This window comes from Callorhinus ursinus, unplaced genomic scaffold (assembly GCF_003265705.2).
Source record: "Callorhinus ursinus isolate GAN/ISIS: 27379988/994484 unplaced genomic scaffold, GSC_fseal_2.0 scaffold1, whole genome shotgun sequence".
Taxonomy (NCBI): Eukaryota; Metazoa; Chordata; class Mammalia; order Carnivora; family Otariidae; genus Callorhinus; species Callorhinus ursinus.
The window spans coordinates 39,156,828-39,301,006 of NW_027397063.1; the positions used below are offsets into that span (position 1 = coordinate 39,156,828).

At 39.1% G+C, this 144,179-nt stretch overlaps 3 protein-coding genes and 1 non-coding gene across 11 annotated transcripts in view; 2 read left to right on the forward strand and 2 right to left on the reverse strand.

Moving 5' to 3' along the window:
• Nucleotides 1-700: 700 nt before the first annotated feature.
• TOMM70 (translocase of outer mitochondrial membrane 70) lies at nt 701-36,397 on the reverse strand. Of its 2 annotated transcripts, XM_025873385.2 has the most exons (12): nt 35,696-36,395; nt 22,000-22,173; nt 19,687-19,813; nt 17,978-18,087; nt 14,764-14,912; nt 12,929-13,136; nt 10,152-10,286; nt 8,628-8,735; nt 7,655-7,771; nt 4,334-4,431; nt 3,651-3,773; nt 701-1,151 (listed from the first exon to the last, which is right to left on the reverse strand). In XM_025873385.2, exons 1-12 carry the CDS (start codon nt 36,020-36,022, stop codon nt 998-1,000), a joined length of 1,830 nt encoding a protein of 609 aa, XP_025729170.1. In that variant the 5' UTR covers nt 36,023-36,395; the 3' UTR covers nt 701-997. The 2 variants fall into 2 exon arrangements, with proteins under 2 accessions (XP_025729170.1, XP_073748748.1); XM_073892647.1 differs by lacking the exon at nt 22,000-22,173 and having other exon boundaries at nt 35,696-36,397.
• A 219-nt stretch (nt 36,398-36,616) lies between these two features.
• On the forward strand, nt 36,617-69,358 carry LNP1 (leukemia NUP98 fusion partner 1). Of its 2 annotated transcripts, none has more exons than XM_025868608.2 (4): nt 36,617-36,700; nt 53,444-53,632; nt 63,322-63,552; nt 67,983-69,358. In XM_025868608.2, exons 2-4 carry the CDS (start codon nt 53,477-53,479, stop codon nt 68,130-68,132), a joined length of 537 nt encoding a protein of 178 aa, XP_025724393.1. In that variant the 5' UTR covers nt 36,617-36,700; nt 53,444-53,476; the 3' UTR covers nt 68,133-69,358. The 2 variants fall into 2 exon arrangements, with proteins under 2 accessions (XP_025724393.1, XP_073748759.1); XM_073892658.1 differs by lacking the exon at nt 36,617-36,700 and adding an exon at nt 38,594-40,127.
• On the reverse strand, nt 69,223-69,326 carry LOC112834417 (U6 spliceosomal RNA). Its single transcript, XR_003210899.1, has one exon. It is a non-coding gene; the product is annotated as a U6 spliceosomal RNA (small nuclear RNA).
• A 30,446-nt stretch (nt 69,359-99,804) lies between the features above and the next one.
• The window catches only part of TMEM45A (transmembrane protein 45A), a 66,407-nt gene continuing 22,032 nt past the window's right edge, over nt 99,805-144,179 (forward strand). For 2 of the 6 annotated variants that reach the window (XM_073892659.1, XM_025868621.2), the window contains exon 1: nt 99,805-99,976. The gene's annotated coding sequence lies outside the window, so the exon portion shown is untranslated. Of the gene's footprint in view, nt 99,977-113,972; nt 114,006-114,131; nt 114,300-136,328; nt 136,425-144,179 lie in introns of those variants that run through there. The other 4 variants (XM_073892660.1, XM_025868615.2, XM_073892661.1 and 1 more) reach the window with 3 other exon arrangements.

Consider the following 144,179-nt stretch of genomic DNA (forward strand, 5'->3'; position numbering starts at 1 on the left):
AATACTATGCTTCTGGCTCCAAGACTTACATCCTTTTGGAACCTTTAATCACATTTTCTTCACTACAAATTTTAAGCTAATTAAACATTCCCACACATCACACTTCATCTTTATACACACAATCAACCTGAATTTTCTTTCAAAAATACACTATTAAATAGTGTACCTAATAGAGAAAATACCCACAGGCAATTTACAAACCCATTCCTATTTCATCTTACCTCTTGCCTGGTTACTCTCCTATTAATTTTCAGTCTTCCAGCATATATACCAGAGTATTTTGCTTCGGTGTGATTTACTGTATGAAAGCCAGCTGCTGTGGACTTTTAAGAACAATGTACATTATCCACTGGAGTTGAATGGGGTCAAAAGGCTTAAGTTCCCACTGAATCTAACCTTCTGCAGAATCAGAGGCATTGTGCATGCTGACAGTGGTTTAAAGGGTCTGTTTTGCTACCTTTAAAACAAAATCCCCATTAGTTTTGTTTTCTTAAAAAAAAACCCCAAAAAACTAAAAGGGATTAACTGAATCCAAAAGAAACCTATTTTACAGCACTTACTATGTTAATTTAAAAACCCACATGCTGTAAAATACATTACACACACACACACACACACACACACACACACACACACACACACACAATCACACAATCATCCAGAACATAACCCACCAACCTCCAAAAAAAAAAGTCAAATCAACAAATCAAAGTTTTTATTTGCATGGCCAATTATCATCTGTACTCTTTGCAACTTTAATATCCCTTTAACAGGTTCTAAGCTTTTGTTGCACAGGGAATAAAAGCTGCAACACTGCAAACTTCCTTCAACAGCCACTCCCACAACACCTAAACATGAAACATGTAACAAATGACAACAGCACAAATACTAAGTTCCACCATTCAACACAGTTCATGACAGTGTCTTTAGGGTTCAGTTGAAAAGGGAGTAGACTTCTAAAAAGAGGGTCATTCTCCTCCCTGCCCCCCCCCCCATTTTATAACGTTGGTGGTTTTAATCCATATTTCTTTGCAACTTCTGTCTGGGCATGGGCAGCATCACAGAGTGAGTACAGATGAGCCATCTCCATTTCCGATTTGGCCAGGTTAATAGCTTTGTTGAACATGTCAATGGCTTTCTCCATGTTTCCTCTAAAAGAACAATTTTAAATGTTTCACAACCAATAAGCATTTCACAGAATACAATGATGTTTCTGGCAGGCGAGAATTCTACCACTGAACCACCCATATACTACAATGACGTTTCTGACCACCCAGTTTTATGATTCTAAAAAAATGCTTCTGTATAAGAAACAAAATAGTGCCTAGCACATAGGAAGCACTCAATGAATATTAGCTACTATTATAAATACTGTGTACTTATACCTTTTGTAGTCTTTGTTTACAGATTAGAACAGTGAGACTAGAGAAATTAAATGACTTATTTAAAATTATAATCCTGTCTGGTTCCTAAATTCTGTGTTTCTATACTACATCATAAGGCTCCTTTAGAAAGCAGTGACATAACCTCAGAGAACATTACCAGTATTCAGGGGCCTTACCTTCACATCTGTGTGAACTCCGCTTCTTTCCCCTCATCTCTTACCACCATACTCCCGCCCCATGCACCTCTGCTCCGGTTACACAGGTTCCCTGGGGCCCCTGGCTCTCCTACCTACATATAATGCTCAGATGATTTATGGCATCTCTGCCTGACTCTATAATCAAACCCTCACTGTTCTAAGGCTCAGTTCAAATACAATATCTTCATGAAAAGTATCTTCCCCTTCTGTCCCCAGTCTTCCCATAGACATATTGTCATTCTATACAAGTCAGATGAATATATATTCATATTCTTACTACATCCTTAATAGACACTTCTCCATTCCCAGATCCTAGGTACAATGCCTGGTAATTAGTATCTGTTTTTTGAGTAAATAGATGAATATGCTTGGTCAAAAAAAAATAAATTTACCTCTCACAGTCTAGATGTGGTTAGGGTTTACATATTTGCCAAGAAGCAAGAGCTGTTTTAAGTTGTCTTACCCATGTATATATGCAGACCTGCCTGTAATCTTACAATAGATACTTATAAAGTTCCTACTATATGTATGCAGTTAAACTCAAGAAATACAACGGACCTCTGGGGTGACTGTACTTAACCTCCTACCACAATATATGGCTACATGAAAGACTTGTTTTTTAAAAAAAAACTTTTAAGAGTTCATGTTTGGGGGGCACCTGGGTGGCTCAGCTGGTTAAGCAGCTGCCTTCGGCTCAGGTCATGATCCCAAGATCCTGGGATCAAGCCCCGCAGCGGGCTCCTTGCTCAGCAGAGAGCCTGCTTCTCCTTCTCCCTGCCTGCCGCTTCCCCTGCTTGTGTTATCTCTATCTCTTTCTCTGTGTCAAATAAATAAATAAAATCTTAAAAAAAAAAAGTTCATGTTTGGTTATTAGATAGACAGTAGACTGGCTAAATCCTAGGATAATGAGCAATTTTATTTATTCATTTACATTCATTCATTTATTTGTAAGGCAGGATTTAGAATGGATTCCTTAAAGTATAATTAATATACCAAGAAAACCCATCAAAATGCATATCAGCGTTCTTAACCCAGGCTCTACAAATAACTATAGCTTTCCTCAAAAAAGATTAAGAACCAGTATCCCATCCTATCCTAGTGCAAGAATATTCACATTAACTGGCAAATAAATAATATTTACATGTAATTGTCACAAATTTCATCAGCCTATATATATATATTCTGCCCACTATGGAGCAAAGAGAGGACCCAGGAGGGGCTGAATGACAGGGAGTTAAGACAATCCCTATTGATTCCTAACAAGATCAGTTAACTTGGCAACAGTGAAATATAGGGGCTAATATCCTATTCCTACTACTGGATCGTCATGTAACTTTGTTAACCAGTTTGGGCATCAGTTTCTACATTCTTCAGTTAAACTAAAGATCATATAATCCCTACCTTTATAAGGACTGGGGTAAAGATCATTTGAAATAAAATTTGGAAAAATACCCAAAGTTCAATACCTAGCCTAGAGTACTCAAATGGACAGCAATGCGAGTATTAAGATGGTATACGACACTAAATTCTATGGCATAAACAGTAGTCCTGTTAATGGCGGCTCCCAAGTGCAACTCTGGATAAATATTTTCACAAAACAAGAGGTTATGAGCAGTGAAAGTTGCAAAAAATCTTATCTAGCTCCCTGACTTTTAAGAAAACTCATGGGCTCAGGGATGATGTTTCAACGTGTCCAGTTAATTGGCTGGTTGCTTATTTGTAGCAGAATCTAGATCTTCCCGTATTCTGGCAGGAATCCTTATGGTGCACTGCACTGCCTAAGTACACTGCAGGTATTTTTTCCTCCAACAGAAATAATATAGGTGAAAAGAGGAAAGAACACACAAGAGGTATTAGAGAAAGATCAAATTTTCTTTTCTAATGCAAAAGGAAAAAATGAAACAAGGCAAATCAAAGTTGTATAGTTTTGAGGGAAGCTTCCTTCAAAAGGCATGAATATATTAAGAATTTAGTGGATACTGACAACATATTTTGTAAAGAGAAGAATGAAAAGATAAGTATCTATGGAGCTGCCTTAAATTTCCTTAGAACAGACTATAGAAGTTACCTTTGCACTTCAATAGTTCCCATGGTTTCATATGCAAAATCACATTTATTGTCAATTTCAATAGCCTTGCTGATGAGCTCCAAACCTCTATCCAGATCTTGCTTCCACTGAAGCTGAAGTAAACTGCAAATGCAACAAGGCAGTCAGATGTAACTATGGCATAGTATCAATAGGAATACAAGCACACTTTCTGCCCTCAATGAATTTACAAGGAAAAACAATCTAAAACAGTACATAATCAGATTAGCATTTTTTTCAATTATATATTGGTTTTATAGTCCAAATTCCTTATTATGAAAAAAGTGTCCAAAGGTCTAGACTCTATTACTAACTTACCTTGCAAAGCTGACTTTTTTACTTTGTATAAAGTTTTTTTAAAATGAGAAGTACATAAGGACTGGAAAAACTAATTTTGATATAGCTAACATTTGACAGGATGTTCAGAACTGAAATCTTTAAAAGTAGAGTGAAAACAGTATATTTACCAACTGCTATATAAGAATGAAACATAAAATTTTAAATATTAACAATGAAGCATCTACAACATTAAGAAATTTGTCACTTACCTCACTGATACTTTCTATTAGTCCCCCCTTCCTTTCTTAATGACCAGAAGAAGTCCATCTTATTACATGCAAGATACACAGTTTCTTACAGAAACGGAGAACCATAAATATACATACCCTTTATGAACATATGTTGTGGCATTATCTGGTTCCAAATCAATACATTTATCATACATATCATCAGCTTTACCAAACTGTTGTTGATCTGTTAATGCCTATGTGAGGAGATACTTCAGTTATTAAGGTAACTGTCAACCTAAGCAATTAAAAGTATATTGTTTACTAATTAAAATTGACCTAACTTATCCATTATTACCAAGTTTAAATGTTACATCTTAATTATTATTTTTTTTTACAAAGCATTGTTATAAATATGAAATCTTAACTGTTCTTTCTTTTTGTCAGATGGTTACATACAACAGCAGATGATCTGGTATGGTGTAGACCAGAGAAAGTCCCACTCTTGGTGCCAGTTCTAATATCAGTTTCTCACAGGTACACTCATGTCACTTAATCATAATTTATCATACTATGTCATAAGGGACTTATTTTAAAGACAATACTCATTTGGAACAATAAATTCAGTTATGTGTTAACTGTTATCAGAGTCATTCCTTAAAAATGTTGATAGGAAAAAAAAAATGTTGATAGGAGAAAAAAAAAGCAGCTACTGTCAACTATTTTAGGGCAAATCCCATGGCAGAAATGGAACACTTGTTTATATGGATACCAGTTCACACTGAACCTAACTTTGAGACTTGGCCAGCATCTAAGCTCAAGCTTGAGAGTTACACTTGGGACGCCTGTGTGGCACAGTCTGTTAACCGTCTGCCTTCTACTCAGGTCATGATCCCAGGGTCCTGGGATCGAGCCCCGCATTGGGCTCCTTGCTCAGCGGGGAGCCTGCTTCTCCCTCTCCCTGCCGCTCCCCCTGTTGTGCTCTTTCTCTCTCTCTCAGACAAATAAATAGAATCTTAAAAAAAAAGTTACAGTATATCTATTTGTGTATATATAAAGTAACATACAGAAGTAAAAATCAAAAGAGGGGTCAAAGGATAGAAATTTTAGACTAGTAACATTAGTGCTGATAAGATGATAGCCATAGCTATTCTGAAGGCAGCATAGTGACAGGGAAAAATGCAATGAGAAAAGCTCTTAAGAGGTTGTACCTAATATTAGTTTAAAAGCTATGCAGTGAGGGCGCCTGGGTGGCTCAGCCGGTTAAGCGGCTGCCTTCGGCTCAGGTCATGATCCTGGAGTCCCGGGATCGAGTCCCACATCGGGCTCCCTGCTCGGCGGGGAGTCTGCTTCTCCCTCTGACCCTCTTCCCTCTCGTGCTATCTCTCATTCTCTCTCTCTCAAATAAATAAATAAAATCTTTAAAAAAATAAAAATAAAAAAAATAAAAGCTATGCAGTGGCCTTTGCTCTTTTAGCTGCTTACAGCAATCTGTGCCCCAAAAAAACCCTTCTGAATTTCATTTCAGTGATGAGGATGGTGCTGTCACTTTCTGGTTTGTTCCTAATCAGACATAATGCATAAACCCAAGTGTACTTATTCAATAAAAATGTCCTACAATTATAATGTGTGTCCTATTTTAACTCCTATGCATTCTGTAAAATTTTACATCACACATGCTTTCACAATTAGTGTGTAGTCAGCCACCAGTGTTTCATTTTTTTATTATCACCATTCTGTCTAGAAATTTTAAAACAAATATATCATTTCAAACTCAATTTAAAGAATTTTTGGGTTGTACTTCATACCCTAGAATCTCAATTCTTAACAATGCAGTGATATTAAGACATTTTTTTCTTCTTAAGAAAAAAAGATTTTATTTTAGAGAGAAAGCACGAGCAGGGGGAGGGGCAGAGGGAGAGAGAAAATCTCAAGCAAACTCCACGCTGAATGTGGAGCTCAACACAGGACCTGATCTCATAACCTGAGCCAAAATCAAGAGTCAGACGCTCAACTGACTGAGCCCCCCCAGGTGACCTGATATTAGGACTTCTAAAGAACAGATCCAACATAAGCCAATCTTATCATATCCCGCTCAAAAAAAAGTTATACCCTGTGGTACTTATAACTCGACCAAAGAATGCATGGAAGAAATTAAAAACAAAACAACTTTCAGAAAGGTAGGTGTCTACCCCAGATGGTCATTTTATTTATTTATTTTTTTTAAATTTTATTTGTCAGAGAGAAAGAGAGTAGGAGTGGGGGAGTGGCAGGCAGAGGGAGAAGCAGGCTCCCCACTGAGTAAGAAGCCTGACGCGGAACTCGGTCCCAGGACCCTGAGATCATGACCTGAGCCGAAGGCAGATGCTTAACCAACTGAGCCACCCAGGCGCCCCAGATGGTCATTTTTAAATGTTTCCTATTTCTGTGATGTTTGGGGTAGGGGGAAAACATTTCTTTGGAATAAAAAAGAGTAAGAGAAGATATTATACAGCATACTGAGATACCTGGCTTATGAATATACCAAAAGCAACTTTCTCAAAGACTAAGAGAGAAAACAGTCATTCCGAGATCATTTACTTAGAGAAAAAAGTCTGTGGCTATAAGAAGCTAACCATTTTCATTTAAATGGATGACTTAAAATTAGTAAGTTTTCAAAGACTTTAGACTACAATTAAAAAGTGAAAATAACTTAAGTGTACATTCTACTTTCCACACCTTCAATCCTAAAGCAAGGAAAGGTTCAGGATTTGGCAAACCACAGAGAAATTAAAATGAGCCTGTCAAAAGGACAGTGATCTAAACAGGAAGAAAAACCTTCCCATGACATTCTTCCCACCAATTGCACAGAGTAAATTTTCCTAAGGTAATTAACTTCTGCAAATCCAATCCAAATGAACACTTGAGGGAAATGCTTGACTTTAGCTTCCCCACGCTGAGTTTAGGGCCAGGGTTTTCAAACTGTATTAACATAGGAGTCACTCCTAAGGTGATTCAAAACACCATTTTGGAGGCAGGAGAATTGTAATCGGAACAAAACCATTTGTGTTCACAGAAGCTGCAACCAGGGAAGCACTGTTTTCTAATTTCCATACTGAAATTCAGCATACAAATGCAGTTCTTTAAAAGGACTGGAAACTGGGGCCCTGGCTGGCTCATTCAGTGGAGCACACAACTCTTGATCTTGGGGCTGAGTTTGAGCCCCATGTTGGGTGTAGAGGTTACTTCAAAATGAAATCTTTAAGGGGTGCCTGTGTGGCTCAGATGGCGAAGCATCCAACTCTTGATTTTGGCTCAGGTCATGATCTCAGGGTTGTGAGATCAAGCCCTGTATCGGGCTCTCCTGGGCATAGAGCCTGCTTGAGATTCTCTCTCTCCTCCCTCTCCCTCTGCTCCTCCCCCACCTCTAAAAAATAAAATACAATCTTAAGAAAAAAAAAAAGGACTGCCAACTGAAAAAATAGGAAAAATCACATTTACCTGAGCATATAGTGCATAGCCTTCAGCACACCTTGGAAATTTCTTTATGACCTCTTCAAAACCTTTCATAGCCGCTTGGATTTGTGAAGAATTGTTTCCTGTATATGCCTGGCGATACTGTTTAAAAAAAATCAAAACAGTCCTGTCAAATCAAGAACTCAAAACCTCATGGAATTTAACATATTACAAAAGTCACACAAAATAACATAAATATTTCCAGAAAAGCAGGTGATTTGTTAACCTAATTTGCTGCATCTAAAAGGGTTCCAAGGAAATATCTCCAGAGCAGGGATCCATAGGCTATGTACAACTATGACTTCATTGCCATTATACAATTTCAAGATGTTCAATAGTCTAGAAGAAGGCATACTAACTTGTAAGAAGTTAACTTTGCATATAAATGCATATTAAATCTAATATAATTTATTACTTTACCAAAGTTACTATTAAGCTTCACCTAATAACATTTTTATCCATAATATAAATGTGCTCGTGACCAATTTCTTTAAAAAGTCTTTTAGGACTCAGGCTATAGGGTTAACTGGAAGTACCTCATTTCACTAAAAATGAATTTATTTTACCTGATTTTCAGCTTTGTGTTTCTGAATATTAATAGGGTGAGATGAGAGAGCAGTTATGTGGTATGACTGAAGAGTATTTCCTCAAAATGCTTTTGTTTTTTTGTGCTAGCTTATGGTAGAAAAGCAGGGAGAACAGTGCTGTTTAGGGGAGCATGAAATCAGGGAGAAACATCTATCAAGATGAACTCAAATAAAACATCCAGAGGAATACAGAAGCAATTAATTCCTCATTTAGCAAATACACTTCTATTACCCTAAACACATTTTTCCCTTGTAGTCATCCTTTGGGGGAAAAAGAGATGATGGTTTTGTAGACAATGAGATACTTATTTTTGTTAACAATAGGAAATAGAAATGATGTTTAGGAAAACACAAAATAAAGTAGAACCTACCAATGCAAAACATTTCTGAGCTTGTGCCAGAGCTGACTCAGGTCTTAATCTAATACATTCATCAAAATCTGCCACTGCTTCTTCAACTTGATCAAGCAGTATTTTCAGCTAAGAAGAAAAAAAACAAAAACACACACACACACACACACACACACACACACACACACAAATATACACAATTCAAAATAATAGGTGCACCGGTTAAGTACAGTGTCTCTTACCACAGTTTAGCATCATGCTATGCATGTAGTATTCAATATAGAATTACTTTCTAGAAACAGTGAACTAGAAAATCTTATCATTTAAAGGAAAGATTCTAGGGGCGCCTGGGTGGCTCAGTTGGTTAAGCGGCTGCCTTCAGCTCAGGTTATGATCCTGGGGTCCTGGGATCCAGCGTCCAGCTCCCTGCTCGGCGGAGAGCCTGCTTCTCCCTCTCCCTCTGCCTACCACTCTGCGTACTTGTGCTCGCTCGCTCTCTGTCAAATGAGTAAATAAAAATCTTTAAAAATAAAATAAAATAAAGATTCTAAAACTATTAACCAATTTTTTCTAAAGCACTATTAGAGGGCAACCTTCTTGGGTCCCCTCCCTCCTCGGGAGCTTTGTAGGATCACTTTGCTATCGCTCAATAAACCTCACTTTGCTGTCTACCAAAAAAACCAAAAACTCCCATTAGAAACCCACCATTTTTGTACTGCAGTTTTGGTCACTCTTAAGCAAGAAACCTGTTCTAGAAAACTGAACATCTCTGTACTTTAAAAATTTCAAAGCGGATCAAACATCAGTAATTACCTTTCTTTTTTTTAGAGATTTTTTTATTTGAGAGACACAGGGAGCATGGGGGGGAGGGGCAGAGGAAGAAGCAGACTCCCCACTGAGCAGGGAGCCTGATATGGGACTCGATCCCAGGATCCTGGGATCATGACCTGAGCCGAAGGCAGCTGCTTTTCTGTTATTCTATGGATAGCCTATACATTCCACCCTAATGCATTTCAAGAAGCCATCCATGTTCAACAGATAATAAAGCCATGTGTTCCCTAGATGAGGCTGATACGGAATGGCTTTCATCACTACATCTCTTTACTAAAAATCAAATATGCATATTAGAAAACTCCATTCAGAAGAGATTTTTTTGGTACTATTTGGATAGTCCAGGACAAAATTTCCTTACACCAAGAAGCCCACAGAAATCACCCTGTTGATTCTAGCATTAACTTAAAATGTCCAATATATGTTTCAATGTCACTGAAAACCTAGGAGCCAGAAAACACCTGAAAACCAAACTTGAACAGGCAGGCCAACATTTGTAGGCTTCTTTCTCCTTTTTTTTTTAATCAGCAAATACCAAAACTCAAAGGACAAATATTTAAGATGGGACTGAATAAATGCCAACCAAACTATAAAACTATACTTTGTTCACAGCTATCAGAAGTGATACAAAGAAACCTGTGACAACATTCTCAAAAATTAGTACCATATTCCTCAATCCAAAGGTCAGAACTCTTGATAAGAAAATAAATTTACCTGTCCTCGGTGGTGATAAACATCTGCATTCTGAGGGTCAATGTCGGCAGCCATGTTAAAATCCTGAGTAGACAGCAGAGGCTGCTGCTGCTGCATGTACATACTGCCTCTTTTGATGAGAGCATTTGCTCGAAGCTACAGAACCAAAATGAGAAAAGGTTTGTCATGACTAGAATTGTTTTTTTAAAAAAAATAACAGCTTTATTGAAGTTTAATTCACACACCAAAAGCTCATCCTTTAAAAGTGTACAAGTCATTTTTAATATATTCACAGAACTGTGCAACCATCACCACTAATTCCAAACATTTCCATCACCCCCAAAGGAAACCTCATACACATTAGCAGTCATTTCCCATTTCCTCCCTAATCCAGGCCCTGGAAACCATCAATGTACTTTCTATTTCTACAGATTTGTATGTTCTGAACTTTTCACAGAAATGGAACTGGACATGTGGCCTTTTTGTGTCTAGCTTCATTTAACATAAGGTTTTCAAGGTTCATCTATGTCATACCATGTGTCAATACTTCATTCTTCACTATGGCTGAATAATCATTCTATTGTACAGATATACCACAATTTATCTGTTCATCAGTTGAGGAACATCTGAGTTGCTTCCACTTTTTGGCTATTATGAATAACACTGCTATGAACATTCATGTACAAGTTTTTGTCCTGATATATATATTCAGTTCTCTTGGGTATATACTTTATATACTTTAGAGGGGAACTGCTGGGTCATAGGGTAACTCAATATATTTAACTTTTTGAGGAACTCCCAAACTAATTTCCAAAGGGACTTTATCATTTTACATTTCTACCAGTAATATGTGAGAGTTCCAATTTCTCCATATCCTCACCAATACTTTTAATTGTCCATCTTTATGATTATAGCCATCTTGGTGGGTATAAAGTGATACCTCATTGTGATTTTGGTTTTCATTTCCCTACGGTTAATGATGCTGAACATCTTTTCATATTCTTATTGGCCATTTGTATATATTCTTCGGAGAAAGTCTATTCAGATTTTTGACCTATTTTTAAATTGGGTTCTATTGTTGAGTTCTGTATATATCCTGGATAAAAGCACCTTATCGGATACATGATTTGTGAATATCTTCTCCCATTCTGTAGAGTGTGGCTTCTCTTTCTGGATGGTGTCCTTTTAATTACAAACGTTTTTAGTTTTGATGATTTTCGTACTGTTGCCATATCTAAAGTATCATTGCCTAATCCAAGGTAAAGAAGATTTCCTTCTAGGTTTTCTTCCAAGAGTTTTATAGTTGGAACTTTTACATTTAGGTTTCTAATCCATTTTGAGTTAATTTTTGTACAGGGCATATGACAGTCATCATTATTACTTGCCATTAAAACAAAAAGTCATGGTCATGAAAACAAGAAATAGGTTTCTTCTCCAAAAAATTTTTTTGAGCAAAAGTACACATAAATTTTCTTTCAATGAAACAAATAAGAATGCCCCCACAATTATAAAAACAGAACATATTTGTAATTAGTAGGAAATAAAATTAAAAATCGTATTACGAGTGTATCTTCAATTTGAAAACCTCATTTTGAAAGGAACTTTTAACGAACAGTCATAACGCCTTTTGTTTACAAGAGGTTAAGGTAGTTTATTAACAAATACTTAGGCCTTGAAAACAACTTTTCCACAAAATACATGAATGATTCATTTGGAGGTGAAATAAGCCGGAATTCACTTAATTCAGTGAGGAAACAGGCCACAGAGATATTAACTAGTAAGGCATACAAATCATCTATCCGATAAGGTGCTTTTATCCAGGATATATACAGAACTCAACAAGAGAACCCAATTTAAAAATAGGTCAAAGATCTGAATAGACTTTCTCCGAAAAATATATACAAATGGCCAATAAGAATATGAAAAGATGTTCAGCATCATTAGCCATAGGGAAACGAAAACCAAAATCACAATGTTAACTAGTAAGTTAATTGGTAGCTAAGCTCTGTCTTATTAAAACACTGAGTAGAAGGCGCATATAATTCAGATCCCCCTAAATCTTAATTATGAAAATAATTATGTACACCTAAAAAGCTGTTCCACCCACACAACTATAGAAACTTTTGGTATATTTCAGTATATCTCTATATCATATTTTTAGAACCCATTTTTTTAATTCATGTAACATAGAATCTTTCAGATTATTAAATGTGTTTATTTTATTAAATGTATTTTATCTACTACCTATTGCATGTTATTTACAGTACTACCTATAGCATTGCTGTATCACCCTTCCCCTGATCTAAATATAGTCTAATACAGTAGGCAGTGGCTTTAAAAGGAAGCTGAAGTTACCAGATGCCATAGAAAAAAGACAAAAATTCCTTTTCTGCCTAAAGATAAACATCACTGATATTTACATTTTTCACCGCACCAAATCATCATTAGGTGTAGTTGCTTCCAAAATAAAAACAGCCTTTTGGAAAATGGCAGCTGCAATGTGAAAAACTTGGCAAAACCTGTAATACAAGCCCCATTTTTTTAATTAATTCTTTTCACACACACACACACACACACATTTTATTTTTTTATTTTTTTAAAGATTTTATTTATTTGAGAGAACGAGATAGAGAGCACGAGAGGGGGGAGGGCCAGAGGGAGAAGCAGAATCCCTGCTGAGCAGGGAGCCCGATGCGGGACTCGATCCCAGGACTCCAGGATCATGACTTGAGCCGAAGGCAGTCGCTTAACCAACTGAGCCACCCAGGCGCCCCCCCCACACACATTTTAAAATGTACCTTCACATTAGCTTCTTTCAAACTGATGACCTTATCTAAATCTGGTTTGGCCGCAGTGGCATTGCCAATAAGCAGGTAAAAGGTGGCTCGTAGTAATAATGCTTCTGCCATGTATTTGCCTTGAGCATCTATTTCTTTTGAGCATTCACTTATTATTTTGTCATAGTTTTCTTCTTCCATATACTGTTTGGCCCTTAAATATCCAGAACTGAAAATAAAAATGAACATAGGAAATTATTTACTATGAAAGGATCAAATGCTGAAACTTGCCACACTTAGTATTACTAGAGTTAAGCAACTGTCCACTTCCCCTTAACATTCCAGTGTAGGACTGGAATTTTTCTTGATGTCTTGGAAAAAGGTTAACAGAGTCAACAGCAGAAACCTAGGGTTACTGCCCAGGCTTTGGCATTTATATGTGATAAAAGATGAGCTAATGACTGACTGATCTGCAACATGGACAAGGATCTGGTCTTATTCACCTTCATACATATGGCACACTGATGTCACTCAATAGTTATTTTATGATCAACAGAAAGAGAAGAGAAGAGATAATTAAGTTTAGGTGACAGAAGCCAAGGGAAGAGACATGACCCAATCTGTACTTGGTAAAGAACACTCTATGTTGTGGAAAACGCACTACAGAAGAGCAAGACTGGAGGCACAGAATTATCTGAAGGGCTCTCATCCAGAAGCTGTTTCACCTAAATAAACAGACCTAGAATGAAGAGGTGGAAATATCAAAGAAGCAAATTTAAAGGAAGATTCTTCTATTAAGAGGGGGCATTAAAAAAACACACCCTTTCCTACTTTTTAAAATACAGTGGCCACAACATCATTATTCTTATAAGATGATAACTTTTATTGAGGATGCTTGTAGAAGGGATTTTTTTTGACCTGAAAAGGAAATTTATACTAGCTAACCTCTAAGGGGTCTTACAAATACAAGGCTGCATAAGTTAGGATATATTTTCTCATTTCATTTGTTATATATCCTGAGTACAGAAAACTGGCAAGTAACTTAGGCTGTATCAGTCAAAATCTTGTGAACTCTCTTAATTTATCTTAATTAATAATTACATTCTAATATTCCCTGCATTTTAACTTCATTGTAGATTTTCTAGCAAGGACTATTCCCTAACCTGAAGAGGAAATTATTGGCATTATCTTAAACATTTACTTCTCAACTACATTTTCTGAAAAGACTGTGTATCAACTAACTAAAATTTGAATATGTTGGTACAATTATGCATAGTATCTTCCCTTAAAAGGTGGCCAACAATGGTTGAAAAATTAGGAGATACAAATCAAAAGCAGTGTTTCCTCAAACTTTCCAATATGCTATAGATGCAAATCTATGCTTTGCTACAGGAACAATACTCCCATTTTTCCAGAACTCATTAAAAGATGGCATGTTGGTAGTAATAGTGAACCTTCTCTTAGAAAGGAGAGCTAGTTTTAATACCAAAACACAATATAAATGGATAAGCAGATTAGGTGACTTATATACCACATCACATCACTTGATCTCCAGTTGTAAACACAGCATTTTGTACTTTGGTTTCAATTCTCTATAGAAGCAAACACAAGAAGCCCAAAGAATGGGTGGGCAAGCAGAAAACAAAGAAAAAACTCCAAAGAAAGTCACTCTTCAGGGCACTCCTAAGCACCTCATAGTTTATAAACCTCCCTGCACTAAAACATTTGGATGTTGAGCTACATGATACTTTTCAAGTTAGTGCCCCTGTTCCAATATAGTCAACCACTCTACTCACTGGGAATCCTCTTGAGAATATCATGTAGGACTATACAGATACTATGCTTGATACACTTACTTTTCTTTAACTTCTGAAGCCTCTCCTTCTTTGTCTTTATCTTCATCAGACTTCTCTCCTTTAAGCATGGGCTGAGAAATTATATCATCCGTGAAAGAGCTGAAGTAAGATTTGATAAACTGTGGAGATGGCATCAGAGGTTCACGATTCTGAAATTTAATCATGTTTAAATATATCAAAATGAGAAAACACTGACCAAAGAAGCAGGTACATTAGTACAACAGTGAGAATGACTGCTGTAAAAACTGGAATCTCATTCTCAAACTTAACTGAAGAATATTAGGCTCCAAACCACAGGACAGGACAAGAGATTGTGGAATAGGTAGAGTTACCCATCCCAGCTGTTCAAAGCAGGCTTTAAATGACACCTCCCTGGGACTCCTGGGTAGTGCAGTTGGCTAGGCATCTGACTCTTGGTTTTGGCTCAGGTCATAATCGCAGGGTCATGAGATCGAGCCCCACATCGGGCTCTGGGCTGAGCGTAGAGTCTGCTTAAGACTCTCTTTCCTTCTCCCTCTGCCCGCCCCCCCAACACACACACACACGTGCACTCAAGCTCTCAAATAAATAAATAAATAAATAAATAAATAAATAAATAAATAAATAAATATTAAACGACACTTCCCCTCTCCAAAGATGTAACGTATCAAGAACCCCTAGGACTACTCACTAAAAGTTAAAAAGGTGAAATGTGTAACACAGGAGGCAAATAGCTAATGAGTTAAAAATTATCTCCTTCTGGTGCGCCTGGCTGGCTCAGCCAGTACAGTGTGTAACTCTTGGTCTTGGGGTTGTAAGTTTGAGTTCCACACTGGGTGCAGAGATTACTTAAAAATCAGATCTTAAAAATAAAAATGTAATAAAAAAATAAAAATTATCTCCTGCTGGTCTCTGTCCTAGAAGATCAGCATCTTAATTAACCATTCAAGACCACATCTTACACAGGTGCTGTAATGTTAAGTCCATTTACCACAGGCTTTCATCTGTCCTCTAATGGTACTGCATCTGAAGATCTCCATGATAGTAAGTGCCACTGAAAGTCTGAATGAAATCACATTTCTTATTTAAATTACCACTTTTGACATGGCAACCTGATTCATAATTATAGAAGTATTTTATTTCTCCTTTTAGTCTGATTAGGATAAAGTTTTAAAGAAGGTAGAGGGAATAACACGGCCATAAGGCTCTTACCATATATTTTGGATCCTTTAGCTTAAAAATTTAACCAAAAGATTTTTAAATTGAAATATGATATTTTAGATTGTATGCGCAACAAATACCATTTCTGTTATTTTGATAGATTTAATGCCTTTGTATTGGAAGGAGGGGGGAAAAAAGGGAATTTGGCTTTGTAAGTAAATGACCTAATCTAGGATAGATGAGATTGGGAAAGAAGACAACAACAGGAAATCTAAGGGGAAACCTGTATTTTTTTGGAAGAGATTCAATGTATTAATTTAGGATTATACAAGTTAATATTTTAAATCAAATGGTCACCCATCAAGTGAAAAGTCTGCTTAACTTCAGTATTTCACTGAAGACTCTGCATAGGAATATACAGTGGCAATCATTTGCCACTTTAAATAGCAGTCACTGAAGGATAAGTAAATCATTAATGTCTTTTAGTTTACTATTTCAGCTTCGAAAAGGCACCTCCCAGCCTTCCACAAAGAATTACAAATTTAAAATGAAAACAATATAAGTAATGGACTTAAGTATCAAAGGAACAAGACACAAATTCTAGCTCTGCCATTTATTAGCCATGTGACCTTGTACACGTCATTTTCCATTTTCTCATCTCCGAAATGGCAATAAAAATACTTGCCTTATTTATCTTACAGGGTTGTTGTAAAAATAAAAACAATAATGTAAAAAAGTCTTTTGTGATTTTGTGCCACAAAAGTGGCATACAAACAGATTAGAAAATATAAGTGGAGAGGCATGTGGCTGGCTCAGTTGGAAGAGCATATGACTCCTGATTGGGGTTGTGAGTTCGAGCCCCATGTTGGGTGAAGAGATTACTTAAACAAATAAAAACTTAAAAAAAAAAAAAAGAAAATATAAGTGGAAACTGATTTGGAACCTATGTAAATGTAGGTTATCTTATATTTTTCTTACGACCCCAGAAGTCCAACCAGTATAATCACTCAACAATAACATTATATAAATATACACAAGGAAACGAGGCTCCTTTGAGGTTGTGAGACTATTACATGGTACTTACAGTGTTTTGAGGAACCCCTGTTCTAGGAAATGATCAAGGGAAAAAAGGGTTCCAGAGTTTAAAGAGACTGAGAACAACTACAGCTACATTCCTCTTGGAGATTCACAATATATCCTAGCACATCAAAGTCCTGCAGTGAAGAAACCCGTTTTAACTGTTTAACTCAGTGAATATTCAGGAGTGCAAAATTAAAAAAACATACAGCTTATTAAAATCAATTTAAGAGAAAAGTTATTCTTAAAGAAAAAAGGAACAATTAACTCGACATTACTGAAGTTTAGCAAAAAATCTCCAGTGAAATTTAATGATGCCTGTGGTAGTCCCATGGCATCTACTATATCCCTCCATGACACTTCACCATATCATGACTTTTACACTTATTAATGGTCTCTCTCACTAAATTGTAATTCTGTAAAGGCAAGGACCATATCTACCCACCCTTCTAAAATTGCTTTGTTCAATAAATGTTTCTTGAATTAAGTCATCTGTTACAGACTGCCTAAAACCAGTGCCAATTTATATATTATATCTTTAAAAACTTTAATGATATAGACAGGAGTTGGCAAATTTTTCCTGTAAAAGACCAGAAAGTAAGTATTTTAGGCTTTGCAGGCCATACAGTCCCTGTCACAACCACTCCACTCTGCTGTTTTAGCTTAAAAAGCAGCCTTTTTAAAAACAATGTCTGAGGGCAGTGTTCCAGTAAAACATTACTTAAACAAACAGGTGGCAGACTGGATGTGGCCCATAGGCCTTGTTTGGTGACCCCTAATATAGATGAATTCTTTCAGTATCCTCCAGATACCATACTGGATATAGCCTACATTCTTATTTTGAAAAGATAAGCCACAAAAGCCCAAGATCACAGGAAAAGAATATAATCCAGATCTAATTTCAGTTACCATTACTATCATATCCAAGTTTAAGCAGTGTAAATTAAAAATGACCCTTCATAATGTATACTCCCTCTATCGACCAACTCAGACTTACCTTGTATTTTTCTTTGGCTTTCTCTTTTCCAAGAAGTTTAAGAACCTTATCAGCTAACAGCATGCTTTGTTGATTTTGGAACCCTTCTAGTATACACACAGCAGTGACATCTAGAAATGATGGAAAAAATAAAAGTATAAAATTATTGCAAAGATGATCAGCAGCATCAAATGGGCACAATATTACCACAGAAAGCCAAACCAAACTGATAGCCTGATGTAGCTATCAATTTTATTTCCAATAAATTGATTCTGTTCAACATTTAGTTTTATATACTCTATAACCAAACTCAAAGCTCAGAAATTCCACTTCTCTGGTTATTCGCTTTCCTCACCTGTGAAATCCAAGGGACTATACTGCATGGTTTGTGATGTTTCTCACCACTCTCACATTCTACATAGTAAATAAACAAGGAATCCAGGAAGATTCTCTTCTGGCCAGTACCTAGAGGCCAAATCAGTGAAATGTGGCTCTCTCATGTCTGATTCTTTTTATAGGCCTCAGAGTTATTCCTTGTGTCCAAAGCCATCTGACCAAGAGTTCTCAATTAAATCTGCTGCAAAATACCATTTTCATCTGGTTATGCCACAGCTCAAAATAAGGTGGTTTCACATTTAAAAGATCAGTGGTTCCTTAAACTCTCAACCTTTCAGAATACTCAAACACTAGCTGTTCCCACTCTTTCTGAATTCAGTTTCTGAAAATTCCAAACCCTCCAAACAAGTCAATTGGCTGTGTGTTCCTCTGATAACCTGGCTAATGCCAATATCAATGTCTTTTCCCCATCCCATTCCTCCTACCTAAAATCCACTTAACCTCCTTTCTACCAATTATTAACTGTTAGTAACTTCAAGTGCTGGCTGAAAACTCAGAATTCTCTTTTCCAAAGCAACCATCCTTCCGCCCACAACCAAAGTACACGACACAACAAAACTTCAAATTTTTCTAAAACATTCTCTAAACCATCCTCACTTGGTAATCCAGATTTTAAAAATAAAATGGTTTTTTCCTTTTAAATAATGTTACTTAAAAAAATAATTATGGCAAAATCTGATTATTGATTTTAGCAGAATTAGCTTGTCTAAATCACACTTTGGTTTAGCCCCATGTCACCTACAAAAACGTACTTTAAAAGCCAATGGCCTATATATTCTAATTGAAGTTTTGGAAGCAAATATGGCCAATTAGAGACCGCAGAATATTTGCAGTATTTACTGAGAATGGCAAATTCACTTGATGCTTTGTACCAACTACTACACAATTTCCAATCGGGTATAAAATCATGTTTGAAAATATCAAGAGCAAAAACCAAATGTTTTCTTTAATGATTCATCTCAAAATTATTTCATATTTATTTAGGATAATCACTGAAAATATGTAGATTCTTAGCAACACTATCACTTACCTAAAACCTATTTTCTGGTATCTTATTCATGGAATTACACTGAGGCTCATTAATTGCCAAGTTAAAAATGTATGGGATGTAAACTTCAAATCTTAATACTAACTTAATTCCATAACTGAGAAGAGAGACAATACTTAAGTATCAGCAATCTCAATTTACACTAGAAAACAAATTCTCAGGTGGGGAAGAATCTAACTTTTAAATACAAGTGATTTCTCTACTCACAAGCAGAGTTTCATATAAATTTACCAATGACTACAAAGCCTTTAGTAATTTTCACATGTAAACACAAAAATACCCTCACCTTCTAAACATTCCTTCTTATTGTCTAGCTTCTCGTGGGCTTTTGCACGTCTAAAGAGAGCTTTCACATATTTGGGATTAAGTTCAACAGCCTTTGTACAATCTTGTGCCACCTCTTTCCATTTTTGCTGTAATTGAAAGTATTAAAAAAAGTCACACTAAAGGAAGCACTGTTCAAGAGAAATCAATTTTGGAAACTTAAGAGGCTGAGTATTAAGAGTCCCATAACACACAAAAATATTCCCAATACATAAAGAGTTAATATCCACAATATATTATAACAGCTGATATAAATACCTGTAATAAAGAAAAGCAACCTGATTTTCAAAAACAGGCAAAGTACCTACTTAGGTGATCTTTCTACCACAAAATCTACAAACCTACCTGCATCTCTGTGCTCATATCATTTCCTTCTCTGCTGTTAAAAATGAGGAAGTGCCCCTCTTCATCAAAGGCTACCCCTCTACTTATGATCTGGATCCATACTGTCCCCACTTCAAGGACTTCACTCTTAGCTATTTCTCCTCTGCATCAACCTACATCTCTACTGAAGCATTCCCATGAGCATAAAAACACTCATTCTAGTTAATTTTCCAACTTTTAAAAAATCCTCCTTTGATTCCATAATTCCTTGCAGCTACTACCCCATTTCTCAGCTCCTCTTTATTGTGAAACCTCCAAAGAACAGCCACTCTACTTGATTTCTGCCTACCTCAATGTGGGCTCCTTCTCAATTTCCTTTGCTTAAATTCTTCCCCTCCACCTGAGTCCTACAAGTGGAACACTCTCGGCCTCATCTCTCCTCTTTCTCCCTAGGTGATTACATCTATTGTCCTGGCATTATACAAAATCTAAAATTCGATGGCTCTCAGATTTGTCTCTTTAGCCCAAACCACTCTCCTTAAAATAGAGACATTTCTAATTCAACTTCTACTTAGCTGTCTCACTCCTTGCCCATTCTACCATTAACATTCCTGCTTTTCTTTATCCTTCACATCCAATACAACAGCAAGTTGTTGGTCTCAGCTTTCTTTCATGTTTTACCTAGGCTACTACAACAGCATCCTTATTTGGTCTCCCTGTCTCCACTCTTGCCTCTCTTTAATATATTCTTGACAGAACACTGAAAGCAATTTTAGAGGATGTTCCTGCCCTACTTAATATCCTTAAGTATTTCCCATTACAACCAGATTCAAATCCAATTTCCTTACCTTTGCAAGGCTTTGTCTCATCTGCCCTCTGCTACCTCTCCAGTTGAATCTCTATACTCCAGGATCCTTTATAATCACACCAAACTCTTTTCCTGCCTCAGATCAATTACACATACGGTTTCCTCTATTTTTAACACCATCTTCTCTACTGTTTTATGTACCAACTCCACCTCCAGTCATTCCTCTATTATAGATCAGGTTAATTCTTTAAGGCATTTATGAAAATGTCATTTAGTGGTTCATTGTTTAGTTATCCTTGAACTCTATGCATAACTTTTGCTTTTATAAACCCAGCTCGTACTATAATAACCTTCTGTATAGGAGATGGTCCATAAAATTTGAACAAATAAATGCGGAGAATACAATTGCCCAATAACCACAGAAAAGGATGGTCAACTTTAGCAACATCTTAAGTGTAAATTAAAACGAGAGACAGTATTTTTCTCCTACCAGAATGGCAAATATTATTAAGACTGATAATGTAAGTCAGTGAGAACGATAGAAAACAAGCATGTTCATATATTATTGTTTGGAGTAGGTATTGATACAATTTCTTTATATTTCCATTTCTTGAATTTTATCCTCCCAAAAGTATGCAAAAAAATACTTATGAAAACATTTACTCAAACATTGAATGCAATAGGTAAAATAGAAAACAATCCAAATGTTCATCAACAGGAAGATGTTCTCAGTATCCCACTATACAACAGCTACTATATATAGCATTTCAAAGAATGACAAATATGCATGTGCGAATAAAAACTGCACAAGATACAGTGGCAACTGAAAGAATATGTTACAATATGTGGTCTCCCCCTCAGGAGACAAAAAGTTGAATAGCCTCAAACTGTTGAGAAGGATGGGTTCACCAGAAACTGTAGCTTCCTGTATTATCTAATTTTATAAAATCTGATATATAGTTATATTTGTAACAAGCAAAACTAAAATCTGTTAAGAAAGTTATGTAAAGGATATGAAAAAAGTCTGTAATTTCAAAACAATTGAAATTGTTCAGAAAATTAATTAGATTTGGGTGGTATTAACTGAAACACTATGCAAATAGAAAAAACAAAAAGAAGAAAAAAAACACCTAAGATACATACCAACTGTTCAAAGGCAGCAGCTCTGTTTTGATAAAATGTGGAAAGGTCAGCATTCTTCTCTATAGGGCACAAACTGATCGCCTCAGTATAGCACTGAATAGCTTGTTCATATTTTCCTGCTTTAAAGTATTTGTTGCCTTTGTTCTTGGCTGCTTGGGCTCTATCAAGAGAGTTCTAAAATGAGAGGAAATAACACTTACCAATACTCAGGAATAGATTCAGATCAGTGATTAAACAGTGATAAACTGACAGAAGAAAAATGGGGAGGTAGAGTGGCTGTTTATAGGGTAAGTCGCTTCATAGAAGTATCTTCATGGGATGAAGTCTCAGTAGTAGGATTGCTAAGCCAAAGGTTTATGTATTTTTTTTCATATTTCAAGTTTTTATTTTAGTTAACATACAGTGCAACTGGTTTTTGGAGAATTCAGTGATTCAACACTTACATACACTATCCAGTGCTCATCACAAGAGCCCTCCTTAATACCCATCACCCGTTTAGCCTATCATCCCCTCAACGTCCCTCCATCAACCCTGTTTGTTCTCTATCCTTAAGAATCTCTTATGGCTTGTTTCCCTCTTTTTTTCTTTTTCCCCCTCCCATTTGTTCATCTGTGTTCTTTCTTAAATTCCACAATTTATGTATTTTTTATTTCAAAAAAATTGCTATAGTACTTTAAATGTAAAGATCCACTTTCCTGCCATTCCTGCCAGCAAGAGTTGTGATAGCTAATTTCTGCCAGTCTAATGGGTTCTCAATCAGGGGTGATTTTACTGGTTAGGACACATTTCACAATGTCTGGAGACATTTCTGATCATCCAACCGTAGGAGGCAGGGGTGAGTAGCTGCTATTGTTAACCTGGTGGGTAGACACCAGGGATGCTGCTAAACATTCTGCAATGCACAGAACAGCCCCCAACACAAAGAATTATCAGATCCAAAATGCCAGTAGTGCCCAAGTTCCTTGAAAAACCATGATCTAAACTAATATTCCAGTATTATTTTGATTTGCATTTTCCTCATTAATGAATCTGAAAATCTTTTCATGTTTATTGACCGTGCAGCTTTCTTATTCTGAAAACCATTTATTCATGTGTGTTGCTATTTTTCTTTTTAAATTTTTTTAATTAACATATAATGTATTACTTGTTTCAGGGGTACAGGTCTGTGATTCATCAGTGTTACACAATTCACAGTGCTCACCATAGTACCTACCCTCCCCAATGTCCATCCCTCCCACCCCCCCTCCACTCCAGCAACCCTCAGTTTGTTTCCTGAGATTAAGAGTCTCTTATGGTTTGTCTCCCCCTCCAGTTTTGTTTCCCCCTCTGGTTTTGTCTTGTTTCATTTTTCCCTCCCTTCCCCTATGGTCCTCTGTCTTGTTTCTCAAATTCCTCGTATCAGTGAGATCATATGATACTTGTCTTTCTCTGATTGACTTATTTTGCTTAGCATAATACCCTCTAGTTCCATCCATGTCGTTGCAAATGGCAAGATTTCATTTTTTGATGGCTGCATAATATTCCATTGTATATATATATCACATCTTCTTTATCCATTTATCTGTTCATGGACATCTAGGCTCTTTCCACAGTTTGGCTATCGTGGATATTGCTGCTACAAACATTGGGGTGCATGTGCCCCTTCGGATCACTATATTTCTATCTTTGGGGTAAATACCCAGTAATTGTGTTGCTATTTTTCTTTTAGGCTGTTTGTTAACAGTGTAGAACAGATACTGGAAAATCTTTGCTAGTGTTTTAATTATAATTATTATACCAAATCTGTTGTTTGTTCATCAGTAAATTTTTTGTACTCCCATCTTTGTCTCAGAATCTTCCTGTGGGACCCAACGCACATCCTTCATGTGTACAATATGGAAGAGTTGGTGGTTACCACTGAAGAAAGCTGTGAATACCTCAGTCAACATTTGGGAAGCATTCTGGAGACAATTCCAGTTATCCAGGTTCCAGCTACTAAGTCCAAGAGCTTTGTGGCACGTCTTTACCCAAAACTTTGTTTGTCAGCATCATCCAACTTTAACAAACATGTGATTACGAAAGAATCCTATAGGTCTTCAACAAGTAAGCACTGACAAAGCAAAAGCAAAAGTAGCTGCCCTTATAAATAACTTAATAGGAACTGTGAAAGCCAAGTTGCTTAGGGCTGAGGGCATCTCATTCACAAACAGAAAATGAAAGAGCAACCTTTTTTTCTATCTGCTCTTTTATCCCTTACTCTGGCTTCATTTTTCTTTGCTGCTTTTCCCCTCTATTTACCCTTTGTTCCCCTTCTCCTTTAGTCTAAGTACAACTATAGTTATTTTTTTTTTAAGATTTTATTTATTTATTTGACAGAGGGAGACACAGCGAGAGAGGGAACACAAGCAGGGGGAGTGGGAGAGGGAGAAGCAGGCTTCCCGCAGAGCAGGGATCCCGATGTCGGGCTCGATCCCAGGACCCCAGGATCATGACCGGAGCCGAGGGCAGACACTTAAGGACTGAGCCACCCAGGTGCCCCTATAGTTATTTTTTAAAAGTACAGTGTGCAAAGATTTGTTGGAAACTGCATTTATCTAAGTTCAGATATATTTTTTTTATTTTTTTAAAAGATTGTATTTAATTATTTGACAGAGAGAGACACAGCGAGAGAGGGAACACAAGCAGGGGGAGTGCGAGAGGGAGAAGCAGGCTTCCTGCGGAGCAGGGAGCCCGATGCAGGGCTCGATCCCAGGACCCTGGGATCATGACCTGAGCGGAAGGCACACACTTAACGACTGAGCCACCCACGTGCCCCTAAGTACAGATATATTAATACATTTTTTAAAAGTAGGCTCCACACCCAACATGGGGCTTGAATTCATGACCCCTGAGATCAAGAGCCACATGCTCTACAGACTAAGCCAGCCAGGCACCTCCTAAGTTTAGAATATTAAACAGTTTAAGCCAGCTAGTGTCAATAAGGAACATATTTTAAAACTAGGATGTAGGAGGATGAAAAGAACCAAATAAACTACAAATAAATTAAAAGATGAATATAAATTCTTCAATTTGTCCAAAGCCTTAATCATCTTCCAAAAACCTTGACAATGAAAATTCTTGGCACAAAACATCCATAGTAGACAACCAGGAATCTCTTATGTGGCTGTGGACTATACGAGGGCAACTATCAAGTTGATTGCTGGCAAACTGCATTTGAGGCAACCTCAACAGTCCTCCCACTCCACTGAGAGAAGCAGAAGTCACATTGGAGTAGGGCTCTGTCATCCAGAAGGAGTGAAGATCAACTAAACCCAAGAGACAAGTGACAGGTATACCTGGTCTGTCTTTCAAGAAACCACACTGCCGAGTACTGCTAACATGAGAGAGAGGCACCCAACTCAAATAGAAACTAGTATTTGAGAAAAGCAGGATAAACCAAGCGAACAGAAACTTTAACATCAGTGGAATAAGAGGCTATCACATTTAAAAAAGAGGCTGCTTTTGAGGTGCCTGGGTGGCTCAGTCAGTTAAGTGTCTGACTCTTGCTTTCGGCTCAGGTCATGATCTCAGGGTAGTGAGATCAAGCCCCAAGTTGGGCTCTGTGCTGGGTGTGGAGCCTGCTTAAGACTCTCTTTCTCCCTCTCCCTCTAAAAATAAAATAAAAAAAGAAAGAGACGGCTTTTACAGAGTACCAATTAGACATCTTGAAAGTTAAAAAGGATTATTACAATAAACTCAATAAATGGCCTGGGATTGCATATTAGAATGGGCATAACTGAGGAGCAAATTAACAAGCAGAAGGTAGAGCCAAGGATATCTGCCAGAATGCAGTGAAAACAGAGGACAGGGAGGTGAAAAGTCTGGAGGAAAAGTTAAATGACATGGAGTATAAATCCAGATGTTCCAACATCTATCTATCTGGAGTTTAGAAAGCGAGGCACAGAAAGGTGTATTTAAGAAAATATTAGAAAAATTCCTGGAGCTGAAATGACACATTTTCAGACACATCACAGTGAAATCTCCCAACAAAAATCCTGAAAGGTTTTAGGTTGAAAGAACAGAGGATCCACAAAGGAAAAAGAACCAAACTGGTGTTAGGATGTCACAAACAAGAGGTACTAAAAAAAAAAAAAAAAAACCAGTGAAGTAACAACTTAAAGTTCTGATGAAGATTATCTTGAATTTAAATCTCACACCTAGCCAAACTAGCTTTTAAGTTGAACACAAGAACAGAAATAGAGGTGGTACAACTTCCTTACCACTAAAAATAAACACCAAAGTGGGGCAAATGATCAATACAATGTAGGATCAATCAAATGATCAATACAAAGTAGGAAGGAGGGGATAAAGAAACAAAAAAGCAGCTTACATATAGCAGGATCATTAAACATGTTAATAACAATAATGTTAAAGGTTAAATCTGCATATTAAAAAACTATGCTGCCTATTAGGCATGACCTAAAACAAAGTGACAGGTCAAAAAGAATGTAAAAAAAGTTACAGAAGGCAAATACCAGGAAAAAGGAAAAAGAAGGCAGTATCAGACAAATAACCATTAAAAAGCCTCAGATGGAACAAAGGATGACAGTTATATTGATAAAAGGAACAATCTGCCAAGAACACTGGGCACACTTTATGTGCCTAATAAAACTTCAAAATAATGAAACTCAGTTACTTCTGACATTATATATCAAGAAAAACATTCTTCCAATTTCTGGCAAAAAGTTTACAATGTTTCTAAGTCATTTGGAACATGGCTAATACACATCCTTAAACACAAGGGACTGTTTATGTAGAAAACAATTGTGGCATATTAAAAGCATGTGAGAAGTATATCTGACTACAGACCTACTAAAGATTTATTTAGTATTTTAAAGAAAATTTGCAGATTAAATAAAAAACATTTCTGGACAGAGTGATGACCTCGTTTTTGTTTTTTTAAATTTTATTTTATTATGTTACGTTAATCACCATACATTACATCATTAGTTTTTGATGTAGTGATCCACGCTTCACTGTTTTCGTTAACACCCAGTGCTCCATGCAGTACGTGCCCTCTTTAATACCCAGCACCGGGGTAACCCATCCCCCCACACCCCTCCCCTCTAGAACCCTCAGTTTGTTTCACAGAGTCCATAGTCTCTCATGGTTCATCTCCCCCTCCGATTTCCCCCCCTTCATTTTTCCCTTCCTACTATCTTATTTTTTTCTTTTTAACATATAATGTATTATTTGTTTCAGAGGTACTGACCTTGTTTCATTAGCAGAAACAGCAGTGAGCTCTTTCCTGTCTATAAGTTTAAGGCTAAATAATATCATACAGAATACCAGAAAAAGCATTCATAGCAAGGGCTGACAAGTTAAAAGAACAGAGAAATGAGTACAGAAGGCTTCCTTCTTCTACTTAGGATAGACACTTCTTACTTTCATTCAGCAAAGTCTAAATCAACTTAAAACCAATCAGGTGAATCTTTCAATTAGCTATTTTCCTCCACTTGGTCAAGTTTCATAATAGCTCCTCTTAAAATTATTAAAAATTCTTTTACTCCAGGGTGCTTAGCTGGCTCAGTCATTAGAGCATGCGGCTCTTGGTCTTGGGGTTCTGATTTCGAGCCCCACAGTGGGTACAGAGATTACTTAAAAAGAAAATTAAAAAAAAATTCTTTAACTCTTAAAGCCAAAATCAGAGTCTGATTAATTTCCTTTCCTTATTCCCGTAAAAAACAAAACAAAAACAACCAAACAAAAAAAAAAACCCACAACACGCCCCCAAACAACAATAAAAACCCACAAAACCAAAAACAACCCCCACAATGGCCTGAATGACACTGTGGAAAAGGATCAAATTACATAAACAAATCACCAAGTTGCAACTTTCCTCCAGTGCTCCTCCACTGCCACTCCAGAAAGCAACCAAACTACATTTGCAGAGAGCACAATCTTGGTTAACATCCCTATCACCCTAAGCTCACTGCCTGCCCCATTACTTTCTGTCCAACTATTTCCCTTCATTAATAAAAATGCAGAGAAAGAATAGCATTACAACAGGAACAGTACAGAAAAACCAATTATTTTGGCCTACTGATAAAATTTAGGACAAAAAGCTGGTTAACATAATGCCAACCTTCTCCTGCGTCAGGAACTAAACCCATTTTCATAAGCTTTGAGGCGAAAACCAGGAAGAAATGAAAATATATGCACTGGACAAAAAAGTTTATTATTAGAAAACACACAACTAACAATTCTTTATGAGGGATTTTTAATCCATCCTACAGGAATCCTTTGTACTACTACTTTTCAGTCACTCCCCACCCGCTGCCACCAGTCTACATTCTCGAGATATAATAATAATAACTTTCAGAATTAAAGATTGAAGTTAGAAAATAAGCCCAGGGCGCCTGGGTGGCTCAGTTGGTTGGGCAACTGACTTCAGCTCAGGTCATGATCCTGGAGTCCAGGGATCGGGTCCCACATGGAGTCCGCATCGGGCTCCCTGCTTGGGGGAGAGTCGGCTTCCCCCTCTGACCCTCCCCCCTCTCATGCTCTCATTCTCTTTCAAATAAATAAGTAAAAAATCTTAAAAAAAAAAAGAAAGAAAATAAGCCCAAAGACAATTTTGAAAGCATATTTTATAAACGAGAAATGAAGATCTGCAGATCTAAAACATAATGGGAACATCTCGAAATGCTAGTATCTTTCATATGGTCTATTTGCATATCTAAAAGCTACTAGGGAGATTTAAAAGACTATAAAGCCATTTATCTTACTGGAAATTACTTTTGGTTTGGATAGTCTTTTTAAAGTTCTGAATATTCCGTAATATTTTACACTAAAATTCTGTGGAAATGCATCTCTCTGCATTTATTACAACAAATTATTTTCTAATTGATCTGAAAATTCTTTTTAACATGTAAATTGTATCATGTCATTCCCTGCTCAAAACCCTCCAATAACTTTCCACTATTACCTACATACAAGACTCTAAACTTTACTTCAGCCATATACTAAATTTCCACACATGGGCATAAATTCAAACTCTGTGAATACTGGTCAGAATACAGATGAATTATGAAAAAGATATTTACATCTGCCTAGTATGTCACATAAAGTATAATTTAGAATGGTCTACTAGAAACTTAGTCTTTTTCCATCCACACTTTAAGTTTCATCTCTTCATAATAACTGTCCAGCAGAGTTAACTCCATGATTTGATATGATTCTGCTAAATGAATTCAACAAATATTTGGCACCAAATGTTATAGGGAATCCTGAAGTTAATGCATTAAGCAAAAATCAACTGTCAAAATTACTTTTGAAGAATCTTTAACAGAGTACTCCACTGGGGACTCAGGGTAGGTGCTATTACTATCCTCATTTTACATATAAAGCAACTGAAGGCCAGAGAGACTAATTTGCTTAAGGCAGGTTTCAAATTCAAGCAATACTTCTGTACTGCATGGATCATCATCCATGTTTTATGAAGAATATCATTAGAATCACACTCAGATTCACATTCTGGAACTAAATCAAAGAAAACAGATTCAGATATCATATCTTGCTCAGTACTGACTCTAGGGCAAAAGGTCTTTATATGAAAAGACAATCATCAGCACAATTAGATCTTTTTCTTTAAGCCAAGCAATTTTAACTGAGTTCATTTTAGTTAAAAGCACATTTTTTTTTAGTAATTCCCCCCCCCTTTTTTTTTTAAGATTTTATCCATTTATTTGACAGAGAGGGACACAGCGAGAGAAGGAACACAAGCAGGGGGAGTGGGAGAGGGAGAAGCAGGCTTCCCGCCGAGCAGGGAGCCCGATGCGGGGCTCGATCCCAGGACCCTGGTACCATGACTTGAGCCGAAGGCAGACGCTTAACCAGCTGAGCCACCCAGGCGCTCTAGTTAAAAAGCACATTTGATGTTAACTCCACTGTACAATAACCAACAGGATAGTCTTTATCCTGAAGGAATACTAGGGCCAGTGTAAGAAACAAACAGACTGGCAGCTTCTCTACAGAATTACTACTGATTTAAAAAACTGAAACCCCAATTCACATCAGGAAAATGTACATTAGGTGATTAGTAAGTTGTCTAATAACCAGAAAATTATTAGGCCCAAAGTAGCAACTATACACACACACACACACACACCTAAAACTATTTGGGTAAGACACAAGAATTAAAAACAAATAACTCAGGTAACAAATCTAAAAGGAAACAATGAGAAAAGTAAATATATATGTCTCCTGTCTTCAACAAACACTGTGCTAGAACTTGTCAAACAAAAGGGAAAACCTAGGAATCTGCCCCACACCTTCGCAGAGACATAATCTACTCTGGAAAACAATTAACATTTATAGACAAAAGCGACAGATACTGAAGTATAATACCAGTAAATTTAGTGGAATACAAAGTTAAAAAAAAAAAATCAAGGTTTGACAGTCAGTGAAGGTTACTTACAGGAATTGCTCTGGAACAAAAATGACTGACAAAGGACAGTTGGTAAAATACTCCAAGAAAGAATACCCTAACAGGCTTATTTAGCACGCATGTGTGAAAAAGAGTCCTCTGAAAACAAGTCCTGCAATGGTAGCATTGACTACATTACAAAAAACTTTCAAAGATTTACATTTGGCAATAAGAACTCACTGTAAATTTTTAGCAAGTATTTATAAAATATTATTCTGATGATCACATAGTCACTGTGAAAAGAAATGAACTGGAATCTATGCATAAGAAAATGAGTATTCCCATAATTACACATTTATATCCAGTTAAAATATACGTAAGGTGGTTTGATAGTGTTTCTTTTCAATGGTTTCAGTCCCTTAAATTTACCAAATTCCAAAAGCATATTTTTAAAATTTGAATTTCAGCTTAAAAGAAGTAGCAATCAACTGTGGAAAACTTGAAGCATGAGAAACAATCTTTTAAAATACTTTATCGACCAACTGTTACTTTTGTATGAATAAAAGCTAAGATAACAAGAAAATACCTGAGATAATAATAATAAAGTCCTTTCCCATATTATGTTTTTAAAAACCTACAACCAACCCCACCTACTAAATCGTAGTACAGAGCACTCTTTACCTAAGAACCCACTTGTAAAAACACTGCTTCTGCAAGATTATGGTAGTAGTTCATCCAAAATCAGGTGATTTATAAAAAGAATGCCTAGGAGGCGCCTGGGTGGCTCAGTCGTTAAGCGTCTGCCTTCTGCCTTCGGCTCAGGTCATGATCTCAGAATCCTGGGATCGAGCCCCGCATCGGGCTCCCTGCTTCTCCCTTTCCCACTCCCCCTGCTTGTGTTCCCTCTCTCGCTGTGTCTCTCGCTGTCAAATAAATAAATAAAATCTTTAAAAAAAATAAAAATAAGAAGAATGCCTAAATAAGGTTTAAGACTGTTATACCAACTTCTAGGATTGATTGGTAGAATAAAAATAAAAAGCTGGAAGTCTGAAAAAAAAAAAACTCAACTTGTGGAATTATGTGTGTGTATATACACACACTATGTATATATATGTATACATACACACACACATATATATGTAGATAGATATATATATATCTACAAAGAATGAAGCTTCATTGGCACATTTACTCAACCTCTGCTTTGTACCAAACATTGTATTATGTTCTGAGAATACAACAGTAAGACAGAGCCAGTCCTAGCCTTCACATATTCCAGAGTACAGTAGGAAAGACATGAATAAGTAACTCTAGTACCATGTGGTAAGTGCTATGGAAGGGAAAAGTTCAGGGTGTTATGTAATCACATAGTGGTATGCCCAGGTAAAGGGTTTCAGAAAAGGTTAAAATACCTACATGTTGTGATTTGAAGGATGAGAAGGTAGGAGTATTGGACAGTGTTCATAGAAGAGCCAAAGGCGAAAAACATGAGAAGTGTCAAGAGATAAAGTTGAAGAGGTAAGTAAGCAGGATCAAGATCACTGAGGGTCTTAAATGACGATGGGTTTCAACTTTATGTTGTAGGAAATGAACTGAACACCACTTAAGGATTTTAAGCCTGGAGCTGTCAGGATTTATTCTAGCAGTGACAAAATGGATTAGAGGAAGACAATGAGAAGAGCAGTTATTTGGTTGAGAAATAATGGCAGTGGGAATGTAGTAGCAGTCAAGACTTAAGAATTTTCTAGATGTTTTCCTGGATTGGATGTGGAAAACACACAAGGGGCAGAAAGTTAGGATGATAGCCAAGTCTCTGGCTTGGGAAACTAGTTAGATGAGGCACATTGAAAAGGGGTACTCTTCACGAAGAACAGGAGTTTGGATGTGAAATATTTGTGGAGTAATGAAGTAAAAATTCCCCTTAAATTTGGGCCTCTTGAGAGGTCTAGGCTATAGACAAGAAATTAGGGAGCTATCAGTATATGAGATAAATAAAACTCCCATACAGCAAGCATCTAGTGAAGGTGTGGAAGGTAAGAATGCTTATGATAGAACCATGAAGATCACCAAAAGGAAGAGGCAGAGAAAAGAGCCTGGAAAGGAGACTGAGAACAATCAGCAAGGGAGGTATCAAGAAATTTTTAAAAAGCAAAGAAAATCAGAATATAGTATATCAGAAGCCACAGGAAAAGTGATGGAATTAAGACAAGACAATGTGAAATATTGCCAAGGATCAAGTGAGATAAAGACTGAAAGGTGTTCACTGGACTTAGTTATATAGGAATATCATTGGTGAACCCGATTTTTAAAAAATGACTAGAAGCTCGTTTAAGAGGAGAGAATTACTTCACTTCAAAAATGACTGAAAACAGCAGGTTACTCAGTCTGTGATCCCCTAATTAAAATGTTTAAGTACATTTCTCCCTTCCCATTCTAGAGTGCTTAGATTAGTGGTTCCTAACCATTTCATGTGGGATAACTCCTGTGTAACATTAAAAAAACTTGAATACCAGAATAACTATATTTTATCATCAGATTAAAAAACAACCGGATAAAAAGCTACTATACTCAACGAAGTTCTAAATAAATGCATATTTCAAAAAAATCCCAAGTTTGAAAAAAGAAATGCCTAAGACATCTATCTATGTAGCCAGAATACCATTACTTGGTGTATATGTGGGTTTGGTAGTCCCTTGCTATAACTCAGGGCCAGAGACTGAGAAGCCCTATGGATAAGGTGCTCTTCAAAGAATCTTTCCAACTTTGGAAACCTGTAATTCTTCAAATTAAAACGGCACATCATGGTAGGTTTTTCAATGGGCCAAAAAGGAATATGATTTAATACTTTAAGTACCTCAATCTCAGATGCTATCAACTGCAATCTGATGCCTTTCTTTAGTGAAATCCTAAAATCTCCATTACTTAGAGAAATATGAATTTCTGCTTTTGCTTTCAAGTGTTTATCCCAGAAAAAAAGATAAATGGATAGTCTACACTGCACACGAAAATCACAAGCCAGATAATTTTATTGGTTCATTTTACATAAGGCAAACATCGGCAACAGACAAAAACCACTGAATTTTATTCACTTAACTCTGAAAAGACACTATTTGTCCATTCCTTCATTCCCTTAAAAATTATGGCTATTGCTCAGGTGGGCAAAGAACAGTTAGGGCATCAGGATTCTGCCAGTTTTTCCATCAGATGAAACAAATGATTTCCTTATTTACCAAACCCACTAAAGTTGCCAAATGAAAGGTGCTATTCAAATATAAAGCAATTTCTCCAACCACAGATAATAAATAAATAACCGGTGGTCAGTTATATATAGATAGTCTAATAATAACTTTAAGGACCAGACTATAAAAAAGACAGAAAAATAGTTTTTCAGTATTTATTAGTCACCATAGTTAAAACACAAATTTCCTTTAGAAAAATGGCAAAGACACCTCTAACTGTTGCTTTACTGAAGAATAATTTGGTAATTCAAAGCAAGAATATAAGCCCACAAATTCCAGAAGGTGAACAACCCTAAGTGTGTTTTGCTCAGTTTTATTTTGGGTCAAAAATAATAAATCATTTTAAAGCAGTTCAACTTATACAAGTCAATCATAAAATCTAATTTTTAACAGCAGCGACTTAAAAAAATTGTTTTGATAAAACTACAAAACACCCTCAAATTTAAAAATCATCACTTTTGACCCAGACAATGTTGAAAAACTAAAAACGGGATTTAAGAAAATCTAAAATCTGAAAGACAGTTTGCTGAATTCTATACCAATGGCATACTAAATTCAAATACCAAATGGGTGAGATGGGGCAGTATTTGAAACTGCAAAAAAAAAAAAAAGTCAAAAAGTTTCATGTATAAAAATTGTTATTTTTAGTGATTATAGAACTAAAAGCTTTTATATATTTCTCATTCATTCTTCTTCTGTGATTAAAATTAAGCTAAAAAATGAAATAGGAAATGACCAGAGAATTTCAGACATATGAAAATGATATAAGACAAGTGTGAATTCAAAGAATCCCCCGATTATCACTCTCATTAGCAACACTCACAGGCAACAATTTTTAGAGCTGGAAAAGATATGAGAGACCTAAAATATTGTAATCCTCTTATAGTATGGGGATGAGAGTAAACCAGAGGTAAAATGACTTTCCCAAGGTAATTATGCTGGAGAGTCCACTACAACTGTGCACATCTCACAGTTCTCACAGTCCATGGGCTCTTCCAGCATACCGTACTGCATCTTTTCTATATTAAAAAAAAAAAAAGGCTATGTTTTACTCTCCCATTACAAAGACTATCTGGCTCTCACAGCCTAGCACAACGCCTGACATATAGTGGGCATTAAATTATGGTAGTTCAATCCCACATCAAAACTTCCTTCAAAGCTAGTTTGACTACTTAGTAAAATCATGTCTTTAACCTGAATAATATAATGTGGAAATGACTTGCAAACGTATTTGACTGGGAGTTATTTAACCAAAGGCTTCTCTGAACTCTGATTTACTCTGAACTACCACTGTACAATCCGAGAGGCAAATAAAATCTTCCACCCCACCCCATCCCAGTATTGTTAAATGCAGCCAGGCTTATTCCCCACAGCTGTCAGATACCAAAAGGATTTAACAGTCGGTTCAACAAAACCATGCAAAGCGGTTCACCAGATACTCTGACGCTTGGCCTAACATCAAAGAATCTTTATCACGCATGTCAGGCTTGATCATGTAAATTTTCAGGTAAAACTAAAAAATGAATTTAAGACGCTTCTACCAAAAAAGTTTAAGAATTCACTTCCACAGATAAAAAAACAAATGCTACTCAACATCATTTCACTCTGCCAACCAACAGTCACTGTATTTACCTATCCCCTACCCTAACAGACTTCAAAAAACGGGGGTGGCTCGTTATTAAAAGGTTATTACGAATCAAGTTCTAGGCCTTGGAAATCACAATTCCTATCAACCACAATGTACTAATCGTAAATGGAAGTTGGCTTCCTTCACTAAATACAATCTTCACATGTGCAAATGTCCCCCGTACCCAAAACGCCAGAGATAAATGCTGTGTCATTGAGAAAAAAAGACAAGTATTTTTCTGAAACCAAAAGGAAACTATCAAAGAAGAACGCTAACTTGTGCTCTCGGGCTATTCCAATCCCTACAAAGGCAGCCAGAAATGTGCTAAATCCATGTGCTGCCAGGCAGCTTCCGTCTGATGGGAAGCCCCCTGACCCGCACAGCTAGCCAAGGAAAGGCTGCACCCGCTGGGTTCCACCTCCATAGCCCAGGGCTGCTTCTCACCATTTCCAGGTGAGCACCGGGGCCATCGGGATGTCCGCTGCCCGGGGCCGGGCTGGCCCTGCCCTCTGGGGTCTTCCGTTCGCTGTTGCGCTTTAAACCGCCGGAGTCGCCTCGGCCCCCAGCCTCCCGGCGCCGCCTCTGCCGGCTCCACAGGTACATGGCACCTGCGCCTAGCAGCAGGGGCGCCCCGACCGCCAGCGCCAGCTGCCATCGCGGTAGGCCCCCAGTGCCGGGGCCCGCAGTCGCGCCGCCGCCGCCCATCCCACTCCCGGAGCTGGGCGCAGCCGCCGCGACCACCGCCGCCTCCACAGGCTTAGAGGCGGCCATGACAAGCGTCCTCCGCCACCGCCTCCCTACTGGTCGCGGGCGCCTCAGTCACCAGGTAGCGTGCGAAGGAAGACCGGAGGGAGGTAAGGAGGCAGTGGGCGAGGGAGCACGCTAGGCAGCGAGAGCGGACGACAGAAAAGGGCCAGAGGTCACCGGAAGCCTAAGGCATGCCGGGCCAGACCCGGCCGTCCTTTTCCTCCCTTCTCAACCGTAGGGAGGGAGGGGGCGGAGAGAAGAGGGGAAAATTACTTCCGGGTCAGGGGGAACAGGGCGGGAGGGGGGCTTCGTGAGTGGCCCTTTCTCTATCCTTTCGCGCCCCTGCTGTTAGACTAGCTTCTAGGGCTTTGGGTCTCCGGTGGTAGCCAGTGTCGTTCTCTCCGCCTTCCGAGGGCCGTCTTATCTGGGGAAGTGGAGGAGGGACGCTTATACAGCGGATCTATGCTGCGCAGGCGAACGGCGGAGGCTCTGCAGCGGTCCTAAGAACGGGCGGGAGTGGTGAAAGAGTTGTGAATGTTATTGGTTGGCAGGAGTGGTGGGCGTGGCGTGGCCTGAGTAGCCCGGTTTATTGGTGGAGTTTGGGCTCCGTTCTCCCATTACCGCCACGTAGCTTCTTAAACCTCTGAGGCCAGTAGTTTGGTTATCCATCTGTACGTGCGGGAAACGAACGGATTAGTAAAGGTGTGTGAAGGAAGAACTCAAAGCTAGAGCTAGCCTGTTGTATCACTAATTCTCTTATTTCTACCGTGGCCAGATTTTAGTTTGAAGGAATTTGAGATTATTGGGGGAAACAGCAGATAGCAGAAATCAGACTGGGTGGAAACGGGCAAATCTAAATTGGCTTTCGCCAAAACGGCTTGAACGGAGTCCCTGCGGTTCACCGTCTGCACCAGTTACGAAAGCGATGACGTCTATGTGTTGTTAATGAAGTTCTTTTAACTGAGTGGGTAGAAATGGATGACCCAGAGTTCCCACCTGCCTGCAGCTTTCCTATACGTGTTTGTGCCTTGTGCTGGATTTCTCCTGACATCCCAGCCCACGTTGCGATCCCTGGAGCCCCCGCGCCCGCCGCAGTGCTCTGATCCGCCCACTGCCTTGCGAGTTTTGCACTAGCTGTGTCAGCCTTCTTCATTTCCAAACCGAAATTTCAATTCATAGCTTTCATATATCGAATAGCTTTGTCAAGTCCTTTCCCCCTGCTCTGCACCAGACATCTTAAAATACAAGAATTTCCCTTGCAAGGAATTGCTGGAATTCATAGTATTTTCAGTAAGAAAAGACAAGTATAAATAGAGAATGAATCCAGAACTATGGCTCCCATTTCAAGTATACTGGTCTGCAGCCCCTTATATTAATTTACAAAGGGTCATTTTGCTTTTGGGCACAAAGGATTTTCAACATCACAGTAGAGCTTCGTAAAGATCGAAAGATAATTTATTACGTGGCACAAAAATAGATGGATTAAATTAGAATGGCCTAATTCAAAGGTTTCAGGATCGTTGCTTTGCTCCTGCTTCATGTAGGTTCCTATTAGTAAATTGCTTTCAGGTAATAGGGTTCCTCAGCAACAGACTAAAAAGAGGAGCTAAAAATAATAGCAATAGAACTGAGTTGATCAAATAGTTACCGTTGCAGGCAATCATCTTTTCTTCCTTCCTGATTCCCAGCCCCCAGAGGAAAGTCTTCTGGCCCTTAATCCAATTTCTCCCTTGCCATTTCAGAATAGAGTTAGCATTTTTCTTTACTGAAATTTCCATTTTTCTGCATCCTCGGGGGGATTGTAGAATGCTAGTAATTACTATTGGTAGGAACTAAGTCCTTTGAAGTTTTTTTTTTAACTTATTTATTGGAATAGGTAACATTGTTATGGTTGCAATCCAAAAGTTATAAAGGGGTTACTGTGAAAGGTCACCCAGTTCCCCTCTTCAAAGGTGATCAGTGTTAGAGTTTCTTGAAACACTTTGTGTTTCAAGAATTCAAGATAAATATTAATTAATCTAAAAGGCTGCTTTTATTGGTTTTATTTTTAAGATCGGCATCAGTAAATGATTTTGTTCTTGTTACTTTTGTTATTTTTTGAACAGACCATTTTCATTCCCTAGCCTGTTCATCTATTTTCTCCCATTTTATCCATCATTTCCTAATTGATTATAGTGTAGAACTGAGTAAGAATGATCTTACTGACCTGATGCATAAATTTCTGAGCTGTGAAATAGTGAAAACATACCTCTCACATCTATATGTGAAAGATTTAGATAACATTTAATTTCTTTTTAGTATATTGTTTGTTACAAAATAGCAGACATTCCTGCTTAGTTTTCTGTTTTTCTGAATTTTAAAGGAGAGAAGTAAAATTGTCTCTAAGAAAACTGAAATTTTGTATATGTGAACATAGAGATTTTCTTTTTCCTGCTAGATTAATGGAACTCAATAGATTTCTTCACCTCTTCTCTGGTCTATCTTGGGAGTCAGTTGAAGTGAGGTAGAACAGCTAATGGACTGGAATGCAGGAGACCTGAGTTTTTTTTTTTTTTTTTTAAGATTTTATTTATTTATTTGACAGAGAGAGACAGCAAGAGAGGGAACACAGCAGGGGGAGTGGGAGAGGGAGAAGCAGGCTTCCCGCCAAGCAGGAGACCGATGCAGGGCTCTGTCCTAGGACCCTGGGACCATGACCTGAGCCAAAGGCAGAGGCCTAACGACTGAGTCACCCAGGCACCTGAGACCTGATTGTTATTCTAGATTTTAATACTAAGGAGCTATGTGTGTGACTGTGGGCACCAATGTGACCAGTGGATTAGACGATTTCTAAGTCTCCTCCTAGCTTTAAAATTGTATGATTATATCCCCTCAATTGTCATTGCTACATGAAAGGTTTTCTTATTGGTAGAGCTGGTAGATAGCTGCTTGATTGGTGTTCAAGCCTTCCAGTGAGTCCACAGACATATTAAGCACATACATACACAGTTGGATTCTCTCTCAACTTTTCCTTAGGTTTCCATTCTCTGTTTTCCCTCACTGCAAAATTACCGGAAAGAATCGTTTATGCTTGTTATCTCTACTTATTTATCATCCATTTCATCCAAAATCTCTTATAATCTGGTTTCTAACTTTATTACTAGTCTGAAACTACCTTAAAGGTCACTTAATTCATTGTTTGTTTTTGGCCTTCACATGCTTTTACTGAAGCACATGATACCATTGGTTTTTCCCTTCTTGAAATGTTGTTTTCCCTGGCTTGCAGGAGACTAAATTCTCCTGGTTCTACTCTCTGACCAATTTCTAGATAAATGCTGTCCAATAGAACTTTCTGTGATGTTGGAAGTGTTTTATATCTGTGACATCCAATATGATTTGTATCTATTGATGCCTAATAGCCATGTGTGGCTACTGAGCACTTGGAGATATAGCTAGTGTGACTAAATTTTTCGTTTTCATTTAAATAGACATAGCCCTTTTTACCTTGTTTTATAGAATTATACTTGTCCTGCCTCATCTATTAGACTATAAGCATCCCAAATCAGAAGCTATATCTGATACTTATCTTTTTATCTTCTGTGGTGCCTAACATAGTGTCTCCAATAAAGCTATATGTCAGAGCAAAGGACTATGTTTTTTCTTTTTGCATTGGACCTATACAACAATATAATTTTTTTCCTCACAACTCCCACATTACCACAATTATTTGTTCTCATGTGCCACCCATACTCAGTTCTGAGTCCTTGAGGGGTGAGGATCATGTTCTAGTCGTCTTTGTGCTACCGCATCTATTACATGGCTGGGCATACAATAATTATTTATCCATGCAACATAATACCTGAAATTTGGTCAGTGCTGAATAGAGAGTTGATGAAGTGTTTGTTGAACAATTCCCTGACTGCTGCTTCATTTCCATTACTGTTGCCAACATGAATGATCTGGAGCCACCATTGCTGTCCAACCACTGGTATCAGCTAAGAAACCAACTCAATTGCTGCCACTGCTGCCATCACCAGGAATAGTCTGCTTCCATTACCACCATCATCCTGTCTACTGGTTTCCAGTCCCAAGCATGCTGTAGTCAGTTACCATCTGCAAAACTGCCGCTGCTTCCCCTGGGATCTGATTGGTTTGTCCTTCATACTCCACTTATGATATATAGAAGTCTGGGTTTCCTCTGAGCCCTCATGCTGTTAATTTTTCCCCAGTTTTTCTCCTGATGGTTTCTGCCTTATTCAACTTCCATCAAAGCATCAGTTGAGTGGGTGGTACTTCTTTGTTTCTCAGGGGGAATGTCACTTGATAATTCAGTCAAGTGGCTGTTCTTTTTGCTGTCAGAAGGAGCCTCTGCATTTATCTTCAGGGAACAATCTACAGTCACCCTAGCTCCCTCTCCTTAGCTGTGACTGATGGCGCATACGTGTATTTTATGCACTCATTTGTCACCTTTCCACCCACTCACCGATTTGTAAGATCTATCTCATCAATCCTCGTCAACTTAGTTCATTACCACCCACAAGAATTTGTGTCATTTGCAAATGTAGAAATGTTGCCTTGCTTATACTTCTAAAGATATTACATATAGATTACATGAATTGTGCCCTGCACACGGATGCTAGAGCAAGTGGGGGCTGAGGTCTGGCCTGCACTTTTTTCCTCACAGTCTGGTATCCAGCTGTGTCTGCCTGGAGAAAAGTGCTCCATTTTCTGAATAGCATGAAGATACTGGTCCATCACTAAGTGATGGGCCTGCAGTGGAGTATCCATCAATAAGGGTACCATTGTCTAATTCATTTCTATTAGACTAGTAACCTTGGTTATGCAGACTTGATCTTGGCATTGATCTAGCACTGAACCTGAAGTCCTCTAGGCTATTCTTCCCTATCTTTATCTTTTGTTGTTTTTCCAAACCAGTGGAAACTAGCCTCAAATCCAACAATGAGGAGGAGACTTAATTTTGTTAAATTATGAAAAAATGTAAAACCATAAAAAATAGTTTCTGTGCCTAGGTTCTGGTTATCTATTGCTGCTTAACAAACTATCCCAAGTGGCATGGCTTAAAGCAACTTAGTGGCTTGAAACAATGATTTTATTACATCTTAAAGTTTTATTGCTCAGGAATTTGGACAAGTCTTGATTGACTCTTCTCTTGGTGTCAACAGTTTATTCTTCTGGCAGATGGACTGGTCTGGTGGGCTCAAGACAGCTTCACTCAGTGTCTCATACCTTGGTGCAAATGGCTCGAAGACTAGAGTGATTTTAGACTATGTAGGGGGGCCACCTTCTTGTAGCCTTTCCAGCATGGCCATCAGGGCAGTCAGACTCATGTGGCAGCTAAGGGTTCTTAGAGAGAATGTCCCAGGAGCCCTAGGCAGAAGCTGCATAACTTTCTAAAACATCACTCTGCCACCTTCTGTGGACCAGGCATGTTACTAAGGCCTGCACAGATTCATGGGGAGGTGAATTAGACTCCAACTCTCAATGGGAGAAGTAGCAAAAAAGTTGCAATTCTTTTTAATCTACCACAATCTTCCACTAAGATTTAACCAATGTTACAATCTTGCCATATTTGCCTGTGACGCAGAAAAACATTTTTATTATAGAACCTTGATAAAGATCACCTGGAAGTCTAAATAAATGATCATACCTAATAGTGAAATGTTAGTACTTTTCTCTTTGAGGTCAAGAACCAGTTGGGGATTCCAGGTTCTATTACATAGTACTGAAGATGTTAGTCAAAATAATAAGACAAAAAAAGGAAATAAAAGGAGATTGGAAAGAAGTAACTTTTCATTTATAGACAATATGGTTGTCTCCATAGAAAATCCAAAAAAAGTATAATTTACTAGAATTAATAGTTTAGCAATGTTGCTGGATAAAAGATTAATGCTATTCTCAAATTGGTCCCTTATGTTTTCCAAACTATTGGCTATTTTTTTTAAAGATTTTATTTATTTATTTGACAGAGAGAGACAAAGCGAGAGAAGGAACACAAGCAGGGGGAGTGGGAGAGGGAGAAGCAGGTTTCCCGCTGAGCAGGGAGCCCAATGCGGGGCTCGATCCCAGGATTCTGAGATCATGACCTGAAGGCAGATGCTTAACAACTGAGCCACCCAGGTGCCCCCAAACTATTGGCTATTTTGTGGTTCTCCTGTTCTCAGGTCTGGCAGTTGCCCTGTTGCTTTCTTTTCCTCCTTCATGGACAACTATCCCAGGTCTTAGCTGTTGGTGGTTTGACCCCACACTGTCCACTTGGGAGTGGAGTACATCTTGTCACCAGTATTTGCTGTAGGGTTGTCCATGGATATTTTCCTTTCCAATTGCTCTGTTGGTTCTTATGTGGGGATTCAGAGAGGTTGAAAAGCTATGCTATCTTCATTATTATTTTCCCGGAATACCTCTAGCTCAATAGCGTTTTGATCTTGTAGCTACTCATTTAGAGAAGTTTCTTTTTCTTGTTACTAGGCATTTTTCTTTTTACCTTTATTATGACATAATTATGGTTTCACAGGAAATTGCACATGGAAGTCCCATGTACCTTTCATGCCACTTTTCCCAATATTGACAACTTGCATAACTATAGGACAATATTAAAAATAGGAAATTGACATTGATACAATCCAAAAAATTTATTCAGATTTCACCAGCTATACACGCACTCACTGTATGAGTTACAGTTCTGGGCAGTTTTAACACGTTTCATGTAACTACCACTGCAACCAAAATATAGAACTGTTCCATCATCACAAAGTTCCCTCATGCTGAACTTTTATAGCCAAAACCCCCTGCTCCCAATCCTTAACCCTTGGCAATCACTAATCTGTTCTTCATCTCTGTGACTGTGTTATTTCAAGTATGCTATTTAAAAAAATTATATAGTATGCATTCTCTTGAGACTGAAATTTTTCACTCAGCATAATTCTCTTAAGGGCAATCTAAATTGTTGTGTATATCAAATCATTCATGTGTAGGTTTTTGCATGAACATAGGTTTTATTTTCTCTAGGGTAAATACCCAAGAGTGCAATTGCTGGATCATATAGTAGTTGCATTTTTAGTTTTAAAATGAACTGGTAAACTATTTTCCAAAGTGACTGTACCATTTTTAAGTCCCATCAGCACCATAAGAAGGATTTAACTTCTCTGCTTCTTCTCCAGCATTTGGTGTTGACACTATTTTAAAAAATTTTATCCATTTTGATAGGTACTTATAGTGATATCTGATTTTGGTTTTAATTTTCATTGACCTGAGGGGTAATAATATTGACATCTTTCAATGTGTTTATTTGCTATCTATCTTTTTCAATGAAAGGTCTTTTGCTCGTTTCCTAATTGGATTGTTTGTTCTTTTAATGTCAAAGTTTGAAAGCTATTTATATATTCTAGAAACTGGTTGGATATGTTTGTAAATGCAAATATTTTCTCCCAGTCTTCAGCTTGTTTTTTCATTTTCTTAACAGGGTCATTTACAGAACAAAAGATTTGAAAATGATGAGATCTAGTTAAAGTTTTTCCTTTTATACATTATACATCTAGTGTGAAATCTAAGAACTCTTTGCTTTGTTTCTTTTTTAAAAAATTTTTAAGATTTTATTTTTAAGTAATCTCTACACCCAGTATGGGGCTTGAACTCACAATCCTGGGATCAAGAGTCACAGTCTCCACCAACTGAGCCAGCCAGGCACCCCTCTTTGCCTAGTTCTTGATCTCAAACATTTTCTTCATTTTTTCCCTAAAAGCTTTATAGCTTCACAATTTGTGTTTAATTCTGTGATCCATTGTGAGTTCATTTTTTTGTGTAGGGTGTGAGACATAGGTCAAGATTCATGTTTAACTTTTTTTCTTTAAAACAAGGTGAATACAGGTCCACACGCCCTGCTGGATGGCTGCTAGAAGATTCATTTTTAAAACTGTGAATGTCCAATTGTTCCAGCACCATTTGTTGAATAGGTTTTTCCTTACTCCATTGAATTGTTTTTGCACTTTTTCAAAATTTAGTTCAGATATATATATCTGTATCTGCTCCTGGATTCTCTATTCTGGTCCATTGGTCTATGTGTGTCTCTATCAACACCACGCTGTCTCTATTATTGTAGCCATACAGTAAGCCTTAACATTCTATAGCATGGTTCTCCCACTTTACTCCTCATTTTCAGAATTGTCTTTAACTATTTCATGTCCTTTGAATTTCTACAAATTTTAGAATAAGCTTTTCCATGTCTACAAACACCTGAGTAGGAATTTGTATTAAACCTAGAGGGCAGTAGGGGGAGAATTGACATCTTTACTCTAGGAGTCTTTTAATTCATGAGTAAGCCTTTCCATTTCTTTAGTCTTCTTTGATTTCTTTCATCAGGTTTTTGTCATTTTCAGAATACAGATTCTGTACATGTTTTCTTAGATTTGTATCTAAATATTTCACTTTCTTTGGGGGGCAATTATAAATGATATTGTGATTTTAAATTTGATTTCCACATGTTCATTTTTAGTATGTAGAAATGCAATTAATTTTTCTTTGTATTGAGCCTGTATCTTGGGCCATTGCTGAAACTCACTTATAGGTTCTTGGAGTGTTTTTGTAAATCCCTTGGGGTTTTATATAGAGACAATCATTATCTGCAAATAGAGACAATTTTATTTCTTTCTTTAAAATTTTTATGCCTTCCCTCACCCCCCTCCAACTTTCTTCCCTTATTGCACTGGCTAGAACTTCTAGCACTGTGTTGAATCAAAGTGGTGAGAGTGGGCATTCTTGCCTTTTTCCTGATCTCAGGGGGAAAACTTTCAGCCTTTCACCATTAAGTATGACATACAGGAGTCATTTTAAAATAACATCTTTTCATGATTACAGAAGGGATACATGATCACTTACAGAATATAGCAAAAAGCACAAAGAACAAAACAAAATTATCTGAAATCCCATGATTCATAGCTGACATTTGAGATCATACTAATAAACTCTATCTATTAGGGTTCTTCAGAGAAACAAAACCAAAAGGGTGTGTGTGTGTGTGTGTGTGTGTGTGTGTGTGTGTGTGTGTCAGGTGGGGGGGGAGATTTTATTTTAAGGAATTGGCTCACATGATTATGGAGGCTGATAAATCCAAAATCTGCAGGGTGGGCCAGCAGGCTGGAGACCCAGGGGAAGCAATATTACACTTGAAGTCCAAAGGCAGTCTGTTGGTAGAATTCCCTCTTGCTTGGGGTAGGTCAATCTTATTTTCTACTCAGGCTATTTGGTTAAATGAGGCCCACCCACATTATAGAGGGCAATCTGCTTTACTCAGAATCCACTAATTGAAATATAAATCTCATCCAGAGATCTTGTCATTTGTGACAACATGAATGGACCTAGAGGGTATTATGCTGAGTGAAATAAGTCAGACAGAAAGACAAATACCGCGTGATTTCACTTATATGTGGAATCTACCAAATAAATGAATAAACAAACAAAAAGCAGACTCAGACCTATAAGAAAAGAGATCAGACTGATGGTTGCCAAAGGGATGGGCAAAACTGATGACGGGGAGTGGGAGATACAGGCTTCCAGTTATGGAATGAACAAGTCATGGGAATAAGAGGTATAATATAGGGAATATAGGCAATGATATTGTAATAGCATTGTATGGTGAGAGATGGTAGCTACACTTGTGGTGAGCATTGCATAACATATAGAGATGTTAAATCACTATGTTGTATGCCAGAAACTAATGTACCATTGTGAGTCAACTATACTCAAATTAAAAAAAAATTTAAATTTTTTTTGCCATAAATAAATAACAATTTGTACTTTTAAAACATGTAAATCTTTTTTATTATATTAGTCACCATACAGTATATCATTAGTTTTTGATGTAATATTCCATGATTCGTTGTTTGCTATTAAAAATGTAAATCTCATCCAAAAACACTCTCATGGAAATCCAGAATAGTGTTTGACCAAATAGCTAGGCACCATGGCCCAGTCAATTTGACAAATAAAATTAACTATCACAATTTATTATATTTTGATTTTGTCACCAAATATTTTATTTTGAGAAGTTCCCTGTGTCATTAAATCCCTTGATTTTTTATGACTGCATAGAATTCTGTTGTATGAATATGCCATAATTTATTAGCATGGTCTCCAATTGTACTTTTAAGATGTTTCCACATTTTTGTTATTTTATTTTATTAAAAGATTTTATTTATGTATTTATTTGGGAGAGAGTGTGTGCACGTCGGGGGAGGAGCAGAGAGAGAGGGAGAGGGACAAGCAGACTCCAGACTCCATGCTGAGCATACAGCCTGATGGGAGACTTGATCCCACAACCCTGAGATCACGACCTGAGCTGAAATCAAGAGTGGGACACCTAGAAGCGCCTGGGTGGCTCAGTTGGTTAAGCGGCTGCCTTCAGCCCAGGTCATGATTCCAGGGTTCTGGGATAGAGCCCCACACCCATGTAAAGCCTACCATGAGCCCTGCTGCTCCCTCTGCTTATACTCTCTCTAATAAAAAATAAAAAATCTTAAAAAAAAAAAGAGTGGGACACCTAACTGAGCTACCCAGGCGCCCCACATTTTTGCTATTTTTAACAATGTTTTGATGAACAAATATCCCCTGCATACCTCTGATTATATACTTATAATACTAAGAAGAGAAATTTCTGGGTCAAAGAACGTGAATATTTAAAACACATCTTAATTCATCTTGCTGTATTTCTTTCCAGAAAGACCATATTCATACTAAGAGTATATGGCATTTAATCCTCAGAAAAGATTGTTCTGGAGCTTTGTTAAAGTTTTTATTTATGATATTCTGAAGATGAACCGTTGTTTATTTTTATTTTTTTTTAAAGATTTGTTTGAGAGAGAGAGGAGAGGAGGTAGAGGGAGAGGGAGAGAAAGAATCTCAAGCAGACTCCCTGCTGAGTGCAGAGCTGGACCTGGGGTGGGGCACGTGGGGCTCGGGGTGGGTATCTCACAACCCTGAGATCATGAGCTGAGCCAAAATCAAGAGTCTGATGCTCAACCAACTAAGCCACCCAGGCACCCCTACTCATTGTTTATTGACTCAAACTTTAACCTTTCCAATTTCTTTTTCTAAATGTCACAAGTATTTTGTCACTGTTTCCTTTAAATGTTTGGTGATCCATTCTGTTATTCTACATTGCAAAATTTTGCCCCTCTTAGAAGTGAGACTCAATGGGATTCTTTAATTACCTCAATTCTTTTCTGGGGCACTTCTTATGGGGAGGCTTGTAGACTCAGACTAAAAAAGAGTGCTGAGACATTACCCTCAGATTCTCTGAAATTGTAGTTAATAGCTGGGAAGAAGCCTTTTCTGAAATATAACACACTGATGAGCTAAACTGGCAAAGTTTTTTTACAGAGTGGTAAGTTTTAACAAGTAGCGTGTTCAATCTGTTTTAGAATAATAGCTGCCCAGGGATCAACAAGACCTTGAGAGGCCATGCAATTAATAGCACTGCTGGAGGCAAAGCTGCACAGATTCCATCTCTGGTTGATGAGAATCAATACTGTGCTTCAAGGTCTCTTGTGGGAGAGATGATATATTGTCTTAGAAAAACCTATTCCAACATCTAACAACTTTGACTATTGTAAAGCCTACCATTAGCCCAAATCCTGCAGAACTTATTGATGCTTACTGCCAAAGTAACTAGATATTTATATAACCAATATTCTTGTAGGCAGACCTCTGAAAACACACGTTTTTACCCTCTCAGATATTTTTTACATCAACGTGGTATATTTAAAAAAATAGTTTTCATAATATAAGCTCCATAACATTTTAGAATAAGAAATGATGATGAAGTACCCTCAAGTAATACATACTTTCAGACACTTGGTTAATCACCAAGCAACAGTGGCAAACTTCACAGTGTAACTTGGTAACAGTCATGGAAATGGATGACTGGGTTTTAACATGTTACCTGTAAAAGAACATTCTGACAATCAGGACATTAAATGTAACAGTACACAGTTTCAAGTATTCAAGCACTGCTTTCTGGCAGGTAAAAACTGTGTAAAAACCACTGATGTATTTTGACTCTATATAAATATATAAAGATGTAGCAGCTTTGTTCTCCTGTACATAGCATTTCTTTTCTGAAATGAGAGTGGCTCAGGCAAGCTCGAAAATAGTGTGGGGAATAATTCTTCCCTTTAACTGGCAAGAAAAAAAATGAACTAAAAAAAATAAATTATTGTAGAAATAAGGACTACGGAGAATGAACTAAGTAAGAGGAATGCATTGAAATAAATAAAGGGAGTTAATTAAATGAAAGAGAGAATGAAATAAAGAGAAAATCATTTCCACCCCCCCGCCCCCATGATCACAGTCTCCTGAAGCCGCGAATGTAAACTAGGACATTGAAAAGCCACTTCATTTGTACACAGCTCAAGGATTATTTTCACTGATTGCCTGGGTGCCCATGATATCTGACTGCTTTATGAGAATACGTGCACCACAAGCTTCCTACCATCTAAGAGAAGGTAATTCCTTTCACATTGAGCATGATGAGAAAATACACATGCAAGCTCTCTAGAAAACTACAGCTGTCTCAGCCACTTGACACTTTGGAGTACACACCATGGGCTTGGCAAGGCAGAGCATTAGAGCAGGGTCAAAAGGGCAGCTCCCTTTGGTCCCGCGCCCTGCAGCATCTCCTCAGGGCAGGTATCCAAGCACCTGCCAGGGAGAGCTGGGGCCAGGCTCCCGGGGGACACATGGCCTCCTCTTGTGCGAGGGCTCCCAAAACAGGCTGGAAGAGCAGTTTTCCTCCAGTTGCTGAGAGCTGGTACCTGCAGCTGCTGCTTTGCTGCTCCAGGTTTGCTGTAAGAACCTTAGTCCAGGCAAAGCAGGGAGACATCTTTCCCATACATTGAAGGAAATGGGCTTAACTAGGAGAAAAATGGAGGTGGATTGATTTTATATACTGTAGACCAAATTCTTTTTCTTTTGGGGGTAACTTCATAACTTTTTGTTTTAGGAGAATTTTTGGCCAAAGATATGAGGAGTTCCCTTTCCTTCCTGTATTGAGGGTCCCAAAGACCAGCCCTAGGTTCAGTGACTCACAGGACTCACAGGACTCAGGATGTAGTTATATCATATTGAAATAGTCTGCTACAGATGTTATTAGGTTTCAGCCTACCATCAGATCCAGGCAATTAGGTTCTCTGAATTCAGGATTCCAAAAAAGCCAGTGACTTTTCTTCTTTGGCAGCAGCAAAGATGAGAGACTACAGGGTCAGACAGTGGAGTTCCGAGTTCTTCTAAGCCCCCCTTATCTTGTCAGTCTTAGGATCCAAATTGACCTGCTCAAAAATATGCACAATTAGTCTAGAAAATCATCAGCCTCTAAGAGTCAGACATCTGATTTTACAGAAACTTATTATCAAACTAAAAACTGCTTTTTAAAACTCAAAAATATTATTTTCCTTTTATGTTGTCTGCCTTTTCTCATAGGCTCAACAGGCAAAAATCATGGGAACAATAATCAGTTATGAAGATTTCAATACTCAGATGTTCAAAGATTTTAAATTTTAATCCATCCAAGGAAGAAGTCCTGTTCTACTAACACCTTTTATTGGGCAGCTTTCCCAGACTGGAATAATCCCTTTAGCATTTATGAAATTACAAGCATATAATATTTTACACCATTTTTTAAAATCATATACCCAGAAGCAATAGCTACAAAATAAAAAGCCATTTTAGAAAGTCTCTCTCTCTCTCTCTCACTTTTTTTCTTTTTTGCAAGTTTACTCAAACCTTAGCAGTAAGTTCGACACTTTCAGGATTAAAATTACCACTATTGAGAGATCCCAGCTGGAATGCAACAGGCTGCTGCACCAGTGGGTAGAGTGTTTTTTTTCCCCCTCTTCTTTTTTTCTGATTTGTCTAAAGTTTGTGCCAGCCTTGGGATTGACTTAATCTTATTTCCTCCCACTTGGAGGAGTGAGCAATACAAACATACAACATTTTGGCTCACCTGAAATGTTTTTTGGGAGTGTTTGAACCCTTTCTCTTCCCATCTGAGGGGGAGAACAAAACCTAAAGACATCACCCAGACTGTACTTTTTAATTCCTTCACCTTAGCTACCACAGCCAAAAGCGACCAATGGATCCAATTCTTCTAGGGTTGGACCTATCATTTTCAAATTCCATAGGTAACCTTCACCTTCCAGAACAGACAGCATCTCAGCTGCTGTTTCATACCACAGATGACTAGGTAGCCATTGGGATGTGAAGGTTCATAATTATATCCCCTTCATACTTCCTTTCTCCAAGCACTGTTTTAGCTATATTTCAATGAGTCAGGGTTGTTTTTAATAAATCCCACTTCCGACACCAACTTTCACCCCCAGTTTAAGGATTTGCTAAAAGAATCCACATTATATAGTTATACTTATGGATAAGATTTATTACACTGAAAAGATACAGAGCAAAATCCAAAAAAGGGAAAGGCATATTGGGTAAAGTCTGAAGAAAGCCAGGCACAAGCTTCCAAAAGCTTTCTTTTGTTGTTTTTGCTTTGCCCATTGAAGTCTTATAGGATGTGCTTAATTCTTCCAGTAATGAGTTTTGGCAACATGTGTGAAATGTTGTCTACATGCTCATTAGAGACTTAGTGCCCCTGGTTTTTACTGGGTGCCGTTTATGTGGTACCCTGCTATGGACTGGATGTTGTGATTCTACAAAATTCATATGTTGAAGCCTAATCCCCAATATGATGGTTTGGAGGTAGAGCCTTTGGGTGGTAAATAGATGAGAGGGTGGGGACTTCATGAATGGGATTAGTGCCTGTGATGGTTAATTTTTACATGTCAATTTTATGGAGTGCCCAGATTAAACACTATTTCCGGATATGTCTTCTAGATGAAATTAGCATTTGAAATGATGGACTCAATAAAGTAGATTGTCCTCCCCAGTGTGGCAGGCCTCATCCAGTCAGCTGAGGGTCTAAACAGAACAAAAGACAGAAGGAGGAATTTGCTCTTTTTTTCTGCCTCACTGCATAAGCTGGGATATCACATCTCAACTTCTTCTGACCTTGGACTGGGATTTACACCATTGGCTCCCCTGGTTATTTTTCTGGGTCTCTAGCTTGCAGATGGCAGATTGTGAAGTTTATCAGTCTCTATAATTACATGAGCCAATTCCTCATAATAAATCTCCATATTTATATATGCACATTTTCCAATATTTAAATTGCTTCTGTCTGTAAGGCCTTAAAAGAAGGGTTCAGAATGCCAAGAGATAGGTGTCACTCAAAGAGGTTTTATTTTTTAATTTTTTAAAAGATTTTATTTATTTATTTGTTAGAGAGAGACAGAGAGAGAGGGAACACAAGCAGGGGGAGTGGGAGAGGGAGAAGCAGGCTTCCTGCTGAGCAGGGAGCCTGATGCGGGGCTTGATCCCAGGACCCTGGGATCATGACCTGAGCTGAAGGCAGATAATGACTGAGCCACCCAGGTGCCCTTCAAAGAACTTTTAAAATAAAGTCGTATTTCTTTTCTTCAAAATACTTTTAAGCAGTAATTAGGTATGACCTGTTCTGGTTTTTCTATCCCCTGATCATAGATTTATTTATTTTTGTTTCTGAAATTGGAAGAAAAGACATTTCTGTCTTAAGAGGAATAGAAAAGAAGAGGTTTATCTGTAAAGTTTTGTGGACATAGCTGGTCCTGCTTCCCCAAGAGAAGTTACCTTTCTTTCTTTAATAACAGAGACAATCAATAGCAGTGGTATACGGTTATAGTTGTAACTTTTCCTTTCTCATCTGGGTCATTGAGAAGCAGGCTTTCTGCATTCTGTAATAAAAATATTACAAAGTAACAAACCTGCATCTCTCACTATTTAAAACAAATAAAAATGTTGCAAGCTATTTTAGGGTTTGGTTACTTTTCCTTACTAACTTAGAAATTGTGGTGCCATGCTCTAGGAACACTGGTCACAATTATTAAGCTTGTCTTTTTGTAGCTCAAGGAAGAGTTTTCATATAGAAAATGGTCAGGAATAACTCCGTCTAAGAATGCAAGCTTTATCAAAGGTTTCTTGGAATACTGGTGGAATGGTGGAAGGGTCTGGACTTCATTATTCTACTCCTTGCTTCAGACTTGGCTGTGCTGCTTAGTAGTAATTTCACCTCAGGCAAGTGATGATCTATTTGAATCTCAATGTCCTTATCTATAAAATGTGATACAAATCTCCCAGTCACAGTGTTGTTATAATGAAAATAGCATACGTAAAATATTTGACTTCATACCTGGCACAAAGGAGGGGCTTAATAAATTTATTAGTCCTGTTATCTCAAAAAAAAAAGACCTACTAAAAAACAAGGACTATAATGTTCACAGAAGTTCTATTTATAACACCTCACCTAGAAACAGCGCAAATGATAGTCCCAAATGACCATCGGTAGTAGACTGAATTTATTTATTTATTTAAGATTTCATTTATTTTCCAACAGAGAGAGAGACAGCAAGAGAGGGATTTTTTTAAAATGTGGGATATTCATACAGTGTAGTACTATAAAGCATGAACTACCATTAGCACAAAAATATGGATAAATCTTACCAACATAATGTTGAATGACACAAAATAATACATTCTGTATAATTCCTTTGAAAGAAAGTTCAAAAACAGGCAAAATTAATCGTAGTGATAGTGGTTAGAAGTCATAATCTTTTGGAGGGAGGATGGATTGGAAGAAGGAAAAAGGGAGCCAGCTGGGGTGCTGAAAATGTTTTATGTCTTCACCTGCATGGTGGTGGTTACGTACGGGTACATGTATTTAAAAATTCATCAAACTATACACTTAAGGTTTGTACATTATACATGTATGATTTATACAGATATAAATAATACATCAATAAAAAAACCTGTTTCCTTAAACCCAGGAGCTGGATTTTTGTATCAATATCAATTTTATTTATTAGGAGTGTATCTAGCAGTAGATATAGCATGCCAATAGCTGGCCATCTTGCAGGCTGTAGTCAGTCTGTCCCTTGTAAGTGGCCCCATTTCAGAGCTAGCCTGGAGCTGACAGGCATATTATAAGGGTCATGCTCCATCATCATTGACAGCTGGAGATGCCATCACATGTCATTACATGTCATTGGCAGCAGAGCACAGGGAAAACCAGGCGGTGGACTGTGCTTCCCACCCTTAGGCTTGGAGACACAAGCCCCAGCAATGGAAGGATTAAAAAGCCTCAATTTTAAAAAGACAGGGGGAGGGGAGGGAATGTGGGCTGCACAATTTATAAATAGACACTCCCCGAGGCTGCCTGATAATGAAGTGGTTGTTTAGTAAATCTTTCTCCCTTAAGGATCCCATTATCGGAGAGCATTTGAAAATACCAGTTTCATTTGTCTTTTGGGGGAGATCCTGGGTTTCATCAGGTCAGCCCTGTTGGATGATATTTCCCTCTCTCAAATTTAGGGGCAGGTCTTCGAGAATTTGAATCACCTACACATGGAGCACAAAGATGACGACGATGATGATGTGTCTTTCGCCAAATGGATGAGCAGCTTCTGGGGTCACGGCTGGATAGAAGAGAATGGGAGAGGACTCCGGGACCACCACGGATCACAAGATGCCACTTACAGGAAAACCTCCCTGCCCTGCCCAGTGAGTTATGATCAGAGAACCAGGGGAGAGCTGGACTAAGGGAGGGGGATTTCTATTAGATAATTTTTGAAGAGGCCTTTGGTATAAAATCTTCTCTGGTTAAAAATCAGTACTTCTAAACCTTTTTATACCCACAAAAGTCCCTTTTATTATTTTATCTTGTCCTCCGGGGGACCTGATTTTCATTTATTAGGTGAAGATTTCTTCCTTTTTAGTAGCCTAAGATACCTTTAACTACTATTCAGAGCACCTGATAAACCTGAGACAATCCTCCTGAGGGTTAATATGATTCCAGCCAAAGGAAAGAAACTTGATGTTATAAATTAGTCTGTGTAGCATCAGGCATGGATCAGTGTGTGATTTCCACTACTTTTTTTGAAATACTGAAAATAGCTCCGTGATTTGATGACCTCTAAAGAATTGGCGATTCCACATCATAAATCACTACCTTTGATAAATTTGATACACGTTTTCTTCTGGTTCCCCTTTGGTTTCCCGAGGGGAGAGGGAACCCAAGTTTTTCTGCCCTCAGCACTACTTTTCCATAGGGCAGCAGAGCACCCAGTGTCTAGGGAGCAAGATGGAAGCAGGAGAAAGCTCCTGATGGCAGAACGGGTGGGCTGACCAGGTGAGGACTCAGCGGCAGGTGCAGGCAGCAGTTCTCTCCACTCAGCTGCACGGCTGGAAGACTCTGCAGTGGAGACCTGCATCCTCTGCTTCACAGTTACACAGCAAGAATATAGCCTTTCTTTTTTGCAGGTCACTTAGGATTCTAGCTATAGAGAATACCTCCCCAACTTGCTTCTGTCAACCCCAGAATCATGTACGTTTTGGGGCAACGTTATTTTATTTCAGTTTTAGCTTCAGAGTTCCCAGATGCATAATGCCTATGAGGGATATTACGGTGGGTATGGCAATCCCTTTTACTCCCCGTGACCGGCAAATTTGAGGAATGAGACCTCTTTAAGACACAAATATTTGAAAGTAGATTTCTTACCAAATGCATACTCAGGGACAAAGGGCAAGTTGCAACAGCTCTTTGAGCTTCAGGTTCCTTATGTAAAAAAGACGAGAGGCTGGACTGGATGATCTCTGGGAACTCTTCTAACTGTCCATGATTCTGTTGTAAATAAACACCTGTTTATCACTCTCTCATTTTAATCTCTTATGTTCCACTTCAAGTGAGGTATTCACAATGAGTGAACCTGAAGTACAATTAGTTTCCAGTTTCCAGATAGCTAGAACCAAGAAGAAACAAAGAGAAAAACTGTGATTTGCTATTTATCTCAACAGCCCTTTAGTACTGTTGAAAATATGAAAACAAAATATGAAATAAAAACAAATGACATAAAATACAGTTTTGTTGAATAAATTTTAGCACCTATTAGACCTTTAAAACTGAGATAATCCACTAGGGAATCCAGTTTTAGGTTGCAATGTTGTTTGCCTCAAACTATTGGGACTCAGCAGAATTTGTTACATGGGGCATTTGTACACAGTGTCTGTATATCTCTTCCTGCTCATACTAGCTTCGGGCATTTGCCTGAATTAACCTGTTTAGATTCTCTAAGTCAACAGTGAATTCCAAAATTATCAGACTATATGCAGAAAGTATGTGTTTATTTAAGGAGACAAAGCATGGAATAAAAATGAGCACCTGACCGAATAGAGTAGAGAGTGTGAGGGCAAGACACAGAGCAGGGGACCCAGGGTGACGTGGGCACATCCTGGGAAATAGTCAGGGGTCTGAATGTCCAGTTCCAGTCACAGAACGCCATATATTTATGACAAGAGCCTGTATTGGATAGTTAACTTTTCTAATTCTAAAATGTGCTCAGATTTTTCTTACTTTAGAGATCAGAGAACAAATTAGGTTTTCATTTTGTGTGTGTGTGTTTTGCTTTGAGCTCAATCAATAACTTAAAAAGAAAAGCTTACTCTTAGCCTTGTCTCTTTTTCTCTCTCCCCACTGCTCCCATCTAAGGCTCTTCCCTCTGATAACCTATTAATAACCTCTATCCATCCATATTACATGCTTAGGAAGAGAAGAGCTTTCCCTTCCTTTCCCATTTGAATGTGGTTTCTGGTTTTTTTTTTTGCATTTTTTTTAAGATTTTATTTATTTATTTGACAGAGAGAGGCACAGCAAGAGAGGGAACACAAGCAGGGGGAGTGGGAGAGGGAGAAGCAGGCTTCCCGCTGAGCAGGGAGCCCGATGCGGGGCTCGATCCCAGGACCCCGGGATCATGACCTGAGCCGAAGGCAGATGCTTAACGACCTAGCCACCCAGGCACCCCTTGAATGTGGCTTCTAACATGGTTTTTAGCCTCACGATTCCTGCAAAACCATAGCGATGGAGCCTTAATTCATTGAACATATTTACTGAACACTTACTATGTGCCAGGTATGCAGGGCATGTAGAGGGTACAAGAAGACATACATGATCTCTGTGCTTGTGGAACTTCCAGTCTAGTGGAAAATACAAATCTGGCAGAAAGAGCAAGGCAGACAAGGGGTAAAGCTTGGTTCTTCTCAGAGAACACCACTTTTTGACAAGACTCAATATAATAATCTGTGATCACTGACTTAAAGTAAATTAAAAAACCTATCGTTACTGTCCTGATGTTCTTGATGAAAAAAAGGAAAGTAATGTGAAGTCTCTTTTGTGAACTGAACAGATGTACCTTCTACCTCCCAGCACCACATGAATACAAACTTGAAGTAAAACAGTTTCCATATTCCTTATTTATTCTGCTCACTGAAAGTGGCTTTTTAATACTTTAGTGTATCCAGCTCTCTAGTCATCTTCTTCAGCTTACCATGGTTCTCTTAACATTGTTCTGCATGTTCTTCAGCTTATCATGGTTCTCTTAACATTGTTGGGCCTAGTGGGAGGGAGGATTATGCTAAAATGAAAGAACTCTTCAAGGAGGAACTGAGTCCCCTGGCCTAGGGCTTTGCTAACTCCGGATGGACTTTTCCAGGGCTTCTTCTATGTTTCAAGGTAGGCACAGTATGTGCTTGCCCACATGATATCATTTGAGGGGATATAATATGAGCCTCTACCTGTCTGTAACCAATGGATTTTTTTCTTTTTAAAAATAATCACCTTTAACCATTTTTTTATATTCTCTCTTCATATTCTCAACTTAAAGCAATAGAAGATATTTTTAATTTTTATTTTTTTCCCTGAATGACCTAGTCAGGTCATACTCATGGCTACACACTCTCATCATTATAGTATCTCACTACAGGTGGTTCTCCTGCAGTTGCTCACTACATGGGTAGGGCAGAGCAAGGTCCCCTGAGAGGATTTCTCACAAACCCGAAGAGAGGGAATATCCTAAAGTTTCATGACTAACGTAGTTTCTTGTTTTTCAGTTTAAATTTATGTTTCATTTCAGTAGGAGACAATGCCTTAATCCCCAACAAGAAACTAGTTATAGTAGTTTTTTTTTTTTTAAGATTTTATTTATCTATTTGACAGAGAGAGAGACACAGTGAGAGAGGGAACACAAACAGGGGGAGTGGGAGAGGGAGAAGCAGGCTTCCCGCCGAGCAGGGAGCCCGATGCAGGGCTCGATCCCAGGACCCTGGGACCATGACCTGAGCTGAAGGCAGACACCGAACGACCGAGCCACCCAGGCACCCCAGTGTTTTTGTTTTTTTTTTTTAAGATTTTATTTATTTATTTGAGAGAGAGAGCGAGCGAGCACAAGCGGGGGAGGGGCAGAGGGAGAAGGAGCCGAGCAGGGAGCCCAATGTGGGGCTTGATCCCAGGATCCTGGGATCATGACTGAGCTGAAGGAGGCACTTAACCAACTGAGCGGTCCAGGCGCCCCAAAACTAGTGATAGTTGCAGGCAACAGTGACAATTCTGCGGAAGGACTTTTAGCGTAATGTTCTACAGATTTGTTTTCTGTCTTCTACTAGATGTAGAGGAGTTGCTGGGAAGGCAGAAGAGTAGAGTGGTTAAGGAGGGTGAAGGGAGGGCTCCAGAGGAAGCCAGGCTTCCAGGGTCTACCACTAGCAGGATAACTGAATTCAGTTACCTCTCTCTGCCTCAGATTCCCCATATGTAAAGGGGATTGACGGTAATAGCGGATAACACATAAGGGTGTAGTGAAGATTCAGTGAGTAATTTCTCTAATGTAATTAGGACATTGCCTGGTACTTAATAAGCACCTATGCTTATTATTATTATGTGTTGGAAGTGTTGAAAGTTAGAATTTTTTTTTCCAGATGATGCGTCAGTTAATTGCTGCAAAAAGTCTTTCATTTTGCCTTTCCCTCCTTCTCTTTCATGTTTCTCTTTCTCATTTATACTACAGTGAGAAGACAGGAGGGAATTTTATACTAAAGGTTGGCATGTGGCATATATTCTGTTATGGACTGAAGGTCTCCCCCGCACCCACCAAATTCATATGCTGAAGCTCTAACCCCCAAAGTGGGTGGTTTTGGAGATGATGCCTTTGGGAGGTAATTAGATGTAGATGAGCTCATGAGGTGGGGCCCTGTCAGATGGGATAACAGAGACACCAGAGAGCTTGCTCTTCATCTCTCTCTCTCTCTCTCTTCAGCAGCACGCACTGAGGAAAGGCCAGACGAGCACACAGAGACAAGGCGGCCGTCTGCAAGGCAGCAAAAAGGCTCTCACTGGGAACCAAATCTGCCAGGCTCCCCATTAATTTCTTTTTTTTTTCTTAAAGATTTTATATATTTATTTGACAGAGAGAGACACAGCGTGAGAGGGAACACAAGCAGGGGGAGTGGGAGAGGGAGAAGCAGGCTTCCTGCTGAGCAGGGAGCCTGATGCGGGGCTCGATCCCAGGACCCTGGGATCCTGACCTGAGCCAAAGGCAGACGCTTAAGGACTGAGCCACCCAGGCGCCCCCACCCACTCCCACCCCACACTAATTTCTTCTATGCCTTGGGTCAGAGAGTGCATAGGGTTTTTTCTTCAATAGGAATTGTCTTCTGGAGTCACAGTGGAAAGAGCTGTGGTGCTGAGCACACTCTTCTGTGCGCAGGTCAGGGACCTGGGTCATTATGCCCTAAAGGTGGCACCTGCAGCATGCTTTGTTACTTTGCCATCTGGGACCCCAGCTGCTGAGCTCAGAGTGAAGGGATCCCATTCCATGGGCCAGATGCTGCTTCACAGTGTGGGAGAGAGAGCTATAAGCCTAGTCTGTGGCTGTGGGGTGACAAGGGCATACTTGGTCAAAGCAAGCCATGTATGTAGGGCACTATTTCATGTCTTTGCCAGGAAAATTACATTGGAAGGGCAAATAAAATCCCAAAAAGTAAAACTTGCGTGGTACATACACATATTTAAAAATGAGAACTTCTCCCTGTAATCAGTGAGAGAGCTCTTTTAAGCCTGTTTCCCACAAAGTCACACAACACAACAAAGGAACCAAAAGACCTATCTGATAGGAGATATTAAGTATATACTCCATTTATATTGTGATAAAACACTTGCTGTTCTTTTTAGGCCTCTCAGTGGAAGAGAATGTTTGTATAAACAACCTCATTTCATTCCCAGCCTCAAATTTTTAAATTTCATTTTTAAAGTTTTATTGTGGTCAGAACACCTAACATGAGATCTACCCTCTTGGCAGATTTTTAAGTGTGCAATCCAGTTAATGAGAAGCACATGTTGTACCGTACATCTCTAGTGCTCACTCATCTTGCATAACTGGAATTTTATACCCATTGATAAGCCACTTCCCATTTCCCCATTTTCTCAGGCCCTGGCAACCCCTATTCTATTTCTTGCTTCTATGGGATTGACGCTTTTAGATACTTCAAGTAAGTGCAGTCATTCAGTATCTGTCCTTCTGTGTCTCAGTCTCAAATTTTGAAAGTATCATTTTTTTTTCCTGATAATATAATACACCGTCACTGCAGAAAACTTGGAAAATACTAAAACACCAATCCCATAGCACAAAGAAAACCTTTCAAAACATTTGGGTATGTTTTAAGATTGCCCATCTTATGATACTACCCTACTTCAAGTCCTTCTCACCACTCCCTTCTCCCAGATGCTCACACTCAATAGGCTTCTTTTCCTTCCACTCCGGCAAGCTTTTCTGTGGCAGTGCCTCTGAACATATGGGGCTCATCCTGAGGTAGAAAACTGTTCCCTGTTCCCTAATTAACCCTGCTCATCCTTCAGATCGTATCTTTATCATCACACCTTCACAAAAGTCTTCCCTGATCCTCCTAGCCACTCCAACACCCACCCGAACATACATGATTTTACCTTGTTTTGTCCTCTCTGTGCACCTTGAACTTTTCCTTTATAGCATTTGGCCAAGGCTGTAGGCATATGCCCTTTTTGTTTAAATTCCATCTCCCGGGGCCCCTGGGTGGCTCAGTCATTAAGCGTCTGCCTTTGACTCAGATCATGATCCCAGGGTCCTGGGATTGAGCCCCACATCGGGCTCCCTGCTCAGCAGGAAGTCTGTTTCTCCCTCTCCCACTCCCCCTGCTTGTGTTCCCTCTCTCACTGTGTCTCTCTCTGTCAAATAAATAAAATCTTTAAAAATAAATAAATAAATTCCATCTCCCAACATAATCTCCAAGAGGGGGACACTTTGCCTGTTTGGTTCCCCAATTTATCCAAAGCAGCCAGTACCATGTCTTACCTATAATAAATGGAATAATATATATAAATTTACTTCCTATCTTTTAGTAGCTGTACAAATCTTTAAACATATTTTTGATTATTGTTTGAGAGAAAATTTCTAGATATGTGTGTTAGTTTGCTCAGACTGCCATAACAAAATACCACAGACTGGGTGACTTAGGGCAGAAATTTATTTTCTCACAGTTCTGGAGGTTAAAAGTCTGAGATAAAGGTGTCAACAGGTTTGGTTTCTTCCAAGGCCTCGTTCCTTGGTTTACAGGTGGCCACCTTCTTGCTGCTTCTCACATGGTCCTCTCTCCTCTGTGTATGCATATCCCTGGTGTCTCTCTGTGTATCCAAATTTCTTTTTCTTATAAGAGCACCAGTCAGACTGGAGTAGAACCCACCATAATGGTCTCATTTTAACTTAATTGTTAGAGGCCCTATCTCCAAATATAGTCATAATCTGATGTACTCACATAAGACTTCAATATATGAGTTTGGGGTAGGGGGACACAATTCAGCAAATTATAACATGCAATGGATAGATCCAAGGAGGGGAATATTTTAAGCCCTCTGACACACACTGCCAACAGCTTTCTAGGAAAGATGTACATATTTGTAGTCCTATCAGCAAGGAAGACAAGTGCCTATCTCCCTGCACTCTTGCCAGTGTTGGTACTGTTAAATAACATTTTTTTGATACCTGAAAGACAAAATTGTATATTATTTCATTTTCCATAGTTTTTGGCTACTAGTAAGCATCAACATTTTTTACCAGCTGGTATTTCTTTTTCTTTTACATTTATTCATCTTACATATAAAATTATTTTTAATTTAAGATTTTATTTTGGGGGCATTGGGTGGCTCAGTCATTAAGCGTCTGCCTTCGGCTCAGGTCATGATCCCAGGGTCCTGGGATCAAGCCCCGCATTGGGCTCCCCACTCTGCGGGAAGCCTGCTTCTCCCTCTCCCCCCCCCCCCGCTTGTGTTCCCTCTCTCACTGTGTCTCTCTCTGTCAAATAAATAAGTAAAAATCTTTAAAAAAAAGATTTTATTTTTAAATAATCTCTACACCTGACATGGGGCTCAAACTCACAACTCAGAGCTCAAGAGTCACATACTCTTCTGACTGAGGTGCCCCTCATCTAGTATATATTTAATGAACTCATGTTGTGAATAGGGCAAAGTGCTGGATACTGGGATTCTAGCAGAGAATGAAACATAGCCCTTGATACGATGGGGCATGTAATCTAATGGAGGAGAGACATGTAACAAAATCACCCAAAATATTGATTATGGTTGTGATAAGTATCATATAGGAGGAGTATGAGACCCCAGCAGGGCATCGAACTGGGACCCGAACCACCAGGGTGGTAGGGAAGGGTTTCTGTGAAAGTGCAGAATGAATGAAGTATGATTAACCAAGTCCTGGGGTAATGAGGTGGGGTGGTGCACTGTCATGAGCAGAGAGGACCCCCTTGTGTTGGGTAGGAGCAGTTGAGCTGGAGGAAGTGACTAACCAGTGAGGCCGTCCATGAAAGTGTGGGTGGTGCAAGATGAGGTACAAAATAAAAAGTGATCAGATGTGACTTGGTTGGTGTCCTGACTACTCTGGCTGCTCTGGGAACGACAAAATAAATGGGTAAGAGTGGATATAGGATGTCCACCATGGGAGGCTGCTTCTATAATCTGGGTGGCTTGGATTACGGTAGTAACAGTGATGCTGGAAAAGCGTGGATAGTTTTTGAGAGACATTTGAGAGATGGAATCTACTGACTTGGCAAGAGAACGTGAAGAGTGGCTCCTGAGTTATGGGTCTGAGTAACTGAATGAATGGTGATACCATCTTCTAAGTTAGGGGACACGTGAGGAGCAGGTTTGGGGAAGAGAGGTGATGAAGTCAGATTTGCCCAAGTCAGGGTGAGTGCCAGTGGGATACTTGGCCAGAGGGAGCTTGAGGGAGCAGAAACTCAAAGGAGATGTCTGGGCTAACAACATAAATTAGGAAATCAGATGATAGCTAGAAATTGAAGCCTGAGGCTGAGATATTTAGGGAGACAGTGTAATGTGAGCAAGGAAAGGAAGGGAAGGAAAACTAGTTTAGAACCTGGAGGAACTCCAAAAGTTATGAGCAGCTAGAAGGAGAAGTGAGCAAAAATGTCTAAAACACTGTGGCAGAAAGATCACCCTTGAGGGTGCAGTGGTAGAAGACAAGGAAAGATTGTTTCCGGGGGTGCGGGGGGGCACACGGGCTACTGGATTGAATGCCACGGAATGATTAAAGACCAAAAGTGCACAGAATTTGGCAACACTGAGATCAATATCCTGACCAAAATCAGCTTGCGTGCAAAAGTTGGATTAGAGTGAGTTGGGAAGTGAGAGAAATTGAGAGAACATTTCTTTCAAAAATTGCCTTCTCTGAGCTGTCTGTCCTTTGATTATTTTCCAATTGTGATTTTAACATTGATGTTATTGTATCATATGACCTCTGTGTTTCCCTGTATGCATGTGAAATATACTTATTTATTTTCAGGATATTTATTAAACATTACTGACATGCAGCAAATACTTTTTATGTTTTTAAATCTACCATTAATTTTGTTTATATTGCTTGTGATGTATATTGGCTTTATTTTTATGTAATTAAATTAATATTTCCTATGACTTTTCCCATTGTTCTTTTGCTTAGAAATTCTTTCTCCATATAGAAATCATATAACTATTCACTGTTGTATTATTTCCTAAACATTTATGACTTCATTAAATTTTTTTTTATAATTTTGGAAATTCTTTTTACATGTCAGTTTAAGGCTTGGAATGCTTCATTATTCTACCCTCATGGTAAAGGATGAACAAAGCTAGTCTTGGGATATTCTACTTAATGTTTTAACTAATTGATTCTACTTCATTGTAGGAGGAAGGCCCTACTGATCAAAAAGATAAAATTTCAGTTCAATATGAGATTTGTTTAGTTGGTAATTTATGGATATTCTGTCCCTGTGCTAACATTGTACCATCTCTTTATATTGCAAAAATTTTTATTCTGTATTCCCAGTTTCCTGTGCTTCCCAGAATCACATCATCTGACAGCCATCCCAGAAGGCATTCTCATGAGGACGAGGGATTTCGATGCCATACCCACATGCTGGATTACAGAAAATGTTCAGTGGATGAGTCATTCAAGGAGCCACTGGAATCAAAAGGAAGCTCCCGTTCCAAAATTCAAGCATTTTCAGAGTCCTTTGAACAGGAACTGTGCTTTAGAACCAAACGCTCTGTCTCTTTGGTATGTAACAGAGTTATTGAAAATTTAACCACTTTAGAAGAGGAAACCCAAAGGATTCGTCCTCCCCAAGTTTGAGGAGAACAAATCTAACTTCTTCATTTACAGCCTAGTGATGAGGTCTTTGAAAAATGACAGTTTTAGATAGCCCAGATATATATTTTTTTATTATTTTTATTGGAGACCCCTGGTATAGGAAAATTCCTGGAGGACCATAGGTGGAATGTTTTTGTTACCAAGGTCCTCTGGTTCTTTGAGACTCTTTTTGTCAATCTTATAAATAATTGTGACTTGTTCTTCTTTCACTCTTTGAAGAATGGAAAAACTACCCCAACTGTTCCTGTCCTTTCAATATTTAATCCAGTAGCAAACAGTGTATGATGGTGGTGTGTTTCCCTGTTCTTCTATTTTTTTTTTTTAAGATTTTATTTATTTATTTGAGAGAGAGAGAGAGTGAGCAAGAGAGAGCACAAGCCAGGGAGGGGCAAAGGGGGAGGGAGAAGCAGGCTTCCCGCTGAGCAGGGAGCCTGTTGCAGGGCTCCATCCCAGGACCCCGGGATCATGACCTGAGCCAAAGGCAGACGCTTAACTGACTGAGCCACCCAGGCGCCCTCCCCTATACTTCTAAAAAATATGCAGAAGGAATTCTCTAAACACTAGTAAGATTCCAGGAGTAGGAGCTGTCCAGGCATTCCCAGTGACCTGTGGGAGTCTAAACAAAGCACAAAGGAGAGATAGACATGAAATGGGGGAAGAATAGAAACTCCATTGATGATGCCAAACTTGATACATAAAGTCATACACTAGAGGATCAATTAATTTGGGGATATTTTTTGAACTCTGCAACATGTTCACTGAGTGGCCTTGAGCAAAATAACTTTTTTTATTTTTTGGTTTTGGTTTTATTTTGCAAAACAGGAATACTAATATGTCTCTGCCGTGTAGTAGGCAGAACAAATAAGTGACCAGGCATGTTGCCACCTGGTTCTTGAGCTACGCTCTGTGAATGTAGAGAGGAAGATGTGGCTGCTTCCTACCTCTTCGTGCGTCTGAACACAGTGCTTTCTGCTTAGCAGTGATGGCTGTTGGTGCTGTCACCATGCATCTTTGCCTCGTAGGTGGCACCTCACTTTTATCAGAGAGTGACCCTGTGTATGATTCCCCTTCAGCAGGCTGCTCTCTCCACCTGATCATAAGAGGAATAGGGCACTGGGTGTTATACGCAACTGTTGAATCGTTGAACACTACATCAAAAACTAGTGATACACGATATGTTACCATATCTAAATCTTATTAAGAGCTCCTGTTTTGTCTTGTCTTTATATTGTTTTAAAGAAATGGTTTCAGACTTAGAATGGTATTGCAAGAGTAGTACAAAAAAAAAATCCATTCTTCATTTAGATTCCCTCCAAATGTTAATGTGTTATATTTACTTATGTCTTCTCTCCCCTTCCAAGCCCCCAAACAAGGACAGGAGAACATTCTGTTACAGAAACACAGTATAATAATTAAACTCAGGAAATTAACACTAATACAATACTTTTATATCTAATTTATTGATCTCGTTCAGATTTTGCCAGTTGTCTCAAAAATATTCTCTATTGTGAAATTCCAGATCATGTGTTGCAACCAATTTTCACATCCCTCTGATTGATTTTATTCTGGAACAGTTCCTTAGTCTTTTCTTGTCTTTCATGACACTGACATCTGAAGAATACAGGCCAGCTATCTTTTAGAGTGATGCCTAGTTTAGGTTTATCTGATATTTCCTCATGATTAGATTTAGACTATGAGCTTTCAGCAGGAATATAACAGGAGTGCCAGAATTCCTGTTTTAAAATTACATGTTCAAGTCATTAATTATATTAATTCAGGAGACATATCTGCCTTAAGTTTTTTCTGGAGCAAGTTACAGTATAAGTGTATTTTGAAAAACATTTTAATCTGAACTATTCTTTGTTGATTCTGATGTCATCAGAAAAAAATTCATATAACAACACATCATATGTAACTGCTTACACGATAACATTCGCTAATATTATAAGCCCTAACAGCGTGTAAACATGAAATCAGTTCTCTTATTTAAAGAGATACTCATCACATTATCCCTAAAATATCAAATGTTAGCTAATATTTCATTTCCCAAGCTCTTCCTTTTGAGTACCAAGGCAATTAAGAAAGCATTTTCAACTTTTTGACCCAAGAACTCTTTTCACAATTCCATATAATACCTAGAAACCTGCTAGGAATTTACAAAATCATTTATTTTTTTTTCATATTACATATATAAACATATAGGATAAATACTTTTATTAAATATTTTATTTTATATCAATTTTATTTTATTTTTTTAAAGATTTTATTTATTTCACAGAGAGAGACACAGTGAGAGAGGGAACACAAGCAGGGGGAGTGGGAGAGGGAGAAGCAGGCTTCCCGCTAAGCAGTGAGCCTGATGCGGGGCTGGATCCCAGGACCCTGGGATCATGACCTGAGCCGAAGGCAGATGCTTAACAACTGAGCCACCCAGGCGCCCCTATTTTATATCAATTTTAAAGAGTATTTTATAAAGTTTATCCTTATGTAAAATTAAAAATTTAGAACATACATATAGTTTAAAATGTGTTCTTATTTAACAATTGACATACTTTTCTAAAGCTAACTACCCTAAAAAGTGTGGTTTATCAGCAAATCTAAAACTGATTTATATTTTGGCTGGGGGCCAAATGTAGAGTAATGTGTAGATTAAAATTTTATGTCCTTCAGCATCAAAAAGATCAAGAAATTGGGGCACCTGGGTGGCTCAGTCATTAGGTGTCTGCCTTCAGCTCGGGTCATGATCCCAAGATCCTGCTCGGCGGGGGGGCCTGCTTCTCCCTCTCCCACTCCCCCTGCTTGTGTTCCCTCTCTCTCTGTCTTTCTCTCTCTGTCAAATAAATAAAAGTCCTTAAAAAAAAATCAGGAAACTAATTTTGTGACCTGATCATGACCAACAACATTAAATTCTTTCATTTTGGTATTGAAAACCTCAGTTGTCTTATTTTGATAATTTTTACATTTTGTTTCTAAATAATGATATAAGAAAAAAGATTTCAGCTCATTATTTACAAGCATTTCTCAGATAGTCTTTATTCTCAATAAGGGAAAAGCCATTGCTTTATTTTGAAAATAATCATCACTGTATTTTCTCTTTTTTATACTGCTCTTATAAGTATTGGAGATATTCATGACTGCTACATATGAACTTCGATCAGGCTGATGGATCTAATACAACTGCTAGGTCTAATGAAAATAATCTGGGGGTACATTTACAGAAGTAGTACAATTTTTAAGTTTCTCTTAACCTGTATCTCAGCTTCATCATTTGTTTCACTTTGTGACTTTGGCCACTGGACCAATATAGATAGAAATGAAATAATCTAGGTATAAAAACAATTTAGCATTGAAGAGTAGCTGACATCACCGCAGTAATCAGACACCCTCATAACTCAGCCTGCAGGGTTGAGTCATGATCTTGCTCATCTCACTGGTACTCATCACAGTGCATATTCACTTGATAGACCTTTGGGTGTTCCCCAGTGTTACCAGTTCGCATGAAGGAGGGGAAGAGTCATGACGTTATTTATTTTTAAAAATAGAAGTATAGGTAGATGCCATCGCCACATTTATCAATGCCATTCTTTAGTCAGTAATTCCTTCGAAAGACGCTCCTTGACCATGGAAATGAAGAAGCCTTCCCCCTTCCCACCCCATACTTCCCTATCAGATCACCCTGTTTGCTCATTATCATTGCACTTATCACTATCTGTGATCTTCTTGTTTCTTTTTAGGCTTATTGATTATCATGCTCCACCTAGGGGTAATATCAAAGAAGTTGGGTTTCTTAAGTTAGTGCTGTATCTCCTGATCTTAGAACAGTAGTACGTGTTCAATAAATCAGTGAATGTGGACCCCTGGGCAACCAGCTGGGGAATGTTAATGTGCCTGGATGTCATTTCCTTAACACTTCATTCTTTACATAGTCTTCACATTAGAACCTAACACAAACCCTACTGTTAATGTAATTTAAAGAAGTAGATACTGGGAGCTTAGAATCATTCTGTATATGATTCACTTGCCCCATTCCTTTTCAGAAAGCACCAGGAGACTATAATTATATCGTGCTGTGAAACACATCCCTCTATAGGTCAGAGTTGTGTACAGGTTGAGTTTCCTCCATAGATCGTCCACTGACACCCAAGGCCCCATTCCTTTTATTTATGACTGAAACCTTTAGCAACACCCTTGGGCTTCTGCTAATTTATTATGAGAAACTAAGATGTGGAAGTCTACTAAATGACCGGGGCTTTGTTCATTTCCAAGAGTTAGGAGAAATGTGGCTTGTTGTCAGCTGTCAGCACATTTCTACCCTTTTTCTGAACTTTCTTTTTCAGGGACCTGAGAGCAGAAAGGAGAGAAGCAAAAGGGAATGCCTGAGGATGGAGATGAAATCTCAAAAGAAAGTGGAGGAAAGAAGGAACCCTAGGAAGGAAGAACATGGAGAAACATACATGCCCCCCTTGCTTGAAAAAGATCCCAAATAGTATTTTGTTTCCACATCATGTCTGCAGATGCCACTGTGGTTTTCGGGCCCCAGTACGCCAGGCCAGGTAGTGGTAGCGGTGAAGGAGTGCCCACAGAGGCTGAGTGACTGCAGGGGGCGGTCGGTGCCTCTGCTCCCCCACATGACTCACACCCAACTCTGACTGCTTCTGATGTCTTAGTTGAGAGTGTGATCTGCTCTGTTGTCCTTTTATGGGACTAAGGAGAATGACAGGTATTTTAATAGAATAAGTTATTCTTAAAAATGTAAAGAAAGATATTTAAAGAGCTACCCACCCATCTTCGCTAACTCTTCTTCCGCATCAACCTTGCAAATAATTTTAAATAAAAGTCATTGATGTGACTCTAAGTTTACTTCTTTTTCAGAAGTAATAATGTAAGTATGTCTAATGGCCGTCATTTAATGAGAACTGGTAATTAACACGCCAGGTACTATGCCGAGTTCTTCAATGCCTTACCTAAAATAATCCTCACTACTCTGAGGTGGGACCTATTCTTTTCACTTGCTAGCTGAGGAAATGGAAATTTAGGCACGTCCAGGAACTTATCGGTGAGGTGGCAGAGTTAGGGCCAGAGCCCAGTTCATTGTGACTCATTGTCCTAACCTGAGGCAGGACCTTCATTTCCCTTTAGGTCTGGCTCCTAACTTGGTGTTTGTGTGTGTGATGTACATGGAATGAGTGTATGTAAATGAGAAAAGCAGGAGATGGGAGGAGCTTATGCTAATGACTTTTACACGGGTGGAGACTGATTTTTCTGAGGTCAGCTTTATGCTCTGGGTTTTAACTTTATGAGACCATATTCTTATTTATTTATTTTTATTTTATATTGAGACATAACTGACATACAATGTCATATTAGTCTCAGGTGTACAACATAATGATTTGGTATTTTTAATATATTGTGATATTATCACCACAATAATTCTAGTTAACATCCATTGTCACACATAGTTACAAAATTTTTTTCTTGTGATAAGAACTTTTAAAATCTACTCTCTTAGCAACCTGCAGATATACACTATTACTAGCTATAGTCACCATGCTTACCTTATATCCCATGACTTATTTAAAAAATATGGAACACTTCACAAATTCACGTGTCATCCTTATGCAGAGGCCATGCTAACCTCTGTATCCTTCCAATTTTAGTGTATGTGTTGCTGAAGTGAGTACTTCTCTTGTTTCTTAATTTTCAGCTTTATTGAGATATAATGGACAAATAAAATTATGTGTTTTAAATTGTACAAACATGATGATTTGACATATGTATGTTTTGTAAGATGATTACCACAATTGGGTTAATTAACACATTGAGGCCATATGCTATCACTGTTTTTCTTCCCAAAAGAAAAGATACTACAATTCCTCCTATTTACTTTTTTATATTGAAGTATAATTGACATTTAACATTCTATTAGTTTCAGGTGTACAACATAATGATTTGATTTTTGTATACTTTGTGAAATGATCACCACAGTAAGTCTCATTAACATCCATCATCGCACATAGTTATAAACCTTTTTTTCTTATGATGAGAACATTTTTTTTCCTTTAAAAAACCCAGCTTTAGGGGCGCCTGGGTGGCTCAGTCGTTAAGCATCTGCCTCCAACTCAGGTCATGATCTCGGGATCCTGGGATCAAGCCACACGTCAGGTCTCCCTGCTCAGTGGGGAGCCTGCTTCTCCCTTTCCCTCTGCCTCTCCCCTGGCTTGTGCTCTCTTTCTCTCTCACTCACTCTCTCTCTCAAATAAATAAATAAAATAAAATAATAAAATAAAATAAAATAAAATAAAATAAAATAAAATAAAATAAAATAAAATAAAATAAAATAAAAAAACCCAACCCCATACCAGCTTTATTGTGGTATCATTGATATCCCAAAACTGCACAGATTTAATGTACACAATTTGATGAGTCTGGACATATGTATACACCCATGGAACCGTCACCACCAGCTATCAGTTCTTTACTTCTCCGAATGCTCTGAAGCATGGCATTTCTTAACTACTTCCACAATTCATACAAGTCCTCCCTTCTTAGGATGGATCCTTTTCAAATTTTTTTTTAAGTAGGCTCTAACGCCCAGCATGGAGCCCAATGTGGGGCTTGAACTCACGACCCTGAGCTCAAGACCTGAGCTCAAGACCTGAGCTCAAGACCTGAGCTGAGATCAAGAGTCGGACACTTAACTGACTGAGACACCCATGCACCTCAGTATGGATCCTTTTTTGAAATTAGCTTAAGGCAAAATTAGTACGTTTGAGAAAGTTTTTCTTGCAGACACATAGGATGAGAACTTTTAAGATCTACTCTTTTAGCAACTTTCAAATATGGAACACAATATGTGACGATAGTCGCCATGCTGTACATGACATTCCTATGAATTTTTATTTTATGACTGGGAGTTTGTACCTCTTGATCCCCTTCACTCATTTCACTCACTCCTTTACCCCCCTCCTCTCAGGCAACAACCAGTCTGTTCCCTGTATCTACGAGTTTTGTTTTATTTGTTCATTTGTTTTGTTTTTTAGAGTTTACATGTAAGTGAAATCATACAGTATTTGTCTTTCTGTTTCACTTATTATTCGCTTAGCATAACTCCCTCAAGATCCATTCATCTTGTTGCAAATGGCAAGATTTCATAGTTTTGTGACTAACATTCCATTGTATATATACACCACATCTTTACACATTTATCCATTGGTGAACACTTAGTTTGTTCTGTATCTTGGCTATTGTAAATAATGCTGCAATGAGCACAGGGGTAGGTACTTTTTTTTTGAATTAGTGTTTCTGTTTTCTTCATAGAGATGCCCAGCTGGATCATATGATAGTTCTGTTTTTAATTTTTTGAGGAACCTCTATACTGTTTTCCTTAGCGGCTGCACCAATTTACATTCCCACCAACAGTGCACAATTGTTCTCTTTTCTCCACATCCTCACCAACACTTGTCATTTTTTGTCTTTTTGATAATAGCCATTCTGACAGGTATGAGGTGGTATCTCATTGTGGTCTGCTTTCTATTTCCCTGATGATTAGTGACGTTGAATATATTTTCATGTGTCTGTTGGCTATCTGCATGTCTTCTTTGGAAAAATGTCTATTCAGGTCCCCTGCCCATTTTCTCTATTTATTCTTTGTTTCTGTCTTGGCTCTTCAAATACCCAAGGGCAGCCAGAGTCTCCATTTTGTAAAGAATATCTCCGCAAACTAGTCATAATACAATTGGTTGCTTATGTAAAACACAAAGTAACTTTGTTACAGGCAGTAAAAAGAAGGAAAAGGAAAAAGAAAAAAAAAAGGAAGAGGGAAACAGAGAAAAGTAAAGTAGCAATTATTTTTGGCTTGTATTTTTTCAATTTTCTTTTTAAAAATTTTATCTTAATTCCAGTGTAGTTAATATACAGTGTTAAATTAGTTTCAGGTGTACCATATAGTGATTCAACAATTCTGTACATTACTCAGTGCTCATCAAGATAAGTGTACGCTTTAATCCCCTTCACCTATTTCACCCATCCCCCTCCATCCCCCTCCCCTCTGTTCTCTTCAGTTAAGAGTCTATTTTTTAGTTTCTCTCTTTTTTCTCTTTGTTTTGTTTCTTAAATTCCACATATGAGTGAAATCATATGGTATTTGTCTTTCTCTGACTGGCTTATTTTGCTTAGCATTATACTCTCTAGCTCCAACCATGTTGTTGCAAATGGCAAGATTTCATTCTTTTCTATGGCTGTATAGAAATTGTATGTGTAGGGGCGCCTGGGTGGCTCAGTCGTTAAGCGTCTGCCTTCGGCTCAGGTCATGATCCCAGGGTCCTGGGATCGAGCCCCACATCGGGCTCCCTGCTCGGCGGGGAGCCTGCCTTTCCCTCTCCCACTCCCCCTGCTTCTGTTCCCTCTCTCGCTGTGTCTCTCTCTGTCAAATAAATAAATAAAATCTTTAAAAAAAAAAAAAGAAATTGTATGTGTATATATATATATATATATATATATATATATACATATATATACCACATCTTCTTTATCCATTCATCTATCAGTGAACTGTTGAGCTGTTTCCATACTTTGGCTATTGTAAGTGATCCTGAAATAAACATAGGGGTGCATATACCCTTTTGAATTAGCGTTTTCATATTCTTTGGTAAATACCCAGTAGTGCAATTACTGGATCATATGGTAGTTCTGTTTTTAATTTTTTTCCTTTTTTTTATTATGTTATGTTAATCACCATACATTACATCATTGGTTTTTGATGTAGTGCTCCATGATTCATTGTTTGCATATAACACCCAGTGCTCCATGCAGAACGTGCCCTCTTTAATACCCATCACCAGGCTAACCCATCCCCCCACCCTCTCCCTTCTAGAACCCTCAGTTTGTTTCTCAGAGTCCACAGTCTTTCATGGTTCATCTCCCCCTCTGATTTCCCACCTTCATTCTTCCCTTCCTGCTATCTTCTTCTTCTTCTTTTTTTTTTTTAACATATAATGTATTATTTGTTTCAGAGATACAGGTCTGTGATTCAACAGTCTTACACAATTCACAGCACTCACCATAACACATACCCTCCCCATTGTCTATCACCCAGCCACCCCATCCCTCCCATCCCCCACCACTCATACTCTTTTCCACGGTGGCTGCACCAGTTTGCATGCCCACCAACAATGCATGAGGGTTCCTTTTTCTCCGCATACTCACCAACATTTGCTTCTTGTGTTTTTGATTTCAGCCATGCTGACAGGTGTGAGCATCTCATTGTGGTTTTATTTTTTATTTAAAGATTTTATTTAAATTCCAGTTAACATATGGTATAATATTAGTTTCAGAAGTAGAACTTAGTGATCCGTCACTTACATATGACACCCCGTGCTCATCACAAGTGCCCTTCTTAATACCCATCACCTATTTAACCCATTCCCCTGCCCACCTTCCCACCAGCAACCCTCAGTTTGTTCTCTATAGTTAAGAATCTGTTTTATGATTTGCCTCTCTCTTTTTTTATCCCTCCTATGTTCATCTGTTTTGTTTCTTAAATTCCACATATGAGTGAAATAATATGGTATTTGTCTTTGTCTGACTGACTTATTTTGTTTAGCATAACACACTGGCTCCATCTACATCATTGCAAAAGGCAGATTTCATTTTTTTGATGCCCGAGTAATATTCATATATGTAATTTGCCACATCTTCTGTATCCATTCATCAGTCAATGGGCATGGGCTCTTCCCATAATTGGCTATTGTTGATAATGCTGCTATAAACATCGGGATGCATGTGTTTCTTTGAATCAGTATTTTTGTATCTTTTGGGTAAATACCTAGTAGGCAATTGCTGGGTCACAGGTTAGTTCTATTTTTAACTTTATGAGGAACTTCCATACTGTTTTATGGAGTGGCTGTACCAGTTTGCATTTCCACCAACAGTGTAGGAGGGTTCCCCTTTCTCTGCATCCTCGCCAACACCTGTTGTTTCCTGTGTTGTTAATTTTAGCCATTCTGACAGGTGTGAAGTAATATCTCATTGTAGTTTTGATTTGTATTTCCCTGATGATGAATGATGTTGAACATCTTTCCATGTGTCTGTTAGCCATCTGTATGTCTTCTTTGGAAAAATGTCTCTTTGTGTCTTCTGCCCATTTCTTAACTGGATTATTTGTTTTTTGAGTGTTGAGTTTGATAAGTTCTTTAAAGATTTTTGATACTGACCCTTTATCAGATATGTCATTTCCAAATATCTTCTCCCATCATGAAGGTTGCCTTTTAGTGTTGTTGATTGTTTCCTTCGCAGTGCAGAAGTTTTTATCTTGATGAAGTCCCAATAGTTTATTTTTGCTTTTGTTTCCCTCGCCTCCAGAGAAGTGTCTAGTAAGAAGTTGCTATAGCTAATGTCAAAGAGGTTCCTGTCCGTGTTCCCCTCTAGAATTTTGATGGTTTCTTGTCTCACATTTAGGTCTTTCATCCATTTTGAATTTATTTCTGTGTATGATGTAAGAAAGTGGACCACTTCCATTGTGGGTTTGCATTTCCCTGATAGTGAGTGATGTTGAGTGAAAATGTTCAATTTTCATACAACTTGTACCTTCATCCATTTTGGATTGGCACATTCATGTGGTCTTTTAATGCAGTATGATCCTTTTTCACACGTGTAAAAGATGATGTCAAGCTATTACCTGGTGCTGTTTGACTGTAATCCCACCACTGAGGGGGAGGTGGGGCCTGACCTGCCATCAAGGTCTGCATTCTGCTGTAGTTATGAAGAAAAGAGTTGTTTCCTTATCCTTGCTTCATATACTTTTCAGTATATGAAGTTTCAGATTTGGGGATGGTCTGCTCATAGAATATAGAAAGGTCTGGGGAGAGGTGGCCCATCCATGGGAAGAGGAGACACCTGGATGGAGTGGCTGGCTGGCTGACCCAGGTTACCTGGCAAGGTTCTTCCCCTCCCTAGACTCAAGGATAGCAATACCTGTAAAAAACATGATAGGTAATTTTATAGTATATTTCATCAAACTGGAAGGAAGTCTATTTTCAACACATTTTCAGGACCATAGCACGTGGAAAAGGGGTCACTCTGAAAAGGAAGTTGTCAGCTTGTTGCCTTTTTTTATATCCTAAAAAGACACTTTCTATAATAAAAAATACAGATAAAGGAAAATAATAAAAATTAAAACATTTTTATTAAAAGATTTTATTTATTTATTTGAGAGAGAAAGAGTAAGAGAGGGAGAGAGCATGAGCAGGGGGAGGGGCAGAAGGAGAAGCAGGCTCCCTCCTGAGCAGGGAGCCCAATGTGGGACTCGATCCCAGGACCCTGAGATCATGACCTGAGCTGAAGGCAGATGCTTACCGACTGAGCCACCCAGGCATCCCCAAAATTAAAACCTTTTATTCTACCTACTCAGGGATAAATATGGTTAATACTTCGGCATTTTTCTGTCTAGAGTATTATCTGTGTGTATACACACACACATACATAAAAAACTTTTTTTCAAACATGAGCTCATTTCAGTTACCAATATAACATTAACATCCTTTCAAATCAGAAAGTCGAGTGCATAATTTTAATTGTTTCTTTCCAATAGCTTTTAAACATGCTGAAGATCCTTGTGTCTTAAAAACCTTCTCTCATGATATACCAATAGGTGTCCTTCTTAATATCCAGTAGTTACCATTGGGCTATCTTCCCTCTCATAGAAAACTTGTTGGAGTTACCTACATTTCCTTCTCGGTCTTCATTCTGGGGCGCAGGGTAGATAGAGGCAGTCTACCCTCTATAGAAAATGTTTTCATGAAAGTCACCCATGACCTCCCTACTGTCAAATTCTATGAAGATAACCCTTTGCTGACTTATTTGCTTACTTTCTGGCAGCATCTGACACTGCTGTCCACTCTGACCCTTTTGAAACTTTTTCTTTGGTTCTTGTGACCTATATTCTTTTGGGTTTCCTGGGACCTCTGATCACTCTTGGCTGGTCTTTGGTGAGGGATCCTTAGCCTTTGAATGCCCATTTTCCTCCGTGCTCTGCCTGGGCACTTCTCTCACTCCTTATTCCCTCTGGGGAATTTCAAACATTCCCATGGCGTCAACTACGTACAAGTGGAAGATCCCCAAATCTATCCTGTGGTGCAGACCTCTCCCCAGACCACCACACTCACAAATACAGCTGGCTCTTGGACTTAGAAGTAGTTGCAAGTTTCACAGGCATCTCAAACTCATCTTTTAAAAAGTAAACCATGATTTCTTGCACTGTCTGCCCCCAATCTGCCCTTCCTCCTGTGTTCCCTATCTCAGTGACTGGTAGCATCATTTACCAGTTGTCACATGAACGCCTGGTTGGGTTTGAAGCCATCTTGCACTTCTCTCCTTCTCCATCCAAATAATCATCAACTTCCCTATTTTGCCTCTAAATATCACTTGGTTTTACCCAATTCTCTTCATTCGCATTGCCACTACCCTATTTCAGATCCTTTCTAATTCATCTTCATTCCAACAAAAATGATAATATTTTGGATACATTTGGTTAAGTAAAATATATGATTAAAATTAGCTTAATCTGGTTTTTCCTGTTTTTAATGTGGCTACTAGGAAATTTAAACTTACATGTATTATATGTCTCCTATTTCTACTGACCTATACTCAGACTAACTCTCAAGCTTCCTTTTGTATTTCCTGAACTTGGCTTTTAAGTTCTACTCAGTTGAGGAAATTTTTTTTTTAAAGATTTTACTTTATTTATTTGACAGAGAGAGACACCGAGAGAGAGAGGGGGAACACAAGCAGGGGGAGTGGGAGAGGGAGAAGCAGACTTCCCGCTGAGCAGGGAACCTGATGCAGGGCTCGATCCCAGGACCCCGGGACCATGACCTGAGCTGAAGGCAGCCGCTTAACCGACTGAGCCACCCAGGCGTACCTCAGTTGAGGAAATATTAACATTCAATTAATGCACAGTGTGATTTTGGGTTAACTGGCCTAATACTAGTTACAACATTTTGAAGTTTATTATATCTCTCCTTCCTTCCTTCTTTCCTTCCTTCCTTCCTTCTACCCTTTCCAAATAAAAATGTTTCTGTCCGTTCATATTCTCCTCTGTGTATAGTATAATTCAGGTAGGTTTTATCATACAATGTAATGATTTCATTACATGTCTGTCTTTCCATTATACTGTAAACTCTTAGTCTCTTAGTGACAGGAACCATGTCTTCATCTTCTTTGCATTCCCAAAATCCAGTAGGTGCCTGTAACATGGTAGCAGCTATACATGTATACAGTTTGAGGGTGTGATTCTAAACAACCAGGGCCTGAAAACTTGAATGACTTCTGCTTATTTTAGGCAAGACACTGTCATATATTACTCTTTTATGGCTAATATTTCCTCCCTAAAATGGAAACTTTTTTTTACTTATCAAAGTAATATCTGACATGCTTTCCAATAATGCAGAAGCATATAAAATAGAAAATGACAGTACTCTGAGAAAGCCCAGGGTCAGAACTAGGAACTTAACATTCAGTTCAGCGTCACTGTCAGGGCACTCTGGTCTACTCTGCTCTAGGGGGCAGACTTGAGCTGACATTTGGACAAGTGATGCGAGACACAGAGAAGCCTGTGTCTGACTGATGACAAAACCACGACCCTTACTTTCAAATAGAGAGAACTGTAGCATTTCTTATCAAAACTCTTGGAGGTTAGATTAAACAAAATAAATAGTGGGTAATTTTTATGATTTAGAATATATCTAAAGGTACATGTACATGAAGGAAGGTGACACACTGGTTCTATCTATGGGGCACAAAGGGAAAAAGAGGGCTTAAAATACTGTGCAGGTGATTTGCATTTGGTGCAATGGGAACTTTTAAACTGGTAAAGGGGGGGCGACTGTAAATTCTAATTTTCTCTGTCTTTGGAGTTTTAAACATCCTTCTCTAACCTTAGATTATATATTTCTGTTTGAGCTGAATTTCCCCCATAGCTTTGCAGCCAGATACCACATTAATTGGCTGAGCACAGTTCTGCCCCCATCTGCACATAATGAGGTGTGAGGCAAAAAACAATAGTGAATGGGAACGCTTGTGCATTGCTGATGGAAATGCAAATCAGTGCAGCCACTATGGAAAACAGTGTGGAGATGACTCAAAAATTGAAAAATAAGACTACTATATGACCCAGCAGTTCCACTTCTGGGTATTTATCCGAAGGAAATGAAAACACTAACTTGAAAAGATGTCTCCTCCCCTATGTTTATTGAAACATTATTTTGCAACAGCCAAGATGTAGAAGCAACCCGCGTCCACCAATGGATGAATGAATGGAGAAAACAGATGTGATATCTAGATATCTAGCTAGCTAGCTAGCTACAATGGAGTATTATTTAGCCATAAAAAGAAGGAAATCTTACCATTTGTGACAATGTGAGTGGGTCTTGAGGGATAAGTTATGCTAAATGAAATAAGTCAGACAGAGAAAGACAAAAAACATCTGATCTCATTTGTATATGGAATCTTAAAAAACAAAAAAACTCCCCCAAAGCCCCTGAACTCATCTTACAAAGACCAGATTGGTAGTTGCTAGAGGTGAGGGGGGTGGGAGGGGCAAAATGGGTGAGGGTAGTCAAAAGGTACAAAGTTCCAATTATAAAATAAATAAGTGGGCATATAATGTATAGCATAGTGACTGTAGTCAGCAATATTGTATTGCATATTTGAAAGTTGCTAAAGAATAGATCTTAAAAGTTCTCATCATAAGAAAAAAATTGTAACTATGTATGGTGATGGATGTTAACGGACATTATCTCCCCACTATATACAGATACTGTATACATCAGTTCCCAATATATACAGATACTGAATCATTATGATGCACACTTGAAACTAACATAATGTTATAGGTCAACTGTATTTCAATAAACACCCAACCAAACAAAAAACTGTAGTAAATTGTGAAACCCCTCTATTTTACCCGGCCTCTGTCCCCCCAGCTTATGCATGCATGTATGTCCGGCAGCTTAAACCCCAAAAGCGTAATCACACCTTGCCTTGGCTCATGATCTCTGGTCTCTCCCTTGCCTACTAATTGCCAGGATTCATTTGTTCATTCAACAAAAAATTATGACTGTGAGTGTTGTGCTGGGGATGCACCAGTGAGCAAAATATAGAACACCCTGTTTTCCAGGAGCTCACATTCCACTGAGGAAGACAGATAGTAAACAAAAATCAACACATCACTTCCTCAGAGATAACTCAAAAAAATAGATGTTTGTGTCAGTCTCTAGCTCGAAGACCTTGGCAGGATCCTCATTGTTTACAGAATTAAATCAAAACCTTTTAGCATGGCATCAAACCCCCCTTCCAGCTGCTTTCAGACTTTAATGAAAAAGGCATTGTCTCAAACTCTTATCTCCTTCCCTCCCACTTCCTCCTTCCGCAGTGCATGATCCGTCTTTCTTCTCAGCACATATTTTCATTGCTATTGTGTAAATTGCCTTCAAGTGTTTTGGTGGAGGGATAAGTGCAAACTAATGAAGTCTTCATAATGACTATTGTGTCTATTTGTTTGGATTTTCTGTTTGGGATGGGCACTAGTTAGCCATTCATTAAGAGGTAATAATGTTGTGCTGGTCCTGAGCCATTTTAATATGATTATGGAGCCAGCCAAATACTTTCTCAGGAATCTCTCTTCTCATCTCTGAAATACATCCATCACCTGTGATTAGTTAATATGTATTTAAAGGCTTCTCACTATGTTCTTATAAACAAGTGGCTTTATTTCTCACCCCTCAATTTGCAAACATAGTAAGATAATGACAAGTCACTATTTCCAGGGAAGTGTAGAAGCGAATAGGAAAAAACAAAACAAAACAGAGGAGGAGGAATGAGAGAAACAAAATCAGAGGACTTTTAAAGATCAGATGATAAATAAGTACTAGGGATGTAACGCACAACATGATGATTATAGTGACCACTGCTGTATGGTATATATGAAAGCTGCTAAGGGAGTAAATCCTAAAAGTACTCCTTACAAGGAGAAAAAAAATTTTCCATTTCTTTTTAACTGTATCTACATGACACGGTGGATATTAGCTAAACTTTTTGTGGTAATCATTTTGCAATATATGCAAGTCAAACCTTTATGCTATATATCTGAAACTTATCCAGTGACGTATGCCACTTACATCTCAGTAAAAGTGGAAAAAAAATAAAGATCGTCTGATCTGTCTCATCCAAGTTCCTACTTGAGTCAAGAACCCCCTTTGCAATGGGGCTGCCAGGTGTGTTCCAGGATTTTCTCCATGATTGCCAGAGCTGGGAAGGCAGCCTCTTTCTTTGTGTTAAAGCTCACATAGTTGCCATTGTTGTTATCAGCCACCATCTTCTCCCCACAAAAAAAAAAAAAAAAAAAAAAAAAAGGAAAAGAAAAAGAAAAAGTCCTTTCTCATCCCAACCTACAGTCTCTCTTTGGGAAGAGCTCTGGCCACACAGGACTTGATCTTTTTCTTTTCCTCTAGTACCCTCCATCATGGGTCTAGTTCTTTTCCTGAAAGCTACCACTACAGGTCTGAGACCGGGGGAGCTCATGCCTTTCTTTGCCTCTCTGGTCCTTTGGGGTTTCCTCGGGCAAACAGTCCTGTGCCACACATCATCCCTCACAGAAAACCTGACTTCCACAGCCCCCTCACCCTAAGTGCCCTCTCTTGAACCTCTCTAGTTTGTCAATTTTCTGTTTAAAATGTGGCATCCAGGGGCGCCTGGGTGGCTCAGTTGGTTAAGCCACTGCCTTCGGCTCAGGTCATGATCCCAGGGTCCTGGGATAGAGCCCTGCATCGGGCTCCCTGCTCAGCCAGAAGCCTGCTTCTCCCTCTCCCACTCCCCCTGCTTGTGTTCCCTCTCATGCTCTCTCTATGTCAATTAAATAAATAAATAAAATCTTTAAAAAAAAATAAAATGTGGCATCCATAGTAATAAAAATGTAAATGAAAACAAGAGGTCATTTAACTATCAAATTTGTAAATGTTTTAAAAAGTTAATTCTCATAGCTTGGGGAGGGTGAGATGTGATATTATTATTTTTTAAAGATTTTATTTATTTGAGAGAGAGAGAGAGCGCACATGAGAGGAGGGCGGGTCAGAGGGAGAAGCAGGCTCTCTGCTGAGCAGGGAGCCCGATGCGGAACTCAATCCCGGGACTCCAGGATCATGACCTGAGCCGCAGGCAGTCGCTTTAACCAACTGAGCCACCCAGGCACCCAAGATGTGATATTAAAAGTAATAATTGTTTAACCTTTCTTGAAAGTAATTTGTGTCTCAAGAACATTAAAAATATCACTACTATTTGACCTACTAAATTTCCTTATAAGAATCTATTCTTAAAAAATAATAATTGTGGGATAAAATAATTTTGCATAGTGATATTTTGTACAGAATTTTTTTATTTAAAAATACCATTTTAAGATAGCCTTATCAAGGTATAACTGGCATACAGTAAACTGCACATATTTAAACTGTACAATTTAATACTTTTCTCTTTTTTATTGTTAAATATACATAAAATTTACCAATTTGATAAATATTACACATGTACACACTTGTGCCCTTTTGTAAGTTCTCCCTTTTTTTTCCCCATAACCCTCCCACCCTGCCCCATATCTATTTACTTTCTGTCACTAAAGATTAACTTGCATTTTCTAGAAATTTATATAAGTGGAATTATACAGAATGAATTTTTTTGTCTGACTTCTTTCACTCTGCCCAATTATTCTGAGATTCATCCAAGTTGATTATTGCTGAGTAGTATTTCATTATATGGAGGTACCACAATCTGTTTATCCATTTACTTTTTTTTAAGATTCACTTATTTTATTTTAGAGAGAGAGAGAATGGAGGGGCACAGGGAGAGGGAGAGAGAGAAGCCCAGGCAGACTCCATGCTGAGCATGAACCCAAGGCAGAGCTCCATCTCACAGCCCTGAGATCATGACCTGAGCCGATACCAAGACTTGGGTGCTTAACCGACTGAGCCACCCAGGTACCCCTATCCATTTAGCGTATTGATGGACATTTGGGTTGTATCTAAATTTTACTATTACAAATAAGTTTGTTATATATTTGTGTACCAGTCTTTCTGTGGACATATGTTTTCATTTTTTTAGGGGTAGAATTACTGGGCCACAGGGTAAGTGTAGTTTAACTTAAGAACCTGTCAAACTGTTTTCCAAAGCGGTTGTGCTATTTTACATCCTCCCCTAGCTGTACATGGGAATTCTAGTTGCTCCACATTCTTACCGATACCTGATGGGACCGATCTTCTTCATTTTAGCCATTCTAATGTTACCGGATAGAGGACCAGTTCTGAACTCATGTTCTGAAGTCAGGTTCTGCTGCTCGTTACTTGAAAGGCAACACTGGAGAGATGAATGTTGGTGGGAAAGGGAAGCTTGCTTTATTCAGGAAGCTGGCAACCTAGGAAGATGGTGGACTAACATCCCAAAGACCATCTCCCCTGTGTAGGTGTAGCAGGAGACTTCTCAAGGAGGGAAGCATGGGAAATGGGGATAGGGCTACATGCAGGAGAAGCTGGTGCTGAGCAGTTGATCATTTGTCCTTTCAGATTCCTCCCCTATGCCAGTAACCAAAACTCCCAGGTGTCTCTCAATAAAGGCTATCCCTGTAGTACAAAAAGCCATGCCCTGGCAAGGCAGTCTGGACTCCCCCACCCTGAACCCAGAATCTCTTATTGAGGATACCATAGTCAGTAGTGGCAGTCTTTGAGTGCGGTCAGGCCTTTCCTTCCAGAAAGACTTTCTGGAGTTAAAACAAAGTCCTTTGTTCCTAAGGCCAGCAGTCTTCAAGATGTCAAGGGAAGTAGGTTGGTTCTGCTACAAACCCCGGGGTTTTGGTCAGCAAGTAAAGAGTGCATAAGCTTGAAGCAGGTTAATCCTCAAGGCCAGTTGGAATGCACTTACACTAACAGGTATGTAATGGTATGTCACTGTGGTGCTAGTTTTCCATTTCTCAAATGCCTAATGAATGATATTGAACATCTTTTCAGGTGCTTATTTGCCATCAGAATTTTTTTTATATAAATTCTGCTCAAATATCTTGCCCATTTAAAAATCTGGGTGGTTTAAAAAATTGTTTTGAGTTTTAAGGGTTTCTTATATATTCTGGATACAAGTCCTTATCATGTATGTGATTTGTAAATATCTTCTCCCAATAGATGGCTTGTCTTTTCATTTTTTTAATAGTGCTTTTCAAAGAGCAGAAGTTCTTAATTTTTACATAGTCCAAATTCTCAATTTTTTTATATGGGTTTTGCTTTTGGTATATTTAAGAGATCTTTACCTAACCCAAGGTAAATCACAAAAGATTTTCTCCTGTGAATTCTAGAAGTTACATAGTTTTAGGTTTTACATTTAATTCTATGATCAATTTTGAGTTAATTTTTGTACATACTGCAAAGTATGGACAGAGATAGGTTTTGGAAAAAATTTTCTTTTTTTTTGCACACGAATACCCAATTGTTCCAATGATTTGTTGAAAAAACTTTACCCTTTCTCCATTGAATTTTCTTTGCATCTTTGTCAAACATCAGTTAAGCAAATACATGTGAAACTATTTCCTGGCTTTCTGTTTTGTTCCATTGATCTATTCCATTGTTTTATTTTAAAACACCAATTTGGGGGCACCTGGGTGGCTCAGTCATTGAGCGTCTGCCTTAGGTTTGGGTCGTGATCCCAGGGTCCTGGGATTGAGCCCTGCATTGGGCTCCCCGCTCTGCGGGAGGCCTGCTTCTCCCTCTCCCACTCCCCCTGCTTGTGTTCCCTCTCTCACTGTGTCTCTCTCTGTGTCAAATAAATGGATAAAATCTTTAAAAATACTTAAAAGTATATCTTTATCTTTAAAAAGTATATCTTTAACAATACTTTTAATAAAAGTATAATATACTACATGTTGATTATTGAAAAACTGGAAGACAAACAAGCAGATAAAATGACTCAAAACCCAACTACCTAGACATAAGTGTGATTAATATTTTAGCAACATTTTCCAGTCTTTTCCAGGCATTTTTTTTTCATATTTATGTTAGGAAGAAACCTTAAATCTTTTATGAAATTAAATAACAAGTGGTCCTATTTCTTCCTTCCTCCCTTTTCCCCTCCTTCCCTTCCTTCCTTCCTTCCTTCCTTCCTTCCCTCCCTCCCTCCCTTCCTTTTTCTTCTCCTTCCATAACAGGTAAATAATTCAGTCAAAAGGCTATTTGGTAGTCTTCTCCTCCTCTCCCCTTTTTCTTCTTTCTTTCTCCCTTCCTCAGGGCTAAGGTTAGACCTATGGTTCTTGGCTCACGTCCATAAATAGGTGTGTGTAGGGTGTGTATGTGTACTGCTTGGCATGTTTTAGGACTAAGGAATCTGCTGGTGCAGCTGGAAGGTTAGTTACATTCAGGAGGATTGAGTCAATAAGTAATACTGAGGTTCATGAGAACCAGCTGTCTCACTGTCAGAGGAACGAGGTTCAACTATGGAAAGTGGGAGAGGGTGTTGAATAAGCCCTGTGGTGTTGGACTGAAACGGAAACAAATAGGTATGTATGTCTCTCTGTGTGTATATACATGTGCGTATGTATATGGATAAATGCATATATGTACACACACATATATATACATAAATTTCTCTCTATATATAATTCACATGTTGCTATTATTTTTGGAATCATTTGAGAGCAAATGACAGACATGATGCCCTATTACCTCTGGATAATTCAATGTGTATTTTTAAAAAAGGGTAACATTGGAGCACCTGGGTGCCTCAGCCGGTTAAGTGTCTGCCTTTGGCTCAGGTCATGATCCCGGGTCCTGGGATGGAGCTCCGCATCAGGCTCTCTGCTCAGTGGGGGGCCTGCTTCTCCCTCTCCCTCTGCCTGTGTGTTCTCTCTCTCTCTCAAATAAATAATCTTTAAAAAATTAAAAAATAAAAGTGGATAACATTCCTCTACATAATCATAGAATAACCACTAAAATCAGGAAATTAATATTGATTAAATAATACCATAAATATGATAATAGAAAATATTACCATATATAATGATGATATTTTTACACAAATATCCACACACATACATACTCCACTAAGAGGGCCTAGAAGCAATGACACAATAGCAGTGAGCACATCTTGTTCCTTTCTTGGTTTCTAAATACCATTTTCCACTACAGGGAACCAGAGATACTTAGAGAAATAGTTGATTCCAGGGTTAAAGAAGATAAAAATACCAGTTGATCTGGGAACATCATGTATCAGAAAGTGAGGAAATGCACAAACACTGATGAGTATGTGTCAAAAGGACACATGAGGCACACTGAAGGGACATTTACTTGCCAAGTCTGGGCCAATTTAAGACTCAAAATAAAAAAAAAATTACAATATTACCCATTATATACCCATACAGATTAAATAAATAGGCAAATAAATGGAAAAGAAGGAAAAGCTTATTTTATAGTAGAACGCTGACTAATAAATGTAGACATAGCTTCAGAGTATTTTCCCCCAAAGTACTTATTACTTACATAAGAAGTACTATATATATATATATATTAAGTACTATATAAGTACTTATATACACACGCCCCTGAGCCTCATTCCATGTTTTAGTTTGAATGTCCTGTTTTGCAAATTATCTTTTTGGTGTGTGCACAATAAACTTTTACTAATTACTACTTCGGTGATTCATTGGTTTTACTTTGGCTATTTCTGAACTTTTGGCATTTATTTCATTTTTCTTTTTAAAGACTTATTTATTTATTTTAGAGAAAGAGGGTGGGGGGGAGGGGTAGAGGGAGAGAATTTTCAAGCAGACTCCCTGTTCATTTTTTAATCTCTATATTTCTGCTTTTATTGTTTCCCTTTTCCTACTTTCTTTGGGTTTAATTTGTTCTTCTTTTGCTATATTCTTGAGGTAGATGCTTCAATCATTGATTTTTCAGCCATTCTAATATTTTCTAATATGTATTTAATACTATCAATTTTCAACTTCCCTACATTCCAAAAGTTTTGATATGCTATCATTCAGCTGAAACATTTTCTTGTTCCCATTGTGATTGTATTTTCAGCTGAAGTATATTTTCAAATTTTCCAAATCATGGATATATTATATTTACTTTTAGCTACTGATTTCTAGATTTATTTCATTGTGGTCAGAAAACATAACTTGTATGATTTCAATATCTTTGTAATTTGTTGATTCTTATTTCATGGACTAGGTTGCAATCAACTTCCGTAAATGATTCATGTGTGTTTGAAAATAATATGTATTATGCAGATGTTTGATATGGTTCGATGTATTCTATAAATGTCAAATTGTTAATTGTATGTTTAAAATTTATGCACTTTTAGAATTTTGTCTATTTGTTTTATAAGTCACAGAGTGAAGTTATTAAAATATCCCATATGGGGAGCAAGATGGTGGAGGAGTAGGAGACCTGGATTTCGTCTGGTCTCAGGAATTCAGCTGGATAGGGATCAAACCATTCTGAACACCTACGAACTCAACAGGAGATCGGAGAAAAGAATAGCAACAACTTTCTGAACAGAAAAGCGACCACTTTCTGGAGGGTAGGACGTGCAGAGAAGTGAATCCGAGGAGATATTCGGGAGGATAGACGGCGGGGGAGGGGGCCTCTGTCGGCCACTTCTGGCAAGTGATAGAGCCGCGGAGCACAAAATTGGAACTTTGAGAAGTCGGCTCCACTGAGGGACGTTGCTCCAGTGGCTAAGCAAGGGGTGGAACCCTCGTGGGACAGTGTGGTCTCAGGACCCTCAGGGTCAGAGAAAGACCGGGGGTGCCTGAGTGTGGCAGAGCTCCCAGGTATCGGAGCAGGGAAGCCGGCTGCAGAGACGGAGCCGAGGCATGGGCTCTCAGCTCGGGGTGGCCATAAACTGATCGGTGACAGTCAGGCCACTGCTCCTCCAGCAGGGACCCAACAAGCAGCAGATCCGGGGAGACTCCCCTTCGTCCCCCGAGAGGAACGGCACGGGAGCGCACCTCAGGGATCTGCTGGGTTTGGAGACTCCACACGGGGCCGAGTGCCGGAGATAGAAACGCTCGGTCACAGGCCAGGTGAGCATGGAGTGCGGCCGGAGACCGGGGAGACGGGAGTGACTGACTGCTTTTCTCTGGGGGCTCACTGAGGAGCAGGGCCCTGAGTTTTTGGCTCCTCCCGGGCAGAGATTGGGAGGCCGCCATTTTCGCTCTCGTCCTCCAATGCTGTAAAGAAAGCTTGCAGGGAACAACAGCTCCCAAGAGCAAACCCGAGCAGATTGCTTAGCCTGGACCTGGCAAGGGCGGGGCAATTCTGCCTCCAGCAAAGACATTTGGGAACCACGGCAACAGGCCCCTCCCCCAGAAGATCAGCATGAACAGCCAGCCAAGACCAAGTTTACCGATCAATGAGAACAGGAGAACTCCAGCGCTAGGGGAATACTGCACATAGAATTCATGGCTTTTTTACCATGATTCATGTCTTTCAAAGTAAAATTTTTTTAACTTTTTTTTTAATTTTTCTTTTTCCCTTTTTCAACCAACACCTTATTAATCCCTTTTTTTAAAAAATCATTTTTATTTTTCATTTTTAGAGTCATATTTTATCCCTTCATAGTACTTACCCTTATTTTTGGCATATATATATAAGTTGTACTCTCTTTAAAATTTTGAGATATAGTTTCTTCTAACATATCAAAATATACCCTAAATCTCTAGTGTATGGCTTTGTTCTAGTCTCCGGCCTGAGAAATCACATTCTCTCCCCTTTTTTTTTCTGTCTTTCTTTCCTTTTTTTAAATCCTCTTCTTTCTTTTCTCAAACACCTTCTTATCAATTCCTTTCTAAAAATTTTTTATAATTTTCATCTTTACAGTCATATTCCATCCCTTCATTGTATCAACCCTTATTTTGTACATATATAAGTCTTTCTTTCCTTAAAATTTTAGGAGGCACTTTCTTCTAACAGACCAAAATACACCCAAAATCTAGTGTGTGGCACTGATCTATGCACTGGCCTGATCATATTTGATCATATTCTGTTTTTTTTGTTTTGTTCTGTTTTTGTTTGTTTTTATCTTTTTCTTTTTTTCTCTCTCTTTCTTTTCTCTTTCTTTCCCTTTCCTTTCCCCTGGTTTCAGGTCTTTTCTGATTCATTTAGAGTATATTTTCTGGGGACGTTGTTAACCTGTTAGCATTTTGTTCTCTCATTCATCTATTCTCCTCTGGACAAAATGACAAGACGAAAAAAATCACCTCAACAAAAAGAACAAGAGGTAGTACTGTCTGCCAGGGACCTACTCAGTAACATTAGTGTGATGTTGGACTTAGAGTTCAGAATCATGATTTTAAAGATACTAGATGGGCTTGAAAAAAGCATGGGAGTTATTAGAGAAAACCTTTCTGGAGAAATAAAAGAACTAAAATCTAACCAAGTCTAAATCAAAAAGGCTATTAATGAGGTGCACTCAAAAATGGGGGCACTAACTGCTAGGATAAATGAGGCAGAAGAGAGAATCAGTGATATAGGAGACCAAATGATGGAAAATAAAGAAGCTGAGAAAAAGAGAGATAAACAACTACTGGATCACAAGGGCAGAATTCGAGAGAGAAGCAATATAATAAGATGAAACAACATTAGAATAATTGGGATCCCAGAAGAAGAAGAAAGAGAGAGAGGGGCAGAAGGTATATTGGAGCAAATTATAGCAGAGAACTTCCCTAATGTGGGGATGGAAACAGGCATCAAAATCCAGGAGGCACAGAGAACCCCTCTCAAAATCAATAAAAATAGGTCAACACCCCAACATCTAATAGGAAAACTTACAAGTCTCAGAGACAAAGAGAAAATCTTGAAAGCAGCTCGGGAGAAGAGATATGTAACCTACAATGGTAGAAACATTAGATTGGCAACAGACCTATCCACAGAGACCTGGCAGGCCAGAAAGGACTGGCATGATATCTTCAGAGCACTAAACGAGAAAAATATGCAGCCAAGAATACTATATCCAGCTAGGCTGTCATTGAAAATAGAAGGAGAGATAAAAAGCTTCCAGGACAAACAAAAACTAAAGGAATTTGCAAACACAAAACCAGCCCTCCAAGAATATTGAAAGGGGTCCTCGAAGCAAAGAGAGAGCCTAAAAGCAGCATAGACCAGAAAGGAACACAGACAATATACAGTAACAGTCACCTTACAGGCAATACAATGGCACTAAATTCATATCTTTCAATAGTTACCCTGAATGTAAATGGGCTCAATGCCCCAATCAAAAGACACAGGCTATCAGATTGGATTAAAAAACAAGACCCATCGATATGCTGTCTGAAAGAGACTCATTTTAGACCCAAAGACACCCCCACATTGAAAGTGAGGGGGTGGAAAACCATTTACCATGCTAATGGACACCAAAAGAAAGCTGGGGTGGCAATCCTTATATCAGACAAATTAGATTTTAAAACAAAGACTGTAATAAGAGATGAAGAAGGACACTATATCCTACTTAAAGGGTCTATCCAACAAGAAGATCTAACAATTGTAAATATCTATGCCCCTAACATGAGAGCAGCCAGTTATATAAGGCAATTAATAACAAAAGCAAAGAAACACATTAACAACAATACAATGATAGTGGGGGACTTTAACACCCCCCTGACTGAAATGGACAGATCATCTAAGCAAAATATCAACATGGAAATAAAGACTTTAAATGACACACTGGACCAAATGGACTTCACAGACATATTCAGAACATTCCATCCCAAAGCAAAGGAATACACATTCTTCTCTAGTGCCCATGGAACATTCTCCAGAATAGATCACATCCTAGGTCACAAATCAGGTCTCAACTGGTACCAAAAGATTGGGATTATTCCCTGCATATTTTCAGACCACAATGCTTTGAAACTAGAACTCAATCACAAGAGGAAAGTCAGAAAGAATTCAAATACATGGAGGCTAAAGAGCATCCTACTAAAGAATGAATGGGTCAACCAGGAAATTAAAGAAGAATTTAAAAAATTCATGGAAACCAGTGAAAATGAAAACACAGCTGCTCAAAATCTTTGGGATACAGCAAAGGCAGTCCTGAGAGGAAAGTATATAGCAATACAAGCCTTTCTCAAGAAACAAGAAAGGTCTCAAATACACAACCTAACCCTACACCTAAAGGAGCTAGAGAAAAAACAGCAAAAAAAGCCTAAACCCAGCAGGAGAAGAGAAATAATAAAAATCAGAGCAGAAATCCATGAAATAGAAACCAAAAGAATACTAGAACAGATCAACGAAACTAGGAGCTGGTTCTTTGAAAGAATTAACAAGATTGATAAACCCCTAGCCAGACTTATCAAAAAGAAAAGAGAAATGACCCAAATCAACAAAATCATGAATGGAAGAGGAGAGATCACAACCAACACCAAAGAAATACAAACAATTGTAAGAACATATTATGAGCAACTCTATGCCAGCAAATTAGATAACCTGGAAGAAATGGATGCATTCCTAGAGATGTATCAACTACCAAAATTGAACCAGGAAGAAATAGAAAACCTGAACAGACCTATAACCACTAAGGAAATTGAAGCAGTCATCAAAAATCTCCCAACAAACAAAAGCCCAGGGCCAGATGGCCTCCCAGGGGAATTCTACCAAACATTTAAAGAAGAATTAATACCTATTCTCCTGAAATTGTTCCAAAAAATAGAAATGGAAGGAAAACTTCCAAACTCATTTTATGAGGCCACCACTACCTTGATCCCAAAACCAGACAAAGACCCCATCAAAAGGGAGAATTACAGACCAATATCCTTGATGAACATGATGCAAAAATTCTCACCAAAATACTAGCCAATAGGATCCAACAGTACATTAAAAGGATTATTCACCATGAGCAAGTGGGATTTATCCCTGGGCTGCAAGGTTGGTTCAACATCTGCAAATCAATCAATGTGATACAATATATTAACAAAAGAAAGAACAAGAATCATATGATCCTCTCAATAGATGCAGAAAAAGCATTTGACAAAGTACAGCATCCTTTCTTGATCAAAACTCTTCAGAGTATAGGGATAGAGGGTACATACCTCAATATCATAAAAGCCATCTATGAAAAACCTACAGCGAATATCATTCTCAATGGGGAAAAACTGAGAGCTTTCCCCCTAAGGTCAGGAACGCAGCAGGGATGTCCACTATCACCACTGCTATTCAACATAGTATTAGAAGTCCTAGCCACAGCAATCAGACAACAAAAAGAAATCAAAGGCATCCAAATTGGCAAAGAAGTCAAACTCTCACTCTTTGCAGATGATATGATACTTTATGTGGAAAACCCAAAACTCCACCCCAAAACTGCTAGAACTCATACAGGAACTCAGTAAAGTGGCAGGATATAAAATCAATGCCCAGAAATTAGTGGCATTCCTATACACCAACAACAAGAAAGAAGAGAGAACAATTAAGGAGTTGATCCCATTTACAATTGCACCCAAAACCATAGATACCTAGGAATAAATCTCACCAAAGAGGCAAAGGATCTGTACTCAGAAAACTATAAAATACTCATGAAAGAAATTGAGGAAGACACAAAGAAATGGAAAAACGTTCCATGCTCATGGATTGGAAGAACAAACATTGTGAAGATGTCAATGCTACCTAGAGCAATCTACACATTCAATGCAATCCCCATCAAAATACCATCCACTTTTTTTAAAGAAATGGAACAATAATCCTAAAATTTGTATGGAATCAGAAGAGACCCCGAATAGCCAGAGGAATGTTGAAAAAGAAAAGCAAAGCTGGCGGCATCCCTATTCCGGACTTCCAGCTCTATTACAAAGCTGTCATCATCAAGACAGTATGGTACTGGCACAAAAACAGACACATAGATCAGTGGAACAGAATAGAGAGCCCAGAAATGGACCCTCAACTCTATGGTCAATAGAGTTGTGTGTGTGTGGTGTGTGTGTGTGTGTGTTGTCTACTCTGACAATACATATCAATAGATCTTTGACAAAGCAGGAATGAATGTCCAATGGAAAAAAGACAGGCTCTTCAACAAATGGTGTTGGGAAAATTGGACAGCCACATGCAGAAGAATGAAACTGGACCATTTTCTTACACCACACACAAAAATAGACTCCAAATGGTTGAAAGACCTAAACGTGAGACAGGAGTCCATCAAAATCCTAAAGGAGAACACAGGCAGCAACCTCTTCGACTTCAGCCACAGCAACTTCTTAGGAAGATTGCCAAAGGCAAGGGAAGCCAGGGCAAAAATGAACTATTGGGATTTCATCAAGATAAAAAGCTTTTGCACAGCAAAAGAAACAGTCAACAAAACCAAAAGACAACCGACAGAATGGGAGAAAATATTTGCAAACGACATATCAGATAAAGGACTAGTATCCAAAATCTATAAAGAACTTATCAAACAACACCCAAAGAACAAATGATCCAATCATTTGTTGTACATGCAGAAGACATGTACAGACATTTTTCCAAAGAAGACATCCAAATGGCCAATAGACACATGAAAAAGTGCTCAACATCGATCAGCATCAGGGAAATCCAAATCAAAACCTCAATGAGATACCACCTCACACCAGTCAGAATGGTTAAAATTAACAAGTCAGGAAATGACAGATGTTGGCGGGGATGTGGAGAAAGGGGAACCCTCCTACACCATTGGTGGGAATGCAAGCTGGTGCAACCACTCTGGAAAACAGTATGGAGTTTCCTCAAAAAGTTGAAAATAGAGCTACCCTACGATCCAGCAATTGCATTACTGGGTTTTTACCCCCAAGATACAAATGTAGGGATCCGAAGGGGTACTTGCACCCCAATGTTTACAGCAGCAATGTCCACAATAGCCAAACTGTGGAAAGAGCCAAGATGTCCATCGACAGATGAATGGATAAGGAAGATCTGGTATATATACACAATGGAATATTATGCAGCCATCAAAAGGAATGAGGTCTTGCCATTTGAAACAACGTGGATGGAACTGGAGGGCGTTATGTTGAGTGAAATAAGTCAATCAGAGAAAGACATGTATCCTACGACCTCACTGATATAAGGAATTCTTAATCTCAGGAAACAAACTGAGGGTTGCTGGAGTGGTGGGGGGTGGGAGGTATGGGGTGGCTGGGTGATAGACATTGGGGAGGTGAGCTATGTGCTATGGTGAGCGCTGTGAATTGTGCAAGACTGTTGAATCACAGATCTGTACTTCTGAAACAAATAATGCAATATATGTTAAGAAAAAAAATATCCCATATGATTGTGAGATTTGTACCTCTAGTCTATAGTTCTACCAATTTTTGCTTTGTGTAGTTTGAAGCTCTGTTATTGGGTGTATGTGATAGAATGGTTATAGCTTCCTGGTGCATTGAATCTTCTGAAATTATGAAATATCTCTATTATTTTTAATGTTTTTGGCAGTAAAGTCTATCTTGTTTGGTTAGTAATATAATTAATAATAATTAATATAATTGTACTAGCTTTCTTTTGGTTAGTGTTCACATTTATTTTAGATACTTTTTTGGTAAATAGCATATAGTTGTGTGTGTGTGGTGTGTGTGTGTGTGTGTGTGTGTGTGTGTGTGTGTGTGTGTGTTGTCTACTCTGACAATACATATTTTGTTTGGTTTATTTACATGCAATGTAATTACTGATATATTCCATACTTAATGGAAATCTACCATATTGCTATGTGCTTTCTATCCATCCTACCTGTTCTATGTCCTCTTTTCTTTATTGGCTTTTAAAAAATTTAGTATTTTCTACTATTCCATTTCTCTGTTCTATTAACTTGGTAGACATAGCCGATGCTTCCAGTGCCTCGAGTCACATCCCTTGAGGCCACTTCAGATTTCTAAGGCAATTGTAGCAGGTAATTCCTTGTGAGCACAATCTTACCTCCGGTGAACATCTCACATCAAGCACTGAATGTGGATCTTTTCGCTTTTGGTCTCAGACTTATCTGAGGACAGAAGAGAGCAAGTACTGTCTGGAAAAGCAGAAGAATTAATACCTTCAGGGATAACTCCCAACCAGCGGAGAACAGGAACTGGTGAATAAATGCTCCAGGCTCCTATCCTTCGGAGGACAATTAGGAGAAGCATTCTGTAGGATTCTCAGGTGGTTCTTGTGCTAATCTCGATTAGCCACAGTAGTGACCTTGATAACACACCCTATTAATGGCTCTTCCTTCTTTGTCTTGTTCTTTCTTCTCCCTTGCTCCTGCTTCCTGAGATAACATAGCAAGTAAACTACCTGCATCCAAATTCTTATCCCAGGTTCTGATTTTTTTGGGGGGGTGGGGTGGGGGAACACCCAAACTAAGACATGTTACTGGAAATAGTACTGACACCCTGATAATTAGAATGGGCCTCTAGAATTGGATCACTTACTGGTGAGATGACAGTGAGCATCCCATTGCTGTGGGGAAGGGGCAGGGGATAATCTCTGGCCTGGTCTAGCAGCACAGTTACTCAGATTCTTACTTTCCATGCATTGGGATGAAGTATAAGTGGAAGAGCAAACACTAGACTATACCATAGGGTCAGCACTTGAACAGTATGAGATTAGATTATATGAATTATAGAGTTGACAGGCTCTTGTGAGTTGCCTTGAAAGCCTCAAAGAAGAGAATGACAGGTTCAGTTCAACCGACTATAAATACGATCGAGGCTGTAAAAACAGGGAGGCCTCAAAGGCAGTGTTTGAAGAGACCTTCATCACTTGCAGGGATCAATATATAGTGCTGAAAATCAAGCCCAAGATTTGGTAGAAAACTGAGCAGACCTGCAAAAGAAACTGAATAAGTGGCCTTGATATGTCTCCTGTGCTAAAACCAGAGCCCTGACCAAGCAGTGAGACTCCGAGGATATATTTATGATTGTACGGACTGCCTTGGTCCATAGAGACAGTCTATCATCCTGACCTGAATGCCTTTGATGAACAAGATCACTTCAGCTAGATAAATTTTGGGCTGTTTCTTCTAATTGTTGGATGACTCCCATTGTAGTAGAAGATTCCAGCAAGTTCCACATGAGTAATGTCATTTATCCCTCTGGGAAGCATCTTCAAGTAACTAAGGATAGTCTCAGTTTTTTTATTTTTAAAGATTTTATTTATTTATTCGACAGAGAGAGACACAGTGCAAGAGAGGGAACACAAAGGGCAAATGGGAGAGGGAGAAGCAGGCTTCCCACCGAGAAGGGAGCCCGATGCGGCACTCGATCCCAGGACCCTGGGATCATGACCTGAGCCGAAGGCAGATGCTTAATGACTGAGTCACCCAGGCGCCCCACGATAGTCTCAGTTTTAAGAGATCTTCTCTTTGGTCGGAGAGTTACATGATCTGCTGGTGGTGTTTGTTTAAACACTTATAGGTCTCTTGTGACAATTGCGAAGGTGCAACTCCCTGTGTTTTGGGGAGGGAAGTAAGTTAGTGCTTGGCCTTCACTTCAAGAAATACACTCTTGGGGATGCACGTGGTGTCCCTGGAAAGACCAGAGTTGTTGATAATTGCTGGGAAGTATCAACTCAGGTGAGTATGCATCAGTGTGGGATAGGGGGTATAGATTGACAGTGCCTCCAATGGGGCCTCTTGGCTAGTTGGTAAACCTTAGGGATAGTTGAAGCTAGTGTCTGCCTTTGGAAAGACTACCTGAGGGTAGTCAGTCCAACCTGTCCTGTTCGTCTATGTCACTAGCTCATGGGAGGACTGAGAATGGGAGTGAAGAAAATATTCAGAAGTGTTGACTGGTGTTGTCAGGGAATGTATAGGAGCTGGAGTCACCCCTTGTTTCCCATAGACTTTATAGTAAAGTTAAGGGGAGCGGCTATTAAACTGTGGTCAGAGCTGTCTGACAGGGAATGACACACCCACTGTGTCATCTAAGATGCTTGCAACAGTTTGGGAGGGAGAGATGCATCACGGCATTTTCCTTGGGGAGAAAGCTCCCAGGGGCAGTCCTGAAAGACACTGTATGATTAATGTTCCCCTGCACTCCTCCCTATGTCCCAGGGTTTATGGTGTCCTTCCTTAGGTTTGTTGCTGTCCCTTTGCTCTACAAAATCAGTGTGTCCCTTCCAGCAGCTATAATCTCACCTCTTTCCTAATCACACCCTCTTCACTCCCACATCTTTTGTCTAGAGGGTTAGGTGCAAGAAGGACAAACACATCTTAATAAAACTTACAGAGAGATCCCTCATGTCCTCCAGTTGGGCCTGCATGGGAGGCTCATTGAGCAATGTACTCAACCAAGTGCTCATTATCCTTATGATCTAGGACCATATCAATCCAACAAGAGAAGGCAGGCGGCTGAACCAGAATGAAATTTGAATCCTCTAGGCCCTCTTTTGGCCAGCCTGCACCTGGAAGGTGTACCAACCTGGATGGCCTAGTGTTGCCATTAGGGGAAAGAATGAAACATCGTGCCCAAGAATGGCCAGGGCAGACTTCTGAATTTTCAAAATACTTCCATATCCCCTTCCACCCCTTCCATCCAGAACACGACCCAGGAATTGGCCAAGAGGCTATTCTCCCTTTCTGGAGAGAGCTGCATTTTTGCTCAGTGACCAAACTGCTTTACTAGGTTGACTGGGAAGAGGTGAGGGAGATAAAGTCAAAAATATTTTTTTAGTTAAGCTTTTTACTTTATGATAATTGTAGATGCACACACAGTTGTAAGAAATACAGAGAAATTTCACATACCATTTGCAGTTTTCCTCAATGGTAACATTTTGCAAAATGATAGCACAATATGACATGGATACAGTCAGGTTACAGAACATACTGCAGGATCCCTCAGGTTGCCTTTTAATAGCCATGCTCATTTCCCTTCCCACCCCCACCTCCCAATCATGAAGTTTAACCCCTAGCAATCATGAAGCTGTTCCCCCTTTCTATAATTTTGTCATTGCAAAGGATGTTATAGAAATAAAGTCACAACATATATGTGAAAAAACCTAGTCTTTTACATTAAGTGTAATGTTAGCCATAGGTTTTTTGTGGGACAAATTGTGGACATTCCCCTCTATTTCTCTTTTTCTGAACATTTTTATGGTACTGAATTTTGTGACATGTTTGTTCTGTATTGACTGATAGTCTGTGTGATTTTTCTTCTTTAGGCTGTTAATATTATGGATTACCCTGATTAAATATTAAACAAGGCTTCCATCCTTGGGAAAAAGCCCACTTGATCATGGTGTACAATTAGTTATTTTTATATATTGTTGCATTCTATTTGCTAATATTTTGTTAAGGATTTTTGTAACTATGTTTATGAGGGAAATTTGTCTGTAGTTTCCCAAGTCTGGGCCAATGAGACAAAAAGAAAACCCAAGGAACTCGCCATCATGTCATTCCTTGGGTCCCTAGATTATTAGCTTGTCTACCTTCTTCTTGCAACATTTCACAGTCTTCCTATGCTTATATATACAAGCATACCTTGGAGATATTTCTGGTCCAGTTCCAGAGCACTGCAATAAAGTGAATATTGCAATGAAGTGAGTCAAACGAATTTTTTGGTTTCCCAGTGCACATAAAAGTTATATTTACACTATACTATAATCTATTAAGTGTGCAATAACATTACGTCTAAAAAATGATGTACATACCTTAATTAAAAAGTTCTTTGTTGCTAAAAAATGCTATCATCTGAGCTTTCAGCAAGTCATAATCACTGATCGCAGATCACCATAACAAATATAATAATAACAAAAAAGTTTGAAATATTGTGAGAATTACCAAAATGTGACATGGAGACATAGAGTGAGCAAATGCTGTTTGAAAAAAATGGTACCACTAGACTTGTTCCACACAGGGTTGCCACAACTTCAATTGGAAAAAAATACAATATCTGAGAAGCACAACAAAGCAAAGCACAATAAAACAGAGTATTCCTGATATTAAGTCAGGAATTTTAGTTGTACTAGCAGGGGAAATAGGGAAAATTATGTCTACTCCATTTTCTTACAAGTAGAATTCCCCAGGAATCTTTTTTTTTTTAGTAGATTTTTGAGGAAACTGTTCCAGTGGTTAATAATATCAGATGCTTGTCAGTGGCAATGAGTGTGGAAGGTTGATCATATATATCTTGACCATCAGCCCACTGTTGAGTAGCTTTTTAGATAAAAGGTGCACCAATGTCAGATTATAAATGCTCCAGAAAGCCAAACTCATGATTAATTACATTGGCCACCTCTCCTTTGTGGGCTTCCATGACTCCCAGAGGGATTGAATATTGATAATCTACTCACGTATTTTTTTTACTTGGTGAACAGGATCCTAAATTTTTGGATGATTTGTGGAGGTGTGATTACATTGTAATCAGGGCTACCTTGACTAAGGAGTCTGATTAGCCCACTGTGTCAGACAGACTCTAAGGTGGCCCCCCCATGATCTTCACCTCCTGGCTTTTAGGAACTGCAGAGCTAGACTCTAGGAAGTAAGGGCAGCTGCTAGCTGACATCCAGAAAGAAACTGGGAACTCAGGCCTATAACTGCAAAGATATGAATGCTGCTAACAGCCTAAGGGAGCTCAGAAGCAGATTCTTTTCCAGTTGAACCTTCAGATGAGAATGCAGCCTGTCGGACATTTTGATTGCAGCCTTGTGGGACTCTAAGCAGAAGATCCAATTAAAAACATGCCTGGACTCCTGACCCTTAGAAACAATAATAGTGTGGTGTTTCAGGCTACTAAATTTGTGGTAATCCGTTATGTAGCAATAGGTAACAAATACAACCATGAGGACATCATCTGTGTAGTGAAAGCTTTGGACATCAGAAGGTAAAGGCATGCACTCAATAAATTCTGACCCATCCCCTCCTGGCAAATGGCAGGTAAGATCATGATGGTAAGTACCCATGATGAGGTACCACAAACGTAATTTGGAGATCTTGGTAGCATGCCAGAATAGGCTTCTCTTCATCTTGGTAGCCTTCATCTGAAAATGGAGATAATTATAGTATCGACTTCATAAGATGGTTGTAAGAATTATATGATAATGTGGGTAAAATGGTTTATTTAGTACAAGGCCTGGAATATTTCATGGTGTGTGGCCCAAATGAATGTTGCTCATGGCATCTTTATATTTTAGCGAAGTCACACTTCTATCACATCCTTACATTATAATTGCAATCGATTGGCAGACCACTCCTCCCCACCCCAGCTAATCAACCAACCAGTCAACCCTTCAATGATTTCCCCAGGATCAAAGTCTCGTTTGGTACAGTTCTGTCTAAATTCTCACAGAATAAAGCAGTATTTCCCATTTTTCTACAACTACCAACACCCGTCAAAAAACTCCAAGCCCACCAAGTCTTCCAAAGCACTCCTGTAACCAACACTGGGCTTCTCCGCAGAAACAGCCACCTTCCCGGTTAATAATGACTTCAATAAAGGATTCATTAATTCCCCACCCCCAGCAAAAGAATACTGTCCGCAAGAAACAGGACCTTGATTTTTATTATTTGCTCCATAGAGAAAGCGGCAAGAATGAAGTCCTCAGGCGTGGCCTGAACGCCTTTTGGGGGCGTGGGCATCCCGGGGCCCCAGTCTCTTCCACTCGGAAATGCAAGGGCTTTAAGCCAACTCTGGCGTGTCTTAATTTCATCCCAAGAACAGACTGCAATCATCGTGTTTAAACAAACCAACCCAACGGCCTAAAAGCATGAGCATAAGGGGAGCCAGGGCAAGGGTAAATCCTGGGTACGCAGGACCCCCACTCGATCCCGGGGCCCTCCTGGGCCCGCTGCCGCTGCTGAGTGCCACATCAGCGCCCGCGCTGCACTTCCAGGTTCCTCTCGAGGATGGAGCGAGCTAGCCCGGCGGGCGGGGGCGGTCTGAAACCCTCGAGAGTGGCGGGCTGGCTGGCCAATAGGAGGCAAGCGAGGAGTCGCGGCCACCAATGAACTGGAGCTCCGGGTAGTAGGCCCGCCGAGGTTCGTGCCCCGCGGGGGAACCAGATGAAGCACATCTGGACAGCTGCGCCGAGAAACTGTGCGGCCCCTTAGCGGGCCCGACGTCAGCTGGGCACGTCTCCCACGTTCTCTCCTGCTAGCCACTTATTATTATTCATATTCCCAAAGAAGAAACCGAGGATCCAAGCTTAAAAACCCCCCCCCCCCCCCCCCGCTAATTGAGACGGAGCCAGATCCCATCCAGCACACAGTTTAATTTTCATGGGGCTCTGGGATCAAAAGAACAGACACAGCAACAACAAAAGCCCAGTCGCTGTCTGATTTAAAACTGGCAAAGTGAGAAAAATAGTGTTGAGTAAACAGACCAAGTTGGGTAAGTTTTGGAGACGTGCTGGATATCTTATTTCTCCCGCTGTGATCTCTCTCCTGCGTCTTTTTGCTGTTCTCATTATCTGCTCTTCATCAGAGAGATAAAAATATCGCTTGCTGCCACAAACTGCAGAGACCCCCGGCTTCCTTTCCTTCTGCTTTGCTAACAATTTAATTTTTTGGTTACGTGTGTGTTATTTTAAAATTTCCTGGGAACAGAAATTTAACTGGTATCCTGTTGTAAGCCTCTCCAAACCTAAGAGTTGAATCTACTGATGAATTTATTTTCCTATTTTTTTTCTGTGGGAACAGAGTATACATTTGTAAAGGTGAAATCTTTATCCATTCCCCCCTTCCCTGACTGTTCGGATAGAATATTGAGAAAGTTATCAGACTTATTCTAAATTAATAGAACTTCTGCTTCTGTTAATAGGATGTTTAATATTAACTTACATTCTGAATTCTATAGGTAACTGCTGTTTCACTTAACATGTATTCACATGTTTGTAACCCGAATATATCTTCTCTATGTTCTCCTGTCCATAGTGGGAGATCAAATTCCTTTATAATTGTTAAAAAGCTCATTAAATATGTGACAGACAATTGTATGCTTCGATAACCTTATAATTGTATGTTAATCCCATAATTCTATCAAAAGAATATTTAGAGTGATAGTAGATGTGTGTACTTGCAGATAATTGTGTCACATATTTCAGGACTTAGAAAGGGAAATGATGGCAAATATTGAGCTAGGTGAATGGCCTGAGGCCCATTCCATTCAAAGTATCTATAATTTTGTTTAAGCAATGTTTTGGGTTTGAGACTTTGTCATATACTATTTACTGTCATGGCAGATCTGGCCAGAATTGATGTGTAATTTCTGGCTCAGAAAGGAATAGGTGGGGATTTGGTGCCATAATTGCAAGTTGCAGAGTGTTTTTGAATCAGAACGGTAGTGCAAACAGTGGATGGAACAGTTGAAGTGGTTTTCAGGGATGCAGGGTTAGAAGAACAGTGCTTCAGAGAAACAATAGAAAGAGCCCGTGGGCTCCTTCAACTCACAAGCCCACTCTTTGAACCTTGGGTCAGTTACTCAGACCATCTGTGCCTCGGTTTCCTCTTCTGTAATGTGGAGATATTAACAGTACCTACCTCATGGGTTGTCTTGAGGACTAAGTGAGTTAACATAGGTTAAACAATAGTTCTGGCACATAGTACGTCTTTGCTGTTGTACTGACTCTTCATTTCCTCCCTTCTCAGCTTCCTCCCCTGCATGTCAGTTTCCCAGCCACCATTCTGACCTCTGAATAGCAACTAGCATTTACTGAATGCTGACCTCTTGTTAATGACGCACTATATAAGTTTGTAAAGGAGAGAGAGTCTTGAGAGGAGAGTAGAGTTTATCAGGTGCCAGAGAAAGAGCTAAAAGGTTCTGGGAGTGCAGAGAATGGAAAGAGGACTTCTTGTTGTAGGATGGATTCATAGAAGGGTTGGTTTTCTGGGAAAGGACTTTGCCGAACAGGTCGGGTTGAGAGGAAAGAGATCATGGAACAGCGGGTGGCAGGGGAAAGGGAAAGCATGGGCAAAGCACTGAGGCTGGAAAATGTGGATCTATCCTTGGGGACAATGGGTTGTGATGCAGGATAATCTGTGAGAGGTGCATGGGTGGAAGGGTTGGACAGGTGGGAGAGGTAGGAGAGAGGATGGTATGGAAAGCCTGGTGGGGAAGGGGAGGCTTGGGTCGTAGATGGGTGGGGGATGGTGAGCTGAAATGGCAGCAGTTATATGGTGGAGGTGTTTCTGGAACAATCTCTTTCTGGGGTCCAGGCTCCACCTCTTGCCCAGCATATGCTCCCTGGCTCTCCATCCACTCCACTACTTCTGGGACCTCCCTTCAGGGCCTGCTGGCTGTGTGTATAGGACTGAGCGGTGAGCCTGGGCCATACCTTTTAGACTCCATGGTGTCTGTCTGGGAGCTCTGCTGAAGTGGTCTGGCATTCTGGGCTATTAGCCCTGATACTTTTTAGAAATAGGCCTTCCCCTAAAGCCTTTGACATGGATGTGATTGTTCTAACTCTCCCCTCCTCCCATACACACAGTGTCTGCAGAGTAGCTCTTTCTCCCCATGCTGAGAGAATCATCTCTTCACGTGTTAATACTTATAACTTTGTAGTTCACAGTTATGGAAGTAGATAAGACCTGTAATGTATACATAAGTGGAGAGTCAGGTTGGAGCTCTCCTGCTTTCTCTTCCTTGAGGGCATTGTGCTGGGGCAGACAGAACCTGAGTTCTGGCACTGGCACTGCTGCTGACCACCTGTGTGACCGTGGGCAAGACAGGGAGCCATTATGCCCTTCTTTGTGCTGTCATCTGTAAAATTATCTCTAAGTTTCCTTGGATGATCTTTTTTTCTTCTCTCCTCATCTCTGGGACAGTCTGTTGCTTGAAGATGGCTTTTTGAGACATCTATGGCTAACATTTCCTGACCACTTAATACATGGCAAACATTATTCTGAGGGTTTAGCATATTTTAGCTCATGTAATCCTCTTACCAACCCTAGGGTTGGTACCTATTGCCGGAGGAGACAGAGACACAGGCATATTAAGAGACTGGCCCAAGGTCACACAGTGAACAAATGGCAGATGCACACCCAGTCTAACTCTAGAGCCCAAGCCTTAACCACTAGGCTACACTCTACTCCTGCTTGTCATGATGATAGTCAAGAAGTCCATGGGAGTAGGATCATTGGAGGGGGAGGGCCCATTTGAAGAATTGAGATGGTAAAATTTTCCTGGAGGGTCCAGAATATCGACATGAATCATGTCTATGGCATGTGCTGTGTGTGGAGGCAGAAGACATTTTATGTGTTTATTAGATGCGGCTCATTGCAGGCAAGCACTCTGTCATTTCATCTTGTTTGAACAAAACCCACCATAATACCTGGATATATAGTAGACATTCAGTAAATATTAGCTGAATGATTATCCTTTTTGAACAACTGAAAGTGTTTAAGAGTTAGAAGCAATGGTTTCCCCTTTATTTACCTGCTTTCTTCTCATTCTACTACTCTCCCCAGAGGGAGCCTTTGTTACTGGTTGGGTCTATATCCTTTCAGTCCTTCTGTAAGGATCTACTCACAGGTAAAGATCTAAATATGTGAAAATATAAATGGGACCACAATTTTTTTAATTGAAATATAATTCACACACAGTATTACATTAGTTTCAGTTGTAAAATAATTCAACAATTCTATACATTACTCAGGGCTAATCACAGTCAGTGTACTCTCAGTTCTCTTCGTCTCTTTCACCCCTCCCCCATTCACGTCCCTTCAGGCAACCACCAATTTGTTTTCTGTATTTAAGAGTCTATTCTTTGTTGAAGATTATTTAACCATAGAGTTGAGGGTCCGTATCTGGGCTCTTTATTCTGTTCCATTGATCTGTGTGTCTGTTTTTGTGCCAGTACCATGCTGTCTTGGTGATCACTGCTTTGGAATATAGCTTGAAATCGGGCAACGTGATGCCCCCGGCTTTGTTCTTCTTTTTCAACATTTCCTTGGCTATCCAGGGTCTTTTCTGATTCCATACAAATTTTAGGATTGTTTGTTCCAGCACTTTGAAAAATGTCATTGGAATTTTTATCAGGATGGCGTTGAAGGTATAGATTGCTCTGGGCAGCACAATGTTTATTATTCTGATCCATGAGCATGGAATGTTTTTTCATCTTTTTGTGTCTTCTTCAATTTCTTTCATGAGTGGTCTGTAGTTCCTAGAGTACAGATCCTTTACCTCTTTGGTTAGGTTTATTCCGAGGTATCTTATGGTTTTTGGTGCTATTGTAAATGGAATCGATTCTCTAATTTCTCTTTTTACAGTTGCATTGTTAGTGTATAAGAAAGCAACTGATTTCTGTGCATTGATTTTGTATCCTGCCACATTACTTATTGCTGTATGAGTTCTAGTAATTTGGGGGTGGAGTCTTTTGGATTTTCCACATAAAGTATCATGTCATCCACAAAGAGAGAGAGTTTGACTTCTTCTTTGCCAATTTGAATACCTTTTATTTCTTTTTGTTGTCTGATTGCTGTTGCTAGGATTTCTAGTACTATGTTGAACAATAGTGGCGACAGTGGGCATCCTTGTCGTGTTCCTGATCTTAAGGGAAAGGCTCTCATCTTTTCCCCATTAAGGATGATATTCAACAAAGCAGGAAAAAATACACAATGGAAAAAAGACAGTCTCTTCAGTAAATGGTGCTGGGAAAATTGGGCAGCTGTATACAGAAGAATAAAACTTGACCATACACAAAGATAAACTCAAAATGGATGAAAAACCTCAGTGTGAGACAGGAATCCATCAAAATCCTAGAGCAGTACATAGGCAATAAACTCTTTGACATCGGCCACAGCAACTTCTTTCAAGATACATCTCCAAAGGCAAGTGAAACAAAAGCGAAAATGAACTTTTGGGACTTCATTAAGATAAAAAGCTTCTGCACAGCAAAGGACACAGTCAACAAAACAAAGAGGCAGCCCACAGAATGGGAGAAGATATTTGCAAATGACACTATAGACAAAGGGCTGATATCCAAGATGTATAAAGAACTTCTCAAACTCAACATCCAAAAAATAAATAATCAAGTCGAAAAATGGGCAGAAGACATGAACAGACACTTCTTAAAAGAAGACATACAAATGGCTAATAGACACATGAAAAAATGTTCATCATCATTAGCCATCAGAGAAATTCAAGTCAAAATCACGTTGAGATACCACCTTAGACCAGTTAGAATGGCAAAAATTGACAAGGCAAGAGACAACAAATGTTGGAGAGGTTGTGGAGAAAGGGAAACCCTTTTACCCTGTTGGTGGGAATGCAAGTTGGTACAGCCAGTTTGGAAAACAGTGTGGAGGTTCCTCAAAAAATTAAAAATAGAGCTACCCTATGTCCCAGCAATTGCACTACTGGGTATTTACCCCAAAGACACAGATGTAGTGAAAAGAAGAGCCATATGCACCCCAATGTTCATAGCAGCAATGTCTGCAATAGCCAAACTGTGGAAGAGCCGAGATACCCTTCAACAGATGAATGGATAAAGAAAATGTGGCCCATATATACAATGGAATATTACTCAGCCATCAGAAAGGATGAATACCCAACTTTTACATCAGCATGGATGGGACTGGAAGAGATTATGCTAAGTGAATAAGTCAAGAAGAGAAAGTCAATTATCATATGTTTCACTTATTTGAAGAACATAAGGAATAGCATGGAGGACATTAGGAGAAGGAAGGGAAAAATGAAGGGGGGGAAATCAGAGGGGGAGATGAACCACGAGAGACTATGGAGACAAACTGAGGGTTTTAGAGGGGAGGGGAGTGGGGGGATGGGTTAGCCTGGTGATGGGTATTAAGGAGGCATGTAGTGCATGGAGCACTGGGTGTTATACACAAACAGTGAATCATGGAACACTACATCAAAAACTAATGATGTACTGTATGGTGACTAACATAATAAAATAAAATTAAATTAAATTAAAAATAAATAAAAGTTCACTAACCTCAGGGGGGGAAAAAGAGTTTATTCTTTTGTTTGACTTTTTATTTTGTTCATTTTTGTTTTTTAAATTCCACCTATGAGGGGTGCCTGGGTGGCTCAGTCATTAAACGTCTGCCTTCAGCTCAGGTCATGATTCCAGGGTCCAGGGATTGAGCCCTGCATGGGGCTCCCTGCTCTGCGGGAAATCTGCTTCCCCCTCTCCCACTCCCCCTGCTTGTGTTCGCTCTCTCGCTGTGTCTCTGTCAAATAAATAAATAAAGTCTTAAAAAAAATTCCACATATGAGTGAAATTATATGGTATTTGTCTTTCTTAGTTTGACTTATTTCACTTAGCATTATACCCTCTGGGTCTATCCATGTTGGTGCAAATGGCAAGATTTTGTTCTTTCTTTTTTATGGTTGAGTAATCTTCCATTGTGTATATATAGCACATCTTTATTCATCTGTCAAAGAACACTTGGGTTGCTTCCATAATTTGGCTATTGTAAATAATGATGCAATAACATAGGGAGATATATATATATATGTATATATATATAATTTGTGTTAGTATTTTCATTTGTTTTGTGTAATACCCAGTAGTGAAATTACTGGATCATGTGATAATTTTATTTTTGATTTTTTGTGGAACTCCATACCGCACCAGTTTGCATTCCCACCGATACTGCAGAGAGTTCCTTTTTTTCCAAATCACTGCCATCAGTTGTTGCTTCTTGTCTTTTTGATTCTAGCCTTTCTGACAGGTAGAGGTGATATCTTATTGTGGTTTCAGTTGTCATTTCCCTGATGATTAATGATGTTGAGCATCTGTCTTCTTTAGAAAAAAATGTCTCTTCAGGTCCTCTGCCTATTTTTAAATTGGATTATTTCTTTGTTTTTTTGGGGGGGGTTGAGTTATATAAACTCTTCATATATTTTGGATATTAACCCCTTATGGGATATATCATTTGCAAATATATTCTCCCATTCAGTAGGTTACCTTTTCATTTTGTTCATAGTTTCCTTTGCTGTGCAAAATCTTTTTATTTTGTTGTAGTCCCAATAGTTTAATTTTGCTTTGTTTCCCTTGCCTTAGGAGACAGATCCAGAAAAATGTTTCTGTGGCCGATGTCAAAGAAATTGCTGCCTATGTTTTCTTCTGAGAGTTTTATGGTTTCAGGTCCCACATTTAGGTCTTTAATCTGTTTTTAATTTTGTGTATGGTGTATGAAAGTCATCCGGTTTCATTCTTTGCATGTAACTGTCGAGTTTTCCCAGCATCATTTATTGAAGACCATCTTTCCCCATTGTATATTCTTGTCTCATTTGTCATAGATTAATTGACCATAAAAGTGTGGATTTATTTTTGGGGTCTCTATTCTGTTCTATTGATCTGTGTATCTGTTTTTGTGCCAGTACCATACTGTTTTGATTACTACAGATTTGTCGTATAATTTGAAATCTGGGATTGTGATAACTCCACCTTTGTTCTTCTTTTTCAAGATTTCTTTGGCTATTCCAAGTCCCATACAAATTTTAGGATTATTTGTTCCAGTTCTGTGAAAAATGCTGTTGGTGTTTTTTTAAAAAGATTTTATTTGTTTATTTATTTGACAGAGAGAGAAAGAGAGAGAGAGCAAGCAGGGGGGATGGCAGGCAGAGGGAGAAGCAAGCTCCCTGCTGAGCAAGGAGCCCAATGTGGGGTTCTATCTCAGGACCCTGGGATCATGACCTGAGCTGAAGGCAGACGCTTAACCGACTGAGCCACTCAGGCGCCCCTGCTCTGTTGGTATTTTGATAGAGATTGCATTAAATATGTAGATTGTTTTGGGTAGAATGGACATTGTAACAATTTGGTTCTTCCAATCCATGAGCATGGAATATTTGTCTATTTGTTTGTGTCTTCTTCAATTTCTTTCAGCAGTGTTTGATATTTTGGAGTACAGATCTTTCACCTCTTTGGTTAAGTTTATTCCTTTTTATTTTATTTTATTCTATTATATTTATTTTATTCTTTTTAATGCAATTATAAATGGAATTGTTTTCTTAATTTCTCTTTCTGCTGCTTCATTATTAGTATATAGAAATGCAACAGGTTTCTGTATGTTAATTTTGTATCATGCAACTTTACTGAATTCCCATATAAATTCTAGTATTTTTTTGGTGGAGTCTTCAGGGTTTTCTCTATATAGTATCATGTCATCTGTAAATAGTGAAAGTTTTACTTCTTCCTTACCAATTTGGATGCATTTTATTTCTTTTTCTTGTCTGATTGCTGTGGCTAGGACTTCTGGTACTATGTTGAATAAAAGTAACAAGAGTGGACAACCTTATCTTATTCATGAAAAAGGTGGAAAAGCTCTGTTTTTCATCATTGAAAATATTGTGGTTTGGAACCACAACATATTTATTTAAAAAAAATAGAGAAACTGAAATGTTCCAAGGCTTGTGGAAAAATGGGGCAGGTGTCAGGTAAATATTCTACTTCTATTTCTTGGGCACTGAAGTTTCTTGTCTTATTCCTGGAGATGCTATGGTTTTGGGATAAGAACTTCTCATGATGAAGGTTGATGCAGGGTTATTTAGGTGCCCCATTATTATTTATACCTAGTCTGGATTTTACATCTTTTTGGTACATCATTCTTTAAGTCTTTTATATTCTTTAAGTCTTGTATCAACTCTAAAATAGTATTTGAAAAATATTTTCATTTGCTTTTTACTTCATTATGTTAATGTAGTCAGTCTTTTCAGTATAGCACTCTGACTGAGCACATAGACTTTGGAGTCAGACTGTGAGGGTTTCAATCCCAGATCTGCTTCTTACTAGTATACCTTGAATAAGTCATTTCTCTAGGAGGCTATATTATATTGTATATTATTATAAAGTGGGGGATAGCAATAGTCATTAAATGAGAAAAATCCATATAAAGAATTTAGCATAGTATCTGGCTCATAGTAAAGCCTATACATATAAGCAATTCATTGTTTATTGTGGTAAAAAGTGTAACATAAAATTTGCCATTTTAACCATTTGTAAGTGTGTAGTTCAGTGGCATTAAATACATTCATATTGTTGTGCAGCAGTCACAACTAACCATCTCCAGAACTTTTTCACCAAAATGAAACTCCATAGTCATTAAATAATAACTGTTACCCTCCCTGACTGGCAACTACCATTGTACTGTCTCTAGGAATTTGATTACTCTATGTACCTCATATAAGTGGAATTATACAATATTTGTCCCTCGATGACTGGCTTATTTCACTTAGCATAATGTCTTCAAGGTTCATCTATGTTATAGCATGTATTTTTAAGGTTGAATATTCCACTGTATGTGCATATCACATTTAGTTTATCCATTCATTTGTTGAAGACATTTGAGTTGTTTCCATCTGTGACGGCTAATTTTTTGTGTCAACTTGGCTAGGCCACACTAACCAAATAAGGCAAAGCTTATTCTAGATGTTTCTGATAGGTATTTTTTAGATGAGATTAACATTTAAGTCAGTAGACTTGAGTAAGGCAGATAGGTCTCCATTATGTGGATGGGCCTAGTCTAATCAGTTGAAGGCCTTTATAGAAAAAGACTGACCTCCCTTTGACAAGAGAGAATTTTGCCGGCAGAATGACTGCCTTTGGACTTAAACTGCAGCATCATCTCTTTCCTGAATTTCTAGCCTGCTGGCTTATCCTGAAGGTTTTGGACTTGCCAGCCTCCATAATCATGTTAGCCAGTTCCTAAAATAAGTCTCTCTCCCTCTATAATATATAGCTATAGATTTAACTATATATAGATAGTAGATACAGACATATATATGTGTAAATATAGATAGATACCCTATTCATTCTATTTCTTTGGAGAATCTTCACTAATACACCATCTTTTAATTATTGTGAATAGTGGTGCTATGAACATTGGTGTACAATTATCTGTTGGACTTTCTGCTTTCAGTTCTTTTGGGTATAAACCTAGAAGTGGAATTGAAGGATTAAAAAAAGTAATTCTTATAGGAATAAAAAAATGCCCAGTGCCCAGCAAGGTAAAATTCACAATATTGGCACCCTAAAATAGTGAAGCAGTTGTGTTTAAAATGGAAATAAATACACTCTCCCTGACTGTCCTGGAGGTATACTTACATACACATATTTGTACTATTAAAAAGTCAAACAGTTGAGGTGTTCACTATGGTAACATTTTGTACATAATAAGCCAGAGTTTGCCAAACCGTGGTCTGTGTTGATTTTACCTTGGCTTCTGAGATAGAAGTTTTTCTTCAATGACTGTTACGGTTTTTTAAAATTCTTTTTCTGTGTTTGATAACTCCAACCTCCCCATTGGATTATGGTGAGGTAGACTCAGCTAAGAGTAATACTGGCCAAATTCATCATGCATCCTAAGGGTTGGAGCTAGTAGGGGCAATGCGTGCGGGGTGAGGTGAAGCTAATTTGTTGAGGCTAATGGTGACTCAGAATCAAAGGCCTTATGGAGAGCAGCAAGGGCCAAAGCAGGGCTGCCAAGATCTGCTGACAGGTCTAAGGGGCTTGACTAAGCCAGAGTCTAGAACCAGAAGCCTTTGAAACCAACAGAAGCACATGGGGAGGGAATTCAGCCAAGTCCAGTTGGGACTGTGACTGAAGGTGAAGAGTCAGGGCTTGATTTCATTACTAGAGGTATGAGGCTGGGTCAGAGAAGGATGCCCTGGAGTCAGGCTTGGGGTTAAAGCTCTGGACGTTCATACCTTAGTCCCAGGCTTTGAGCTTGGGCTGTCTCTTCTCCCTCTGAGAATCGGACATTTTCTCTGTTTCTCTGCTCCACTGCTTCCTAGGAGTCCAGTCTGACACCCTATCTTGTGATATCTCTGCATAGATATTTTGCAGCTAGAACAAACAAGTTTTCCTTTTTTAAAAAATGTGAGTATAGTTGACATGCAATGTTACATTAGTTTCAGGTGTACAACTTAGTGACTTGACAAGTTTATAGACTAAATGAGTTTTCTTCAGTTTGGCTGTTGCTTAGATCTTGTCATTCCTTCCCACTTGGTCTATGCAGATATATTTCTGTTCCTCATACAACTTATACATTTCTCAGGTGCTGGAAAAGTCTGTTTTTTTAAACATGTTGTAGCCCAGATCAATTATTGGGAAAACTCCTACTTAAGATGACAAGATATTATTACTATCATTTGATAGAGATTTTACTTTCTTTGAAGGTAAGGATTAAATGCTCAGTCTTTGGGAAAACTGGAAGTCAGTTTGTCTTTTAAAGGAGAAGTACTAAAGTCACTTTTTCACCTAGAAAGGAAGCTTTCAGTTAGAAGTCTTAAAAAAACTTTACTTTTATTTCAGCAATGACCATACTATGGATTGGGATGTAGGGATGGATGCTGGTCAGTATTCCCATGTCACTGTAATAGTTCTCAGAGCAGAAATGATTCATTTGCAGTATTTAATAATAAAAACAGCAGTAAGAACAGCCACACTAGACGACAGATGGAGTCCATTTATCACTTTAATTTCCTCTAAATCAGCATTTTTGAAAGGGGTTCTGTTCCTCTCATGTTTTCCACTGGGAGAGAGAGAGATGCAGGAAATATTAAGAGAGCATGGGTAAGAGCCTTCTGCTTCTATCTGATGAGCTCAGGACTGCCTTCTGTACTCCTTTGCATATCAGGGGCCATTAGTCTACCAGGAAGATGCAATTCAGGACAAAGATTATGGTTTCTGGAGAAAAATGTGTAAAAAACTTGGTTATATCTAATTGTTGTCTTATTAATTGTGATAAGTGTTGTTGGTTTTGCTTTTGGCATTATTTTTAATTATTTATGTTTCATGGTGGTAATGAGTTCGAGAGGGTGGGATGAGTGGATGGAACTGGTTCTGTACCCTGACGGGTGGTGACATTATGATTGTTTCTCAGATGGGAGTTGAGTTTTTCACAAGACAATAAAGAAACAAAAAGCATAGTCAGACCTGTAAATACAGAGAACAAACTGATGGTTGCCTAAGGGGTGGGGGTGGGGGAGTGGGCAAAATGGGTGATACAGGGTTCCAGTTATGGAATGAATAAATCATGGGAATAAAAGGCACAGCATCAGGAATATAGTCAATGATATTGTAATAGTATTGTATGGTGACAAATGGTGGCTACACTTGTGGTGAGCATAGTGTAATGTATAAACTTGTCAAATAACTGTGTTGTACACCTGAAGCTAATGTAACACTGTGTGTTAACTACACTCAAATAAAAATAATTTTAAAAAAAGATTGGCGCTATCACTCCTACCTTCAGAGAGCACAGTCCTACATTTTATGGAAAACAGCTTTGAGTCTTAATGAGCCCACTTAAGCTTCTGAATTTTCCTTTTGGTATATTATCTATCACTGCTTGTGCTGAATCAAAAGCATATTGCCAGATTTGGAAATGGACTATTGTTAATGAGGAACTTGGTAAGGCCTGAAAAAATAAATTTTCAGGAAAGGCTCTGGGCTCAAAGGGTATCTTCTTTCCTTCATTGTTTGGCACATCATCACTTTACTTTTCCATGTTTCAGTTAACAAATGATGTTTAGAAATATCCTCTCCTCCACCATCCCCAAACCAAAGTTTGTCTTTTTGTCTTTTTCCTGTGGGTATGATTTGAGAAGGAATTCATCAAGGGCAGTTCTGAGTCTATATTGACTAAAAAAGCAAGAATAAAGGTGAACTTAAGACTAGTTAAGAAGCAGAAAGAGAAAAAAAGAAATGACTGAACCAGTCTTCTCAAAAATTTTGTTGGAAGTTTGCTTGAAGACTAATTTACTCCCTTAACCATAGAGTTGAGTCATATTTTATGTAATTAGTTCTTATAAAATTCAACCATTACTAAGCTGATGACCAAAGAAGACTCTTTCACCTTGATAGCGTAATCTCTCCTCTAACCAAAATTATAGGAAATTTTCTGCCAGCAAGCACTCAGATTTCTTACTGGGTCCACTCCTGCAAGATTTATCTTTCCAGATCAATCCAGTTGGTTAGGTTAATTGCCCAATCTTTTTTTTTTTAAGATTTTATTTATTTATTTGACAGAGAGAGTCAGCGAGAGAGGGAACACAAGCAGGGGGAGTGGGAGAGGGAGAAGCAGGCCCCCCGCTGCGCAGGGAGCCCGATGCGGGGCTCGATCCCAGCACCCTGGGATCATGACCTGAGCCGAAGGCAGATGCTCAAAAACTGAGCCACCCAGGCGCCCCTGCCCAGTCAATCTTTAAAAAAAAAAAAAATACCAGTTACAGGGGTAGAAAGTTTGTGAATCTCCCAAGGAAACAGACATATTTGCACAAGTCCAGTTCAGGATTACTTCTTACAGGAGAAATTGCTCTTTTCCTCTCCAAGCAATACCAGAATGGAATAACCCTTCGTGGGATCTTTGAGCTTTCTAGGACACTCTGCCCAGGAGGAATGATGCCTGAGAGCATGTAATTCAGCCACAATTTCTCTCAGGTCTCTTTCCATCACTCAGAGGACAAGTTCTCTGTCTGCAGGGCCCACTTTGTGGGTGTGCAACCTTGTAGTTGTACAGGGTTACAGTTTTAGAAGGGCCCCATGCTTGTTTTAATGCTCTGTTGTCACTATTTTGAAATTTTCAGCAATTTATAAACAAGGGACTCTGCATTTTCCTTTTGGGCTCTGGGCCCTACAAATCAAATAGCTGGTTCTCCCTCTAAGCTTTCAGGGTCACTCAGGTGTAACAAGAGTGAGAAAGTAAAATCAAGGGCCTATTTCATCACTTTCCTCCAAGTTTATGTATCCAGATTAGCACTTAATGAAACTGCTGCTCATTCTCTTGTCTTTATTGATTTAATGTTTAATCTCCTTTAACAGGAGGTTTTCAGAGGATCTTTTCCCTTTCTGGATTACTTTTCCCTTTCGGGATTACAGAAAGTAATTTAGAGCCTGAAGTTAAAAAGGTGAGTCAGGTCTTGGCAACATGTGGTATTTCCATCCTTTGAAAAGAAGTTTTCTAAATTTCCTTGTGCTACTTTGTTTTATGGGCTCTTGATAGCACAACTTCAATTTCACAGGTACATTCTACACACACTCCAGTGGGTGTTATTTTTTAAAGCAAGAACCAAGAAATATTCTTATTGGTAGGTGGGTCCAAATGCTGAAACCAGCAGCAACGATTGTGAATATTCATTCCTGAGTTTTCTTAGTCTTCATAGATACCCTTGGGTAGGAGTGGGTGTGAGCTAGTTGGCTTGGTAAGTTGGCCCAAATAAGGGAAACAAAGCCATGGGTGGACCTAATTCCTATGAGAACCTTCTACTTTTGCTGTGCTTACACACTGAACACCTAAGCTGGCTGGTTGAACAATTTCACAGAAATGATGAATCCAGAAGCAGACTTGGTGAGAGCGGGAATAAATGAAAGTAAATACCTCACGGGTTTTGGAGAAATACTTTCTGACAGTGAGTCAGTAGTGCCTCCCTGACTGCGAAGGACAAGTGTCTTCTGGTAAGTGAGAACATGCCCAATAGGTTGACAATCAGACTTGCATGTCTGATGATATTAATTGCAGGGTGTAATGGGCCAGGTTTCTGTAAGTAGGATGGAGGTGGAGGCCACTGGCAGGGAGAAACGTGAGTGGGAGGAAGAAAAGAGATTTCTTTGGGGCTGTTGCAAGGCTGATGCTGGTGAAGTATGCTTGTCTTTCTTGAGTATTAAGCAGCATCTGCCAGGTTTGTTAGCTACTAAGCGGCACATCTTTCGTACTTACGACCCATGAGAGATTTGGGTGAAGGTAGTGTGGTAAGTTTAAATATTGTGTTTTCTTATTAGTTGTCTTTGGTGTGCACAGGGGTGTGTGAAAATGTGTAAAACTGACTGAAAGGTGTCCTGTTTCAGCCCACTGATTTTTTTATTCTGTTGGAAATTTTTCAGCATTAATTAAGAAACAAAGACTCACTTTTAACTTCTTCTTTCTTACTCTTTCTGCTCCAATTCTAAGATGTTTGCTATACTGAGACTAAATATGATGAAGGACTAGGAAGGGAGAATTGATCTGAAACAGTCAAAGGTTAGTTCACCATTTCTAGAGTAACCTTTAGTATGTAAAGAATAAGAACTTTTGATTCATATAGATCTTGTTTGAATCCCGACGTTCTGTGTGTATTTGGGAAACTGTGAAAATAACTTAACCTCTCTGAACTTCAGTTTCCTGATTTGTAAAATGGGGGTAATAATACCTTCTTCCCAGTGTGGCAAGGAGTTAATGAGATAATGATGGCCAAGAGCCTTGTGTTGTATCTGTCGATAGAACCTGGTACCTTTAGTGTATCAACTCCTCCTCTAGCCACCTTCCCTATCATTGGAGCCATGGCTTGCCATTCTCAACTCCTGTACTCATGAGTGTTTTCCCAGCCAGCTTATTGTGGGCTATGGCTGATTGAGACAAAGCTAAGCCTAGCCCAATTCTAAAGATTCCATCGACATTTCATTTCATTTTATGTTAAGATCTAGCATTGCAGTTTATAGGCAGAGTAGATTTGGGGAGATCTGTGTCTTAAATGCTGAATTCTACTTGATTTGTAATATTTACCCCCTCTTGGATATTCAGGAATCTGGCAGCTGAAATACAAGTCCTGCCATCCACTCTTTCCATCCACCAATCCATCCATCCATCCATCCACCCACCCATTCATTTATTCATCAGTTTATGCCTCTGTTTATCCATCCAACACTTACATACCGAACCACTTACTATATGCCATGAACCGTTCTAAGCAGCAAAGACAAATAGAAAAGAATCCTATATTCATGGAGCTTTCATTCTAATTATGTAGTATGTTAGAAAGGGATGTATGATGGGGAAAATAAAGCAGGAAAAGGGGATGGGGAAGTTGTAAATAGAGACATCAGGGAAGGCCTCATTGAGAAGGTATTTGAGCAAAAGCTTAGATGAGATGAAGGTGAAGGGTATTTCAAGCAGGAGGAACAGCCAATACAAAGACCTGAAGGTAAAGGAGAGCCTGGTATACTCAAGGAGAAGCAGGGAGGCCAGTGTGGCTGGTAGGGAATAGATGAGAAGAGAGGAGCCTGGAGAAATGTTGGGGGGCTAAATCATATGGAACCATGTAGGCCATTGTGAGGACTTGGGCATAACTTACATCTCAACAAGATAACATTGACTTCTGTGTTAAGAATAGTCTGAAAGGGGTAAAGGTGGAAACAGAATCCAGTTAGGAGACCATTTTAATAACCCAGGCCTGTACCAGAGTGGTCTCAGGGGAGGTGGTAAGAAGTGGTCAGATCCTGGGCATATTTTGGAGATAGAGCCAACAGACTTTTCCAACAGATTGGATGTGAGAAATGAGAGAAAGAGAGGCGTCAAGGATGACTATAAAATTTTTGGTGACACTGGGAGAATGAAGTTGTCACTGAGTGGGGAAAACTGTGGGCAGGCAGAGCTGGTTGGGGTGTCAGGAGATCTGCTTTGGACAGTTTTGAGTTTGAGATGTATGGTGGACAGCCAAGTGGGTAGATGGATATAAGGAGTCTAGGGTTCTGGGGAGAAGTCCCGGCTACAAATAAAAATCTGGGAGTTGTGAGCATGTGGCATACTGTTGAATGCTGTGAAAAGAGATGAGATTCCCCAGTACTGAGGAGATAGAACAGAATTCTAAAAACTGAGCCCTAGGACATTCTAATTTTAAGAAGGTAGGGATTAGGAGAAACCAGAAAAGAAGGAGGGGCTAGTGAAGAAGAAAAATATGGGAAGAATATTTTCCAAGGAGCAGGCAGTGATCAGCTCTGTGAAACTCTGCTAGTGGCTCAGGTAAGTTGAGACAGAATTGGCCATTGAATTTAGCAATATGGGGGTCTTTGGTGACCTTGACAAGAAAGCTAGAATCATGCAGGACCGGTAAAGAAGGGACAGAATGAGGTGGAGAACTGTGAAGTTAGAGATCATTCAGTTGTAGCCAATTTTTTCTCACTCCCAATCCAGAGATTCCAAGCCCCTCAACTTGTCATTTTTCTCATTCCTCTTTATTATATGTTGCCAATCTTTGTAAGCAAACTTAAATTCTTTTTGAATGGCCTGGCAAACAAGCATGATGGGATACTCCCCCAGGTAGGTTCTCTTCGGCTTCTGTTGGGATATCATTATACCAACAGGGCCCATTGTTACTTCCCTTCACATCTGGTGGTAGAGATGCGGTTTCATCCTGAGCTGAGGTGCTTCCAGCACAGCTGTGCACATTACCTTCACATGGAAACACAGGCCCTTCTAGGAGGATGCATTTGGGATATGATCATGGGGAGATGGCTGATGCTTGGTGAGGTCCAAGCAATAACTGTGTTTTAGCACTTGTCTTGTCATAGGTATAGAGCAGGAAAAATAGAACTTTTGAAACTGGGTTAAACTAAAGGGATTTCAGAGGAAGGCAACAGAGTGAGCAACATGGTAGTGAAAGAGGAAAAAACTGAGGACACATGAAGAAGCTTCTCCAGCTGTGACTATGGCCCTTTAGGGCTCTGATCATACCTATAGGCCTGCAGAAGCTGAGAGTGACTGTGGAATCTGGCAGTTATTTTGGGGAGGCTCTTTCCTGGGCCAAGGCCAGAGGATGACTCGGCTGGCTGGGACATAGCTGGCTTCTGTTGAGATCCCAAGAGAGCTCCCCTGCAGTGTACTAGACACAATTTCCAGTCAGTACGAGTGCTTGCTGACTCCTCCACTCCCTCCTGTTGATTCAAGGAGACCTCACCAGCTTTGGGTCATGAAAACAAAAATTTTTGGGAAGCACAGAATATGACTTTTGGCTTTTCCTTAGGGGCTGTGTTAAGTTGCTGGTTCGATGCCAGATACAGAATAAATTAGTGGGCTCTCCCTTTTTTGCTGTCCTTGCTGGGTTCTGGAAAGTGATACTGTTTGTTTCATTGTTCACATGACTTTATACATTGGGCATCTACCTGCAGTGCCTTTTTTTGGAAAATAGGCTTTATGTTTTAGAAGAGTTTGCATTCACAGCAAGATTCAGCAGAAGTATAGAGTTCCCATATATCCCCTACCCAACGAGTACGCAGCCTTCCCGACAATCTGCATCTCTCAGTGGAGAGATACATTTTGATGAATCTTTATTGACATATTATTATCACTCAAAGTTAGTTTACATTATGGTTTACTTTTAGTGTTGCACATTCTATGGGTTGACAAATGTATAATGACATGTATACACCATTATAGTATATAGAATAGTCTCATGGCCTTAAAAATCCTTGATGCTTTGCCCATTCATCTCTCCCTCCCTGCTAACCCCTGGCAACCACTGATATTTTTACTGTCCCCATGGTTATTGCCTTTTCTAGAATGTCATGTAATTGAAATCATATAGTATTGTAGCTTTTTCAGAGTGGCTTCTTTCACTTAGTCATATGCATTTAAGTTTCTTCCATGTCTTTTTGTAGCTTGATAGCTCATTTCCTTTTACCACTGAATAATATCCCATTTTAAGGATGTATTACATTTTATATACCCATTCATCTACTGAAGGACATCTTGGTTGCTTCCAAGTTTTGGCAATTGTAAATAATGCTGGTATGAATCTCCATATGCAGGTCTTTGAGTGCATATACATTTTCAACTTGGCTAAATATCAAAGTTTGATTGCTGGGTCATATGGTAAGAATAGGAGTAGTTTTGTGAGAAGCTGCCAAACTGTCTTCCAAAGTTGCTGTCCAATACTGCATTCCCATCAACAATGAATGAGAGTTCCTGTTGCTCCACATTGTCACCAACGTTTGGTACTGTCAGTGTTCTCGATTTTATCCATTTTAATATGCGTGTAGTAGTATCTCACTGTTGTTTTAATTTGTAATTCCCTAATGACATGTTATACTGAGCAGCTTTTCATATGCTTATTTGCAATCTGCATATCTTCTTTGGGGAGGTGTCTGTTCAGGTCTTTGGACCACGTTTTAATTGGGCCAATTGGTTGTTTTCTTTTCTATTGAAATATAATTGACAGATAACATTGTATTAATTTTAGGTATACAACATAATGATTTTGTATGTGTATATATTGCATAATGATTACCATATTAAGTCTGGGTAACATCCATCACCACACAGTTACAATTTTTTGTGTGTGAGGAGAAATTTTAAGATCTACTTCCTTAGCAACTTTCAAATATACAATACAGTATTACTAATTATAGTTCCATGTTGAACATTTTATCCCCAGGTCTCATTTATCTTATAACTGGAAGTTTGTACCTTTTGACCACTTGTACCCATTTTATCCCCCCTTCCTCACCCACCTCTGGCAACCACTGATCTGTTCCTTATATCTACAAGTTTGGTTGTTGTTTTTTATTTGTTTTTGTTTTTTGTTTTCTTTTTAGATTCCATACATAAGTGAGATCATACAGTACTTGTCTTTCTCTGACTTATTTTGCTTAGCATAGTGCTCTCAAATTCCATCCATATTGTCCCAAGTGGCAGGATTTCTTTCATACACACACATACACACACACACACACACTCACACACACACACACACATATACACAAACACTACATTTTTTACACTACTATATGTACACTACATTTTCTTTATCCATTCATCTCTTGATGGACACTTAGGTTGTTACCATGTCTTGGCTTGTAAGTAATGCTGCAATAAATATGGGGATGCAGATATCTTTTTGAGAGAATGATTGTGTTTTTTTAGATAAATACCAAGTAATGTAATTGTTGGATCATACGGTATTTCTATTTTCAATTTCTTGAGGAAACTTCATACTGTTTTTCATAGTGGCTGCACCAATTCCATTTCCACCAACAGTAGTTCCCTTCTCTTTACATCCTTCACAGACTTGTTATTTCTTGTCTTTTTGACAATAGCCATTCTAACAGGTGTGAGGTGATATCTTATTGTGGTTTTGATTTGCACTTCCCTGATGATAGTGATGTTGAACATCTTTTTACATACCCATTGACCATTTGTATGTCTTTCTTGGAAAAATATTTATTCAATTTCTTTGCCTATTTTTAAATTGGATTAATTTTTTTGTTATTGAGTTGTATGAGTTTTTTATATATTTTGGATATTAAGTCCTTATTGGATATATGATTTGCTGATATTTTTCTCCCATTCTATATGTTGCTTTTTCATTCTGCTGATGGTTTCCTTTGCCTTAGAGAGGCAGTCCCACTTACTTTTGTATATTAACTTTGTATCTCAATTTTGTTACAGTTGCTTATTATAGTTTCTTGTCAATTGTTTTGGATTTTCTACATAGATTGTTAGGTCATTTGTGAACAAAGACAGTTTTATTTCTTCCTTCCCAATGAATACCTCTTATTTCCCTTTCTTCTCTTATTGCATTAGCTAAATCTTCTAGTACAATGGTGTCTATTCCTGGTTTTAGCAAGAAAACTTCTAGTTTCTCACCATCAAGTATGATGTTAGCTGTGGATTTTTGTAGATATTCATTATTAAGTTAAAGAAGTTCCCCTTTACTTCAGATTGTTGAGAGGTTTTTTAAAGAAATTAATTAATTAATTAATTAATTATGAATGGGTGTAGGATTTTGTCAAATGCTTTTTCTGCATCTATTGGTATGATTATGTGATTTTTCTTCTTTAGCCTATTGTGATATATTAATTTAGTTAATTTTTACCAACATTCAAAAATGTTGACAACATTCAAAAACCATGCTGGGATATGTCTTACTTGGTTGTAATGTGTGATGATTTTTATACATTGTTGTGATTTGTTTTGCTAATGTTGTGCTGAAGAGTTTTACATCTATGTTCATGAGATCTGTAGTTTTGTTTTCCTGTAATGTTTTTGTCTGGTTTTAGTGATAAGGTAATGCTGGCCTCATAGAATAAGTTAAGAAGTATTCATTCCCTTTACTTCTATCTTCTGAAAGAGATTATGCAGAATTGATACAATTTTTTTCCTTAAATTTTTGGTAGAATTCACCAGTAAACCCATCTGGGCCTGGTTCTTTCTATTTTGGAAGGTCATTAATCACTTATTCAGTTTCTTTAATAGATATAGGCCAATCAGATTATCTATATCTTTTCTTACATGAGTTTGGTAAATTACATCTTTCAAGGAATTGGTCCATTTCATCTAGGTTATCCAATTTGTGGGTATAGAGTTGTTCATAATGTTCCTTTATTATCCTCATTATGTTCATGGGATCAGTAATGATGCCCCCTCTTTCATTTCTGGTGTTAGTAATATGTGTCTTTCTTTTTCTTTTTTATCTTAGCCTGGCTAGAAGCCTATTAATTTTATTGATTTTCTCAAAGAACCAACTTTTGTTTTTTTGCTATTCTCTATTGATTTCCTGTTTTCAATGTCATTAATTTCTGTTCTGATTCTTATTATCTTTTTCTTCGCTTATTTTGATCTCAATTTGTTCTTCTTATGGTTTTCTAAGGTAGGAGCTTAGATTATTCATTTTAGATCTTTTTTTCTTTTTTAATATGCATTTGATGTTATAAGTTTCCCACTAAGCACTACTTTTGCTGCATCCCATAAATTTTGATAAGTTGGTGTTTCCATTCTCATTTACCCAAAATATTTAAAAATTTCTCTTAAGATTTTTTCTTTTCTCATGTGTTATTGAGAAATGTGTTGTTTAATCTCCATGCATTTTGGGATTTTCTAGCTATCTTTCTGTTATTGATTTGTAATTAAATTGCATTGTGGTCTAAGAGAATATATTGTATTATTTCTATTCTTTTAAATATGTTAAGGTGTGTTTTATGGCCCAGAGTGTGATCTACCTTAGTGACTGTTTAATTTGAGCTTGAGAATTGTTGTTGAGGTAGTTTATTGATGTCAGTTATATTCATTTGATTAATGGTGCTTTTGAGTTCAGTTATATCCCTACTGATTTTCTGCCTGTTGGATCTGTCCATTTCTTTTTTTTTTTTAAAGATTTTATTTATTTATTTGACAGAGAGAGACACAGCGAGAGAGGGAACACAAGCAGGGGGAGTGGGAGAAGGAGAAGCAGGCTTCCCGCAGAGCAGGGAGCCTGATGCGGGGCTCGATTCCAGGACCCTGGAATCATGACCTGAGCTGAAGGCAGATGCTTAACTGACTGAGCCACCCACACGCCCGGGTCTTTTTTTTTTTTTTTTTTTTTTTGATCCACTCTGACAATCTTGTTTTTTAATTGGTGCACTTAGACCATTGATGTTTAATTATTAGTATAGTTTAATATCTACCATATTTGTTCCTGTTTTCTATTCATTGTCCTTGTTCTTTGTTCCTATTTTGTCTTCTGCTCTTTTCTGTTTGTGTGTGTGTGTGATTTTAACCTGCAATGCCTTTTTATATAATCCTGTTCCCTCCCTACCCTGCCCCCAAAACACTCACTTCACAAGAACCTCCAACTCTGTGCAGCCAAAGTGAACCATGGTGGGGCCGGGCTTCTGGGTCTAGTGTTTCTTCTTACATCCCTTGGAGAAGCAAGCAGACACAGGTTCCCAACCTGGCTTCAACCCTTTGGACAACAGCAGCCTTTGCCTTCATCATTTCCTGTCCCCAAGACAATGAGAGCAAGAGTATCTCATCACTAAGAAAGACCTGTCACTTTTTCTGTCTTGCTCTAGGAAATGGGGGAATAAGGGGAAGTAAAAAAGTTAAGATTATCATGGTATTACTGCTAAACTGGGACCTGGAAGCTACTTTGAAGTGACAAAGTGGGATTCACATCAAGGAGACTCCCTAATTATTCTTTGGCCCATGGTAGATGATAAGTGAGTGAGCATTTTATTAGCCTTCAAGAAAGAAGATATTTGCTTTCTAGTCATTTCTAATTGTTGAAGAACGAAACCCTTTAGAAACTGGGAGCAAAATTTAGAGAGTGGAGCTCTGTAAATACCTTGGATGCTTTTTAGTTTGGTATTTAGTAGAATTTAAATTCCTCTGGCATGTGCTCAGCTCCCCACTGACAGAGTTGAACAGATGGAGTCTAGGTGACATTTGCATCTCTGGTGGAGGTTGGGTGTGGTGGAGATTAACCTTAGTTTCCTCTTTGGTGTCTGCCCTACCTTGGCAGGGCTGATTTAAATCTCAGATGTTAGCTTCTCCTTGGCTCGGGCTCTTGAGGTGCCACGGTAGCTTCAGCACATACACACACACTCACACCCTTGGGGCCATTTACTCCATATGACTTGGTGCCAGATGTGTCTGGCCTTCTGCTTCCCACTCAGATCCACGGGCATGTGATGCCAACCAGAGTCATGCTGAGAAGTGGGACTGGTCTGCCACCTGCTCAGAGTGAAGAGGGCCTCCTTGCCACATTCAGCTCTTGCCTTTCTGCTGTACCCTGGTCCTATTACAGCTCTAGGCCCATTTGCTGTGACTGTGAAGTATATTTCTGATGAGCTTAGTAGTGTGGGGAGAGGTGTTTGTTCTTCCTTATTTGTGGTTTCTGGTTAAGAGTTCAATAGAAACCATGCTTTCCTGATACCTTTAATTATCTTTTAGGTATTATTGGTGTTCTCTGGTTATGTGCCTTCCCAGCTCTATCCCACCTTGAGTTCAGATCTATGCTTGAAAAGACAAGCAAACAGGGGCAGGAGAATAAATTTGGGGGATGGGGGTAATGAGCTTAGCTTCACTGGTAATCACATCCTCTTCCTCGTCATTTTCCAGCTTGTTTATGAGGCTTTAATGATAGTATGCCTGAGAAATTCCTTGAGTGTTTCTAATTTCTAAGGACTAATGTTTCCCTGGGCCATACCGTGCTAGGAGGAAAGGTGGGGAGGCGCCAGGCAGTGGTTGTAGGGCTGACTCTGGGCCCCTGACCTGCCTCTCTCAATTAGGAAATATGGGCTATTGGGGGATGAAGTGTTACTCACCTAGATATGTTTGTTTGTCAGGACTGTGCCTTTGTTGAGGGCCTGTGCCTTATTCTTGTGGGTTATTATTATTAATTTACTTTCAATGGTGCCATGTGCTAGTGTCCCATCTTCCACCTGAATTCTCAAAAACACCCACACAAATAGGCTGGTCTTGGTTTGTACTTACATTTGAGAACTCATAATCCTGCAAGGCTATTGGGCCAGATCCTGGCTACTATCATATCTACTATCCTCTACCCACTTGGCCCTGTCAAAATGAAATACTTTTTAAAAGTCTCTGAAGCTTGCTTATTCATCTCAGATAGTCTAACTCAATACTTTCCAACATTTTTCATGGCAGACTTTACATAGAACATGATATCATGTAGATAAGAGGGCTCATTTCTAGGCAGTAGGCCAGGGTTGGGGGGGTAGGTTCTGGCTTCCACAAGGATTGGCCCTCCCTTACACTCACCTGGCTGTTCCCCAGGACTGAGGGAATTTGTATTTTCCTCTAACACAACTGTACCCACCAGGAGCACACCAATGTGGTGCATCAAAGGTTAGAAGCTTTGACCCAACACTTAGTACAGACCACAATCTCAGGTGCAGCCAAGAGTTCCAAACTATAAACATCTTTCAAGATATTCCCAGATGGTGAACATACTTGTCCAGGGTGTTGTGAATTAGGGAGAACTAAGTTCCTGAGGTTTGGCCCTTTGCTCAGTGCAGTCTGCTACCATCTGTCCTTCTGATGGGTATATGGATACCAACACTGCATGTCCCCTGTCCCCTCCAGGTCAGCATGCCCTAGGGTCTTTGGCTCTGTGGCCCACATTCTGATGCTTAGAATGCTTCTTCCTACCCACCGTATTCCTATTTCATGACTTCCATATATCCCTAACCTCCCAGGAGCTAACAGTGGAATAAGTCTCAATTTTGTTACATCTTCTTCACAGCTTAAAACAATGCTTCTTATGATTTGGTTGGAAGCATCACAGGGTGCTCTGCTGATGTCATCTGCTCATGTCACTGTGACCCACACCTTGACAACTAGCTTGAGTGCGATGCAGATATTGCAAGAGTACTTTCATCCTCTTTTAGCTCTTTGGACTGTGTGGTACCAGGTATTTCTTCTTATACTTAAACAGGGTTTTGAGTGTGCTCATTGATAGATCCATTCCTTTATCAACTTGTTTAACAACCCATTCAATAAATGCTGTCCAATGGGTATATAAAGATAAAAGATATGGTTCTTGCTTTCCAGAAGCTCATAGTCTGGTGAGGGAGACCCTAGGTGTATAATGATGGTTTGCATGAAAAATTCCATAAGAGTATCTTAGGACCACAGTAAAGGGGGCCCTCACACTTGGAGAGCTGGTCAGGGAGATTCCTTGGCTGAGATGAGATGACTGATGAGTTGCATTTTTTCCCATTTCTTTGGTCCTTTTTTTCTTGAACTGAGTCATGTAGGATGCATGTTAATCAGGTGAGGGTTCTAGGTAGTGGGAAAACTATATAGAGCTAGGAGGCATGTTATTGAGCTTGGCATATGTGAGGTACTTCAGATGCCTCCATTTTGTTTGGCCATAGTGGTGTCCTAATGGACAGCAGCAAATGCGATAAGGATCCCTCTAAAACATTTCTGGAGGAAGAAGGGGAGACTCCCATGTTAGCCTGCAATAATCAGATCATACTTTTGAAATGAGTATATGTGGGATTCAAAACGATATATTATAGGATCCCTGGGATGTTTTATCTGGATGAGAGAGATTTAGATGGCAGTCTGGGCCTGACTAGACTTGTTATGTCTGGCTTCCATGAGTGTAGGCAGTAAGGGAAATTGCATTCTGAATCTTGGTTCTTTCACTCATAAGACAATGTGATCCTGGGCAAGTTACATGACATCTCCAAACCAGTGTCCCATTTATAAAGATGGTTCTCATTATGCCTACCTCACCAGGGTTGATATTAGAATTAAATCATATAATTTATTGAAATATGAAAGAATTTAACATAAAATACCCAACAAATATTAGTTTCTCTCTCTTTTTTTCTCTCCATCTTTTCTTCTTGTTTCCCTTCCCACCTTCCCTTTCTCATGAATCAACTTTTTATCAAGTAAGTTATACATGTCAAGCATCCTGCAAGGATCTGTGTTATCCATTATGGTAACCACTAGCCACATGTGACTTGATGTGTGGCTAGTCCCAGTTGAGGTGTGCTTTGAGTGTAAAATACAGAAGATAAAGACTTAGTACAAAAAAAAAATGTGAACTATCTCATCAATTTTTTCAATAGATCACACATTTAAATTATAACATTTTGGATATATTTGGTTAAATAAAATCAAATATATCCTTAAAATTAATTTCACCTGTTTCTTCTTTAAAAAATGTGACTGCTGGTAGTGTCTTTCCTCCTCTTTTCCGGCTGCCTCAGATCTTCAGGGACCACAACCTTGGCTCTGCAGCTCCCGTGCAGCCCTTCCTTCACTGTGGGTAATTCTCACATTTGTCCCTTTTCCCCCTGTTCTCACTGCCCTGTTCTGACTCAGACTCATCATCTCAGAAACGAGTGCCAGCAACAGCCTCTTAACCAGTGTCCTCGCCTCCAGCCTCTTGCTCCCTTTAATATCCCCTGTGCACGGCTGGCGGATGAATCTTCCTGAAATACCATTTACACCACCTCACTGCTTTTCTTCAAAGCTTTTACGAGCTTGCTGATACTAGCAGAGAAGCACTAGGCCAGGTGCCCTGCCCTTCTCTCACTTTGCACCTTTTCCTTCCCTGGATAATGACAGCTGGGAGGAAGTGCAGCTTACAGCAGAGAGGGCCACCTCCTCAGCTGGCATTGGGTAGCCTTTGAAACCTCACCTCTAGCCACCTTCCTGTATTTCCACTTCTGCCCTATATTGCCCTCTGGGCCAGGCACGCTGGAGTCCTAATTGTCCTCAAAGCACTCAGTTGCTCTGTGTCTCAGGGAGGGGCAGGAACGTATTGTAAGAGCATGGGGTCTAGAGTCAGTCACACCAGGTTCCAATCCCAGCTCTGCCACTGAACTAGCTGTGAGAAAGCTTTCAATAAGTTACTTACCTTTTTTAAGCCTTAGTTTGCTCCTCTGTTAATACCAGGAGTCTAACAGTAATTTGGAGCCCTTGGAGAGACATGGGCGGATAAGATAAGACACTGTAGGTGGCGTATTCTGCAGGTGCCTACTCAATCTAAAGCCCTTAATCCATGCATTGTTTAAAGGAATGATAAGCCATATACGTGCTGATTAACAGTGATGCCTTCAGAAATCTCTGGCCTTGCTTTCTTTTTGCATCCCTAATGCCAGTTAGCAGCTTCCTTGTATCTTGTGATGGGCTGTGGTCTGACTTCTATGTAGCTGTGATGCTGGCGGGACGTTGAATAGTGGTGTCTAGGAGGTAGATGGGACCTCAAGAGATCATCCCATGTAGGAGCCTGAGGATCCTCACTGTGTCCAAGTAGATTCTAAGGAGTTACTCAAAAAAATCCCATCAGCCCTCCTGGGGCTTCTTACTTTTCTTGCACAGCAGTCTCTAGTTGGCTTTCCCTCCCCAAAGTCCTGTTATTGCTGGTTTATCACTTGCTTTCGGCCACTTTTAATTAGATGTCTTTTTTGACTTCTGTCAGTGAAAAACAGTGAAAAAAAGGCTCGAAGCTGGGCATATAGGAGACTTGTGGTTTAGTTACACCTCAGCTATGAACCTTCAGGCCAGCCTCTCTTCTTCCTGTGTTCCTGATCATATTTCTTAAGGTCCTTCACGGAATTAACCAGATCATGGACTTGGAAGTGTTAAAGGTTTCACAAAATTTAAGGTGCTATCATTAGCCAGTCTTTCCTCATTTGTTTTGTTATTTCTGGACTTGGTATAAGACTCATTGTTCAAATGAGGCAACAAGAAGTCTCATAGACTCATTGTCTCATTGTCCCATTGTCTCATTGTCTTCAGTTTAGACAATATTGCAGGTAGACTTAAGGGAAACTAGCCATTAAGAGTTCTTCTCATTTTATTTTGTTTTATTTTTTTCTATTTTTTTAAAGATTTTATTTATTTATTTGAGAGAGAAAGAGAAAGAGCACAGAGGGAGAGGGATAGGGACAGACTCCCTGCTGAGCGCAGAGCCTGATGCGAGACTTGATCCCAGGACCCTGGGATCATGACCTGAGCCAAAGGCAGACACTTAACTGACTGAGCCACCCAGGTGCTTCAGAATTCTTATCATTTTAAATAAATAACAACAGCAACAACAAAAAAACATCGCCAAAATAATTTTGACTTTTTTTTTTTTTTTACTCCGTTAGTTTTGCATTACAACAGGATAGGTCACAGTTCAAACAAATTAGGTTACAAAGAACACATTGTGCTTTAGAGTCTCCTCAGTAAGAAGTCTTTTTTAAAGTAGGAAGCTTTAAGTGGAAGAAAATCTTTGGTTCAATATTGACTTTTATATTTGCAGTCAAAGGCAGAAATGAGTAAATATGGCTCCAATAATGTTTCTCAATTTTTTTTAGACCAAGACATAAAAATCTCACAACACCTAGTAGTAGATATTTTAAAATAAGTATTTAAAATACATAAATATTATTTATGATATCTATGATTTGGGGAGTATCATCTACATCAGGAATCACTGAACAAGAGACGTCATCTTACTTTGCATTTATCTCTTTGGAAAAATGCAGTATGCAGTAGTTTGTTGTCAAGAGCAGAATATAATACCTGGTTAGAGTTAGTGTACCGTAAATACTTGTGAAGTGAGAATAAATGAAAGTTAATAAAAAAATAAGCTTTTACCAATTCCTTTATGGACACCAAAATGTCTATAAAGTACCCCATCTAAGGTACTGTGGTATGTGCCTATACGAAAAGAAATAAAATACCTACAGGAATTCAGAAGATGTCTTGTATTTGTTAAATCCAATGAAGGGAACAACAAGGTTAATATAGTGCCCATCATACTTGACCACCTTTATGACCAGTCGTTCCAACTTTGAGCCCCAAGACTCTTACTCTATTTGTTCAGAACTGATTTTCAGAAGAACCAGCCAAGAACCAATGATTTGCTGGCTCTGTTGCTAGGATTCATGAAGAGGTTGGAAGAAACACTGAAAATCATTGTTGACCAATGCTTCCAGCATTACCAAATATGAGATTGACCCATTTTTAACATCAGAGGACTTTTAAGATTCCTCCCTACCCTATCCAACAATTTGGTATGGCTGTACTTTTACTATGTGTGGATTGAGGAACAAAAGACACATTCATACCACTTCAGGTGGCCTCTTACAATGGAATCCCGGCCCAGGGGTCCTCAGCTTACGTGATGAGACCACTGTTTCAGACCAAATTTCTCATTGCATGAATGAGGCACGGGGGCAATTTTGATTAAGAAAGAGCACAAGATGTTTATTTTATTTTTTAAGATTTTATTTATTTATTAGTCAGAGAGAGAGAGAGAGAGAGAGAGAGCACAAGCAGGGGGAGTGGCAGGCAGAGGGAGAAGCAGGCTCCCCACTGAGCAAGGAGTCCCATGTTGGATTTGATCCCAGGACCTTGGGATCATGACCTGAGCCGAAGGCAGATGCTTAACCGACTGAACCACCCAGGCATCCTAGCACAGGATGTTTAAATATAGATTTGGAAATATTCAAAAGTCACAGCCTGTCACCTTGTGGTTTGATGGTAGTACATCTGACTCTAGAAGTCACAGCCAAATCAACTTGAGATTTCTTACTCAGAGAAACATGCTAGTCTCTTCTAATAGATTTCAGGCTTGGGGAAACAGAAATATTCTTGGGTTCTTCTTATTTTCATGGGGCACTTCAGTGTCAGTTTCTTCCCCAGCTTCATGGGTATTGCCTGAGAAACCTCTACCCCGAGCTGTTGCAATATTCTTTACCCAATGGAAATCCTTTCATGGGTTGCCAGATAAAACACAGGGTGTCCAGTGAAATTTGAATGTCAAATAACACATGAAATATATGGGACATACTTAGCCCCCCAAATTTTTTGTTGCTTATCTGGGATTCCAATGTCACTGGGTATCCTGTACTTTTGCTGTTGCTGCTGAATGTGGCATATCTACCTCCACATGTCCAAAGGGGTACCAAGTGTTGAAGGGTGGGAACTGAAAATGTGGGTGATGTTCCTGCACAGCTGTCAACACTGTCAACAATTACTGACATGTTTTCTGAGGACCTTTCAGATCTCTGTCAAAGGCTATGAGGCTTGTGTATAGTTTTCTCCGGAAGCCTTGCTGTTCTTCATGGACATGTCACCCAACTGTGATGCTGGCAGCCCAGGCAGCATTTACTCATTCCTCTCTATTCTCTTTGTTCATTCTAATTTACCTCCAGGTTTTGTCATGGACTTGGGCCCTGACCCTCTGTAAGGTGGACGCAAAAGCAAAGGTGGCTATTTCTTTGGGTTAAAGTAATGACTTTAAGCATCAAGTCAAGGGACAGAGAAAGGGGCAAGAGGGAAGGAGACCTCAACCCACTTGACCCCTCATGTTCCTGTATAGGAGTCAAAGCATTTTCCATGGAGCATGGTGAGCTATAAAACTCTCCACTTTTTGTTGTCTGAATGTGAGTTTAGAGGATCCTGGAGTTTAGATGCCTATGTGGAATTTAAGAAACAAGGCAGAGGATCATAGGGGAAGAGAGGAAAAAATGAAACAAGATGAAACCAGAGAGGGAGACAAACCATAAGAGACTCTTAATCTTAGGAAACAAACTGAGGGTTGCGGGAGGGGAGGGGGGTGGGAGGGATGGGGAGGCTGGATGATGGACATTGGGGAGGGTATGTGCTATGGTGAGCGCTGTGAATTTTACAAGACTGATGAATCACTGACCTCTACCTCTGAAACCAATAATTCATTATATGTTACTTAAAAAAAAAAAAGAAATGTATTAACTTTTTGATCATTTTAACCTATTACCAAATGTGTTGGCAAATTGAATTTTTAGAAATGTTAAAAACATTCTAATCAAATTTTCAAATTAAAATATTCATTTTGCTGAAGGAAAAGAGAAATGCCTATTTCTGTCTCTTTTTTTCTTAGTTTCTCTCTCCTATACATTAGATTCAAAATAAAATCTGGTATTGGACAAATTGTTTTCACTTATTTAATTTGTAAAATGGGATATCCTGGGATTTGTCTTCACTCCAATTGTAGAATCAATTATTGTATTCCAAAACCATGCAGAATACAATGACAAAACCAAAGAAACAGCCCATTTGAATGACTATCCACATTGAAATTCTGCCACCTCACAGCAGACCTGTGTAAAAGAATGACTTTCATAGCAAGTCCTGAGTCAGAGAATTTTTCTCTTCTTTTCTTTTTTAAAAGATTTTGTTTATTTATTTGACAGAGAGAGAGAGAGACAGTGAGAGAGGGAACACAAGCAAGGGGAGTGGGAGAGGGAGAAGCAGGCTTCCCCACTGAGCGGGGAATCCCCACTGAGCGGAGAAGCAGGCTTCCCCACTGAGCGGGGCTCAATCCCAGGACCCTGGGATCATGACCTGAGCCTAAGGCAGATGCTTAACGACTGAGCCACCCAGGTGCCCTGAGAGCTTTTCCTTTAAAGAGGTTGGAAAGAGGGATGCGTGGCTGCTTGGGTCATGATTCCAGGGGCCTTGGGATGGAGCCCCGCACTGGGCTCCCTGCTCAGCGGGAAGCTTGCTTCTCCCTCTCCCACTCCCCCCTGCTTGGGCATGCTCTCTCTCTCTCTCTCTGTCAAATAAATAAATACAATCTTTAAAAAAAATAGGTTGGAAAGAAAGCACTGCAAATTAGGCTACTTATTGCGTGGAATTTTGTTTCCTGCCCAGGAACCGGGATTTTGAAGGTTCATTTTACAAAATTCTCTGATGGTGAATGCCAAAGCCCACTGCCCCACCACCACCTCAGAGTGAGACCTCAAATGTTTGGTTGTGAGGGAAGAATATTAAGAATCAGAACATATGCAGAAATTAAAAATGGAGCACTTAGTGGTAGGCTCTAACAATTAGAAGAAAATACGAACTAGAAAGGAGTAGCATGAGTTGGCTTAAGAGTAAGCACTGCTTAGATTCATTCATCCAACATTGCTGAGTGCAAGCTTGGTGCTTGGATGAATAAGGTGCTCTTGGTTAGTGAGAAGAGACTGAGAGTAGAAATGTGAGAAAATGCTGTGGTAAAGGGATGTGCAGGTGCAGAGAGGGTGCAGTGTAAATTAGACTGGAAGTTCAAGATCAAGAGAAGAGTCACCTCCAAGGCCAGGCCCTTCTAGCTTTAATTTCTCCCTTGTGAGTATTGGAGTCATAGCCTTGGATTTCTCAGGACAGCCTTGATTTCTAATACGCTGTTCTGTTGTCAGGTCCAGTGACAAAAAACTGGGTTTCTGTTTGACACTTCCATTTATTTTCATCCTTCCCAAGTTTTTAAATGTAAAATTTCAAGAAGCTCCAAAAATAGAGAGAAGAGTATAATGTACTTGTTAGCCAGTTTCAGCAATTACTAATTTATGGCCAATTTTTTTTTTTATCTATTTCCTCATCTGCATTTTCTTCCCCCAGATCATTTTTTTGTGTTAGAATTCTCCAGAGAAGCAGAACCAGAAGGATGTGTGTGTACGTGTATATAAATATATGGGGAGGGGGCGGGGAGAGAGAGGGAGAGGAATTGACTCCTGCAATTATGGGGGCCACCTAGTGTGAGATCTGTAAGGCAAGCCAGTAGGGTGGAGACCCAGGGAAGAGTTGATGTTGCATTTTCTCTTGGGAAGACAATCTGGAGGCAGAATTACTTCTTTCCTCTTAAGGCCTTCAGATGATTAAATGAGCTCTCCCTCCCCTTCCCCCACCAACGTAGAGGGTAATCTACTTTTCTCAATGTCTACAATTTAAATGTTGAACATTGATTGTATCTAAAAAATATCTTCACAGCAACATCTAGGTGATGTTTGACCAGAAACTGGGTACCGTGGGCTTAGCCAGTTTGACATAAAATCAACCATCACAATTTTGAAGCAAATCCAAGTCATATTATTTGGTCCATAATATTTCAATATATATCTCTAAAAAATAAAGATTCTTTAAAAAAAAAACTTAGGCACATGCTAGTATCACCCCTACAAAATTTAAAATCCTGAATTATTATTGTTCAAATTAAGATCCAAATAAAGTCCATACATCATAGTTGTAGATACTATTCAGAAGTCTCTATTGGTATACAGGTTCTCCCTTTATCTCTGTTTTTCTTAAATTTATCTGTTGAAGAAACTAGCTTGTCCTGTAGAATTTTGCATCATCTGGATTTTACTTGTATTCCCATGATGTCATTTAACAATGTTCTTCTGCCTCTGAATTTCCTATCGGTTGGTAATTATATAGAGAGGTTGAACCACACCCAAGTTGAATTTTTTTTTGCAAGAATACTTCAGGCACATCTTGTTGGGTTATCGCTTCTGGGTGTCAGCCATCTTTGTTTATTATTGGTTGAATTTATTAATTCACTAGGGTTTATGAAATTCTAAATTCTATCATTTCTTCTGCATTTTCTAGCTGAAATATTTATATAAGGAGGAGTTTCCCCTCATTAACTACTGAGGTATAGTTCTTCCTAATTCTTTATCTCAGCATTTCCCAAATTGAAGTTGATAATTCCTAGACCTCAGCTGACATGTTCTTCTGAGCAGGGAAAGAGGTCTGTAAACTTTGTATTATAATAATCTAACTCTGCACTTTCATCTCAACAAGAGCTGAGAAATATAAGCATATTCTAGATCACCTGGATGAGCGTCTTGTATCGGAGTTCAACCTATGATATCAGTGCTGGAGCTTACATTTGTATTCAGGACTGTGACAGGCAGGAAGCACTGCTTTAATTTTCAAGGGTTGATGCATAGAGAACATGGACTTAACATGCTGAACAACTTTTTGGTGGAATTTAATTTGAATAGAAATTGAGTCAATTTGGGGACAAAATAATATACATATTCTGGACCAAAAAGAATACGTACTGTAGTTGTCAGTGCAATAGTCATACTGTGAAAAGCCATTTATTTTAGCAGAAGTAATTGTTATATTTGATTTGCATTAGTTTATTTGATTTTTGTTGGTTTTGTAGTTTTGCTTATATTTAATTTGTAAATTGGTTTTGTTTTTATAGTTGTCCAAATATATCTTTTTGGTATTTAAGAAAGTTCATAATAAAAACAACTTAAGTCAGGGCACATGGGTGGCTCGGTATGTTGAGCATGGGACTCTTGATTTCAGCTCAGGCATGCCCTCAGGGTCGTGAGGTTGAGCTTTCCATGTCAGATTCTGCACTCAGTGTGCAGTCTGCTTGAGATCCTCTCCCTTGGCCCCCGCCCACTCTGTGCACACATGCGCACTCTCTCTCTCTCAAACAAAAAAAACAATTTAAGTCAATATAATGGCTTTGAGGTAATTTTTTTCCTTTTAAAATGTCTGCATATTACTCAAGTTTGAGAAACACTGCTTTATCCCATTCTGGCTTTCATATGCTATTAGCAAATCTCACTTTCAGTGTAATTTGTCTTGTTAAGGAGTGACGCTCCTGCTGAGGGTATTTGGAGTCCAACGATGTGTATCTAGAGACCAACACTCTAGAACACTCAAAAAGAGGTGTACTGGGGAGAGGGTAGTTTGGGGCCTTCTGCCCTCCCTGACAGCATTTTAAACCACAGAGGAGCAGCACCAGCTTCCTTGTACATTGTTCGCTGGAGTCTTGTGAGGTCTGGTAAATGGAGAATCTTAGGCTGAGCCTGCACATTACCAAAACAACTCTTAGGAAAGATAAAAAGTAGAACCAAAACCATCTAAAGCAGTCTTCTCCAACTTTACTGTGCTGATGAATTACCTGGGGATTTTGTTAAAATGCAGATTCTGACTCAGTAGATCAAGGGTGGGACTGGAGAAGCTACAGTTCTAACCCTCCCAGGTGGTACTGCTAGCCTTTACCCAGTATATTAACTGTTTTGTTTCTATGTCATGGTCATTTTACTTGATTTTTCCATGAGGGAATGCATATGAGGTTCTCAGTACAGTATTTGAGATAGAGCCCAGCATTCAGCAAATGATTCTTGTTATGTTGGTACCACTAGCTTTTGAGCCCTGGAGGGCAGAAATGATGGGAAAGAGGATGGCGATTAGAGGTGGACCGGCTTGAGTCAAGATTCCAGTTCTTCTGTTGACAAGCTTTTCGACTTGGGCGGGTTAGCTTTTCAAGTCTCTGTCCTGTTAAATGTGAAATGGGGAGGAAAAGACTACCTCATGGAATTGAGAGGATTTTAAATGGCTCTGAGAGGGGTGGATGCTCTAAATGGTCATTTTTCTTCCTTTGTCCCTTTTGGACATAGACTTGGGGTTGAGTCTTGGGTCCGGTCATGACACTGTTGTGAGTCTCATTACAATTCTTGTGAAATGCACCTCTTTATTATTATCTCTAACATGGGGATAATAATTATGGTGGTTAAATTAATTGGTGTGTGTCAGGAGTGTTGGCACATAATAGGAACGCAGTCACTGTGAGCCTTTCCCTCCCCTCCCTTCACGTTGCAGTTGGTGAGAATGACTAACCTAGGTCAGTCAGCATAAGAGAAGGAAGGGCCCGGTACTTCCAACTCTGGCTAACTAGAATCATCTGGAGAGTTTACAAAAGGAAAAAAAAAAAAGAAGGAAGGAAAGAAAGAAAGATTCTCAGGCCTCGCTCCCAGAGATTCTGATTTAATTGGTCTGGGTGGGGGGCGGGGAACCAGACACTCTAAGTGTTCTTATGACTCCCAGATGTTTTGCAGTGTTAGCCATACAGAGAACCACTGCCCTAGTAGACAGTGAAACCTTGATCACTATCACACAGCCCTTAGCATTCCTCCTATTTTTCAAGGCCCTGCCACACCTCATCCACCCCCGCTCCAGCTTTTCTGGTTGTTTCTTCTTATTCACTTGTCTAATTTGCACGCATTCCTTTGCAACTCAACTCCTCAGTCCCACTTGATCTTTCAGCTCAGCTCAGCCCAGCCCAGCTCAGAACTTCAGCAGTGGAACCTCTGTCCCCACCATCCCAAGCTGAGCCTGAGCGCTCTCTCATTGCTCTGTGTTATTTTATCAGTAGCTGAAATGATCTTGTTTCTTTCTTTTTTTTAAATATATTTAATTGACAGAGAGAGAGAGAGAGAGAGACACCGAGAGAGGGAACACAAACAGGGGAAGTGGGAGAGGGAGAAGCAGCCTTCTCCCTTGGCACACTGGGGTTAGCACTTCTGGAGCCCATTACAATCAGGCAGGGCAGGGGAGATTGGGCACGCAGTGCCTCCCAATTCCACTCTTCACATCCTAGACACACACAGAAGTCACACCCGTGCTAGCCTGAGGAGTTCCCAGAGGGCCCTCTGGAGAGCTTTGAGATATTTATGCAATGCTTACTATGTGGCAGGAATTTTACTAGTACAATGTCAGTTTATCCTCAGCTTTATAAGGTGGTTCTATGAATAGCATCATTCCCATTTTATAGAAGAAACTGAGGCAAAGTTAAATAATATGCTTCAGGTCAAGCACAGAGTGGTGGATCTGGCCTTTGGATGCAAGCAGTTTGATTCTAGAATTTGGGTTCTTAATCCGTTAGGGGGAATTTTATTTTTATTTATTTAATTTTTAAAGATCTATTTATTTATTTTAGAAATAGGGGGAGGGGCAGAGGGAGAAAGGGAGAGAAACCCAAGCAGACTGTGCGGAGCCTCATGACGCCAAGATCAGAGTCCAACCCTCAACATGCTGTGCCAGCCAGGTGCTCTGCCCCATGGGGAATTTTGAGATGTTGATGCCTGTGTTTACCCAGACTAACTGAAGCAGAATCTCTAGGGTTTGCAGCCCAGGCACTGGTTGTTTTTTCAAGGGATTCTATGTATAGCCAGGATCAGAAGTAGACAGCACTACGCTCTTGAGCCTCTCTCAATGACATGGAACCTGAGAGTCTGTTGAAGGCTCCTTCTATTCCTGTTCTCTTCTTCCCCATTGTAAGCGATTTTTAAAAATTTTTATTTCTATGATTGTCAGAAGCCCTTCTTCTGACTGGCATTCCTAAGGGGGTGTGGTAAGCTTTGGCCTCCCAGAGAGGTCCACCCCCTAATCTCTAGAAACCTGGACGATAATTACCTTACGTGTGTCAGGGTAGCAAAAGCTGACCTCTACCCATGTTAGGTTTTCAGCTGGGACTCTTTAACAGAAAGATAGATAACAAGAGAAAAAATAGTTTTTTAAACATGTGCAGTGCACATCACTCAGGAGAAACCTTAATGAAAAGTAACTCCAAGCAGCAGCTTAGAATTCTGGCTCCTAGAGCATTTTTAGCGAAGAACAAGAAATTTGTAGAGAAAGGACAGGACAAAGTCCAGCAGTTTTAAGCTTCCAAGGACAGCAAACTGTAGGAAGATAAATATATGGGAGGGAACTAATGGAGTAAGGTTTGTTTGTAGATTTCTCTGGTGCCATCTCTGGGCTGATAAGGATCTGCCTCCAGTGAAAAGGGCATTTATTTCCTGGGTTAGTCAGTAAAAGGGAGGTTAAAGAAAGCTTTTCCTGCGTTCCTAATTGCCTTCAGCTCAATTTAGTTTTTATGTCAAAGAGACGTATTTTGAGGTGACATATTCTGGTTTCCTTCCCATGGTGAAAGATACTTGGAAGATTTGATTAAGTTAAAGATTTAGGAGTGAGGAGACAACTATGGATTATCCAGTCCAGCCCAATGTAATCACAAGGGTCCTTGTAATGGTGAGGCAGGGGAAGCTGAGTTAGAAGGATGAGTGGCAACAGAAGAATGGGGTCATCGTCAGCAAGAGAGAATGAGATCTGAGTGAGACCCATTTCAGACTTCAGACTTCCAGGATGCTAAAATGTTCAATTTGATTGTAACTTGCAGTAATTTGTTAAAGCAACAACAGGAAATGAAAACAGGGGTATTTAGTGTAGTATTAGTAGTAGTATTAGTATTTAGCAGAAAGGAAATGACCAACTTGTATCACAGAGATCTGGGTTCCTTTTTTGCCTTCTACCACTTACTGGCGGTAGACGTTCAGTCAAGCTGCAGAATATCTAATGCCTCTTCTGTGAAATGGAACCAGTAAAAATGGATGTGTTTGAGGGCAGGACTGGGCCAATGGCTTCATCCACTTCACATGTGTTCCCTGCTGTAGCCTTGATCTTTCAGCTCAGCTCAGCCCAGCCTAGCTCAGAACTTCAGCAGTGGAACCTCTGTCCCCACCATCCCAAGCTGAGCCTGAGCGCGCTCTCATTGCTCTGTGTTATTTTATCAGTAGCTGAAATGATCTTGTTTCTTTCTTTCTTTCTTTTTATTTATTTATTTAATTGACAGAGAGAGAGAGAGAGAGAGAGACACCGAGAGAGGGAACACAAGCAGGGGGAATGGGAGAGGGAGAAGCAGGCTTCCCGCCGAGCAGGGAGCCCGATGCGGGGCTCGATCCCAGGACCCTGGGACCATGCCCTGAGCCGAAGGCAGACGCTCAACCAACTGAGCCACCCAGGCGCCCCTTATTTCTTTCTTTACTTGTCAGAGGCACTTGCCAAAATCAGGAGTCATTATTTCCTAGATTGGGCCTATTAAAAAAAAAAAAATTAAACAGTGAGACATAAATTTCTTGACACCAAGAGACAGAAAGACCAAAGAGTGATTCTGCTGACATTTCCTCCCCTAGGCCAACTAAAATTGTACAATATTCAGATAGCGCCATCCTGGTTTCAGCTTTGGCTTATTTTATTCATTTATTTTTCCTTAAACTGGATTTGAACATAACTTCTCCTCCTTTGCCACCATTTCCATTATTTGAGGGTGGACACAGAGCATTATGACCACAATAACTGTCTTTTTCAAGATGGGAAGGTGTTCTATATAGACCTTTATTTGTTTATACCTGATCCACATATAATTGGCAGTGATGACATCCAATGCCAAGTCCTTGACCTCATGGATATCGTATTTAATGTCAGGCTCCTCTTTCTCCTTAATAGTACTATTAAACAGCAAACTTGAAAGATTTTTGTCTAAAAAAGTCATGGGAATCTTGCAAACATTATTTTTTCCAAATGATGGTTTTTTGTTTTATTAGTTATGATAAAGTGTACTTTATCTTTCTGAAAAAGGTGTACCTAATCTTGGTTGGACTTATTTTGATACAATAGTTAACAGTTAAATTTGTTATATTTCCCTTTTTCTTAGAGAGAAGAAAAAAAATCCTTTTTATGTTTAAGGGGATTTGACCCAGGGTCTTCTAAACCAGTACTTCTTAATTGGGGAAGGGGATATGATTTTGCCCCTCAGGGGACCTTTATTAAAACCTGTAGATATTTTTGACTGTCACAACTGGGGGAAAAGTACTGCCAGGATCTAGTAGGCAGAGGCCAGGAATGTTGCTAAATAAACATCCTACACAGCACAAGATGGCTCCACACACAAAGAATTATCTGGCCTGGAATGTCAGTTAGTGCTGTTGTTGAGAAACACTGCCCTAGACCAGTGTTTCTCAAACTTTAATGTGCATGTGAATCACCTGGGGATCTGATTAACATGAGGGTTCTGATTCCATCACACGTCCCCAATAGATAGAGCTGGACCTGGCACACTGTAGTTGTTCCACAAATATTTGTTGAAAGCATGAGCAAAAAGATGGAGCACTAAGGGAATGAATGGATAAGCAGGTAGCCAAGAAACTAGAGATCATTCTCATACATATATCTGAGCATCCTTAGAGGCACTTATTCCAAAGAAAACTGAATTTCTTTTCCACAAAGCCAGCAATTTATCAAAAGCTCAGGGCATGACAGATTTCCTCAGATTAAAAACTTCTTTTCTCCAATGTCTCACACTGTCCCTTCTGACACAGGGTGAAGGTTACTTGGGTGGTTGCCAAGGCTGAATGTGTGTTGGCTACAATGGAAAAAAACTGGAGGCCCCAGCCTTGGCCCCACACCTGAACCTGCCCTAAGGGAAAAGGATCCAGATCAAATCATATTTATGTGTGTGTTGGCAGCAGGGAGAAAGGAGGAAGTGGATAACTAAAATAGGTTTTTAGAGGAAAATCAGGTTAGAATGAATTTCATAGAATTGCCTGGTGAGGAATGGACATCCACCAGGGGGCAACTCATGGTTGAAGTGTGGAGAATGGGATGACTGTGTAGTTTGTAAGACTGTGAACTTCAAGAACTCAGAGATTCATTAGCCTGAACTGGCAAATCATTTCCTCTTTACATATTCTTGGCTCTCTGGGCTCCTACTGATTACCTTCTGTCTGCTACCCCTCCACACACAGAAATCCAAACCAAGCCAAAATTTGGAATCTGATCCTGGAGTGCCTCTCCTTCTCAAGATGGTTCCCATGCCCTGGAAGGCAATTTGCTTAGAATCCAGACACATCTCTGCTGCCCTTCTGAGAACTGGTTGTGATAGGCAGAAGGGAGAAAAGGAAGGGAAGGGCAGGATGCAGGAAGGTGGGTAAAGAAGAAGTGAGGCAGCCAAGGCCATGAGAATTGGGCGACAAGGTGTTCTCTGTAGATATGCCAAAGATTCATCCAGATGTCATTATCAATAGAGCCTCTGACAACAACAGCAACTCCCCTGGTAGAAGGTGTGATGCAAAGGAATATGTCAACATTGTTGATTCAGGTGTGGTCATTGCATTTTATCCATATATGCTTAATACTGAGTCTTGGCCACTGGGTGCCTGTGCCTCTACCCTGAACCACAGTGTCATAGTTTTCTTTTGTGGGGGGCAGGGTAGCCGAATACTGGGTGTTGGGAGTCATGTCTTTGCTGAAACAGTTCATCAAGACTGGTAAATGTTCTGCATCCTCCTTGAGGCTCCAAGAGATTAAAGTTTGTTACGAAGCAGGGTTAATGGAGACTGAGATTTGTATTTCACCAGAATGGGTTAGTGAAGGAGTTGGAGGAGTCACCTTTTCTGGACATCTTTAAACAAAACTAGAACATCTTTAAATAAAACTTCTAAACCGTTTAATAGTTTTATGTTCTGATGCTCAAAACATTAAAAGTTTAAAAGCTCTGATACTCAAAACATTCAGTTGCTTCTTATTGCCCATAGAATAAATTTTAAACTTTTTAACCTGGCATTTAAAGTCTTGTTTATCTGGCTCTAAACCACCTTCTCAGGTTTTTTGTTGTCATTGTTTTTTTTAAGAAGAAAAAAAATTAAACATGGAAAGCAGCAAAGTAGGAATGGAGGGGAACATCTACAGTTTGATACAGAATATCTACATAAAACTTACAGTTAACATCATGCTTAATGGTGAGACCTTGGGTAGGATGATGGGTTTTTAAATGCAATATCAAGTACACAATTATTCTTTTTTATTATTTATTATTTTATTTTTTTAAAGATTTTTATTTATTTGACAGAGAGAGAAACAGTGAGAGAGGGAACAAAAGTAGGGGGAGTGGGAGAGGGAGAAGCAGGCTTCCCGTTGAGCAGGGAGCCGGATGCGGGGCTCGATGCCAGGACCCTGGGATCATGACCTGAGCCGAAGGGAGACGCTTAACGACTGAGCCACCCAGGCGTCCCCACAATTATTCTTTTTTTTTTTTAAATTTATTTATTTATTTATTTGAGAGAGCAAGAATGAGAGAGAGAGAGAGAGAGAGAGAGCACATGAGAGGGGGGAGGGTCAGAGGGAGAAGCAGACTCCCCGCTGAGCAGGGAGCCCATGCGGGACTCCAGGATCATGACCTGAGTTGAAGGCAGTCGCTTAACCAACTGAGCCACCCAGGCGCCCTCCCCACAATTACTCTTGAAAGAAAATATGTGTTAGATCACATGAAAATTAAAAATTTCCGCTCTGTGAAAGCACTTTAAAAAAAAAGATTTATTTATTTTAGAGAGAGAGAGAAAGAGAGAGAGACATAAGCATAAGGGGCAGAGGCAGAAGGACAGAGAGTCTCAAGCAGACTCCGTGCTGACCGCAGAGCCCAACACGGGGCTGGATCTCATGACCCTGGCATCAAGACCTGAGCTGAGATCAAGAGTTCAGTGCTTCACTGACTAAACCACCCAGGCACCCCTGAAAGGCACTTTTAAAAGAAGGAAAAGGCAAGTCACAGACTGGGAGAAAATATTTGCAAACCATACATCTGGCATCTGGTGTAGAACTAATACCTGAAGTATATAAAGAACGCTTAAAAGTCAACAATGAATAAATGAACAATGCAATTACAAAGTGAGCAAAAGATCTGACTGGATTACTCATCAAATAAGATATCCAGATAGCACATTATCATATGAAAATCTCCTCAATATCATATATCATTAGGGAACTGCAAATTAAAACAGCAATAACACTACACACCTATTAGAATGGTCAGAATCCAGAACACTGACAATAGCAAATGCTAGAGACAATATGGAAAAAAAAGAACTCTGTCATTCGTTGCTGGTGTCTCTCTCACTGTGTCTCTCTCTGTCAAATAAATAAATAAAAATCTTTAAAAAAATAATTAAAAAAGAATAATTGTGTACTTGATATTGCATTTAGAAGACAATTTGACAGGGGTGCCTGGGTGACTCAGTCGGTTAAGCATCTGACTCTTGATTTTGGGTCAGGTAAAAAAAAAAGACAATTTGGCAGTTTCTTACAAAGCTAAACATAGTCTTACCATATAATCCAGGATTATGGTCCTAGATATTTACTCAAATGAATTGTGACTACTCAGTGTTTATCAGTTATCTTTATTACAAATACCTTCTATGTCTGCCATGTGTAGTTTAATTTTATTTATGATACATTGTGGTAGAGGCACTATAGACCCAGGGCTGAATATCGACCCCAGCTCCATTACTTATCATCTCCATGACCTTGGACATTTTAGTTCATCTCTAACTTTGTCTCAGTTTCTTCCTCTGTAAAATTTAGAGGTGAATTTTACTGCATTTAATTATACTTCAATAAAACTCATTGAAAAGCAGGGCGCCTGGGTGGCTCATTTGGTTAAGTGACTGCCTTTGGCTCAGGTCATGATCCTGGAGTCCCAGGATCAAGTCCCACGTCAGGCTTCCTGCTTGGCAGGGAGTCTGCTTCTCCCTCTGACCCTCTTCCCTCTCGTGCTTTTTATCTCTCATTCTCTCTCTCTCAAATAAATAAATGAAAAATCTTAAAAATAAAAAACTCATTGAAAAGCAGACACAGAGACTCCTTCTGCCCTTTCTTTCTCCTGCAGCCTGGAACATGATTGTGATGGCTGGAACTTTGGCAGCTATCTTAGATTATTAAGATAAAGCCCATGTTGAAGGGGAGGAGCAGGGAAACTGAAAGAGGCCTTTACACATGATAGAATTTCATTTCCGTATCACATAAAACAGTTATGAAAATGGAGTATTCAGGGATGGGACAGTAGATCCACAAAGTTGTCAGCAAAAAATATTTAAATCTATTTTGTGTAACAACAGAAAAATCTTAAAACTTCTGGATGTCAAAATAATAGCTAACATTTATTGATTGTTTTTTGTTTACCAGTTTCCATTCATGTACTTTGCATTATACTTATTTAATCTTCACAAAGACCTCTGAAATAGATACTTTTATCACTCTGATTTTACAGATGAAGAAATTTATTTAGGGATGTATCAGTTTGTTCATGCATTCACTAGTTGATGGGCATTTGGGCTGTTTCTGGGTTTTTGGTTATTATGAATAAAGCTACTATAAGCATCCATGTACAAATCTTTGTGTGGACATAATTTTAACTTCTCTTGGGTAAATACCTAGGAGTGGAGTTGTTGAGTCAAATAATAACTGCATGTTTAACTTTATAAAAAGTGACAAACTTCTTTTGAATGGGGCTGTACAATTTTGTGTTCCCACTTAGAGTGCATAAGAGGTCCAGTTGGTCCACATCCTTGCCAATATCATCAGTATTGTCAGTCTTTTTAAATTTAGCCATTCTGGTGGATGAGTATTGGTATTTGTTATCTTAATTAACATTTTCCAATTGACTAGTGATATCGAGCATCTTTTCTTATGCTTTTTTGCAATTCACATATAAAAGCTTTAGTTTTTTTAAAAAAATATTTTATTTATTTATTTGTCAGGGAGAGAGGGAGAGAGAGAGAGCACAAGCAGGGGGAGCGGCAAGCAGAAGGAGAAGCAGGCCCCCCCCCTACTGAGCAAGGAGCCCGATGTGGGACTCAATTCTAGGACCCTGCGATCATGACCTGAGCCAAGGCAGACACTTAACCGACTGAACCACCCAGGCATCCCTAAAAGCTTTACTTTTTGAAGAGGTCAAATTTATCAGTTCTGTCCTTCATTACTTTACTTTTTTTGTATTTTGTTTAAAAAATCCTTTCCTATCCCAAGGTCATAGGGATATTTTCAAATATTTCCTACTAAAAATTTTATTTTCACAATTAGGTCTTCAATCCACCTGGAATTTATTATTTATTTATTTATTTATTTTTTTAAAGATTTTATTTATTTGAGAGAGAGAGGAGAGACAGTGAGAGAGTACGAGTGGGAAGGAGAGGGAAAAGCAGGTTCCCTGCAGAGCAAAGAGCCCAATACGGGGCTCGATCTCAGGACCCTGGGATCATGACCTGAGCCGAAGGCAGATGCTTAGTGACTGAGCCACCCAGGTGCCCCTGGAATTTATTTTTTAATCTGGTGTGAGGTAGGGATCTAGTTTGATTTTTATTCATTACTAGAGACTCAACTGTAAAAACACTATTAATTTTTTTTACTGATTGGTAATTTGT

Excerpts from the sequence above, each read along its gene's own strand:
- TOMM70 (XM_025873385.2), bottom strand. The coding sequence starts at position 36,022 with ATGGCCGCCTCTAAGCCTGTGGAGGCGGCGGTGGTCGCGGCGGCTGCG. Across the intron at positions 22,174-35,695 it reads CCGGTGCTCACCTGGAAATG|AACTCTCTTGATAGAGCCCA; the intron begins GTGAGAAGCAGC and ends CTCTCATTTTAG. Across the intron at positions 13,137-14,763 it reads GCTTCAGAAGTTAAAGAAAA|TTCTGGATATTTAAGGGCCA; the intron begins GTAAGTGTATCA and ends TTTTATTTTCAG.
- LNP1 (XM_025868608.2), top strand. The coding sequence starts at position 53,477 with ATGGAGCACAAAGATGACGACGATGATGATGTGTCTTTCGCCAAATGG. Across the intron at positions 53,633-63,321 it reads AAACCTCCCTGCCCTGCCCA|TTTCCTGTGCTTCCCAGAAT; the intron begins GTGAGTTATGAT and ends CTGTATTCCCAG. Across the intron at positions 63,553-67,982 it reads CCAAACGCTCTGTCTCTTTG|GGACCTGAGAGCAGAAAGGA; the intron begins GTATGTAACAGA and ends TTTCTTTTTCAG.